The sequence below is a fragment of the Motacilla alba genome, chromosome 13 (genome assembly GCF_015832195.1).
Source record: "Motacilla alba alba isolate MOTALB_02 chromosome 13, Motacilla_alba_V1.0_pri, whole genome shotgun sequence".
NCBI classification, from domain to species: domain Eukaryota; kingdom Metazoa; phylum Chordata; class Aves; order Passeriformes; family Motacillidae; genus Motacilla; species Motacilla alba.
The window spans coordinates 11,918,937-12,057,201 of record NC_052028.1 but is presented as its reverse complement, the minus strand read 5'-3'; the positions used below and the strand labels follow the sequence as shown (position 1 = coordinate 12,057,201).

General features: G+C 53.6%; 6 protein-coding genes across 9 annotated transcripts in view; 3 read left to right on the top strand and 3 right to left on the bottom strand.

Moving 5' to 3' along the window:
- Window positions 1-21,779: 21,779 nt before the first annotated feature.
- On the top strand, window positions 21,780-78,247 carry FAT2 (FAT atypical cadherin 2). 2 transcript variants are annotated; one of them, XM_038150408.1, is made up of 24 exons: window positions 21,780-22,078; window positions 33,788-37,073; window positions 37,480-37,794; window positions 44,216-44,277; window positions 45,103-45,414; window positions 46,070-46,280; window positions 48,648-48,787; window positions 50,455-50,730; window positions 51,161-51,371; window positions 52,339-56,391; window positions 58,604-58,800; window positions 59,429-59,582; window positions 60,241-60,474; window positions 61,267-61,656; window positions 62,446-62,660; window positions 63,213-63,350; window positions 64,124-64,267; window positions 64,516-64,713; window positions 65,833-66,640; window positions 67,389-67,534; window positions 70,647-71,088; window positions 73,529-73,682; window positions 75,274-75,866; window positions 76,653-78,247. In XM_038150408.1, exons 2-24 carry the CDS (start codon window positions 33,809-33,811, stop codon window positions 77,183-77,185), a joined length of 13,191 nt encoding a protein of 4,396 aa, XP_038006336.1. In that variant the 5' UTR covers window positions 21,780-22,078; window positions 33,788-33,808; the 3' UTR covers window positions 77,186-78,247. The 2 variants fall into 2 exon arrangements, with proteins under 2 accessions (XP_038006336.1, XP_038006335.1); XM_038150407.1 differs by having other exon boundaries at window positions 21,780-22,196.
- A 3,857-nt stretch (window positions 78,248-82,104) lies between these two features.
- Window positions 82,105-100,451, bottom strand: LOC119706561 (proton-coupled amino acid transporter 1-like). The gene is made up of 11 exons (XM_038150401.1): window positions 100,369-100,451; window positions 96,947-97,094; window positions 96,182-96,272; window positions 95,496-95,584; window positions 95,170-95,265; window positions 94,367-94,451; window positions 92,089-92,307; window positions 91,758-91,856; window positions 90,176-90,342; window positions 85,108-85,277; window positions 82,105-82,383 (listed from the first exon to the last, which is right to left on the bottom strand). The coding sequence occupies exons 2-11, from the start codon at window positions 97,087-97,089 to the stop codon at window positions 82,115-82,117; spliced, it is 1,428 nt and encodes a 475-aa protein (XP_038006329.1). The 5' UTR covers window positions 97,090-97,094; window positions 100,369-100,451; the 3' UTR covers window positions 82,105-82,114.
- A 902-nt stretch (window positions 100,452-101,353) lies between these two features.
- GM2A (GM2 ganglioside activator) lies at window positions 101,354-106,242 on the bottom strand. The gene is made up of 4 exons (XM_038150342.1): window positions 105,948-106,242; window positions 103,999-104,151; window positions 102,971-103,153; window positions 101,354-102,859 (listed from the first exon to the last, which is right to left on the bottom strand). The coding sequence occupies exons 1-4, from the start codon at window positions 106,062-106,064 to the stop codon at window positions 102,704-102,706; spliced, it is 609 nt and encodes a 202-aa protein (XP_038006270.1). The 5' UTR covers window positions 106,065-106,242; the 3' UTR covers window positions 101,354-102,703.
- Window positions 106,243-110,828: 4,586 nt separating this feature from the next.
- On the top strand, window positions 110,829-120,375 carry CCDC69 (coiled-coil domain containing 69). The gene is made up of 9 exons (XM_038150340.1): window positions 110,829-111,116; window positions 116,154-116,223; window positions 116,632-116,795; window positions 116,981-117,053; window positions 117,240-117,313; window positions 117,548-117,649; window positions 117,831-117,950; window positions 118,184-118,281; window positions 118,436-120,375. Exons 1-9 carry the CDS (start codon window positions 111,069-111,071, stop codon window positions 118,602-118,604), a joined length of 918 nt encoding a protein of 305 aa, XP_038006268.1. The 5' UTR covers window positions 110,829-111,068; the 3' UTR covers window positions 118,605-120,375.
- A 296-nt stretch (window positions 120,376-120,671) lies between these two features.
- Window positions 120,672-126,828, bottom strand: LOC119706531 (cationic amino acid transporter 2-like). The gene is made up of 11 exons (XM_038150343.1): window positions 126,751-126,828; window positions 125,257-125,629; window positions 124,997-125,152; window positions 124,582-124,750; window positions 124,192-124,328; window positions 123,608-123,830; window positions 123,029-123,165; window positions 122,558-122,660; window positions 122,303-122,445; window positions 121,804-121,970; window positions 120,672-121,234 (listed from the first exon to the last, which is right to left on the bottom strand). The coding sequence occupies exons 1-11, from the start codon at window positions 126,802-126,804 to the stop codon at window positions 120,704-120,706; spliced, it is 2,193 nt and encodes a 730-aa protein (XP_038006271.1). The 5' UTR covers window positions 126,805-126,828; the 3' UTR covers window positions 120,672-120,703.
- Window positions 126,829-129,083: 2,255 nt separating this feature from the next.
- The window catches only part of ANXA6 (annexin A6), a 16,239-nt gene continuing 7,057 nt past the window's right edge, over window positions 129,084-138,265 (top strand). For 2 of the 3 annotated variants that reach the window (XM_038150413.1, XM_038150411.1), the window contains exons 1-15: window positions 129,084-129,228; window positions 131,553-131,612; window positions 134,188-134,272; window positions 134,504-134,598; window positions 134,756-134,869; window positions 134,958-135,048; window positions 135,155-135,234; window positions 135,311-135,367; window positions 135,522-135,615; window positions 135,698-135,793; window positions 136,050-136,108; window positions 136,385-136,507; window positions 136,709-136,767; window positions 137,195-137,270; window positions 138,159-138,240. In XM_038150413.1, the coding sequence (XP_038006341.1) occupies window positions 131,595-131,612; window positions 134,188-134,272; window positions 134,504-134,598; window positions 134,756-134,869; window positions 134,958-135,048; window positions 135,155-135,234; window positions 135,311-135,367; window positions 135,522-135,615; window positions 135,698-135,793; window positions 136,050-136,108; window positions 136,385-136,507; window positions 136,709-136,767; window positions 137,195-137,270; window positions 138,159-138,240 (1,129 nt within the window). In that variant the 5' untranslated portion in view covers window positions 129,084-129,228; window positions 131,553-131,594. Of the gene's footprint in view, window positions 129,229-129,366; window positions 129,666-131,552; window positions 131,613-134,187; window positions 134,273-134,503; window positions 134,599-134,755; window positions 134,870-134,957; window positions 135,049-135,154; window positions 135,235-135,310; window positions 135,368-135,521; window positions 135,616-135,697; window positions 135,794-136,049; window positions 136,109-136,384; window positions 136,508-136,708; window positions 136,768-137,194; window positions 137,271-138,158; window positions 138,241-138,265 lie in introns of those variants that run through there. The other variant, XM_038150412.1, reaches the window with a different exon arrangement.

Sequence of the window (138,265 nt, the reverse complement as noted above, 5' to 3'; positions counted from 1 at the left end):
GTTGAACTGTTTGAGGGAGGGAGTGCTGATTTTTTGGTGGGAATCCAGTGAATGATCTCATCCTAGAAAGGAAGCCAGAAATCACCATCTCCACGGGGCAAGGCATGGTGCTCACTGTCAGCTGCACAGACCACCCCATGCTCTCTGCAGATGGCCTGTCATGCCTCCCCACCCCTCAGCCCCACCATCACCTCCACCTCCACATTCTTCAGCTTTGATTTCTTGGCAGGAATAGTCAGGACTGCTGTCATGGCTGTGACTGCTATCCCACCAAATGCCAACTGGACATCAGGCAAGCTGGACAAAAGGAGAAGAAAACAAGTTCAGTGTCAGAGTAGCAAAACAAACCCCAAAGAAGGGTGGCACAAGCAAACAGTCTGTCTGATGAGGCTGGGATGGCACATGTGGTGTGGTGGGTGCTGCTGGGCCAGGGGCAGATCATGTATCCCTGCCACAGCCCCATCCCTGCACTGTCCCTTCCCCATTTCCCTGCTCTCCTGGAGGCAGGGCAGCCTGGCCACCCTCCACAGAGCTGGGGGCTGTTCTGCACCCCAGCTGTTGTCCCAGTCACCCCTTCTTGCCCTGCTCTGGCACTTCCTCAGCAGGCCCAGGCAGCAGCACATCAAGGGCACCATGCTGGGGCACCATGGCCCTGGTGAAGCCCTCAAGATGTCCCCTCTCAGCCCCATGGGAGGAGGCCAGCAATGCAACCACTGATCAGCTCTATTCGCTGCTTGCACTTCTCACCTGAGCCCCTCCTGCCTCTGAGCCCTTTCCTGTCTGCCTCCTGGCTGCCTTTTCCAAAAAGGGGCTACAGGTTGTGTTTTTGAAACCTAGGAGCCATGCAGCTCCTCTGAGGTCGCTCAGCCTCCATCCATCACTCTGCAGCCACAGCTGCACCTCACACCGAGCCCCCAAGCTTTGCCTTGCAGACACAGCCTGCTCAGCTCCTGGGAGCAAGGACAGGAGCACCCTGCCAAGGTCACACAGAGGGTAGGGAGGAGATGTGGCTTGTGCATGTCCACGGACACCACTGCAATGCTCCCACTGCCAGCGGGTCAGAGGCTCACAGATCTCTCCTCCAGGTCTCTCCCTGATCTGCAGCAGGGCTGCTCTGTGGTGGAGTGGAGCCCTCCTGGCCCACCTGCATCTCACACATGTCCATCCTCTTAGACACATCTCATCCTTGTTTTCTATCCCACTGTGACATCTTTTTTTCACTCCTCTGTGTGTCCATACACTTCTCCAGACCTCTGGCTCTTCCTTCCAGACTCTACCATATTCACCTTCTTAATTCTGCATTCCAGTGCCCCTTGCCACAGCCCCCCATCTCACACATCTCCTCTATGTATTTTTGCTCTATTTCTATCACTCACCAGCACACCCCTCACTGGCTCCATTTCCCTCCCCAGCTCCCCAAAAACCACCTCCACCCCCCTTCTGTCCACCCTCCAGTGCTCTCCCTGCCTGCCTCCACCCACAGCTTCCAACAGCACTGCCTAGCTCACACGTGGCTTTCCCTGCCCACTTTCAGCCCTCCCCTCCTCAAACTCTCTAGGAGGGCATGGAGCCATCAGGAAAGGTTCTGCCCTTTTGGAGAGAAACCAGACCCAGATCCCCTTCCAGGAGTGCAAGAGCCAGCCAGAGGGAGAGGTACTTTGGAGGGGTGCCTCCCTTTGGTGGGAGGAATTGGGGTCCACAGGCAACAGGTTTTGGTTTCCTGGGCTGGAAACTCCTGCGGGACCTCCTACCCTCCATGCCTATCAGCCACTCTTTCCAGATAGCCCAGGGTACCCTCTGCTGAATGTGGTGCAGCTCCTTCTCTTTGTTTCTTTTCCAAACTCTGCAGTACCTTTGTTCCCTGCAGATTTCAAATTGCTGAAAGATTTATAAGACCGCAGTAAATCACAAGATGCAACACCCAAACAGGGGCTTTAATTATCATCACAAAGGTATTAAACATACATCCAAAAAGAGAGGGGGGCTGCTCATCTCTCTGTGGGTATAATTCCCTGTTGATGTGTTTGGGTGCATCTCTTCCCCCCACCCTGCATATTTGTATACCAGGGCATGAATTCATCTTTGAAGGCTTTACAAGAATGTATAATCTCTGCCTTTCATGTGCTTCCATATCTTTTCTCATCTCGATTACCAGGCCTCCCCTTCAGTCATGTTCACGTTATGCCATGAAAGGCACTGTGCACATACATGGAGAGGAGCATCAACTGCTGTTTACTACCTCCAGACATATTTCCACATAAATACATTCTGCATCAACAGCTGCTTTTGCACCTTACAGAGATGTTTTGACACATGTGCGTGTGTTAAGTGTTTATCCCATGTCCCTAAAACCACTCATTTCTGCACATGCACAACTTTGGCATGGTTTTCTCCACTGCTGGTGTCACACCCTTGGATCAGCACCATTCCCCACCAACCTGCCCCAGCCTCTGCATCCTGGCTGCCCAGCAGAAGAGAAAGCAGAGATGTGAAGAGCTGGTGTACTTTACAGGTCACTTGTTTTATTTACAACACCTACCTTAGGTTAGCCTAAGATGCCCAACCAGCTTTGAAGGCAATCCCTTGATCCTAAAAACACCCAAAGGTCTGTGTTCTTTCCCCTTGGAATTACCTCTGCCTTCAGAGCTGCCACTCATCAAAGGCCCTGGCAGAGAACAGCTTCCCCCACCTTCAGTTTACTGCCTCCTGAGCCCCACACAGGTCCACATGTCTCTAAGAATAAAAGCACACTCAGGAAGGTTGGTGGAGTACCACAACCTGTGGTCACTTTGCTTTTCCCCTCTGTTTGCAGCCCATACATGCACAAATCCACCACAGAAGAAGACATTGGCCAGGTGGATCCATGTGAGGAGTTCCCAGGGATTTGTCCATTTGTCCATCTGGCACTCACATGCTCTCACTGCCTTGCTGGTCCATTCCTGTATAAACAAGAGCAAGCTGTGGCCATGCTGTTGTTGTTTCCACGTTCCCCACAGCCGTTCTGCCCTCGGGTAATTTTGGACAGAAGCACTTGGGAAATTATAAACCACAGGTAATATAGAGGGCCCTTTCAGTGCTGCTGGCAGTCAGGCTTTCTTTTGCCCATCCTCAGTGATTTCAGGTATGAAGAGAAAGGAGATAAATCAGAGATACCAGAACTTGTGAGAGTCCACATACTCTCCTGTTCTGCCAGAAAACAGAGCAGAAGAATGTCAAATCCTGCAGGCAGGAAGCAAACGCCCCTGCTGTGCACTGTGGGGCTCCTGTCCATGCACACACTCTCTGCTGGACATACTGGGCCACATTTGGAGCCAGCCTGGCCAGCAGGCACACCAGCTGCCACAGGAAGCCTCCTGACCTGCCCCACTCTCCAGGAGTGCTGCAAGCTTTGGCTCAAGGCTCATGTTTTGTGAACCAGAACCTGCCCTCACTTTACACCAGCCTTGGCACCCATGCTGATGGATGTCCTGCTTCCCAGGACTCACAGCCAGAGTCAGTGCATGCCCAGCACAGTCACCCAGGACCTGCTTCACCCAAAACTGCATCTCCCCAGAGGAGAGTACAGCTCAGCAGGGAGGTTCTGTTCACCTTAAACCCCTTGGATTCAGTGGTTTGAAGCCATCCTGAATAAGGGTTCTCAGGGGCTCAGTCAGAACAAGTGTCAGCTGATGGCTCTCCCCCTCACCTGAGGATTCTGTCACAACCACTGATACCTCACGGGCCCTTGGTGCAGGAGCTGCAAAGGCTGATCTGATCTACCCTGAGAGAACTGTGTACACCCAGGGGCTTTGGCTCTCCCCTCGCCAGCTCTGCATGCCCCAGGGTTCCCTGTACCCAGCCCAGGGAGCTCCCACAGGTGCCCACAGAGTCCAGCTCCACTGCACTTTCCTGTACTGCTCTGCCCTCTCCCATCTGCTGCAGAGGTATGTTCCCTCCTAATCCCTTTATAATTTCTCCCATTAACACAACACGCTGCTTTTGCAGAAGGAAATCCTTTCCAAGCACCTAACAAAGCCATGCCCCATAATTTCCTATTCATTTGGGAATCCTGCATGCTGCTGAAATCCACCGAGCTGTGCTAAGGACTGGCAGGGAGCTCACGGTAGTGTCTCAAGCAGAATTTCCTCTATAACCAGCTTAGGGAGCATTAAGAGCATATTAACAGCAATCTGGGCCTGGCCAAGGATCAGCCAGTGCAGCTCCACATGGGAACACCTCACGCTGCCACACTCCCCAGCAGCAGCAGCAGCAGCAGCAGAGGCATTGACATGCAGGGTGTGTTCCCAGCTGCAGCCAGCAGCACCCTGGGGCTGCAAGCAAGAAGTTTTCCAGACTTAAAACTGGATGAAACACCAGGCCTCAAGCTTATCCGAGAGCAGAGCTGTGTCTGGAGTGGCTCTGTGCAAGAGGCACAGCTCCTGTGCCTTTGTCCAGCTTTGAACAGTGTTCGATGAAGGGACAGGCGGTGGCAGATGGACACAGAGAGAAGCACCTCAACCAGCTGGGTGTACTTTGTGACAACAGAGCAAAACAGGGGGAGCAGGATCTGTCCTCTGAGCCCAGAAGACATTGAGCTGCACATTGGCCCCTCATCATGCTCCTGCAGTGCTGTTCAAGCTGATCTCAGCCAAGCAGAGCCCCAGCTGAGGCACTGGGACACCTGAAGAACTACCCCTCCCTGGTTGTGCAACACTGGTGTGATTTGCATAACAGCAAACTATTGCCCAACAATCATATTTAGGCTGCTCACAATCATCCTTTGTACACACACACCAAGCCATGTCAGCATTGGCCAATATTTATTAGATCTCACCCATCCATCTGCCTGCCTGCATCTCTGCAACACTTGTGCTGCAGCACACCAGGAGGCTGGGTTTCCCATGATCAGTCAAGGAACTGGTTATTCCTCAATCCTTCCTCTCCTGGTGCTTCAAATTCCTTATTTCAGGGACTTTAGCCCTCTGATTTGACAGCAAGGATGTTCAAGCTGTTCACCTGCAGATTACTCATTTGGCATTAAACATAACCCTAACAGCAAGAAAATGCAACTGAAGTGAGACACTCTCCAGACACCAGGGAGAGCCCCTCTGAAGGCAGAATGACCCCAGTGGTCAGCTCAGCCACCTGAAGCAGACATCCCCCCAGAGCCTGGTGTGTGAACCCTTAGGTTAATTCCCTATGAACTCCCTAAGAGAAGCCATCTAATACCTGATTCTTCTAAAACTCAGTGTCAAATCACCACTCTCAGCCCCAAGGGGCAGTAATGGCACACAACATTCAGTTTTTAGTGAGGGCTCCATGGAGCTACACCTCCCTACAGAACCATGGAGAGAAGGTGTGCACCAGAGTCTGAAGAGGTGGGGATGCTGAATGGGAAGATGATTTATTACAACATACCAGCCTAGGCTCTAAACCTCAGCCTGGCAGATGGTTCCTTTGCTGCCCAGTGCCCTCCACAGAGCCCATTTGCTGTTATTTATCCGAGTACAAGTCAGCCAGGCACAACCCTCATTGTGAGATGAGGAACACGGGTTTTACAGCAGAGCTTTCTTCAGGCAGCTCAATAGATGGCCGGGAAATAAAACCCAGGAGAGCTTCGCTCTGGGTGGCACCCACCGGAGATAATTGCTGCTGGATACTTGCCTGGGGCTAGGGAGAAGTTCTACATCAGCACGGAGGAGCTGCTCCCCAGGTACCCCTGCTCCTTCACTTTCACATCTCCCCCTTCCAACCCGCACCGGGGGAAGTTCAGCCCCCAGGTGAGGTGGCTGTGAGAGCGTCCAGCAGCACGGGCAGGTGAGAGGGGTCAAACCTCAGTGCCAGCAACAGGAGCCCACCTCCCCCTCCCCTCCCTGTGGCTCCTGCCTTTCCCCGCTCCCCCCAGACGAGTTCTGGTTTGTCCTGAGGTTTGCTTCTTGCTTGCCTTGTTTATGTGAACGATAATTTTGGATGTGGTAATGGCAGAACTGTAGCAACATGCCTCCCTCCCACCCCCCTTTCTCCATCGGCGGTGTGGGGCACCAAGCTGCACAGTGCTGTAGCCCAGACATTTTGGGGCCTGGCAAGGACCAAGCTCCTCACCACTCACCTCCCAGCATCCTGCTTACTTCCTCTTCTAAGCCCAGGTCCTGTTAACAGAGCTCAGACCATCCTGGCCAGGGTTGTGGTGTGTCCTTGGAAAGCCTCCCCGCAGGCTGCCCCGCTCCCACCACCCTCACTGCAGTAGCAGGGGTGGAACCAGCTCTGGGTTTCACCTGATTTATTCCATATGCCTTCTCTGGGCCTGTCCCACACAGGTCTAATAAATCACAAACCAGATCCTCTCAGAATAATATTAATAGCCATGTTTATAGTCAGCAGATTGCAGGAAATTCCCTCCCCACACCTATCACTGTCAGGCTTATCACTGAACTTTCAGGGGCTGCGATTTTATTCTTGATTCCCGTGCCAGGAATAGATGAGCTGCAGGTCCCTCGCCCTGCCCCAGAGATGTGTATCTGAGAACCATCCCCTGCAGTTATTGATGGTGTGAATTACCACAGCACCTCGCAGCCCTTGTCCCAGGCTGCCTCAGCACCAGGCACGTGCATGTGTGTGTCTGCCAGCAGACACAAGGGCTGAGAAGGTGCCTGAAGGATGGTGACACCACCAGGGTGAGGTCCCCTTCTGCCCAAGACCAGCAGGGAACAACCTCATTGCTTGGTATCAAATAAGGGATGCAAGGATGGGTGGGATAAGCCATCACACATCCTGAGAATGAAGGCAACAAGCAGTCTGATGGGATGCAGGATGAGGAGATACAGCCGAGTGCAGCCGTGCTGTCCTTTAGGGACCTGTTTCCACATCAGACACAGCTTTGCTGCTGCTCAGACCATTCCTTGGATAGACTGAATGGAGCCAGCAGGAAGGCCCAACAGTCCTGGCCAATATTCCCACCAGAAAACTCAGGTCAGAGTTGCAGCTCCACACAGGGAACCCCAGGTGGGATGTCTGTGGCCCCCACAACCTGCTCCTGCCCTTTCTGAGTCCAGCAGGCTTTTCAGTGACTGGCCAGAGGGTTGCTCCAACCTGTTAGGGACATATTTTTGTAAATCCCATCTACAGAGATGCTCACCAGGCTTACCCACCACACCAGCTTTTTGGTGAGCCCAAAGCAGCCTTACCCTCAGCTCCTAACTCCGTTCTCCCAGGACCTGGTAGTGCAAAGAGGATTTTGCTGCAAGTGACTAATGCTCATCATGCTACAGAGTGCACCAAAAGCAGACTGGTCAAAGAGGAAGGCTCACCAACTGGCTTTCTTTTAAAACTGGTGTCATTGCCACAAGTTGTTTTTATTGTAGTAGTTCTTAAATTAGATGCTCTTAACTGCTCTGAGCCAATGGACAGCAAATGCAGACCACAGCAAATGAAATAGCACAACAGAAAGAACACAAGAGAGTCTACCCAGCCACACAAAATGCCACCCACTGCCTGTGGGAGGTGACAGCTGGGCAGGCAGGATGGCCCTGCACCAGCTTCCCCACCTGGAGAATCCCCAGCCTCCAGCTCCAGCTGAGGCTGTGGGAACGGGCAGAGAGATCAGCTCAGCAGCAGCCCAGTGCACGACACGGCCACAGTGTCCCCTCCGCAGTGGCCGTGCCCCAGGTCGCCTGAAGCACCAGCAGAGGACGAGCCAGGGGCTTGGGACAAGCTGCAGCCCATGCAGCCAGCTCAGGCAGGGCTCCTGACTGCTCAGGCTGGGGCTGACAGCCACCAGCGTGCCCTGCGAGGCTGCGCAGGAGCAGCTAAATGCCCCATCCCGACTTGATTCGTCTTCCTCTGCAAAGCCCGTGTGCTGCGCTGCAAAGCGGCCCCGCTCCCTGTGCAGGAGGAAGGCTGCCCACACTCCTCCTCTCCTCCCGTTGCCCTTCCTGCTCGCAGCAGGCAGGGCTGGGTAAGCCACTCCTGGGTGATTCAGTGCCCAGCAGGCAGAAATGCTTTCCTGGATACACACAGCTGGGCGCAGGGAGAAGGCGCAAGGGCTGCGATGCCGGTGAATCACTGCGGCCCGCTGAGCTCCTGCGTGCAGGGACAGGGCTCCCGCTGGGGTCGCGGCCAGGTGAGCATTGCAACAGCGCAGCGTGACTCACCGGCAGCGAAGATGCCATTTGGGGTAGGAGCGGGGAACGGGGGAGGAGAGGAGCCCGCCGGGGCACAACCCGGGGGCGGAAGGCTCGGAAACACCCAGGTCTGTCTCAGGGCGAGGAGGAGAACAAGCTCCTGCAGAGCGGCGAGAGGGCTCAGGGAATGGAGCGGGGCGAGCGAGCCCGAACCCAGAGCCACGGGCTCCGCAGCCTCGGCTTCTGCACCCCGGCCCTGCCAGAGCTCAGCGGGAAAGCTCCTCACTCAGCCACGGCTGGGAGCTTTCCTCTTTCTGTTCCAGGACAGGATGTAGCCACGCAAGCCCCCATGAACAGGGAGGTTTGGGCTGGATGGTGCCAGGGGAACCTGGCTGGATTCTGCTGTGGAGTCACACTCTCATCCCAGACAGTGGCCCTGCCAGGCTCTGGGAAAACCAACCCATGGGACATTGTTCCTCTCCTCCCCTGCCCAGTCCCTGGGACAGCAAGACCTGCACGTGTGCCCCAGCAGTGAGCCAGTGTCCCCAGCACCCAGAGGCTTCCACGGACACTGCTTTGGGTAATTCCAGTGGCATGCCCTGCACCTGCCCTGCAGGGTAACAGGCTTTTTCCCACACCTATGTTTTCTTGCCTGTCCCTGAAGGCAAGGCAGCCTTGATCAGCATTTCCATGTTGTGTTGAAACAAGACACAAACTCCCTGTCCTAACAGCCTTGCCAGGGGCAGCAGGAAAACGGGCAGAGATTCCCGGTCAGGTAACAAGACTTTCCTAATTCCTGTCAGGAAATGCATGTCCCTAATCCAGGGCACAGCCTCATCCCTGCTTCCAAAGGAAGGGTGTTGGCTGAGAGCAGCAATGCTGAGCTGACAACTCATGATGGAAAGCTGCATCCTCCTGCATCCCCTCAAACCAGCAAGGTTTCCTCCTGGGGACTGCAGAGGAAGGGAAACGGGGCACCATGAACCACCCACAGCCAGACCAGCAGAGGGGCTCCCCCATCTAATGACTGCAATGACTGCAATCCCTGGGGGATTTCAGGTTAATTAGGCTGGATCATTAGCTCAAGCTGCAGCCCCATTGGTTCATGGAGCCCTTGACCCGTTGTCCCAGAGGGCAGAGCCCACAGCATCCCCAGAGCAGTGTCCCCAGAGTGGTGGCACTGTTTATGTACATGACAACAGCATGTCAGAGCAGGGGTACAGAGCCAGAGCCCTGCTGTGCAACATGCTGTTCAAATGGAGAACTGCAAAAAAAGGTAATACCTATCTATATAAATAAACCAGGCACATCTCCATTGGGAATTTCTGAAAAAAAAAAATCATTACCCTTTGGGATGCAAAGCAGCTAGGCCTGGAGAGCAGCTAAGAATTGTTATTAAATAAATTAATTAGCTCAGCAGAGCCCGCCAGGTACTGAACACTTTCCACTTCCAAGCAGGTAAATGAGTCCGTGGGAACAGAGGCTGCTCCACGCCTGCCAGGCAGCACAAGCTGCATTTTAATGTGCATGCAATTTCTGCAGCTCTGCCCCTGGAAGTGGCACACCGGGAGCTGTGTGACCCCCAGGAGGGACCAAAGAGCCCCCCAAATGTCAGGGACTGCAACCACCTTCCCGTGTGCCCCAATGCAGAAGGGGTTCGTGCACAGGGATGCCTGTGCCCAGCAGAGCCCGGAGCCTTCCCTGCAGGGAAGCAGCAGGTCTGGAGCCAGGGCTGGCACTGGGGTGGCACTGAGCAGGGCCAGGGGACGAGGAGTGCTGAGCATCACCTCGAGAGCACAGCCCCACGCTTTGCATCGCCAACAGCTGCTGCAGGCAGCATGCTTTGATCCCCTCCCCAGCCCTATCTCGCTGCCTTTAAACACCAACTTTCATCACCCTGGGGTCTGGCAGGAGCAGGCTGAGTAAACTCCTCTGCCATGCTAATTGCAGCCCACACCGGCAGGCACGGGCCGGGCTGGCAGCAGGTGACAGGGCAGCACTGCCCTCCCTGCCAGGGCCAGAGGCTCAGCTGGGCTTGGACCCGCTCAGCAGGACGTGACCCAGGGCCAGGTGGGGTCAGAGCACGCTGGGAGGAGGCAAAGAAGAGGAAAACAGGAGCTGGGAAGGAAAGGTGGAGGTGGTAAGCAGGAACTCTCCTTCCTCCCATCCTTCCTCCAGGGCAGGTCCAGCTGCAATGACCCTTCCTGCATCTCCCGCTCCAAATTTTCTGCATCAAAAGGGGAACAAATCCCTGTCCTGCAGCAGCTTGGCTACAACTGAGGATTTCAAGGGGACTGTAGAAAACACCAGCAGTGCTCAAGCCTCCCTTCCAGGGAAGTGGGGAGTTAGATCTCTGTTATGAGAGGAAGTTCACAATTACAGCACAAGTCGTTACTGGAAAACAAAATTCCCTGGCATGCTGCAAATAAAATCTGAATTCCCCAGTCTGGGGTTCAAGACAGCCCACAGCCTTCATTCCAGGGCCCATTTGAAAGATAAAATGAGAAGATATTTATGATGGCGGAGACAGATAAAAGTTGGTAGGGGAACAGCTCTGGGAGGGCATTTCAAACAATGACTATTACATCCAAACCAGCACGAGATTCACTTGCAGAAAGAAGCCCACAGTGCTGAAAACTCCTGAAATTAAATCTCTGTGCACACCCTCCCCAGTAATCTGAGCAGCACTATTGCAAACAGCTCCAGAGAGCAGGATCGTGCTGCCTCTTCCTCTTCTTGTGGAAAGAGGGTAATTCAGTCACTGAGAATCTTTGAACAGCCCTTATTTTTCACTGTGGGTGACAGCAGCTGTCTCCAGGACATTCCAACACACCAGGACTGGGGTCTCTGCTTTGAGTCCAGCCCTGAGGCACCAAGAGTGACCCACAAAGCAGCAGTCAGTGCTCTCCCCACCCAGCAATGGATGCCCATTCGGGATGATTCCTTAATAGACCCTGATCCCCACCCTGGATCAACCCTCAGCATCCCCCGTGGGGGCTGTCCTAAGAACAGAGCACACACCCAACCTTCTGAGCACTCCTGCCTGCCCATACAGATGTGTCTCCCCACATAAACATATCACCTGCCCTTTCCTCCCAGCCTCCTCCAGAGCCACAACAAGCCCCAGAAGCTCCCCAAGGGGCTGCAGAAGCCTCTCATGTCACCCCACAGTTGAGCAATCCACAGATTTGCCACGATTTGGGCAGGATTAGGCAGACCTGCTGCCAGGCTGAGCTGCCCAGGGAGGACAGAATATTCCTGCCAGGAGCCAAGATTCTGAAAAGGGACATTGTTCCATGGATGATTTGCTGTTTCCCCCTCACACAGACACACAAATCTGTAACTCCAATCTGGCTTTTTTGCGAGGCACCTGCTACCACCTGTGGTCAGCGACGAGACCGGAGAGGGATGAGCAAAGGAAAGAGGGAGTGAAGGAGGGAGTCAGACAAACCCAGGGCGCCCTGCTGAAGGGCTGAGCTCTGTCTGGGTGCTCACCTTGCCCAAGGCCAGCTGCTCCAGGTGCTGCACAGCGATCTGAGGGCAGCCCAGAGCAGAAGATGCTCTGCTCCCCTCTCAGGCCAGCCCCTGGCTGCCCTCCCAACAGCCCTGCTGTGCCCAGCAGCCACGTGCTCAGTCCCTGCTGCAGGGAACAGGCTGCAATCCCTCACTCCCCTCCCCTGCCCATCCTGGCTGGGGTGTGCTGGCAGCTGGGAAGGGGCAGTGCTGCTGCTGACCTCAGTCCCTGCAGGAGCTGGGCTGGGAGGGCCATGCACGCTGCCCTGGCCTCCTCCTGCCACCAAAGCTGTGCTGAGCCACCAGGAGCCACAGCTGCTCCACCTCAGCTGCTCAGGGATGTGGGATCTGATTTCAGGGGCTGTACCCACAAACCCACACCCCAAACACAGTCCCTCTGTCAAGGCAGCAGCCTTCCCCAGGAGAAGGCAGAAGCCCAGAGCTGGTCTCACACGCTCTGGCTGCAGAGCTCCGTTCCTGTTTCTCTCTGCCCCATGGGATCCCCTGCAGCCCCTGCCCGTGGCAGCACTTCCCTCCTCAGCACTCTTCAGCACAGCTTGTCCCCCTGAGGGGGGCTTACCCCTGTCCTTCTGCTCCAAAGGCAGCACTCCAGCCTGGCTTTGGTCACACCAACCTGAGAAGGGATGGGCAATCTCTTCTCCTGACCTTGACCTTAATCTTAGTCTTAACCTCCAGCCAGCTGCTCCCCTGCCCTTTATCAGGCAGCAAACTGCCCACCTGCACATTCTCCCTGTATCCTTTTTCTGCCAGCACAGTCCCTGCCCAGATGTGATGCAGGCAGTCCCACACCAACCCGACCTCTAAACTTCAGGAACTCAAATGAAAATGGACCTGAGAGATAAACCAGCCCCCCAGCTTTACTTTTAAGCTCAATGCAAGCAAATACAGAGGACATTTTGCAAAAGTCAACATTGCCTCCTGCCGCAGCACTTCAAAACAAAACAAAAAAAGAAACCTCCAGATTATGGGATGGCTCAATATGAGGTTTGGTCCATGGGTCAGAAGCATCTGTCAAACATGCAGCCAAAGAGGATGGAGAGTGCCTTGAGGTCTTTGCAAAGCTCCTGCAAAGGACTCAGTGGGAGGATTTGCATCTGCCAAGCAAAGAACAGGGCCTGGGGCTGTGCCCCCAAGACCCACTGCTCCCAGTGGTCGGGGTTGCTCAAGCTCCAGGGCTCACCACCGTGCTGGGAACGGGGCAGGAGCGCTGGCCAGAGGAGTCACGTTCACACCCTGGCTCCTTCCAAAACACTCACGGATCGTTTGGAGCAGGATGCCAGAACCGCCCATCATCATACTTCACTTTTTTACTTTAGTCTTTGCCTTAATCCTTTAATGAATTAAGTGGAGCAATTAAGCAGGATTTTTATTTCTTTTTAAAGTGAACACGCATGAAAATGGAGATGGGTATTTTTGCAGTTTGAATGTTTAATATGATAATTAATGCAAAGCCCCTCAGCTTTGGGGATTCTCCACACCTCTCACCCAGGCCTTTTTCTTTTTATCTCCCTGGCAGACTGCCTCTCATTCTAACCAAGGCTGCCCCTTCCTCTTGCTCAGCTATGCCTGAACTGCACAGACCAGGGGAGGAGGGAAGGGTGGATACTCAGAGCTGCTTCACAGCAAAAGCCCCAACCAAGCATCATCAGTGCTGGAGAGTGCTGCCATAGCAGAAAATGGAGAAACCTCCTTTCTGGGGAAGCTCAGAGGGGACAACCTTGCTCTCCAGCAATGTATCCAGCCTTCACTTCAAACAGCTCAGCTGAGCCCTCATGCCCAGCTCACCGGGGAAGGGTTTGCTGGGCAGGGTGATGAGGGACGTGCCTTCCCCAGCCCTGACAAAACAGAAGGTTTGGCTCTGCAAAGGACAGGCTCACCTTCCTGGGCAGCATTTCCACACCTGGTATCTTCTTGCCCCACCAAACCTTCCAGTCCTCAGGTCCCTGCTCCCTTCCTTTCCTCTGCTTCCCCTCATCCTGTTTGGCTCCCTGTTTTGCAAGTATAGCTGAACATCTCCGTGCCTCAGTTTCCCCACCAGATGCCCCTGCTTCCCTGGAAGGATGCAGGCACTGGGAGATGACAGACATCTGGGGGATGCTATGAGCCCAGCCCAACAGTGCTGAGGCTCTGGCACCCCTCTTCTCAGCACACATTTTTTACCAAGAAGATTGTCAGCACTACAGACATCATTATCCCCTGTCCCAGGAGTGAAGGGAAGCAGCCTGGGACTGGTGTGCATCAGCAGCACAACTCCAAAGGAAAATTTCTCAGATATTTCTCCAAATGGTTGGACAAAGTGCTTCAAGACAGGCAAAGTCCTACTGTAGCCCCATGAGGTGTTAGCAAACATGGCTCACTTGAAAGCAGGCAGTGGGCCACCAGTGAATCCCACAAAGGCCATCCTGACTGGGCTGGATGGTATCCCTCAGCACCAGGATTTGCTGTTTGGGAAATGCCTCTGCAACCTGCATTTCTTTCATTTTTCACTCCTTTTTTTTTTTTTTTTTTTTTTTTCTCACAGTTTATTCTAAACTTCTTCCGTTTTTCCACCAAAACACATTTCCTGACACAAAAAGCTCCTGGTAAATGTTCTCTGACTCACTGAACTGCCCAAACAGATCTGCCTCCACAGGAACTGGACCATCCTGTTTGTGGGTACAACAGCCACCCCCAGCCATGTGCTGAGGGCTGGGGAAAGCTGTTCCCATTGTGAAACACTCCCTGCCAGATGTGGGCAAGCCCTCCCTCACATCTGGAGAGCAATCAGACATTTTGATTTTCTCTCTCAGTTGTTTGTTTCCTTGTCCTGAGCAGGACAAGCCTTGGAGATGAGGCTCTTTGCCCCTTTCTGCAGAGCAGTCCACCAGCTTTTTTTCCTGTAGGACTGTGGTTTTGCAAACCCAGAAGACAGACAATAATACACCCTGAACAGTAGCTTCAGCACTGGGAGAGAAGTTTGTCTCCTCTCTCTTGCTAGCCTGTGAGAAATCAGTGGGTTTTTATAGAAAGTGGATTTTTTCAGTAGTACAAATTCATGGAGGTTTGGGTTGCTGGTACTGTGTCCCTTGGTGGCCACTGCCCTTTACAGCACACCTGAGACCCAACCTTCTTCCATCCCAAGGCACAGAGAGCTACAGAGGCTACAAAGCCTGTGGTGATCATGGCCAAACGCAGCAGTCAACAAAGCTGATGACCTTTGCTTGGTTGTCCAGTCAGCCAAAGGCAACACTTTTCCCCTCAGGCTCCTGTACTAGATGCTTCAAAAATTAGGGAGCTTGCTCCCATAACGTCCCTGGGAAATCTCAGGGACACACCATCCATCAATATTTTGCAGTCTGAGACAGTAGCAACATCTCCTGCTACACTGGTACAAGCCCAGACACTGTGCTTGGCTTCCTGTAAACAAAAGCTGTTTAGCTCTAAATTCCTCTTTTGGCTGAGGCTGCCCTGGTTCAGCGAGGATGGTATGGAGATAATCATCGCACGGATTGTGTTCCTGGTACACGGCTCCCTTGCTCAATGGCGCCTCTTAAAATGCCCTTGGAGCAAGGAACTTCCAGGCTGGTTTCTCTGCCAGGCAAGACTGGGTGTCAGGTCTAAGCACCGAGGCAAAGGAGAAGGAGAGAGCAAGGATCTGAGAGGAGAGCATGGAAGTGTGGGACTTAGCAGATTAATAAACATTTACAGACTGCAATGCAAAGGAGAGAGTACAAAGGATTTGGGCTGGACAAGAACAGAACTTTTTTCCCAAAGCATGACAAAGCAGGAGAGGAGTGGTCTTTCCTAGGGAAAAGAGTTAGTGGTCCAGGATTTTTCAGGCCAGATCAGAACAAGCACAAATTATTTCCCTATTTCAAAATTAACGTCCACTTTGAAAGAGTTTCTGCTCAAGCCAGGCAAACCAGAGACATTTGAGTGAAGCAAGAGTGTGGGCAGACCCTGCTCTGCCTGTGCCTGATCTCCCAGTGCTCATGCAATTCCCAGCACACGATCCAGTGCACTGGACCAAAAGTTAAACATCCAGTCCAAGCTGGTTGTGTGGCATCAGTGAGGGGAGAGACTCATCTTCTGGGAATGGCTCATTCTCCCTGGACAGACACCTGAACTATGGAGCTGTAATTTAATTCCTCATCCTTGCTCTACCCTTCAGATGGTCTCACTGTCCTCTATCCACACCTCCTAGTAAGACCCAAGCAATTCCCACATTGTCCCTTCCTCTATTATCCACTGCCACCCCCACCAATCTCTCCCACAAACACCAAGCTGAAGTTTGGTTTCTCATTCAGGATGATGGAAAAGCATATCTGTGTTCATCCACCCATCAGCCCCAGCTCCTTCCTGCAAAGCTGGGCCAGCAGAAGGCACTCACTGGGTCCCTGCCTTGGCCAGAAGCCACCACGCCTTGCAGTGCACGGTGGGGAGAAGGGGGTCCAGTGCAGCAACTTCAGAAAGTCTTATGGCAGCCTGGGACATTTCTGGTGCACAACAGCATGACCAAGCAAAGTCCAGTGAAGGGGACCAGCTCCTGAGCGAGTCACACCTGGAGGGTTTAGGAGTCTGTGATACACGAGGCATCTGGGAATGGCCAGCAACACTGAGAGAGAAACCTCCTGCCAGACCTGGAAGTGAGAGGCTGTTCCCTGGGCGTGCCAGCGAGGAATTCACTGCGTCCCCCACCACCCGCTCAAGCCTGGTGGGCAGTTTTGCTTGAGATCATTTCCCCAAGCCTCACTGGGACGTGGTGGCTCCTCTTCCCACGGTGTCCTGTCGAGGACTGAGGTGACACACCGCTCCGGAGTCAGCGCTGGTGGCACAGCCAGCGATGAGATCAGCCATCCGTGAGACGAGGTGAGCCATCCGTGAGATCAGCCATCCATGAGATCAGCCATCCGGCACGGGGGCAGGACCAGTGGCTTGGGATGAGCTCATGCCTGCTTCGCACGGAGGACGGAGGGGTGGAGGAGACACGCTGACTCACCAGCTCATGCCATGAGCAGGGCCTGGTACAGCCCCCTGTCCTCCCAGGAAAACCTGCAGCTCCAGCCCCCCGTGGGCTCTGCTCGCAGGGATGATGGCAGTGGGACCATGGCACACTTTGACACTCTGCCAGTGGCTCTTCACTGCCTTCCCCTGACACCAAACCTTCTCCCGGGGTCCTGAGCAGCATCTCACCCCGTCCCATCAGGGTCCCATCTGTCTGTAGAGCGATGACATCCCCTCTGTGGGCTGGCATCCCAGCCTTCTGTTGCACTGAGCTTCTGACTCTGTCCTGGTGCCAGATGGCTTCGGAGGGAGATGACTTCATCTCTTTTAAAGGGGCAATGGATCTGTCAGCAGTGCCCTGTAGGAATCAATGTGCATCATGCTTGGTGGGAAGCCAACACGGGGAGCATGCCACAGCATCCTTATGATCCCACACAGGGCCCAAAGAGGCTTGGATTCCATCCCAACACTGCCAACAACCTCGTGCCCTTCAGTCTTAGCCATGTGTCATGCTTCATCTGTCCCAACAATAAACTTGTGGAGTGGGGGACCCGACTCCAAGAGGAGCTCCACGTGATGCCCTCCTGAGTGTCTAAGGGCAGGGACTACCCAGCGTTCAGCCTCACAAGCCAAAGATGTCTTAATAGATCCCACACTGAATGGAGAGGAGTGGTCTGCAGTGCACCAGCCTCTTATTCTCAAAATTATGTATGATGGGCGGCCTGAGTCAAACTCATTCATCACTGGACTCCTCTTGGACTTCAGGCCAGGATAACCTGGAGCTCAAAGGAAATCCCAGCTCAAATTTGTACTGGGTACAAAGGGTGCGTCTCAGAGTGAGAATGAGGTGTGCTCACAGAGATATGAGTCAAGGGCTGTGATTACCACTCTGCTGCAAGGGGAGAGATGGATCCAACCTGTGCCCCTTGGGAGATTCCAAACAACCCAAACGTCCCTCTCCAGACAGCACCCCCTCATTGCCCCACAGATTCTGCCTGTCTGGGAGCTGCAGGGTGTTTTACAGGTCTATAGGAACGATCCTGAGTCATTGGAGCAGCTTCACCAGCACCGGTCAAGGAGGCTGCAGCCAGGCCCAGCTCAGGGAGCCGATCCCTGCCCAGGACTGGATCCTCCCTGCCCCCAGCACACGCTCCCGCTCGCTGGGGAAGTGCTGCCGCCGCTGCAGGCAGATAATCGCCCCTTCCCTGGCAAGTCCCTGCACGCCGCCGCGCAAACAGACCCACGGAGCACGGCAGATGCAGGGCTGAAGCGCCAGACACACAGACGGGCTCCATTCCCTGCAAAGGGGAAACAGAAGTTGTTTGTTCCCAAGGGAGGTAACGCAGAGATCCCTGCACGCCCCTGAGCGGACCTTTGCTGTAGGTTTGGAGTGGACTGATACATCGAGTAAGGCACTGGGGGAGAGCAGCGGGAGCTGGGATCGCTGAGGAAATGCCCACCAGGAGTCTGGCTGCCCATCCTCACCAACACAGCTGGAGCACTCCAGCCCCCAGCTCACCCACACCCTCGGGAGGGATGATCAAGGGGGTCACACCACCGTGGCTGTTTCTGAGGGCAGAAGGGTTTGGACAAAACAAATCCAGTGCCACATTTCAACAGCGCTGCCCTGACCTCTGGGTCTGTGGAGGCAACGCTCCAGTGGGGCCAGCTGCAAGTGTTGGAAGGGCACGTGTTTGGGAGGATGAGCTGGAAGATGGGCCTGCAGGCAGGTCTTCAGGGGACAGGCAGGGCAGTGAGTCCAGCCAGGGAGGCTCTGTAAATGTTTCTTGCTGGTCCAGAGAGGCCTGTGGTGATTTCCCTACCCCAGTCTGAACATGCTGCTTTGCTGGAAAACTCTGCATGCAGGTACCCCACAGCAGAATGTCTTGGCTTTGTTACATGGAGATGTTGGGTGGAAGCAGGAAATGAAATCTCTCCCCATGATTAGGGAGAAAGAAGCACCCTTGCCAGCCAAGTGATGGAGCTCTGACATCCCCCACACCCTGGAAAGGTCCCATTGCTTCTGACAGGGTGAGATCCCAACAGGGGGACATGGTGGCATGAAATATTGACAGCAGCTTACGGAGCGTTGCTGGCTTGTTTGACTGACTGACTGAGCGGTGTGAAGAAGGACAAAGCCAGGCACCATGCACAGCTCCATCTTCTTTCTTTCCTCCTGGCACAGCTCCCCCAGCCAGGCCAATCCTCTCTGCTTGCAGCCACAAGTAATTCTGCAACCCACCCCTTTCTGCAGGAGCAGGAGTTGCTCCTTGGGATAAACACAACACTTATTCCCAACCCAGCCTGACTTCAGGTTGAGCAGGAGAGCTGAGGAGGCAGAGCCAGAAAGTTTTCACCAGTTCCAGGCTCTCACTCACCGCTGATACGGAACGAACAGATGGACCTCAGGAAAAGTTCTCCTCTGCTTCTTGTACTTCCTGGATCACTGGGATAGCAACCACTCCAAATGTGCTCTAAGAGACCATGTTTCTCTTTGTGAGGAAGGCAGAAGTCCATCTTAGTATCCTAGCTAACTATAATATGAGGATTTTGGGGGTTCCATAGGGAGATTGCTGCTCACCCCAAAGCCATGATTTAATTAGGAAAGGTAATTTTGTTATTAAACCATCTGGTACATTTGGAAAAGCAGGTGGGCTTTTGGATAATCAAGCCCTCCTTCAGTCATGTCCCTCATGTTCTGCTGCTCCATAGCCAAAGTTTTTTCTGAGAGCGAAGTCCCCTGCAGCCAACAAGAACAGCACCAAGCTCTGCCACCTCTGTGGGAAGGAACACCCAGTGCCACCAACCTGCTGCAACAAGGTGGAGTTGTCAGTGGCTTTTGCATTCACTGGATATTGCACATTTTCTGAAAGGGGATCAGGTAATAACCAGCTTACCCCCAATTTTTCTGCAGGGCCTGACTGACACACAGCTCTTCTGTGAGCACCAGCCTCCCCAAAGAGCATTTCATCAGCAGAGCAAAGAAAAGGGATGAAAGAGGGCCCCTGTCACCACCTGGGAGAGCAAGAAGACAGCGCAGACAGGGAGAGCTGGCTCGTGGGTGGCATTGCTGAGATCAGCACTGCTGGCCTTGCTAGCTGAGGGTTCACACCTTGCTCCACAAGATGAGACCAAGTCCCCACTGCTCCAGACACAAGCAGAAGGAACAAGGCACTTGTGCAGTGGTGAAAGGCTCCAAACACAGGGAAATGCTGGTTCTTGCAGCAATCAGCTGATGCCCTGAAGCCAGAGGTTTGCTCACTTGCACCTTGGTGTGTCTAAATATAATACAAGTATTGTTCTGAGCCCTGCGTCAGCCCCGCTGAAATCCAGCCACCAATACCTGATTTTCTCGCCTTGCTCAGCTGTGAGACACGAGGCATGCAGCTTGTGTGAAGGAACTTTTCCTTTCCTTCCTCCCAAATGCACCTCACAGTGCCATCACTGGCTGATCTGGCCTCCTCTCGTGAGATGTCATTGAAAAGGAGCTAATTTGCAATTTCAAGGCACTATTACTTCTACTGTCACTTTCATAATCCTCAAAACTTCACTACAAGTTCCCCTATAAATCATCTGAACAAACCAGCTGGGAAAAATGGACAAGCTGCACATGTAAATCCAACTAAACTTTTGCCTTCTTCCCATTCAGTTTAAACTGTTTCTGAAAGGCCATGATGAGCTTGAAACCAATGTCACTTTCCAAGTGGAGTTAAGATGCTGTGAGCAGAGCACCCAACAAGAACATTTGAAGCACCAAAGCTACAGAGATTTCCCAAAACCCAGCAGTGGCCCATGGGAAATTGTTCAGTCTCACCATGCCATGCACGTTTCCCCTCTCATTCTTGGTACAAACTCCCTAGATTTAAGCTAAATTCCTGATCAATTCTGATTCCATCAAAACCGCATTTTCTGGTGAATTTACCATATAGCTCTCACTCATCTCCACCAACAACTCCAAACAGTCCCAATATATCATGAGTCAACTTCTTCACATCTTTTTGGACTTGCACCATGAAATCACATGGATTTTCCAAGGGATTGGTGTCGTGTGATTTAAATTGACAGCATCTAGTTTGAGCCAAGTTCCAGTTGAGGCTGTACACGTGGCCAGAGGATCAATAACCTCCTGTCTTGGCAGGCTTGCTGGTGACCAGTAAGGTGCAAGTTTGCACCAACCACTCCTCCTCAAATGGGATGTTAACAGACCCTGTCTCTCTCCTCCACTCATTCCTGTGTCATTGTTGTATGCAGCCTCGTGAGGAGCAGCCAGGCACCTCTGTGGGCAGTTTGAAATTAAAACTGTCCAATTTCCATACTCCTTTTTTTTTTTTTTCCCCTAAAACCATACAGAAGGCTTTCTGGTAATTTCATCTGCAAAAACGCACCAGAGGGGGAGGAAACTTCACCTAAAGCTGAACGTTCATTTCCCATGTTGAGAACTACCCTGTTCAAACCTCACTTCAATCTAAACTGGGAACATTAATATTTACTGGGGTTTGGGGCGGAAAGGAAGAGGGGAGGCAGAAGGGGACAAAGAGGACTGAAGGACCCTCACAGAAACACCCACAGAAGGCTCGGTGTCCTTACACCTTGGTCCAGCCCTGAACAACTCCCCCAGAGTCAGGATGCTCTACTTGTACAAAGAGAAATCCCCCAAAGCACGTTGTCTGGTCTCTCCACGCTGCCTCCCTCTCTTCCCTCTGCCTCCTGCCTTTTCAGGACAGGACCCTCTTTTCATCCCCTCTCTGTCTGTGCAGCACGGAGCACCCCAGGGCTTACTTGGCGGCAGCCGAGGTTTCTGGGGGCTCCCCCAGCACAAACAACAACAACAACCTTCAAAGTGCCTCTCGCACGCAGCTGCTCCGAGGGCAGATTCAGGTTTCCCCCACCCCCTTCTACCCATCCCTCCTCACAACACCCACCTGGCAGATAGCTAAAAACAATCTTTGAGTTTTTCAGGTGTGTTGGAGGGATTAACCTGACATATTCCACCAGCCCACCAACCCCCCCCCTGCAGCTGAAGCCCTGGATTTCATGGCACTGCTGGTTAATCTAACAGTAAAAAGCGCTGCAATTATTTGGCTCTAAGGCTTGGGTCCTTGCCCAGCTCTGACACAGGCACACACACACACACACACATACACAATTTCACTTCGGCAGCGAGGGAGCGGGCGATGCCTCTCCTCCTCCTCCTCCTCCCGCAGCCCGTCACGGGAGGGCTGGCGCTCCTGCCAGCGAGTTCCACCCCTCGCAACTTTCTCCCTCGCTGCTCCCGACCGGCTCCGCCGGAGTTTCAGCCGGCAGAACCCCTTCCTGCAGGGATTTCTCGGAGCCCTCTCCTCTGATTCGCAAGCACCATGGACCCCCGGCGGGCAGCGAGGAGCTGCTGCGGGAGAGGATTTCCAGCGCAGGGAGCAGAGAGACAGTGAACTTCAGGAGAGGTCCCTCTCCTGTTGCAACAGGTAAGGCACGCTGCTCGCCGCTGTGGGGAGTTGAAATGACTCAGGGAGCAGTGTGTACAGCATGGATGGAGGAAGGCATGGAGGATGCAGAGATTTAACCGTGAAACTGCTTTTGCATGTGAGTAACTTTTGCTGGAAGCAGCCTTCACCTACAGAGAGAGCTTTGGGATGCAGAGCTCTTCATCTCTTCCTCCCTTCTGGCAGCCCTAGCAGGGGGCTCGTGGAAGGAGGCAGGAAAAGCTTCAAGCTTCATTCGTGTTTGCATCTGGCTTAGCTGGGAAGCTTCAGCAGGCTGCAGCCAGCGCAAGCAGGTGGGCTCCAGGTATCAAAGGCAAAAGCGACGCTGCAGAGCGAGGCAGGTGTGGAGGGAGTGAGCAGAGAACAATCCAGGTGTCTGAACAGGGCAGGATTTCTGCAGGGAGCAAGCTTGTGCTGGAGTAAATGGATGAGCTGTGGCTGGAGCAGTGATGGCGTGTGGCTGTAGGCTCAGCTGTTGGCCATGTACAACCCTACTAACTGGGGTGAGGTGGTACCACTCCAAACTCTGTCCCCACATGCCCCCACTAAGCCACTTCCACTGTCACCTCAAACTGGGCTGTGCTTTGGGGATCCCCAAGTGCAGTCACAGTGCTGGTTTTCCCCTGCCCAGCTTCCCTGTAGACCCAGTTAAGAGTTCCTCACGCGCCTTTGTTCCCCTCCACGATGGGCAAGAGCTCCTCACCTGCCTTTGTGCTTCTCCACGATGGCCAGCAGAGCCAGGGAGCTGAAGCCAGAGGCACCCTATATGTGTGTCTGCACCTTCGTTCATTGCCAGTGCCTTGTGACGGGATGAAATCCCAGAGCAAGTCCCGTCCCACTTCAGGGCGTGCAGGAATTATTTCCTATGTACATGTGCAGCCCTGATAAAAGAGGTGGAAATACAGGCAGAGAGGCCTGGGCACTTGGAGCCAACCCTTCCAAACTGCAGTTATCAGCTAATCAGCCTCCCGGGAAATTGAAGTTGGATTCGATGGAGCACAGCACTCCAGAGGGGCAAAGATCAGCGGTCACGCGACTGGGGTTGCTTCAGAGGAAACCCTTAAAGAAAGCTCCTGCTCCTTTGCGTTTGTGGCTGCGGAGGGCTGAGAGTTTCCAGGTGGTGTGGAGATTCAGGCTCGTATGGTGGTACGAGCTGGGCAGGCTCTGCTGGGCAGGCAGGGCTGTGGCCAGCGGGCTCCTGCTCGCCCAGGGTGCCCCGGGTCCCGGCAGGGGCACATGGAATGCTCTGTTCCCCCTATTCCGGCACTCAGAGGGGCAAAGAGCAGGCAGGGGATGTGTAGGGAGCTGCCGTGGCTCTCCAGGCTGTCAGCTAGAGATGCCTGGGAGGTTATCAGAGCTTTGGGATGGAAAGCAAACAGTCTGTGTTGGGCTCCTGAGCAGGGCTGGGCTGTCTCGGGATTCGGGACAGCAAAGTCTCCGGGCTTGGCATTGTGCACTTTTATCATCTGCTAGTGTGCAGCACACCTCGCCTTGTCGGGACGGTTCAGGGACACCCAGCTGTGTGCTGTAGGATTGGGGTTCCTGAGGTCTGGGCAGGGGAGAGGTCTCTAACCCAGCCGGGGGTTCGGTCTCTGCTTCTCCCAGCCTGCCTGTTGTGCTCAGCGTGCTCTGGCACATTCCCAGAATGAGCCCCGCTGCCCTGCCTGTGCAGGACAGAGCGCAGCACATCCGCTCGTCTCCCGAGCCTTTCCCTCGCACCGTGACTGCATTTCAAATCCTAATGTTCCCAAACCAGTGCATCATCTCCCAACCCTGCAAACAAACAAGCATCGTTCATGTACGGAGGGAGAGTTCAAAGGAGGCACGACACCTGGAATCAAACATCTGTTAGGAACTAATGCATTTTGCATCCTGCTCTCCTGCCAACTGCTCCAAGGCAAGTGCTGCAGGATCGTTCCAGCTGCTTGCATGCTGCAGCAATGGCATTCCCTGCTCCGTGCACCTCGCTTTGTTTTGTGCCACGTGTGGAGCATGCAGCTCCAGCTGCACCTCGAGCAGTTAGCAGTGGGCTTGCTCCTGTATCGTGGACAAACATAAGAGGATTAAATACCCCTGAGCTCTTTTAAATTTTTTAACTGAGTTGGCAACATGGATGCTGCATTGTCTATTAACAAGCTGATCTGCTGAGCAAGCATTTTTTCCTCTAACCACACTTTTTCCTTGGCAATGAGGCAGGTACTGCTTTATTAGCAAAGAAACTTTCTTCTATAATTCTTGGAAGTAGGAGCTCCAGGGAGGGGCAGGCTGCAAGGGCTGCTAGAAAGGTTTGTAGCTTAGAAATGGACAAGGAGCAGGGTTGAAACAACCAAAGGAAACACTTTCCTTTTCTGTATGGAGCTCATAATTAACGTGGAACAAATTGCCACAGGATATTGTGAACACCAAAAGTTGTGTTTGGCTTCAGCAAGGTTTTGATCCATTTGGGACAGATGGCTCCAGTGAAGGTTTTTAAATGCAATAGGCAGGTACTTGCACTGATGCTGAAGAGTGGGGGAAGGAGCAGGTCACCTGTGCCTTCTTTTTATGCTCCTCCACTAAGCAATCAAAACTGGCCATTTTGGGAGAGAGAACAGAGAGGTAGCCCGGCAGGGCTATTTGGATGCTCTTACACTGTGTGACTATTTTTGAGTGGCTGGGTTGCACGTTGGATAGAAGCTGTGACTCAGGCAGCCCGGGAGACGCGGGTTATGCCATGAATAGCCACTCCATATGGCCCCGGTTGACAGGGACACTCTGTGCCCAGCCTGGTTGTCACAGGTGCTCCGAGCAGTGTCCATGCCCCTGTCGCTGGCTCCACAGAGGTGCTGCAATGGCAGGAGAGCTCAGAAACACGCTTCCAGCAGAGAGGCTGGAGCAGGAGGGAGTGACCTGTGCTGGGAGCACAAGGAGAGCTGACAAGGACACACTGTGGCACTGAGGCCAGCCTGGGCGAACGCGTCTGTCCTGGGGTTAATCTTTTCTCCGGTGAAATGCCGAGCTCCCCAGGGCACGGGCTGGCCTTGCAGCTTGTGCAGCACTTTGGACACGGCGCAGGAGGTGGGCGGCTGCGGGCAGCTCTGGGAGCTGAAGGTTTTCTATCAGCTCGCAGGTAACCATTCCATTCAATAAATACCTGCTGCGGGGAGTTTTTGTGGCACGGCTGCTGGCATGCTGGCCAGCCATCCTTTCACGGGGGAGGATCATCCCCTGATTGTCTCATTCATTTTTTGTCCTCTGTGTCCTTATGCTGCCTCCAAAGGCAGGAGAGGGACGGGAAGGAGCAGCTCGAGGCAGACAGATGGCAACGGGGAGAGAGGGGCTGCAGGCAGAGCAGAGAGCTGCACCGGCAGCGTTCTGGGCAGGGGAAGGAGAACATGGTCGGATCAGAGCGGGGACAGGTCCGCAGGGTGAATGAGAATTGAGGGTAGGAGGAGAAAGTGAGGGAGGAGCGCGGTGGGCAGGGCTGTGCTGCAGGGCAGGCGGAGGCTGAGCAGTCCCTGTCCTGCCCAGCGCTGGGGCTCCTCACCTGCATCCAGCAGGCAACAATATCCCTGCTGGGGCTCCTCACCTGCATCCAGCAGGGCACAAGATCCATGCTGGGGCTCCTCACCTGCATCCAGCAGGGCACAAGATCCATGCTGGGGCTCCTCACCTGCATCCAGCAGGGCACAAGGTCCTGCTGGGGCTCCTCACCTGCATCCAGCGGGGCACCAGGTCCCTCTTGCAGCTTTCACGCCAGGATGCTCCTGGGCTCCTTCCCAAAGAATTTTAGCGATGTTTTAGGATAATGTGTATGTTCCCCATGGGGAATCACAGAAAGGGCACTGGAGGTGATGAGGGCAGTGGCCCCATTATCAACAGCCAGGTTGAGTTTAGGTGGCAGTGAGGACTCGCAGGGTCAGAGCCCCTTCACACAGGGCAGAGCTGCTGCTCTCCCCAGCATGGGGTGAGCTGAGCCCTGTTGGTGTCCACGGCTCTGGTGGCTCAGGTGGGAGCTGTGTGTGGGGACCTCGGCTCTCCCAGCTCCGCAGCACCTCAGTAAACAGCTGGTTTGTGAGCAGCAGAATTCATGAAGCTTGGTTGCCTGCGGCGCTCCCTCTTGTGTGGATTCTCTGATGTCTAATAATCGGGTTGGGCTCACATTAGAGCTTTTTCTTCCAGCTGGGAGTCCTAATTTGGATTTCTCTCCTCGGTCCTGCTGCTTTTCACAAGCTTGTGCAAAGTTAACTCCTTTCAAGTCTTTGCCTATCTGGTTAAATTTGGCTGGAGCTGGCCAATGGATCTGAAGGGTAGCAGGATTGACAGTGTGGTCCCACACACCCAAATCCCTCAGCAGTCTGCAGACAGGGGAATGATTATCAGTGTAAGATAACTTGAATCCCAAGCATGAGGAAAGTGTGAAAGGCTCAGTAGAGTTTTGGCAGGAGAAAGCAATCAGAGAAGAGCCCAGGATCCCTTGTGGGCTCTCACAGATGGTTTGCAGTGACTGAGGTATGAGGTCCTCAGTGCTAAAAGGCTCCATGGCAGCTGAATCACAGGGGGAGTGGTGCACAGTCCCAGCTGCAGCAGAGCTGGGGCACACTCATGTGAGATCCTGGCATGTTCCTCCTGGCCCTTGTGCCAGCGTGCTTGGGCTGCTCCACTGTGGTGCCCAACCCTGGGGCCCCTCACACCCTGCCTGGTGAGCAGCTCCCACCCAAACTCTTCCTACCAACGCTGGCTGCCCTTCTCCAGCCCCCAGGGCTGCTTCTTGTCCCAGCCAGCAGGTGCCCCATTCCCATGGCAGCCACAGTGGGATGTGCTGTCTCCTGCCTGTCTCCTGGCTGTCACAGCTGCTGTCCTTGCCCACCCCTCAACACCTCCACTAGTTATCTGTGCAGTGGCAGCTTTGGATCATAAGCAGGATTGCTCCCCTTGCTCCCATAACTGGGGAGAGCAGAGGAAAGGGATTAGGAATGATGCATAAGGATGCTTCCCTCTTGACACAAGGAAGTTCGCTTCCCTCCTGTCACGCTTGCCCTGGGACAGGAGCCAGCAGCAAGGCAGTTGGCACTGCAAGGTTCCCTCAACCCCCAGACCCCACTGAGGGCTCCACAGCTCTGGAGCTGCTCAATTAACTCTTGCTCTAGAATGATGCTGGCAATGCCAAGACAGATCATTGACCCTCACAACTCTTTAGAGGGTTCAAGCATGTTCAAGTTGTCCTGTGCCCAACAGATGAGCTTACAACAGTGACACCTCAGCTAGGTGGCATATCTGGGCCAGGCCTAGGTGTTGGCAGCAGTACAAAATCCAGCTCTCCCTGGGTTCCTCACCGAGCAGACAGAAATGCACGTTGCAGGTGGAAAGGTGGCCTTTGGCTTCACGTACCTGGTGCTGCTGTGGGACAGAGGATGGCTTGGAGGCAAAGACACACAGCACCTGCTTGCTCCAGTGGAGGGTCACACCAGGGCAGCAGGAGCATTATCAGGGCACAGCCAAAGCCCCAAGGATGGGGGAATGGGTGGGATGTCCCAGGGGGATGGGGGTGGGTGGCTGGCTGGAGGAAGCCACAGTAAGATGTCATGGAGCGAGGTGCCTTTAGAGTCAGTCTGGCTCTGAGCATCCAACCTGTGGTCCTGGCACGGTGACAAAGGGGGCTAAAGCATCCTGCTGTGAGGGGGAAGGAGGAGTTGGACATCAGAGTAACTAAATGCTTCCCAGCTACCCTTGCCATGTGGAAGGCCATCCTGCCATCTCCTCTCTGGCTCTACTCATCCGTGTCTTGCACCACTCAAGGGACAGCATCCCACCCTGCTCCCACTGTCATTCCTGAATGGTGGTCCTGGCAGGACCCCCACAGGTCCCCTGGCCATGGCAGACCAGGCCTGGGGAAGGCAGGGCTGCCTCAGAATGAAGCATTTTCACCAAGCCCTGCAGCAGTACAGAGAAAAAGATTATCCCCGCCAGATCTTCCTCCCAGCCTGGGGCCCAGACTACCCCACACAACTCATTGTCTCACAGGCATCTCCCAAACTCCTTCAAGGGAGTCTATGCTCCACCACCACCCCATAGAGGCTGCCAGCCAAAGCTCCAAGGGTGCCCAAACCCCCTGGGTTAAAGCATCTGCCTGGTTCAGCTGGCAGATGATGGGAGGAACATTGGTAGTGCTTTAGGGCTGTACCTGTTCTGCTCAGGGACATGTGTGTGAGCTCCTGCCATGCTGGGCAGGCCAAGGAGAGTGTCCCTGCTCTGCATGCCAGCAGGAGACTCATCAACAGCTGAGGAGCCCTCAGCAGAGCCCAGTCCATCAGTGCACAGCCCCTTTCCCCCAGGAACAGAGCTCAGCCATGCAGTGGTTGTGGCACAGGTCTGGCACTGCCACTCAGTGCCCTGACAGCGTTTCATGGGACGCTCCGAGCAAGGACAGTCCTTGGAGGTAAAGGGCACATGCTCCAGGTTCTACACGGTCAGCCACCTTGCTCCAGGCTGCCCAGCAACCTGGAAACAATTTCCAAAACTCTGTCCAAGCCATTCGGAGATTGGAAAGTCGAGATGGGGAAGGAACAGCCCAACTGTGCCTGGATGGAATCTGCAAGTCCAGCAAAAAGCTGCACCCACACCAGCACAGCCCCCAAGCAGGCTGGTGCAAGCAGTTCTGCAAGCATCAGCCCTAAGAAACCATCCACAGGCGCTGGAAAACCCCGAGATACATTGAAGAAGGAAACACTGTAACTTCAGGGGCTCTTTTCATTAGTTTTCTGGCTTTGTGTAGTACCTCCAGGACGTGTTTCTCCCGTGCACTGCAAAACCAGAGACTGCACAACCAAAGGCAAGATCTCCAAGGATGGGATGGTTTTGTTTGGTTTTTTTTTCCCCAAGTCCAAGAAAACGGTGTGAAAGATACCCATCTCCACAGAGAATTCAAACTCCACGGGGTTTGAGCAGCCATTAGGGAGCTCCCCAAATGGGAAAGGATCCAATTCCCACCAAAATCACTGTGGCAGAGGAGAGGGCAAACATTAACCAAGCAGCACAGCCTCCTTGCAGGGTGATCGCAGCTGTTTCATCATTGGGAAGCAAAACATTTCACAGACATGGCCAACACAGTGTCCGTTTAACTCTGTGACTTTGCCACACTGACAGCCCAGGGGCTGCTCTCTGGTGCTGTTTGGGAGGCAGCTGTAAGGAGATTGCCCCATCTGTAGCTGGACCCCTTCTGCTCCACCTAGCCAGGAGAAGAGTGTCCCATCTCCTATTGCCTTTCCCAAAACCTTGTACTCACCATTTACAGGATTGCTCCCTTTGCTCTCTGTCTCTGTTTCACAATGGCCATTGAAATGCATCGTTAAACTAATTACTGAACAGCCAGTCTCATCTCGGGTCTTTCCCTGTCCTTGCAGACTCTGACAAATACGTTGATATGTTTGGGGATGATTTTGCTTGGTCCTTATCTGGGGAAGAGGCTGTTCCTTGTATAGAAGGAAAAAGGGAGAGAAAATGGAGGGAAGTGAGGGAAGAAAATGAGAGGAAAAAAAGTTGGGATACACGCTGGCAAAAGAGTAGTAAGGGAAGAGTTGTCCTTCTTTTCCAACTAAAATGATGATTTTTCTTTAAGCTTCTGATCTCAAAACCTTGTGCCAAGTCCCCACCACAGCTCATGAGGGGAATGCTGCTCTGGGTGCACTCAGCACTCGCTTTGTTTTGTGTTTTGGGTTTTTATTGCTTTTAAATGCTCCTCTTGAAGGGAATCAAAAGGTGGGGCTGAGGCCACACCTGCTTCCTGGCAGGCTGCAGCCCTTTTCTGCGATATGGCCAACAAACACAGCAGCCCACACCTTGCAGGAGACCCCTGGGAGGGCCCCCAGAGAACACACCCTGGCCATGCCCCAGCCACTCACCCCAGCTGGCCGGAATAGCCTTCTCCTGCACCAGTCCCCCCAAATCACCCATCTCCACGATCTCCCCACGCACACACTTTGAATCTCAGCGCTGTGTTTGTTCCCTCGTTTCAAGCCCGACAGATTTGGGCACGTCTTTGCCAGAGTTCACAATTTGGATGTTAAATTTAGACGCGCGCTCCGGCTCTGATTAGAGATGCAGCGACTGTTTACTGCCTTTGCGGGGAGTTTGCATCCACAGGGCTGAGGGCGAAGCCCCCCGAGGCTCTCTGATCCTTGCCTGGTGATTAGGAAAGGAGGCTGAATCACCACATAATGATGCCCTGGTATTTCCCTCAGTCGGGAGCTGTGCCCTGCCTTCCACACTCCATCCCACCGTGGGCTTCCTCCAGCACTGCTGGCTCCCCGTGTACAGCCAGCTCCAGCAGGCCGCCAGAGAGAAGTGGAGCACTCTCAGGAGGAGAAATGAATGGTCCCATGGGGTGAAGAGAGCAGAAGCAAGTGAGGGTGTTCAAGTGTTAGATGCTTGCAGCTGATCTGGCAGCCCTGGAGTGTGAATGGTCCTTGCCACAGGTCCCATGGGTCGTGCACTAATTACTGACAGCACAAGGACATGAGGAATGGTTCTCTTAATCTGCGTGAAAAATCTGTTTGATTTCACCCAGTTTCCATCCTTGAAATCTGTGGCAAGGACCCCCGAGCTTGGCATGCTGCTCCTCCTTGGTAGCCACCTGCATTTGGGAATAAGGGCCAGTAAATTGATTATTTTTGCTGGTTTCATGCTATGCAGAGCTTTCAGCCCACGAAACAAAAGTCATAGAAACCCCTCTTTTCTGCTGGCTCATTGCTCTCATCTTCCAGGGTCAGTCCCATCAGGATTTTCCCTGGAGCTGAGCCAGTTCACCAGGTTTCCTCTCTCTTCAGAGCACTGGCCCCATTTTTCTGTTAAGCTTCACCATGGCCCTTGGAAATGTCCCAGACCCACTTCTGGGTAGTTTTGTATTGTGACTGTGGCATAAATGATTCCAGAAGCAGAGGACAGATGAGGGACAGCACAGTCATATCCTGGGAGATCTATCACACTTCAAATTGTACTCAAACCATGCTGGAGAAAGAGAAACAAGACCTTCAGAGCATGATTGCTTCCCAGTGCAGCCTACTAAAGGAGAAACTGCAGCTGCAGGTCATAGGGGATGATTTCCAGGCCCAGGGTGGGAAGTTGCTGTCAGGGGACACAGACTCTCTGTGATACTGCTCAACTATGGTCCTGACACAGAGAGAAGCTCTTGAAAAGTTGATGGTGATGCCTCCTAGGCAATTCTCCCCGGGTTTTGACTGTGTCTTTCAAAGTTTCAGATCACTTCTAGAGGAAATGAGGCTTCTGCCTCATGCCCCAGATGCGTAGTCACTCTCCATCCCTCATAATAACTGCTGAAGCCATTGATTGCTTTCAGTCCAGCTTGTAATTGAGAGCAAAGCTCTAAGAAATATTGAGGTCACAACAGGTTTTGAAAAATAATTATCTGGACAGAGGAGTAAAACCCTGCTAATACAGAGGCAAAAAGCAGCAATGTTAAGTGAAGCCCTTCTTAGATGTCAGGAAATGTACAGGGAAGAGGGAGGTTAAGTACATTCCAGGAGAGATTCAGACGAAAGCTTGCATCTTGTTAAATGCCAGAAAACCCACTCCTTGCTCAAGGTTATCCTCCCATATTGAATTGCTGGTGCCCAGGAAGGCATGTGCTCTGGATCCAGCTTTTCTTGTGGTTGTGCAGTTCATAACGTCTCTGCTTTGCGGCTTCTCTGATGTCTTATGAGAGATGAGTTCACATTGCCGTTTGAGTACAATTCAATTAAAAAGTCAATTAGCCCAGATACAAAGCCATCGGATTCATTAAGTCTGCTGTTGGTGGAGCAGCTCGGGTTTGGTTGCTGGTTCATTCTGCTGCCCCGCTGCAGTCTGGGCTGTGTGGATGGCCCCGCTCGCAGCCACGCGTGCGCAGCCTGCCAACGTCTCCTCTCCAGGTTCAGCAGTTGAAAGTGCTGGAAGGGAGTAGCTCTAGGCAAGTCCCTACATGCTGCACAGCTCTGAAGAGCTGTTAGGTAACAAGCAACTAGCAGAGCTTTTAAGAACATGGTTTTCGACTTCTCAGGAGGAGCCACATGCCTTTCTGGGTCACCCATCTCTGCCCTCCAAGTTTTTCTTTAATTTGAAGTACATTTTGGGACTGTGTCGTGTTTCCTAGAAGTGAAATGATGGCATGAAAAATGAGTCTGAATTTTGTCAAAACTGAATTGTGTTGATTTCTCTCCAACTTCTGGTAGTTTGACTTCAGCTTCAGACAATTTGTTTCAAACAGGAATGACCATAGAGAGATTTTTTGTATGGTTGGCTTCTGTTTACCAAGGAGAAAAGGATTTGATGCAAATATGAAATTTACAGCTTTGTGTTTATCAGTAATTAGATACTTCAGTGAGAGAATATGACACATACTGTTAGTTGGGATCTAACAATTTGTTCCTAACATTCAACTTGAGTTACAAATTGAACTAGTTCTGGTTCTTAAAGAGATGAGTCTTGAAAAAGTGTCTGGAAAAACAAGTCTTCCCTGTTTAAATTAGGAATGTGCCAAATGACTGGCAGGTACTTGATATATAATTTAAATTTAAAACAGGAAGAAACAGTTCTAGATAAAGATCTCCTAGGATATCTAGGGGAAATATATGCACCTATATTTAGCTTATCCCTGGTTTCAACCCCTAACTGCACACACAGCAGCATGCACTTAGCTTTTGAAAAGAACAGGTCTTGATCCTTTAACAAGCTCTGCAAAGCTCCCTAATAAAGTTACATCCCTGTTAATCACATGTGTGCTCCCCAGTTCCTCCTTTGATACCCCTTGTTCACTGGAATAAACCGTGGAGCCGCAGCTGCTCGGGAGCTCTTGGGGAAGGAAGATGATGGAAGGTGGTCATGGACAGCAGATCCTTCACAGGAATCCTGACCCTGGGGCTTTGCCATGAGAAGGCAGCAGCCAGAGAGATTACTCAAGGGCTGAGGGTGACATGGGCAAAGTGTCTGTCTAGCTGGAAACCTGCTCCTTCAGTCAGCACAGAGCAGGCAGAAGGGTCAGGCCTGTGAATTAGAAGAACTTTGAGGTAATTGACACAGAGCTTGACTAGAAAGTGAGAGAAAGTTGTTTGAAAGGCCACATCGTGGAGCTGCACATTCAGAAGGAATTTTTACAACATGGATGTGTTCCTTGCTGGGAAAGGACATCCTTGCTGGGGAAGGACAACGCATTCTGTAGCACAGGGAGAGAAAAGGGAAGACAACCACAGAGAGGCACATAAACCACTTTATATTTTGACTCTCAAAGATACTTTTCAGTGGAGAGAGAAGTTAAGATGGATAAGGGAGGCTGGAGAAACAAAACAAGAAGGAGTTTGGATTGGGGGTGGAGAGTGTAGATATGCTGTTTGACTTAGGAGAAAGCAGAATGAAGGGAGGGCAAGATTGTTCACAGAATAGCAAGTCAGCCTGATCAGAGCATTTTGCATGACTTAGCACATTTTGCCCTCTACAAAGGCAGAAACTGAAGCAGAGAAAGTGAAGAAATCTGAGCCAGCATAGGGATGTGGGAGGACAGGTCTCTCACTGGGACAGAGGGAAGAGAGCTGAGCTAACAATTGTACCAATAAAGGTCAGGGTAGACAGAGCAGGGAGATGAGGCTGAGCCCTTGCAGACTTTTATCTGTAACACGCTGACCTTAATGAAAATGACCAGTGTTCTTCCTTTGACACCTGCAGGGCTCAAGGAGACACTGCACCATGGAAGTCTCCATCAGGAGTCACTTCCTGAGTGTTGCTGTTTTCCTGTTGCATTGTGTGGTCCACAAGGCCAGCTGTGAGAAGAGCAACACTTCCCCTCTGCACTTCACCCACTTCTTCTACAATGCCACCATCTATGAGAATTCAGCCCCCAAGACCTACGTGGAGAGCTACGTCAAAATGGGTATTTACAAGAGAGACCCTGAGTGGGACATCAGGTACAGAATAGCTTCTGGGGACAGCTCTGGTCTGTTTAAAACAGAGGAGCACGTAATCGGGGATTTCTGCTTCTTGAGAATAAGAACCAGGAGCAGCAACACAGCACTTTTAAACCGTGAGGTCAAAGACAGTTACATGTTAATAATCAAGGCCACAGAGAGCACCTTTGCCTACGAAGCCTGGGCCAAAGTCTTGATCCATATTCTGGACAGAAATGACTTGAAACCTCTGTTTTCACCCCCCTCCTACAAAGTGTCCATCAGAGAAGACACTCCTCTGAAAACAGTGGTCAGCACGCTCAGTGCCACTGATGCTGACGCTGGCCAGAACGCTGAGTTCTACTATGCCCTCAACACCAAGTCCAACCTATTCACTGTGCACCCCACCACGGGGGCAGTCATGGTCACAGGCAGGCTGAACAGCACCCATCGAGGCAGGCACAACCTGCAGGTTTTGGCTGTGGACAGGATGAGAAAGATCACGGAGGGGAATGGCTTTGGGAACTTGGCTAGTCTCAGCATCCAGGTGGAGCCATCTGCCAGGAAACCCCCCTCTATCTCCTCAGTGAAGGTGACATCACCTGACTCAGAGGAAGGCTTTATCTATGCAACTCTCTCTGTAGAAAGTGGTGACTCAGAAGCAGGGGTTGATTCGGTTGAGTTTGTGGATGGAGATCCGGGAAGACATTTCAAAGCCATCAAATCCTACTTTGGGAGCACTGAGTTCATGATTGTGTCAAACAAAGAGATAAACTGGTTACTTCACCCATTTGGTTTCAACCTCAGTGTGCAAGCCAAGGACAAGAGCAAGCCACCACTGTTCTCTCCTGTCAGAGTTGTCCACATACCTCCCTCCAAGTATGTTTCTGCCAGGTTTGAGAAAGAAGTGTACCGGGTCCAGCTCAGTGAATTTTCCCCAGCTGGAAGCCAAGTTGTTATGGTGAAGATCACACCACTTGTCCCAAATCTTAAATACATTTTAAGACCCACTCCTGACAGCACAAGCTTTAAGATCAATCCTCACACTGGACTGATAACTACAGTCAGAGCAATGGATTTTCATGAGCAGTCTAGTTTTGAGCTGGAAGTTACAAGCAGTAACAGTCACACATCCACGACTGTTATTGTTGACATCACTGACTGCAACAATCACGCTCCAAGTTTCACTCAGCCTTCGTACCATGGGGCCTTCGATGAAAATGTTCCTCCTGGCACCAGTGTCTTAACAGTAAGGGCTACAGATGAAGATAAAGGAGACAATGGCTTTGTCACCTACAGCATAGCCAACCAGAAATCAGTTCCCTTTGTCATTGACCCCTATTCTGGTGTCATTTCCACCTCCAAGTCGATGGACTACGAGCTGATGCAGAGATGGTACCACCTGCGAGTGTGGGCGTCAGACTGGGGCTCACCCTTCCGCCACGAGACCGAGGTGTACGTGTCCCTCACACTCAGCAATGTCAATGACAACGCTCCTGTGTTTGAGAAGGCAAGCTGCAGTGGCACCATCCCACGGGACTTTCCAGTTGGGAGCCCTGTGGCCACGGTCTCTGCAATCGACAGTGATGAGCTGCAGCATATCAAATACGAAATCAAGTCTGGCAATGACTTACAGCATTTTGAACTGAATCCCATCTCTGGAGTAATATCCCTTAGAATATCTCTGCGAGATCTTCCTTCTGAACAGCCACTTTTCTACTCTTTGAAAATAACTGCAACAGACGGAGAGAACTATGCTTTGCCAACATCTGTAAACATCACTGTGGTCAGCCAAGGCCTCCCCGTCAAAATGCAGTGTGAGGAAACAGGAGTCTTGAAGCAACTGACAGAAACCATCATACACTCCATCGAGTCTCAGTCTCAAGGCCATGGGCAGGATGATGAAACATCTCTGAACTTGCACCTTATAAACCATAATGCTCCTAAGTTTGATGACAGCTTTCCACGATCCATTGATATCATAGAGACTGTTCCCATCAACTCAACTATTGCTGACCTTTCAGCCATTGATCCTGACACTGGTTTTAATGGAAAATTGGTTTATGTGATCTCAGATGGAAACGATGACAGCTGCTTTACAATTGACCTGGAACTGGGTCTCCTTCAAGTCCTTTCTCCTTTAGATCATGAGCAAACCAGCTTCTACATTCTCAACATTACTGTGTATGACCTTGGCACACCACAAAAATCATCTTGGAAACTATTGGCTGTGAATGTGTTGGATACCAATGATAATACTCCTAAATTCACTCAAGGTGCCTATTGGGTGGCAATACCAGAACATGTAGCAGTAGGGACAACAATAGCTCAACTGAAAGCAGAAGATGCTGATACAGATGACAATGGGAGAGTAAAATACTCCCTCCTAACCCCCACGGACAAGTTTGCCATTAACAGCGTCACTGGAGAAGTGACAGTTACAGGTGCTCTAGATAGAGAATTGTGGCCTTGCTATGTGCTGAAAATAGAAGCTAGGGACCAGCCCAAAACAGGCTTCCAGCTGTTCTCTGTTGCAGACCTCGTTGTGACTCTGGAAGATGTAAATGACAACACCCCTCAGTGCCTCCCAGCCCTCAACAGTGTGAAGGTCCCTGAAGACCTGCCCGTGGGGACCATTCTCCTGTTTCTGGAAGCTTTTGACCCTGACGCTGGCTCTGGGGGGGAGGTGAGGTACAGCCTCATTAACAATGAGGAGATGATGTTTCATGTGGATAAGCTGACCGGGGCACTCCGTTTGGACAAGGAGCTGGACTATGAGAAGAGGGACTCTTACAATCTAACTGTGCAGGTCAGTGACGGTGGGAAGCCCTTCTCTCGCTCTTCCCTCTGCCACCTGGAAGTGAACGTCATCGATGTCAACGAGAACTTGAACCCACCACGCTTTGCCTCCTTTGTCTTCAAAGGCTGGGTGCAGGAGAACAGCCCTAAGGGCACGTCGGTGATGATGGTCACGGCCAAGGACATCGACAGGGGCAAAGATGGAGAGGTTCAGTATTTCCTCCGAGAAGGCACTGGCCTGTCTGTCTTCCACATCGAGAAGGACACAGGTAAGGACTTCATTTAATAGTGTCCCTTGAAGGCTTAAACTACCTGCTGTGTTTGGCCTGGCTGTTTACAATGTTCCATGCATTCAAGCCTTTCTTGACTGTGCAGGGATTTACTAATTTACCCCTGGATCTGGGTAGGAACAAGCAGGGGTTTTTCTCTTTAAAGTGACGGCAAATCAATGTCTGTCCTCCCTCAAAATACCAAGGTCTTCTCTATTACCTATGTACCAAAAATTAACCTCAGCAGAAGCATACCCCTCACACAGTCTCACAGCCGCACAAGGTGGGTGTGAGAGTTAGTGTGTGCAGCAAAGAGCAGGAAGCAGACTTGAGACTGCTCTGTCATCACAGACTAAGCGGTCTGAGTTCCTTAAATCCCTCACAAAACTCCCTGTCCTTCTCCTAGGCACCATACGGACCATAGGATCACTCGACCGAGAGGGAACATCTCACTACTGGCTGACTGTGCTGGCCCTTGACCTGGGAACAATTCCTCTGTCTTCTGTGACTGAAATTTATATTGAAGTCACCGATACCAATGACAACCCACCTCAGATGTCCAGACCTGTCTTCTATGCCTCTGTGATGGAGAATTCCCCACCAAACACATCAGTCCTTCAGCTTGATGCCTTCGATCCAGACTCCAGCTCAGAGGGAAAACTGACTTTTCACATCCTAACTGGAAATCCTCAAGGACTCTTCACCATTAACCTCATTACAGGTAAGACTGACCCAGCTCAGCATCTGTTTTTGAGGCTTCCAAGTGCCCAGAGGATGTTACATATTCAATATAAACAGCCCACACAGCTGCCTTTGTCACACTTTTCTGCTGCAGCAAAAGTCCCAGTCTCCAAATACACTCTGTGGGGAGTCTGAGGATTGAAACCCTCAACCTGAGGGGTGTGATTTGCATCCAGATGGCTCTTAGAATGACACAAACGTGCTGCTTTCAAAGCCCCAAAGAGTTGCTTTTAATCTTCCCCCTTCTAAACGACTGTTGCACAGCCTGATCCAGGGAACACCCTTCTGGAGGTGACTGCTCCTGACACAGACCCAGGCAGGATTAACAGAAATGAATTCCCCTGCACTTAAAGGCTCCACCCATTCTCCAGCACCATTAATGTAGTAAGTGTAGTAAGCCTCTTCTGCCATCTTCCTAGACTGTATCTTTCATCTGAGGATTATTTACCAGATCTTCCAGAGCCATCAAAAACCCGCTGATGTTTTGTGTAAACAGCTTCCTCAAGCTCTCCCATCAGAGCTGACATTGGGCCAGTCTGGCAGGGAAAGCTGTGCCGAGCCCTTCATGCCATCAGCTCCTGGGAGAGGAGGGAAGGGAGGGCACAGAGCCTGAGTATGGGAGAGGATTAATTGCATGACTTTGATCTCCTGGAGATGATAAAAGCAGTTCAGCTCCTGCAGCGGGATGGAAGCTTGCTCTCAGATGAGGAGCTGGATGGATTGGAAGAGGCTAGAGCTGCTCTCAGCTACCTGTTTCCAGTGCTGTGATGGCTCTCTGGTAGTGCTTACAGCTGGCTAGGAGGGGAATGGAAGAAAGAAATTACTATTATTATGATGAAATACTAAAACCTTTTTGTCACAAGAACCTCACAGGGTGTATTTACATGGTGCTGTAAATGCACCTGGAGATGTCAGCTAACTGTGACCACTGCTGCCCACAGCTGTAGCTGTCAGTGCTGCCAGAAGCTTTTTAGCCTGGTCAGGACATTGCTCTGCATCCAACTTTCCCACATAATCCAAACAGCCATGCACAACCGAGCCCCGGGACAGCTTACACAATGCAGGGCTCTGCAGAAATGTTCCTTCAGAAGCCCTGTTGCATAAAACCACTGCCTTTTTGATGGGATGTGGAGCAGGATGGCTGTCAGGACACCAAGCTGGCTCCCCTCTTCAGCTGAGCAGCCATGCACCCCGCAGGAAATTCAGCCTTTATGCTGCAGGCAAAGCTTTCAACCCCATTTGAGTGCAAAGTCATGATCCAAGGCTGTTCCATAGGAAAATGAGTGACTCTGGCAAAATCCAAATGTTTGCTAATGAGACACATCACCTCTGAGCCATCCCATTAATCCCATCTTAGACAAAAAAAGCTCTCTCATGTATTAGTCATCTCCTCTCCATCTCTCCCCATACTGGGGTGATTTGCATGAGAAGAGTGATAAGTTTGTCAGTTCTGAAAGAAACTCATGGGTTGATCTTATCTGTTGGACAGTTACTGGAAGTCTCTTCATTAAACCCTGAGCTTGGAGGTTGTTTAAGGTCCTGCTTCCAAGCCTGATGAGGATTTAGTTATCCATTATTTTACTTGCATGTCACCCAAAAGAACCTATAATTACCGGTGAGCATTGGCATAAACGGAGCAGTTATACCCTCATGTTTATGTGTCGTGTGCTGCCAGAAGGAATATCACAGCTTGTCTAACGTTCAGGGCCCCAGGCAGCCTTTTGGAAACCCAGGAGTATTTTCATTCTGCAGGCTAGTTGCTCCATTAAGTAGAATAAAACAATAATCTTTGGTCTCAGCTTGGTAGTGCAGTGCTGGAAGATGAACTGCCCTCATCCCCATTAGTGCAGGATTGTATTAAAAAAAAAGGGTTGTCCCACTGCAGGGCAGAAGACTGATCAAGACACCTCCTTTTCTCCTATCCCACATGGTCATTGTCATCAAAGGACAGACAAATAAATCATACTGGCACTGAAATAAGCCAGGACACAAGAGGGCCAGAGGTCACTCTGGGTCTCTCCTAGGTAGGACATTTCTGGTAGTGGCCTCTAGGCAAAGGAAGAAGAGGAGGAGGAAGCTGTTCTCATCCTGTGTCTTAAGATGAATTAATGTCCTGATGTACTGCTCCTACAGGTGTACCTACACCCAGAATAACCCTGCAGAATAGCCCTGGATAATCATTTAGGGCTGAGTGACACACTATTGCAAGTAACCTAATTCAGTTGCTGGTTGTGTGTTTGATTCAGTACCTTGACTCGGGGTGGAGTGGCCACTGGAGACATAACCAGCAAGGACCCTTGGCTTCTCCTGAGGCCTTGCAGGGTACCAGGAACAGCCATGATAACTGTCCTGGGCTTCTCCAGCATTCCCAAACTACCCCAGAAAGGCTCTAAGGTCTTCCAGCTCTCAGTTCTCTAAAGAGGGTGGAGCAAAAGGAGGAAAATACATGAAAGGCTAATGAGAAGAGGGAACAAAACTGTGCACCAAGATGAAAGCTCTGTGCCATCGGCGATGGAATCTGTCCAGCTCAGCCTGGCAGCTGGTGTGGAGCAGTGTTTGTGGGAGACAGGGATAGATAGCTACATGGAGAGATGGGCAGATAGCAGGGCTTGGGGTATTCTGCTGCTGGAAAAGTTTTCAGCTTGTTTTGTTCAGGATTTGATGTGAAGGGGGTTTGAGTCCAGACAGGACCAGGAGGAACTGGGAAGCTGTGGCAGGAGGAGTCAGGACAAAGCCATTCATCCTGCTGAAAGGCTGTTTGGAGAATCCTCTTACTTTGGGTTATTTGCCTCCAGCTCTTATCTAGTGCTTGTTCTTCTGGTGTTTCTTCTGCTGTGACAGTGTCCATTGGCTTCCCCAGGATGCCTGTGGTTCCCTGCAAAGAAAGATTTCTCTACAGGGAAGGACATCCTGCTCTTTAGGCCCAAGGGATGGTTGCATGGCTGCTCCCCAAAATCAACATAACACACAGCTGAGCGTGGAGTAGTGCACAGCGGGGTCAGAACAAGAAGTGGGGTGGTAGGAGAAGAAGGAATAACAGGTTAAATGGAAACGGGAGTAAGACAAGAGAAAGAGGGTTTTAGGTGGACAAGCTCTTCCCTTCTCAAGCTCTTGTGAAAGCCTCAGTGCCTGCAAACCTGATTCTGGCTATTTTAACTATCTTAGATTTTCCCCCCTGCAGCAAGGGCAGGGGGCCAGCAACCTCCACCCCAGCCCTGTTCTTGCCAGCAGAAGTTATTATTATTTCTTGTTCCCTGACAACAGTGCCCTGGTAATTTTGGTGCTCTTGTTCCAACATGACCAGCCTTCCTCTCTGCCCTTTGCAGGCAGCAAGCAGGAGAGAGGCAGACAATCCTTTCTCACTGCTGTGTGTGGACAGGCTGCTGGAGCACAGTCTATGCCTGCCTGCATGCAGGCAACAGAAGGCATTGCTCCTGGACCTTCAGCCTGGATGCAGAGCTTGGCTAATTAGCCAGGTGCAATTAGGACCTTTGACAGTGTTGTTCAGTCTCTGTAGGATTCAACAGAAACCATCAGGGCCTCATGCAAGAGCACAAATAAAGGACACCCACTCAACTCCATCATACATCCCATGGGACAGGCTGGATGGGGTTTTCCAGCAGGGCAGGGTCCTGATAACTCACACACATGCACATGCACATACAAAACACTCATTAAAACTAAGCATGCACTTCCCAGGCCTTGTAGGGGACAGCAGAAAGAGCCAAGGAACTGTGTCCCCAGGCCACAAAAGCTGATGGCAGTTCCCCTTTAATAACAGCTTCCAATTGCATTTTAGCCCTCTGGCCTCACAGGGTTTATAACCAAGCAGCAACAAATGAAAATGTGCGTTAATTCCAGCTGGTTTCTCTCAGGAGCCGTGTGCAGTGTCCAGCTCCCCAGCTCCGGGTGCTCCGTGCCCGTGTGAACACTGCTGTCAGTTTGTGCATCTCAGCACCGCCCAGCACCACGGCTCCAAACGGGAATTAGGGTGATTAACCCTAATTAATTAACCACAAGGCCTTTCAGATCCCAGGGCAGAGTGGTAACTGGCTCCAGAGGGGGGAACCAGGAGCCGCGGTTGGGCATGGAGTAAGGGACAGAGTTGGCCTGGGGTCAGGAGGAGAAGCCAACCCTTTGCCTTGTGGCTCAGCAGATGTGAAGTTCAACCAAAGAAATTGCATCTGGTGAGACTCCCAGCTGGGATCCAGCACAGGTTGTGTGATAGAGAGCAGAGTCAGCCCTTTCTCCCCAGGAAACAGGAGCGTCTTCAGTGATACAGACATTCAAGTGTCATTAAACTCCAGGTCATCTGCCTTCACTACAGTCCTCCTTCTCCAGCACTAGAAAGCTGAGCTATGATTCTGCTTTCTTTCATTTTTTGCATTGAGTCATGGAAGAATTTCAGGGTGTGGCCAAGCAAATCCAGATAGTTACTTTAGAGTGGTTAAGTTCCCTTCCATCAGCTGGCATGCAGTAATCCAGTACAAACAAGGTGTTAGTCTGCTGCAACTGGATTTTGGAATCTGATAAACCAGAAACATCCCCAGTGTGCACATAGGTGTCTGTTTTCAGTATCTGTGTGCCCTGTGGGCTTTTTAGGCCAAAATTTTGAACCATTCCCTGAAGTAGCTGGAGTTCTGGTCTCAATAGCCAACCTATTGGTAGTGAGGATGGCAACATCAGAGATCACAGTGAGCTGCTGCTGCAATTCCTTCTCCGGGCCCCCTTAAGGAGAGCATTTCCATGAGTTTTGCTGCTGATGGAGCCATACAGGCTCTCACTAACCTGGGAAAGTTTTAAAAGCTCCTCAGCCAGCGGGCTCTCTGCTGAGTCCTCTCCACCTGCTGAGATGTTAAAAGGATGATTAGGGAGAGAAAAAAAGCCACTATGACAGACAAGCAAACGGAATATTTCAAGCCATCCTGTCATAACACATTAAGGAGTGTTGATTTATGACTGTAAAGGCATCAAATAAATGTTTAGCGCCATGGCTGGTGCCAAATGTGAATAATCCCAGAGAACAAGTGGAAACGGTGAACAAGAGTCATGTTCCAAGCAGCTGCTCCTTGCTCCCTCCTTCAGCTGCCTCGTGTTTCCTGCAGTCATTTGAAATTTTCTCCTGCCTGTCATGCTCAGACAGACATACACAAAAACTACGGTACACCTGAAGACAATACTGTTAATTAAAGGTGTCTGGTTTTGCACCAGAAATGAGAGCTGGGATGGGTTCGTGCAGCTGGGATGTACAAGTCTTTCAGGGTGCTCAAGTGCACGTGCTCACACCACTGCACATGGACATGGCATCCCGTGGAAAGCATTTCCCAGGGTAGCATGAACCTGTGTCACTGCTTGCTGTGCTCAGGGAAATTCACCCTGCCTTTCGTTGCTGTGAAGGAGCAGAACTTCCCTTCACAGGGAAGGAGAGACCTTGGTAACTGGGAGTAGACAAAAACACTCACCCGTGTCAGCCTTGATGACTTCCAGGAGGTGAAATGTTACATATACAATTCCCATTGTTGGTAAAGCAGTTGTAAAATGATCTAGAGCTGCTTTTCCCCAAAACTGAAGGGTCCAGGCACTCAGCAAGGAGTGTTATAAAGCCAGACATGGAAACAGAAGCCTCAACTCCATCCTTTCCATGCTTGCATCTACTCAGCTTAGTCATTGACAGGCCAAAAAGGGGCAATTATGATGCTTCTGTTTCAACTCTAGTTTATTATAGCCACAGTTCTTCCCTCCTGCATGCAGCCTATTCCCTGTGGTTAAACTACTGTGTATTTTTCAGAAATTCCTCAAATACTGCAATTGTTGGAGGACCCACCCTGTGTCTCAGCAAGGCTTAAATAATACACCAACATTTTTTTGACTGTGTACCTTATTTTTAGCCCGAATGCGTTTGTTCTAGCAGTTGAGTAGAGGGTATTTCCCAAGACAGAAGACAAACTTTTGTCAAAACACTGTAAATTACAAATAGCAAGGTTCAGCAGAGGAAAAACAGGAGTAGAGACTTGTTAAGAGACTTGTTAAGAGGCCAGACTTGTGCCAGCACATGCAGAATGTTTCTTACTTAGAGGCATAAGAAAAGTTTTGTTTTCATGGTCCTGCAGCTTTTCTCACCTAATGCCTTGCCAACCCTCAACTGATGCAGGCATCTGGTAGGTGTTCCCCCTCCTCCGTGGTCTCTGTGATCAGAGAGCAGCAGCAACACCTCCACAGAGGGATTCTCGCTGGGAGGGGATGGGTTACCCTCTGGGGATATCTGTCTTTCTCCTCTGATCACAAAGGGAACCTGAAACAGGACAGGTGGGCAGGCTGATCTTGGGCATTCAGGGATCTGATCAGCCCTGGATTTTCTTGCATGCTGAGTCTTGGAGCTCAAAGGGTTTCTTTCTTGGCAGGTCTGATTTCCACGACTTCACGGCAGCTGGATCGAGAATACAAGGCTGAACATATCCTAGAGGTGGGTAATGATGATTGTAATTAGCTTTATTTACCTACAAGTGTATTAAGTCCTCAAAGGGCTTTCCTTGCAAGTTGGAGCACAGAGAAAGAATCTCATCCCATCAGCTCCCAACTGCTGGGAAACTTAATTAAATGGTGTGTGTTAACCCAAGAGACAGCTGCAGCAGTACTGCAGGGTTTATTATTTTCTTGCTGAGGACTGGAGCAAGAGTTCTGTTCTGGAAGCTGTGGGAATGCATGAAGGGAACTGGAACTGTCCTCTAGCAGGATAGTTTATACATTATGGGGGAAAGAATAAGCCAGAGAAATCCACCATTGTTTATCTCATTGTATCAGATGTTGCTGTGTAGCTTTGCTCAGCAGCCCCCATCCTCAGCTGCTCACAGCTATGAGTATTCCCATCAGAGGGATCTGGAGGTTTTTGAGTCTGTCAGGGTCTGTAATTTCTCTCTGCAATGCAACATGCTGGGAGCGTGCACAGGCAGGGCAGGGTGAGGATGGCTGGTACCTGGCCAAGCCATTGCAGTACAGATGTTTTCAGATGTGTGATCTCTAAAGACCAGCCTGACCCACTGCCCAGAGCAGCTGGAGGCAGGAGCCCTGCAAACTCATCCCCTGTGTGTGGACAGGCCTGCACACCACCAGCTGCAGCCACCAGGTTTTACCCTGCAGAGAGGAGCAGTGCCTTTGAAAATGTTGAGGTACAAATGCAGACCCACACAAAACCCCCTAGCTGAGTCCTTGCCCACCAGGATGGAGGCTGGCTGGTCACACTTTGGGTCACCTAAGAGCGCTGTCACCTACTCCCTTTGCTTGCTGACAGGTGGCTGTCTCTGACAACGGAGAGCCAGCCCTGAAGTCCACCAGCAGAGTCGTGATCCAAGTCCTGGATGCCAATGACAGCCCTCCCAGTTTCCCCCACAAGCTGTTCATGGTGCAGCTCCCCGAGAGAGAGGCCTCGGAGACCCCACTGCCGGTGTACAGGCTGATCGCTTCCGACCGGGACCAGGGCCAGAACAGCCAGATCACCTACACCATCGAGGAGGAGGAGGAGGGCATCTTCACCATCAACCCCACAACTGGCACGGTCCTCTCCAGGAAAGCTTTTCCTGCCTCCGAATACAACATACTCACGGTGAGAGGAGAGGGAAACACAAAGAGATGATGGGGAGAGACAGGCGGGGAGGGAAAGAGAGAAAAGAGTTCAGAAACAGAAAGGATAAAAGGAAAGAGATGGAGAAAATGCAGCATGGAGAGGAGGAGAGCTTGAATAAGGCAAGTGTGTTAAGAGGGAGAGAAAGTGGGAAGGAATGGTAGGAAATGCAGAAGCTAGGAAGTTATTAAAAATGGACCATAAATTTAAAGTTAACTGTCCAACCTACCTTCAGGAAGGAATACAGTGATCCATGATCCCATATGGGTGTGGACCCAAACCTGAACAGTTTTTGGGTTCCATCATGCCTCTATATGATGTTCTGATCAGGCCATGGAGCTTGGATGTCGGTTCAAAGCCTTCCCACAATCTGTGGGTCCTTGCAAACAAGGCTTGTGATCCAGGTCTCTGCTATGGATAGAGCTTGGCAGATTTACTTGATAGTAAAGAGGAATTTGGGTTGCATGGCTCTGCCTTAGAAGCAGCCAGAGCATGGACCACTGCCTCAGGATCTGCTTCATGGGATTTTGGACACACTGGGAGCTGAAACTCCTGGTGGGTGGGAGAAGGAGCTTTCCATGGAGCTCCCATGAGCTAACTCAGCTTTCTCCCTGGGTGCACATGCCTTCCTCCACAGGTCAAGGCCACCGACGGCGGCAGCCCCCCGCTCTCCTCCCACGTGAGACTTCACATCAGCTGGGTCGCCCGGCCCGGCCCTTCCTCAGAACCTCTGGCTTTTGACGAACCCCACTTCAACTTCGCCGTGATGGAAACAGATCCTGTGAACCACATGGTGGGCGTGATCAGCATCGAGATGGGCCCCAGCCAAGTGTGGTTTAATATCACAGGTGAGGCACAGAAGTCAGAGCAGGGCAGTGGTGTCCGTGAGCGCTTGCTCCGGCTCCCTTGGTGTTCAGCGCTCGCATGCCTGAGCTAATGGAATTGTTTGCTTTAGGTGTAGGTGAGCTACAGGGAAAGCTTTCTCACAGGCACCAGGAGGTTTAAACAGCCATTAGACAAAGCTGCCCATCCGAGGCCTCTGGTGCCAAGTGCAATTACCCAACACGCTTTTTTAATGACAGTCTGGAACTTGCCTGTGTTTGAGGTGTTCTCCGATGTCGCACGAAAGGCAGGGCATGCCAGTGCCAGCTCCTCCTGGGAATCAAGTGACACTGCTTTGTTAGGACTGCCTGCAAGGATCCAGGTGTGTGGCTGGATTTTACAGAATACCCCCCATGTCTCCCTCCATGTTGAATCTTGAGCAGGGAACTGAGAAGGAAGCATTCCTCAAAGATCTGGTCTGCCCTAACTTGTGGGGCTCTCCCTTCCTCCTCACCACATCCCAGGGGTGATTTAGACATGGAATGTGGAACTCTAGGGCCTCCTTTAAGACACAGGATTCAGAGGGGACGTGGGCTGTCACCCCAGGGGACTCTTCAGGCAGCGTGTGCAGAACTAGTCCTACCAACAAGGGCCAATTGTGCTCGTGTAATTTGTTGTTTTGAAGTGGTGCCCCAATCTACCTTGCACAGCCTTTCCCTGGTACTGCCTGCAGGGCCTGCCCTTGTCAGACAAAGCCTTAATTGGGCAAGTGAATAGGTTTTCCCCTTACTGTGTTAGGGCAAGGATAATGGTGTATAAATACAATTAACCAACAAGAGATACAACACTACAAGGGGCAAGACAATATCAGTGCAAGATTCATCTGGCATTTGTAGTGTCTGCTGGGTCTGCAGAATTATCGGTGTATTCCTCTGAATGTTGTCCCATCATTTCCCTGCTGAGTGCTGGAGCATAGCTTGACCTCATCTTTCCCAGTTCCTAGAGCTCCAAGAGATGCTGAAGGCTCTCTTGGTTTCTGTCCTGGTGGAAAAGGAGAGGATTTTATTTTCCCTGCAAGGGAAGGAAAGCATCATGATAGCTGGCAACCAAGGGGGTGATGCAGAGATCCGGCAGCCTTCAGCACCTCATTCAAAGTTTCACCTTCCCCAGACCACAAACACTGTCACTGGGATTGATGGAGTCTGCAAAAGCTCTGGCAAAGCAGCATTGCTCTTCATTTCTTTCCTTTTCTGGGCTTCTTCTTTCCATTTGGCATTGTGCATAGGGAGCTCTTCTCTCTTTTCTCTGGGAAGGCCATCCATGGGTCTCTCTCCCTCTGTCTCTGCTTCTTTGTGTCTCCTCCCCAGCAGGAGAGCAGTGGTCCAGATGTCTGGTGGGCGCTGCGTTCCTCCAGCAAGGGAAGATACGTAGTTTTACAAACAGCAAAGATTTTACAACTGGTAATAGAATAAAGCAGAATCCAGACCGTCCTGTAGTCAGGAAGGAAGAAGCTGAGACCTGGGATAAATTACAGGAAACTGTTTCAGCTTTTCCATGTCTCTCTCCCAAAGAGCAGCTTTGCAGGGTTTAATGTGCAAGAGGGGCCAATGGGCCCCAGCAAGCGAGGCATGAGAAAGGAGTTGCCATGCCAGGGCTCAGCAGCAGTAGGGTGAGGGACAGCCTTCTGCTGCTGAGCTGCTCAGGCCTGCTGTTCCTGGCAATTCTCAGCCATCTGGGCTGGAGGCAACAGGCTCTGCTCACCCTGGAAGCACCGTCTGCCTCCCCAACTGTTGAGTGTTGGGAATTCAGGGAGCTCACAGGCCCCCAGCCATGGTGACAAGGACCATTGCTGATATGTCCACAGTGTGACCTTGAATCAGAAGCAGCAAGAGTGCTGTTCCACCCAGCAGGTCCCTGGTCCATGGTATGCCACTGATGGTGCATGGCTGGAAACCTTGTGCAAATAAATCAATGCTCAAATGGGCCCGTTGCAAATCTAGCCAGGACATCACATGCATAACTGCATCCTTTCCCCTTCTCTCCTCCTCGTTTTCCCTCATTCCCCTCATCTTCATTTTCACACTCCTTTGTCACCATCTGTGACTATCCCTTTGTCCAGCTTTGCCTTGTCCTCCCCATCTCCTGTCTGCATCTATCTGTCTGTCTGTCTATCTATCTATCTATTTATCTGTCTGTCTATCTGTCCATCTTTTTATCTATCTATCTATCTATCTATCTATCTATCTATCTATCTATCTATCTATCTATCCATCCATCTATCTATCTCATGTTGTTTTGAGTTTCCAGATTTGGGAGAAACCTTACCTGTGGCACTATCCCCAGTCTAGCTGACTGTAACTGCCCTTCTGTTTCCCTGTCCCCCTGTGTCCCAGGTGGTGATGATGACATGGATTTTGACATTGAAAAGAGCACAGGCAGCATGGTCATTGCAAGACCCCTGGATGCAAGGAAGAAGTCAAGCTATAACCTCACAGTAGAAGTCACTGATGGGTCCAGTACAATCAAAACCCAGGTAATGTTTTTTTCTTTAGTGGAGGCTCTGTTGAGAGGGAGCATATGCCAAAGGGAACCTTTCCTCTGGGTCTGCTGAACTCTGGATCGGGTGCCAGGCACAGGAATGTCCTTAACACTATGATCCTCCATTACACAGTGACAGTGTAGATTGCTAAGATTGTTTTTATGTTGTTGGAAGCCCAGCTGCTCTAGGAAAGCTTGGGTCTTTCCTGTGGATGCCAGGCAGCACCCAGGGAAACATCCATACCAGCAGCCAAGCTGGGGTGGCAGTTCACACACTCAGACCTCAGCTTGGTCCCAGCTGCTCAGGCTGAGTTACAGCAATCTGGGACAGCATCTTCAGGGAAGTGTGTACACGGTTAGGTCAGGTTTGGGTCCATGTTCCCATGTCAGGGGGTGTTCCTGGGATGTGCTAGCCCAGGTAGAGCCAGCACACATTCATCTACAAGAGGTGAGGTCAGGCCCAGGGAGTGAGTGGGGCGGCTGCAGAGCTGCTGTGTGCTCTGAGTTGCCACATATAAAGGGGGTGCTGGTAAAAAGAGGCACTTCACTCTCAGGCATGTCCCTGAGCCCTGGCTAAAATTATGAGGTATTGCCCATCTTTACTACCCTGAGGAGGGGTGTTCAATGCATGATCTTTCACTAGTCATTCTCTCCATGCATAAGAAGCAGCCAAAAATCCAGCCCTCAGTGCACAGGAAGACCTAGGATGTGAGTCACCTGTCAGTAATGCTTATCATGGGAAATTCACTGTGGGGGATGATGAGTGAGGAACTCCACCATTCCTGTGAAACGTGATGCTAACGGATGGCCACATGTCTCGACTATCTTCAAGTATTGTTCCAAATAAACAAACAAAGCCCCACCTTGCCTGGTGTGCATTCCATGCCACCTTGCATCTCATCCCTACATTTATTTTGGCACTCAAGGCTGCTAGCAGATGTCAAGAAACCTGCTCATGTAAAACCCCCATGACATGCTCAGGTTTGCTAAAGGAAGCAAATTATTACACTTGGTTGAGGCTTCCTAAGATGCAGGAGGCACATCAGTAGGAGGGTCAGGACAGCCAGGGTAGGAGGCCACACAGGAGAAAGCAGTGACTTCCCCAGCAGGATTCAGGATTCCCAGTGTGTGCTGTTAAATTCAGAGAGGAAAACTTGGCTAAAAAGGGTAGAACAGAAATTTTGCTTCTCCACACACTTGCTGCTCTTGAGATAGGCCAAACCCTCCCTTCTTTAACCAAACATCCCCTTCTGTCAGCTTTCTGTTGAGTAAATAATGGGGGTTGCTGTGTGGGCACCAGCCAGCAGCAAAGCTGGCACCACGGCTGAGCCGCTGCTGCTTTCCGTGGCAGGCTGTGACTGTTTCCCCACGTGCCAAGTGCAGGCACGTTCCCCCTGAATGCCTTGCCAGACTGGAGAGATTTTGAAAAAAGAGAGGAAGCAAACTGAAAAACACAAAAGGAGATGGCACAGCAGGTTCCTTGGGATGAAGGACAAAAGGGCTCCCGGTCATCACAGATGATAAATCTCCCAAAGTTGTAAAACTGTAATGGTTATGGCACCCAAGAAGCACCCAATATCAGCACCCAAGAAGGATTGGTAGCTGAGATTTTACGTGGCTGCATGTCCAGTTGCTGCCCTCACTGTGCTGTCTCCCCCTCAGGCATTTATCCACGTGATTGACATCAACCAGCACCGTCCCCAGTTTCTTCAGAGCCATTACGAGGTGAGGATTCCTGAAGATACTCCCTCAGGGAGAGAAATCCTTCGAGTCAGTGCAACAGACAAGGACAAAGGAAAGGGGCTCATCTACACTATCCATGGCAGCGTGGACCCCAAAAGCACAAGACTTTTCCAGTTGGATCCAGGCAATGGAGCCCTCACAACAGCAGAAGGCTTCAGTTCCCAGCCCATGCCTCAGCACACCCTCACAGTGATGGTGAGTCCTAACCAAGCCCTGCTGAGTCCACCGGTTTGGCCAGGTTATATGGGTCACTGGAGAAATTAAAAGTGGTTCTAGTCTTTGAGGGAGGATTTGTCTGGAACAATAGGGAAGAGGAAAGCAGGGTGTTAACCTTTACTGTATGGCTAAATGTAGTTAACACCCTGCATTCCTCTAACCACCTTCTTTGGAGGGCCACTGGATTCTTACAAAAGAAAACACAGTGTGTAATAGTTAATGTTTGGTTTCAAATTCAAGTCTGAGCTTTGGTGCTGAAACTTCCAGGCTCATTCCCAGACAAGGGGTTGGCACCATTGCAAAACACCCATCTCTGTAAGAGTGCTGATGAGTTACTTGGAAGATGGTGCAGGCAAGACTGGCTTGTCCCTGGGTGTGACTGTTCCTGCTCTCTCTCTCTGCCATTCAGGTACGAGACCAGGAGGTCCCCATCAAGCGGAACTTTGTCCGAGTCATCGTCCACGTGGACAGCTGCAACCTTCACCCTCCCCAGTTCAGCAGCATCCATTACGAGGCAGAAGTGCTGGACTCTGCAGTGGTGGGCACAGAGGTCGTACAAGTCAGAGCCCTTGATCAGGACCAGGGAGCTAATGCTGAAATCCACTACTCCCTTCAGGCAGGTGAGAGCCATGCAACAAGACAGTTTAGGTTATGATCATACCTCCATTACCATGCTCTAGCTGGTGGCCACTTGACCAGCTTTCTCTGGCTGTTGCAAAGAACATCAAATGGCTGCACAGTTCTAAAATGTGATTCTCCACTTACACAGAAAAAATCCTGAGTGAGTAGGTAATGTCCATATTATGGAATATTAGCATCTTTTCTTAAGACGACAGCTTAATTTTGAGTCACTGGTCTAAGAAAAATAGTGACTGGACGAGTTAGAACAGCCTAAAATCTGCTCCTCTTTGTCCATGGGAACTATTCAGTTGTTAGGTAAAAGAACTCCCAATTCCCACAGGAGTCATCATCATTCCACCATTTCTACCAAGAAACACATCCTCAAGGAATGGTGAGAACCCTCTCAGCATTGACTGGTGGTGGTTTTGAGTCATTCGTGCTCAATGGGCAAAAATTTTATCATTCACTATAAAGGTTAAAACTTAAGTATTTATGTCTGTGCCACACAGCCTATTTAGCCTGTAAACTCTTTGCAGGAGACAAGCCATCCTTTGCTCCATCTTTCTTACTGCAATTTAGATCAAGGACTGAGGAATTTAATTGCTCCTGAAGTATTGGTAATTACAAGCATGACAGGGCTTGAAGGAACTGGTACTGTCTGTGCTACCATGTTCTGCACACGAGGCAAAAGCTTCAAGCACATGCTCTGCCACCACTAAATATGCTTAAATTAGAAGGGTGTTTATCTCCAATTTACATTTTGATTGATTCAAATGTTAGCTTGCAGATCTCAATGGGTTTGTTGTTCTTACAATTAAAATTATTTAGAAATGAATTAATTTCTCTCAGTAGAAGAAACAGATGTTAATCAGGTCTGCAGTCAGGAGAATCTATGCAAAAGAATTTCAGAAAATGAAGACCAGCACAGTGTCTGCATTCTTCACTCTGTGATTTCTCTTCCTGCAGGTAATGGGGAAGGCTTCTTTAGCATCGACCCGTATTCTGGAATTGTTACAGTTGCCCAGAAACTGGACCCGTCCAGGCAGGAGCGATTTACTCTCATTGTAAAGGCAGAAGATCAGGGGTTTCCTCAGCTTAAAGATTCTGCTACTGTACATGTCCACATTAGACCCTCGGATCGAACCCCTCCAAAATTTCCGGAGGCTGAATACATCACAGAGATCAGTGAATCCGCTGCTATTGGCTCTCCTCTGATCCAGGTTACAGCCACAAGCTTGTCACCAGTCAGCTATGAAATAAAAGATGGAAATGGAGATGGAGTGTTCTCCATGAACTATCAGTCAGGCCTTATTTCCACTCAGAAGAACTTAGATTTTGAGCAGGTGTCTTTTTACCAGTTGAAAGTCCGTGGTACCAACATGGCTGGAGCATTTATGGACGCAGTGGTGCTCATCTATGTCATAGATGAGAATGACAATGTGCCTGTCTTCGTTAAGCCTTCCTTCGTGGGCTGGATCATGGAGAATGCCCCATCACAAAGCATGGTTCTGGATGAAAGCAATGCTCCCCTCGTCACCTGTGCAACAGATGCTGATCAAGACTCCAATGCTTTGCTGACCTATGAGATTTTGGAACCAGAGGCACTGAAATATTTCACCGTGGATCCCAGCACAGGGACACTGACCAGTCGTGCTGATATAGACTATGAGCTCACCCCAGTTTTCCACTTCAGTGTACACGTGCACGACAGTGGAAATCCCAGCTTGTTCGCATCCAAGCCTGCCAAGGTCACAATCCATGTTAAAGATGTCAATGATTCACCTCCAGTCTTTTCTAAAGACACCTATGACATTTCTGTCTTGCTACCCGCCCACCCAGGGATGGAGCTTTTGTCAGTGCAGGCGAAAGATGCAGATTCGGAGGTGACCTACAGCATCGTGGAAGGGAACCTTGACAATGCTTTCCATATCCATCCACTAACAGGTCTCATCTCCATTCTTAACACAACTGGCCTGAGAAGCTTCCAAGAGCTCACAGTCAGAGCTGGTGATGGCTTGTATAAGAGCACTGCTCTGGTTAAGCTAAATTTAACTCGGGCACAAGGTACCAGCTTGAAATTTGATCAAGACGTATATACAGCAACTGTGATGGAGAACTCTACCGATGAGAAGACTCTAACCATTCTTGGGGTCAAAGGGTATCAGCTAAATGAACCCCTTTACTACTCAGTTTTGAATGAAAAGGAAAGGTTCAAAATGATCCAAGCCTCTGGAGTCCTTCAGACCAAGGGTGTGAAATTTGACCGCGAAATGCAAGACATGCACGAGGTAGCTGTGGAAGTGAAGGACAGCAGGAAGCCACCAAGAGTGTCCCAAGCCACTGTCAGAGTTTATGTAGAGGATGTCAATGACAACCCCCCACAGTTTGAGAATGTGCCATACTATGCCTCGGTGCAGGACGGCACAGAGCCGGGGGATGTTCTTTTTCAGGTGTCAGCAACAGACAAAGACATAGGGGATAATGGAGCTGTTACCTACTCATTTGCAGAGGAATACAAATACTTTTGGATTGACCCTTACCTTGGAGACATCTCCCTTAAGAGGCCTCTTGATTATCAAGCTTTAAATAAGTACAGCCTCCGGGTCATTGCTAAGGACAAAGGAGAGCCTCCCCTGCAGGCTGAAGAAGAGGTTGTGATCAGTGTGAGGAACAGATCCAACCCTCTGTTCCAGAGTTTGTACTACCGAGTGAAGGTGCCAGAAAACGTCCCCCCATACACATCTATCCTTCACATCCAGGCCCGCAGCCCCGAAGGCTTGCGCCTCATCTACAACGTTGTGGAAGAAGATTCCCTGAAACTCTTCAACACCGACTTCAAAACTGGTGTCCTCACTGTCACAGGGCAGCTAGACTATGAGCTGGAGACAAAACATACATTCACTGTTAGAGCCACAGACACAGCACTTGGATCCTTCTCAGAAGCCAGAGTAGAGGTGGAGGTAGAGGACATTAATGACAACCCTCCCATATTTTCTCAGATCATTTACACAGCGTCTGTCTCGGAGAGTTTGCCACCACAGACCCCTGTTGTCCAGCTCTTTGCCTCTGATAAGGACTCGGGCAGAAACAAAGCGGTCTCCTATCAGATCATGGATGATGGTTCAGATGCTGCCAAGTTCTTTAATATTGATGCCAGCACAGGGCAAATAACAACAGCTCAAGCACTTGATTATGAAACAAATCAACAGTTCCGCATGAAAGTCAGAGCTGTGGATCACGGGGTGCCTCCACTCAGTAGCGATGCTCTGGTAATCGTAGATGTCACTGACATCAATGACAACCCCCCTGAGTTCAGCCAGCTTCAGTATGAAGCCAAGGTCAGTGAAATGGCTACGTGTGGGCACATCGTGATCAAAGTCCAGGCCCTGGACCCTGACAGTGGAGACACCACCCGGCTGGAGTACGTGATCCTCTCGGGTAATGACAACAGGCATTTTGCCATCAACAGCACTTCTGGGATAATATCCATGTTCAACCGCTGCAAAAAGGACTTGGAGCCATCTTACAATCTCAGAGTTTCTGCTTCAGATGGAGTTTTCAAGAGCACTGTGCCTGTGTATATCAACACCACAAATGCCAACAAATACAGCCCCTCTTTTCAGCAGAATGTGTACGAGGCAGAGCTGGCAGAAAATGCTGAGATAGGAACCAAAGTGATTGAGCTGCTGGCTATTGACCCAGATGGTGGCCCATATGGCACCATAGACTACACCATCATAAATAAGCTCGCCCATGAGAAGTTCTCCATAGATAATAAAGGCTGTATTGCCACACTGCAAAAACTGGACAGGGAAAATTCCACAGAGAGGGTCATTGCCATTAAAGTCATGGCTAAGGATGGGGGTGGGAAGGTGGCCTTTTGCACTGTCAAAATAATCCTTACAGATGAGAATGACAACCCACCTCTGTTCAAAGCCTCTGAATACACGCTGTCCATCCAGTCCAATGTCAGCAAAGGCTCCCCTGTCATCCAGGTACTGGCTTACGATGCTGATGAAGGTGCAAATGCAGATGTCATTTACTCTGTTGACTCTGTGGAAGATGTGGCAGAAGACCTTGTGGAGATCAATGCTGCCACTGGGGTTGTTAAGGTCAAGGAGAGTCTTATTGGTTTAGAAAACAGAGCCTTTAACTTCAAGGTGAAGGCTGAAGATGGCAGACCCCCTCACTGGAACTCCCTTGTTCCAGTGAATCTCCAGATTGTCCCCAGGGAGGTGACATTGCCAAGATTTTCTGAGCCCCTTTATACGTTCTCTGCATCTGAGGATCTTCCAGAGGGGTCAGAAATAGGGTCAGTCAAAGCTTTTGCAGAGGATCCCATTATATACAGCCTGGTGAAGGGAACCACTACGGAAAGTAACAAGGACGAGGTGTTCACACTGGATGAACAGACAGGGGCTTTGAGAATCAAAAAACCTATGGATCATGAGACCACCAAGTGGTACCAGGTTGATGTCATGGCTCACTGCTCACATCTGGAGACTCAGCTGGTCTCTCTGGTCTCTGTCAATATCCAAGTACAGGACGTGAATGACAACAGACCTGTTTTTGAGGCAGATCCCTACAGAGCATTTGTCATGGAGAACATGCCTTCAGGAACCACAGTCATTCAAGTGACAGCTAATGACCAGGACATGGGAAGCGATGGGCAGGTGACCTACAGTCTGGAAGCAGAATCTGGCAACCTCCGCGGGCTGTTCACCATCGACGGTGAGAGCGGGTGGATCACCACCCTGAAAGAACTGGACTGTGAGGAGCAGGAGGTCTATCGCTTTTATGTGGTGGCCACTGACCACGGCAGGAAGGTGCAGCTCTCTTCCCAAACCCTGGTGGAGGTCACTGTCTCTGATGAAAACGACAACGCCCCGCAGTTCACCTCGGATTTCTACAAGGGGTCGGTCATTGAGAACGCGGAGCCGGGGCAGGTCGTTGTCACCCTGAGCACCATCGACGCCGACATCTCCGAGCAGAACCGCCGGGTCACGTGCTACATCACCGGTGAGTTGTTCCTGACTTGGAACCTCCAGTGGGCAAGGAGAGAGTATCATCTCAAAGTGAGGGTTTGATACCTTGTCTTACAGGTTATTAGTACAGAAATAGTGTTACACTGACAGTCCTGTCAGAAGTAGGAGATGGAGGCTGAGCTCTGTCATGAGCTGTGGGGAATAAAAAACCCTTCAGTAACTGCAGTGGGTGGAATGATCATTAAAATAACTATCTCACCACTGAATCATCCTATTTCTCTGGGAATAAATAAATAAATAAGATACATATAAGTAATTACACTGTACTGTAGAAATATTTATTTACACTTTCTTAACAGAGGAATTTTTGAGATAGTGTAATTGTAATACCTATTGGAAGGACAGGAGAGGCAGTACAGCAGAAGGAAGATTTTTCTCACATAGATAGTGTGATCTGTATTTAAGTTCTTTGACCCAGCTTTTTCTCCTGCCAGCACTGCAGTCAGTTTATACATCACATTATATGTGATATATGTGATGTACCTGTAGCCTATTTGTGTTTTTTAATAACTGTGTATAACTTTTTGGCATTGTATGTTTCCTACAAAACCACTTGGGGGCTGGCGTAATAACAAGGCTGCAGATAGTCACTTTGCACTGGGGAATATTTAAGACTTATCACGTCAATCTTAGTAAAGGTTTTGGCTAACAAGAAATACTAAAAATTACTCTTGCATCCCTGAAACATCACACGTGCCAACTAAAATTAACCACTGCTGTAAAATACAAAAAAGTTACACTGGAATGTTTGTTCTGCATTTGCACAAGTAGAAGCTTGCTTTCATGGTATTTTTTTGACCCTAAAGGGTCTTTCTAAAACCTGGGGCAGATCCTTCAAATTAAAATCTTTGTTCAGGCTCAAACGAGGACCCTTCAGGGTCAAAACATTAGGCCAGATCATGCTGCAGCCTGTTATCTGTTATTGTAACCATCTGCAACAGGGGAGGAATGCTGGTACTTTCATTTGGTTTAGGACATGCCTAGGTATTTGCAAGCCTTTGGGAGGAAGGATTTAATTCATTATGTATTCACATTTCTGACATCTTAAAGGTAGTAGTAACTTCCAAGTACTTTAAACCTGAGAGGATACACACTTATGTTAGGGGTGAACACCTTGTGCTCTCTGCTCTGCATGTACAAACACAGATCAAACTTTACAAATAAACATGGAAATGCAGAAAAAGAGAGGATTAGGTGAACACAGAGCCCAGCTTCCCCCTGTCCACATTGATTTCAAACACACAGAAACTAAATCTGGGCATGGGCTGGTGTTTCCCAGCATCAGAAGACGAGCTGGTACAGGTGCCATTGTGCCTCCACAACCTCATCCCTGCAGCCCAAAGGAAAGCAGAAAGGGAGTGAATTTAATTTATCCCACTGTGTGAGTCCCTTCAGAGTCCAACTCGAGCAGACTCCACAGCCAGCTCTCTTCCCTGACTCCCACTGCCTGTCGTGCTTCCTCCTGGGTCAGCAGAGAGCACCAGCTCCTTCCCAGGAGAGAGGGATTCTCCCGTGGCAGCATCCAGCCCATTTAAAATCAAACATGTGTAACAACAGTAGGAGCAGCATGAATCTGGTGGACCAGAGAGCCTGCCTAGTCTGGATTTACCTGTCTCTCATCATTTGGCTCTTACAGAAACAAAAAGTAGTCCTAGAAAACAAAGCTATATGTTAAATACCTCTACAGGTTAGAGGAAGTACACGGTACCATAACAGTAAGATCCAAACCATGTCTGCAGGGTGTTTACAACTCTCGGATCCCTTTAGGAACATGCACAAAAAAGACTGACAGGCTTTGGGAAGGTGAGACAATGTGGTTTTGAGGCAATGAATATGCACATCTGCTGAACATTACTGACTTTTCTGCAATCAGTTGTTTCCTTCTCTCACTGTAATGTGCAGACAGGGAGTAACTAAAATGTGCAGGGTATTTCCCAGCTGTGCAGTGAGGTTGACCAAAAGCTCCTCACCTGCTGGATGTGCCCCCAGTGCCCTTTCTGCATCACCAGTGTGAGTCAGAGTCAAGGAATCATTTGGGTTGGAAAAGACCTTTAGGAGCATCCAGGTCCTCCAGGTCTCCTAAGGAAGGAACCATCAGTGGACACACTTGTATTCCGTTTCCTTATTCCTTCTGATTTTCAGCCCTTAGTAAATGCCTTTTTTACTTGCTTCCTGCTCCCTTCTAGAAGGAGACGTACTGGGACAGTTCACAGTTGATCAAATTGAGGGTGAATGGACAATTTCTTCCAAGAAGCCTCTGGACAGAGAAGATACAGAGAAATATCTCCTCAAGGTTATGGCTTCTGATGGGAAATTTCAGGCCACCACCGAAGTGGAAATTTTTGTACTGGATATCAATGACAACAGCCCTGAATGTGGCCAGGTAAGACATCTGTTCTGGGACATTAGGGGCATAAAGGGAGATCCTGGGAGGGAAAGAACACAATAGAGAAGAAGAAAGAACAGGCAGAGCATGTTAAAGGATTTGGCTTGTCATAATTCTTCTCACACGATCCTGTTGCTTTGATTATGCTTAACAATTTTAATTAAGCAGCATGTCAAGCAAGAATATTAAATCTAGCCTCCAAGCATGTTTGCCAGCAGCAAGTGAGAGCCTAAGCATTATGAAGAGTAATTTTTGGAGATAAACAATGCCAGGAAGCCTCCTGGGAAGGGGCATGTAAATTACTGAGTTTTATATCCTGCTAAGCTGGGAGATTCCCACCAGGAGGTTTGTTGCTGTCGAGAGCTGATCGCTGGTGTGGACGTCACCCGTGGTGAGAACGAACAGAGGTGGTTACTTCCCAAAGGAGATTCAAAGGCTTGTGTGAAATGAGCTCACTTGTCCCAGTCCACACCCCAGCAGCCAGGAATGGGAGGCACATTGTGTTCCCCTATAAAACACAGGATTTATCCTCTGTGAAGCTTCTGTGGGCCTGCTCTCCCTCCATATGGGGTGGAGGTATTTTGGAGACGGCTCAGATGCCAATGATTTCTTCTGTGCTGGCCAGATACTCTACACTGGGAGAGTCTCTGAAGATGCTGGGCCGGGTCTTTTAATTTTGAAGATATCAGCGAGCGACCCCGACGTGGGCAGCAATGCCCAGATAACCTACAGCCTGCACGGCCCCGGCGCGGAGGAGTTCCGGTTGGGCCCGCACACAGGTGAGAGCAGGGCTGCTTCTCTCCTCTTCCTCACCCAGCCCTGAGAAATGCAAGCTCCACACTTACCTCCTCTTAACCAACACAAGGAGCTGTTTATTCCACCTGTCCCAAGCTGGGAAGGAATGGCCGCAGCATAGAGGAGAGGGAGTTCTACATCATCTTGTTTGCTCTGTTCTGTTAAAATGAAGAGCAGACACCATTGCTAGCAGCCAGGTTTCAAGGAGGAAATAGCAGCAAGTATTCGGCTTGAGCCAAAGACACAAGTTCTAAATCCCAAAACACCTCTTCTTGTGTCTTGGTCAGTGTATTTACCCATACTGGATGATCGTTCTAGAGATCACTTGGGTTCAGAAAGCAGAAATCTCAGTGCAGTGTAGTTTAGAAGTACAATTTATTTATGAACAGTTTTATCCCATGATGGCATCCCTTGGATGAAGTTCAGCTGAACTTGCAGGACTGCCCATGCAAAGCCTTGCCAGGGCCCTGGCTGGCAGTGATCCGAGGATAGCCCTGAGCAATGTGGCGTGGACACATCACCGCTATTAGCTCAATTATTGTCTCCCACGGTTCATCCAGGAAAACAGCTGAACCCTCTGAGGTCTTGTAGGCTGCGGCTGTGATTGCTGGAGACACGACCACCTGCTGTTCTTTCCCACAGGGGAGCTGACCACATCTGCACCCCTGGACCGTGAGCAGAAGCCCACGTACCACCTCGTAGCCAAAGCCACTGATGGCGGGGGCCGTTCGTGCCAGGCTGATGTGACACTCATCATTGAGGACACCAATGACAATGCACCAAGGTTCTTCCCCAGCCACTGCGCCGTGGCCGTCTTTGATAACACCACAACTAAGACGCCCATCGCTGTGGTTGCTGCCAGGGACCTTGATGAAGGTGAGTCAGAATGGGATTTATGTGTTGGTAGAGTTCATCTTTCATTCTGAGTAGAAGCCTTTGAAACCTAGGGAAGTGCTACAGCAATGGGCTTGGATGATTGAATCTTGGCGAAGATGTGGCTGGATCTCATCGCTGACATGTTCTTGACTCCTGGGCTGGCATCAGCACTTCTGTGACCCTGTTGGGAGCACAGTGTCTGTAGAAACATGCAGACCTTCTGTGAGAATGTGCTCAGTAACTGTGGCCGTGATACACAGCACAAACTGTGACACAGGGATCCAAACTGGACAGAAACTTGTTCAAAGGTGGGGCCTGAGAATGAGTGTAATAAAGGAAAAAAGGAGTTTTGGATATGGGTGAGGTAGGTAATATGGATGGAGAGGTCCTCCTGGAGACACAGAGATTCTCAGAAGTATAGGTAAGGCTCCTAAGAAGGGAACTTTCACTAAACTTCTCCAGCAGAGGCTGAATTTAGAGAAGAAAGATCATATTTATCTTCTTTGGAAGCAGACATGAATAGAAATTACCTTTGAAAACAAGGTAATTAAAAATGGGGGACACTAGTAAATGCAGACAGCTGACACTGGTGGATAATGGTGAGGGCTGGCTAGATGATTAACCTGCAGATGGGCTGGGGCACACTCAATGTTCATATGATGGTCATACAGCCTCCATGTTCCCTGGGAATTGAAGATCATTCTGTTCATATAGTCCTAATGCATTGTAAATAAATAAACCCAGCAGCATCCCTACCCATTAATTACTGCAGCCTTTCTGTTTCCCTTGCAGGTCTGAACGCTGAGGTGGTCTATTCTCTGTCTGACTCTGCCAATGGACACTTTTCAATTGAGGAAACCACCGGGGTGATCCGGCTGGAAAAGCCTCTGAAGGATTCCCAGCACTCAGCCTTTGAGCTGACAGTCTGTGCCACCGACCGGGGCACCCCGCAGCCCCTCTCTTCCCTCGGCACTGTCACGGTCTCTGTTGTGGATCTCAATGAGTACCTGCCTGTTTTCCTGGCCCCTGAGTACGTGGCCATGGTGAAGGAAGATGTGGCTGTTGGTACTGAGGTCCTCAACTTGTCAGTCCTGACGAGGGACAACACAGAAAACACAGAGATCAAGTATGAAATTGTGAACGGCAATGACCACGGGAAATTTCAGCTCAACTCAAACACAGGTAAAATGATCTTGTGCCCGAGCAGGTCCAGGATGATCCAACATCAAAGGATGTCTTTGTGTGCATCCTCTCTGGTTGTTCCCCGTTTGGCTCGCACTTCTGCTTAGATCTGTCTTTACACATCACAAGGGTAGGGAATACAGTCTTCTTTTCTACTTCAAATTTTGCCATCCAGATCACTTAAGGAGTGATCCAAATCTTACTGAAATCAATGGAAAGATTCCTCCTGTGTGTCTGAGACCTGAGACAGGTCCATGTGAATGAGAGATACGTGGAGAACAGGATGAGGAAATTTTCCCACTTCAAAATTCAGGAGAAAGTGTTTTCATGTAAAAAGTCTTTCCATCAAGATGCCATGAGGAACCTGCAGCCCAAGGCAACAGGCGGCTTTATTGAGTAGCACTCAATGAGCATGGATAATAGCACCCTAACCATGGGCAGGTGTTGAGCCATGATTACCAGCCAGATAAAGCCCTATTCTGTTTGCACAGAGATGTGATAAGAGCTGTTATCAGAAGGCCAACGTTAACTCCCTGAAACGAGCCCTTGGCTGCGTCAGCAATGGCCTTCTGCCCTCAGCTGTGACATCCTCATCAATGGCTCCTCAGCCTCTCTGGTCACAAGGCTCTTGCTAATTCTTCCACATCAAGGGGGTCAAAGTTAGGTCAACTACACTGTTTCAGCTGGCAGTTTGGCAGTTGCCTTGACATATCTGCAGTATTCCAAGAAACCTCATGTGCCATTCGTTTGAAGTATTTTCTGTCCTTTCCTCCCCATCTCTCAATGCAGGTGCATTATACATCAATGGGAGCCTGGACTTCGAAGCGAGTCACGAGTATTACCTGTCCATTGAGGGCACGAGGAAGGGCTCAGCCTCTCTCAGCGATGTGACCATGGTGGTGATCAACATAACTGACATTAATGACCACGCACCAGAGTTCATCCAGGATCCCTACTTCACTGACATTCGGGAGGATGCTGCCATTGGAGAGATCATCCTCACGGTATGACTGAACCACGCCAGCTGTCTTCACCTCTTCCTTACTTGTGCTATTTGTGCTTCCTTCCTCTTGTGCGCTTTTCTTTTCCTTGGACACAGTGACCTCAGTGGGCTTGTGACATTCAGCATCTTAGATTAAAGCATGACTATTAAAAAGGATGATTGGCAGAATTCCTGAAACTCCACAGACATGAAGAACACTTTGCCTTATAAGACACCTTTAAGTGAAAATTGAGGGTGGGCTTAGGATCTTTGAGAACATCCCAAGAAAACAAAAATACCTGAGAAAGGACAATGCCCTTGTGACCTGGGGAAGGCAGAGGCTCCTCTGGGCAGGAAAGTCGGGAAAGGAACTAGGAGAAAGCTGAGGAAACTATATTGTCTTGAAAAAATCTTTTGGATGACGCTTATTTGAACCACCTTCCTTTCCCCCTCCTCATCTGAGGCAAGCTCAAACCAGTACCCCTTAAATGGCAAAGTGGTCCCATTTCTCCATGCCATGTCCTTTTTGGCCCAAAGGTCCTAGCAGAGTTTTGGTTTCTTTTTCTCCAAACAGGTGTCAGCTGATGACTTGGATGGGTCCATGAACAATCAGATCACATATTCCATCGTGGAGGGGAACCCACTGGGACACTTTGCCATTCAACCCAAAAGTGGGCAGATCAGCATTGCCAAGCATCTGGACAGGGAGGAGGTGAGTTCAGGAAAATGAGAATGGAAAGGCTGAAACAGATGTGCCCCAAAAGACTGAGGGAGAACAGCTTACTCAGCTACCTCCTGTTTTCTGAATTATTTACTCATAATATTGTAGGTAGAAGACAAAGCATTAATTTGTTTTCTACACATACAGATACTGCAGTAGGAAGGCTGGGCTTTAGGGAAGGCAGTATAGAATCATAAAATGGTTTGGATTGGAAGGGACTTTGAGGATCACCTAGTTCCTACCCCTTCCATAGGCAGGGACACCTTCCACAGGGTTGGGTTCTGCTTCTCTGCATCAGAGCATTAGAGAAAACAGGTGTGGGGAGGAGAAAGGTCACCTGGACAATCTCTCATTCATAAAAGAGCAGCAGCTTATCTCAGCCTGTCAGAGTTCAGAAGCTTTTGGACAACCCTCTGAGGCACATGGTGGAATTCTTGGGATGTCCTGCACAGGGACAGGAGCTCAACCTGGTTGGTTTCTTATAGTTCAGCTTAAATCTAAAACAACAGGTGTTTGCCCAGTTTAATTTCATCCATCTTTGCCAAATTGTTTCTCTTTTCTGCAACTGTTGTGAGGCTGATTTAGTTTAGTAATGAGCTTTGGGTGAGATTTGTGGATGGAGAGCCTTAGCCAAAGGCAAAGCTGTTGTGGCCGTGGTGCATGGCCTCAGGCATTTCAACAAGCTGCAGCAGAATAAAACTGTGATGTGGAAAAGCCACCATTCTGCCATTTCTCCAAGTAATCCTGCACGACAAATCCTCCAGATCCCCAGTTATTCGCTGACAGTTCGAGCCACGGACAACGGCCACCCTGCTCAGTTCAGTGATGTTCCTGTGCACGTCCATGTGTCCGATGTCAATGACAACCCTCCTCGCTTCTTCCAGCTCAACTACAGTGTGGTGGTGCAGGTAAGCCATGAGACAGTTTGCTCTCCCCATCCCTCTCTTTGCACTGAGGAACTCATTCCTAGGCTGCTGTTGGAGTGAAGTGGGGAGACAGTGATGAATGACATTGCTGCTTTGTGCTCTGTGTATTCTAGGGCAGGGGTGGGATTTGTTTTCCTGTTCCTGATCCAGCAGCTCCTGGGGCACTGTAGGTTCTCCTGGGCCATTTCTCTTTGCTTACCTTCCTCCAATAGAGTCTTTCCTCATTTCAGGAGAATGCTCCCGTGGGGACAAGTGTCCTGGAGCTGATTATGAGTGACAGAGACTCTCCAGAAAATGGACCACCCTACTCGTTCCAGATCACCCAGGGCAATGATGGGAAAGCCTTTGAAGTTACCCAAAATGGTCTGCTGGTGACATCGTCTGTCCTGAACAGGAGAGTGAAAGAACAGTACCTATTGCAAGTCCAGGTAGAGTCTGTGTTACTGTCCTGGTGTCTGAATTCCCCAGCCAGCTTATGTAGCAATAAAATGCGATTAGCATGGCCCAGCTGAACGAAAACATCTCTGGCTTTGAAGAAATCCAATCCAGGCACAAATTTTGCAGCTTGGAGCCAGCTGCAGAGCTCATTTCTCCACACAGTCTGCCCACAAGAAGCAGGGGGCCAGCTTCTGTGTTGATAAAATCAGATAATATGATCATGAACAATACTCTGTCAGCAGTTTCCTTAGACAGATGCTTTCCCCATAATCATTCTAGTGAATTCCTATTTAAAGTAAGACCTGGATCTGGTCCTACAAGCTTTCTCTAATTATCCCTGTCATTTAAGAAGTGGTTTCAGTTCCTCTTCAAAAAGGATTTCTATTGTTGCAAAATGAATTCATTATTTTTCAGTGTTATCAGTAGGGATAGTCCATTACAAACAAAAGGATAATAACATGTAAAGTACATACTTCTTCAGTAATGGCAGTTGTTGTAAAAGCTGGGTACTATTATATTACAAACCTCAACCTCTAACTGCTTACCATTAGGGAGAAATTTATCCCATAATCTGATTATTCACATTTTTCTGTTTGAGGTTCCTTGACTCAATGCTAGACAGACATTGTCAGAGGTGGGACAGGGGCTTAAAGAGCCTGGAAGGTGAGCGAATGTGTTGATGTGTGTAACTGCTTTACATCACCATGCACTCAGTTACACGTGGAACCACAAAGACTGGCAACATCAGAAAAAATTATTAACCCTCAGGAACTCAGAGCCACTCAGAGGTGCCTCAGCTCTGCTGAATGCACAGGGGAGTGAGCATGACCCCACCACTAGCAGAATGCCTCCAAGTCTCCAAGGCCTCATCAGTCTCCTCCATCCTTCCCTAAGGAAGGGATGCTGCCCTTTCCCTAGGGCTTTCTCCAGGCAGAACTCCAACACTGCTGCCAAGTTTTCCCATTCCTTCTTCACTCCCAACTTGCTGCCTGAGAGCTTCCACTCACTGCTCCCTGAAAGGCACTCTCCTTTGCAAGACCTCACCAGTCAGGTGAGGTGACAGTAAGTCAGCGTGTGGCTGTAACAGATCCTTCTCTTTTCCCTGCCAGGTCTCCGACAGCGGCATCCCTCCCCTCTCCTCATCTGCATTTATAAATATCCAAGTGACTGAGCAGAGCCAATACGCCCCCTCAGCCCTTCCCCTGGAAATATTCATCACCACCAATGAGGAGGCCTTCCGAGGCGGCGTTCTGGGCAAGATCCACGCCACGGACCGGGACCCCCACGACACGCTGGTGTACACTCTGGTGGCACAGGTGCCCAAGGAAGGTCTCTTCTCTGTTGGGGCTGCAGATGGGAAGATCATTGCTGGGGACAAGCTCCCCCATGGCCACTACCTTCTGAACGTGACAGTGAGTGACGGGACGTTCACAGCCACCACGAGCGTCAGCGTCCACGTGTGGTGCTTCACTCAGGAGGCCTTGGACAAGGCCGTGGTGCTGCACTTCCGACACCTCTCCCCCGAGGAGTTTGTGGGGGACCACTGGCGCAACCTGCAGAGATTTCTGGGCAACATCCTTGTCACCCGGCGCCAGAACATCCACATGGCCAGCCTGCAGCCTGCAGCCTCCTCTGATGGAGTGGATCTGCTCCTGGCTGTCGGAGAGCCACACGGCTCCTTGTACGAGCCGCGGGTGCTGGCCAGCAAGCTCACTGGGTCAGCTGGGGAGATGGACCAGCTCGTCGGGCTCCGGATGAAGAAAGCCATCCATGTGCCCTGTCACGGGTCAGACTGTGCCCACCGTGTCTGCAAGGAGACCATCCAGCTGGACCCAGGCATGATGTCCACGTACAGCACTGCCCGGCTCAGCGTCCTCACCCCACGGCACAGCTTGGAGCAGATCTGCTCATGCAATGGTGAGCAATCCTTCCTGGCAGTGTCTGACCCTATAAACCTGGGCATGTTGTGTTCTCCTTCAGTACATTATAGAGCACCTGGATTTTCCGTGGAATTAGGTTGTCCAGTGATGAACAGTTCTGCCCACGACTTCAAAGACTTTGGAGTCTGAAAGTATCATATAGTCTATTCTTTAAAATTGGTCTTCTGTAGCATTTAATAACAGCAACATCTGTCTCTCTGATTGGGAAAAGCCACTCATACTTAGCAGGAAATGAAGGTCAGTGATCAGAGTTTTTTATCTCATGTGTTGATCCTGGACCTGGCAAAGCAGAGAGTAACTGATAAATTTGAGGAAAGACAAATAAAATATATTTGTTTTACTGGCTCTAGTATACTTCAAGAAATACTTGGAGGGAGCAGTGACACAAGGGCAGGAATGTAAGGGGATACCACAGAATAATATAAAAACTTGCTAAGGATGGAGAAATTCAAGGGTGTTGCAGAGCTTGCTGGGCGCACCTTGAAGGACAGAAATACCAGCCAGGCTGATATTTCAGGGTTGCTTCATACTTGAGTGCCTAGAAGAAATACTGGGAGCTCCCAGTGGGACTGTGGGAGATGCAGTGCAGGGATCTGTGGGTTGCTGTGGATGGGGCTGCTCCTGGACAAGTTGTGGCACCAGGCTAGCAAAAGGGGCAAGGCTTGATACAGTCCATAGCCTCAAAGTGTCACAAAGATGAGACCTTTCTTTCATTCTCCTTTCAGGAACAGCTGTGAGGTTTGGGGGGCACAGCTACATTTGGTACCAGCACTCCCAAGTTGGCTCCTGGCACATGCACTTTCGCCTCAAGACCCACCAGCATCACGCAGTCGTGTTCCACGCCAACGGGACCGACCACGCCACTCTGGAGGTGGGTATGGCAGTGCAGGGGGATTTCTCTCCACAGCTACAAAAACTTCACTCTCTCGGGGAAGGGAATCACAGAAAGAATATGCAAAATTATGTACCCTTAGTAATTTGTGAAATGCAAGACTTGGGAAGACCAAATGAGAGCCAAGCACAGTTTGGCAATTGCTGCAACCACAATGGGAAATCGTCCTCTATACATGTAAGTGCATGTGTTGGTCTCTGGTGTGACTTCTGGTGAAGTCATCAGACACCCATAGCAGGTCTACATCATCTTCATTCTTGTTTCTTCATTCCTCTCTTGCATCTCACCTCTCAGGACAAAGAATTTATCAGGTGGAGTTGTCCACAAACCAGTTTGTTTCTACTTTAGCAAAGGGCAAACTTTCTCCCATACCTCAAATTAAAGGTCCTTTACAATAATGGACAGAAGAGACAGAACAGGAATCCAAAATTGTATTTTTCGCACATACACCCCTCTTTTCAACCACTTTCTTCAGATGGTTTCACTATTTTAGACACCTGCAGAGACAGGAATATTTCATTCTGATTACTCTCTCCCCTTCAACTGAACTCTGAACTTACCAAAGCATTCAAAGATCATCTCACTCTTCCATTTGGCAACAGAAGGAAAGCAGCAGATGACTAAAGAAAAGCTGTTTTGTATATTCCTCATCAACTGAATTCAGACTAACTGGAGACTAAGATCACAGGACATGCTTACCAGCTTACAGAGATTTGTCCTTGAGACTGATCACATTGAGATCTACACTCTATAACCTACCTGGAAGTGTTCATCCTGTTCTTGGATTTCCCCATCCCTTCTCATGGTTTCACAACCCCATCTTCCTGTTGTTCCATCTTTCCACAGTTACGAAAGACCCACTCAGACAGGGAGCTGCACAGCAGCCAACCCCCACGCACATGCCTTTTGCACACATTTCAAGCTCCTGCTGCCACAGCCATCACTCCTGAAGAGCAGGAGCAGGGAAATACCATCCATGTGTTCTGTACCCATCTCTGAGAGTGACTTTAGGCTGAACTGTAAAGGGCCAGTGTGAAAAACTTCTCATGACGGGTCTCATGCTTTCTACCTCCTCTCTGGGAAGGAGAGTTACCAAAGAGCTCATCAGAAGGAAACCAGCACTTTAGGTGGTGCTCAGGAAGTACAAGATGGCAAGAAACTCCACTGATCCAGACCAGCACAGGGAGTCAAGGGAGAAAAGGCTGGAGTTGGAGTTTAAGTGAGCCCATGATGTCCTGTGCCTAAGCTTGTCTCCACAATCTTTTCAATAGGAAACATTCATAAAGCCTCCTCCATAAAATGCCTGTGAATCATTTCTTTCCTGACTCACTTTATTGGCACTGTCTTAGGGATAAAAAGGTTTCTAAACCACCTGGCCTGATAAATATGAAGGAATCCCTCAAGATTTTAAACTCAAGATTTTAAAAGATTTAAAAGTAGAATGAAATACTCCAGAAAAGAGCCAAAGCCTTGAAAGGACCATAAGTGATGGTTTGTAGATTTGATTAAGAGGATGAGCTCTCCCAAGAGCATGTATATCATCACTTTTCCAGTCTCTAAGCTCTCCTGATGTTCAGAAATAGGTTACAGGAAGAGGATGGCAGACCAGGCAAGCTGGGAAAGGCTTGGCAGTGTGTCAGTTCTTGCTCCAGGGAATCGAGTTCTCATCTGTCTCCCAGCCCCAGAAATTGATAAGCCAAATCTACAGACCCATCTGAAGAGAAATCATGTTCCTGCAGATGAAGTAAAGTGACAAAGTTCTCTGGTGTGCTTGCCAATTGTGCAAAGGGATTTACACACGTGTTGCCCTGAGGCCCTTCCACGCCATGTGCCAGCTGCTTCTTGTTCTTTCTTCCTTCAGCAGTTGCTTTCTCCTCCCACTGGTATTTATTTATACTGTGGGCTTCTCTAAGAGTTAGCTGTTGTCCTGCTCTGCTGCAGAGTGGCCCCTTCATATTGTGTGGGGGTTTCTCTAGAGTCAGTGTAGCCCATATCATTCCTGCTCTTCTAACTCCTTCCAAGAATCAAACCCTCCTCACTGTGTCTAATGTCCCCCATGGACATCTCTCCTGCCTGGGTTGAATTGTTTGATGTTACATAGCAGGCTCTGCAGGTTTCTCACCAACACTTTATTCCATCTCTTTTCTCCTGTTCCACAGGCTCTCGGCTTCTGTGAGAGAGAGGTTTTATCAACAAAGCACTGGGGAGATAAAGGTGAAAAAGGGGTTTAACCCTGACTTCACCCTGAAACAACACAGCTAACTTTTCCTTTCTCTGTCCTATATGACTTTAAAAAATGAATATTGAGCCAGAAATAGGAATTCCTGATGTCCCAGTTTAATGCAGAGGACCTTGGTGTGGTTCACTTTCAGCAGCTCAGTACCTTGTCTCTCTCCAGTCTGCTGGAGATCAAGGATTGGATTGCAGCACATATCAGTAACTTTGGCCTGGTTTTCCTGCATGGGTACAACAGTAATTCCTTTCTCTGCCTCCCAAGTCCTGCTTTTTCCTCCAGAGAAAGCTGCCAGTGCTTCTCCTCAATAAGACTCTTTCACCACCCTCACCCCTGCCAAAGTGGCAAGTGCTCCAGCACCTTCCCCACCACCAATGAGACAGTGAGAACAGAACAAAAGCCACGTGGCCCAGAACAAGAGTCCATCTGTGACTGGTGGTGCACTTACGGATAGTCTGAATGCCAGGGCTCTGATCAGGCTCGGGAAGGTGGGAGAAAGGGCAAGCAGCTGCAGCAGTAGCTGTATGACCCCATGGCTCTGTTACATGGAAAGATGGGCTTCCCTCTTTGCCTGCGGGTTACAGGCTGCCAGGAAGGACCACAGGTGAAATTGTGACAGAGAGGTGAAGGTGTTGTGCAAAATGAAGGAGTTGCAGTCACTGAGTTGATCCAGACATAGGTTAAAAAAGGTGGAAGGGGCTGCATTTGGTACTTCTTGAAATCAGAAAATCAGGAGTTAATCTCAACTGTCAGTGTGAAGGCCAGGAGAGAGGGGAACAAGCAGCAGGAGAAATGTTGGAACCCTTCATAAACAGCAGACACCTGTGTGACAGCTACCTGTGATTCTGTGTTTTACAGATGGTTAATGGAGTGCCTCACCTTGGCTACAGCTGCCAGGGGAGCTCCTCAGGGAACCTCTCCTCCTCACGGTTTGTGAGCGACGGCGAGTGGCACTCGGTGTTCCTGGAGGTGAAGAACACTTCCGTCCGCCTGCTCATCGACGGCCTGGGCAACGCCTCTCTCCAGCTGCCAGGGACCTGTGCTGGATCCCAGGGCAGACGAGACCTGCTTTTTGGGGGCCTCCGGCAGTCGCTGCAGTCCCAGAGGGTCACACGGGGGTTCAGGGGCTGCCTGGACGTGGTTGCAGTCAACGGCAGAGAAGTGGTTCTCCTTCCAGGGAAAGGGCAGTCAAAGGAAGTCCTGGAGCAGGTGGGGATAAGGCAGTGCTGCTCCCCCACCGGTGCCTGCAGCAGCAACCCCTGCCTCAACAACGGGATGTGCTCCGAAACTCACGCAGGAGGTATGTGAGCATCCCGCTCAGAGCTGTGGGAGAGCAGTAAGCAGTGAGGGGGGGAAAGATGCAACAACTTTATTATCCCTGTGGAGGGGCTATTCCAGAGGGGAAGCAGAGATCCTCTGTCCCAGGGGACCTCAGGTGACTCAGTGCAGCAGCAGCTGCAGGGTGTGAGATCATCATCCTGGCTCTCACCAGTGGACCACGGGCCCAGAGGGCAGGAAGGTGTTTCTAAGGAGTGTGCATGACATAGGAGAGCAGAGTGTTGCCAAAAAACTCAAATGCATATAGAGATTCCACCCACCCCTCTGCATCCTTTTTGCTTAAGGAGCTGTTAACAAGGCTGGAATCAGGCAAGATGGGATCATGTGGTGATGGTATCTGGGCAGAAACAAGCCAAGATCTTGGTCTCTTCCCACTGCAGTGAGCGACTCCCCAGGGCTATGCAAAGGGATATGGGAAAGCCGTAAGCTCAAATCCAAGAGTCCCAGGCTAACGTGGGGTGCACACACCCAAAAGAGGTTTGATACAGGCTCTGCCCCAGGCAGCGTCCCTGCTGCCCCGTTCCTGCCATCAGAGGGACTCCTTGCAGTGAGCTGTACCCCAGGGACAGGGGCTGTGAGCAGAGGAGCTGCTCCCAGTGATGTCCAGCCGTGTGTCACTGCCCTACAGCTCATTGCAGCTGCCAGCACGGCAGGGTGCACCCCGTAACACCCTGTCTGTGGGATGGGTACTGCCTGTGCCTCGGCCCTCCGAGGGGCAGTGGGGCGCTTCCCACGCTGCTGTGTGGGGCAGAAGCTGCTCCTGCAGCTCTCTGGGGCCCTTGCCAAAGCACACCCTGCCCAGTGAGCAAGTGAGGACAGAGGAGGCACCACCTTCTCCTGCCCTGCCCGCTGCCTCTGGGAACAAGATTCCCAGCCCTGTCGACTCAGCAGCTGCCTGGTTCAGGTGAACTTGTTTGACACCAGGTGTGAATGTACAGAACAGTTAGTCTGGCTGGCACTCACACCCCAGCCTTCAGTACCCTCTGCACAGAAAACTTCCCTGGCTGGGCTGGAAGGGGCTCAAAGCCCATGAGGGGAAAACACATCTCTGCTCTAAGTCAAGGCATCCCCTGCTTTGGTTGCAGAGAGATTACAGTGGGAGGGGGAGGTGAAAAATCACTCCCTCAGTAATAACCTAATGATCATCCAGCACCTTTCCCATAGTTTCCTTCCAGGATTAACAATGTCTCCTGCAAATGGCCCAGGTGGCCACGAAAGAGCCTGTGGGACATGGCCCCAGGCAGGGCACTGCTGCAGGGAAGGGGTTGCCCAAGAGATGTTTATTTGTGAGGTTATCCTGCTTCCCTGAGTGCCATGGGCTCAGTCCTGGGGACCCCGGGCAGGCAGCAGGAGTTCATGCCGAGCTGTGCCCAGGGATCTCAGGCGTGGGATTACAGCGCAGGCAGGGACTCGCCTGGGAGCGAGCCTGGGGAGCCACGTGGCCCTGTGAGAACACAGCTGTGGGGAGAGGACCCAGGCCAGCCCAGCACCACCCCAGGACCACAAACACGAGTGAGCCCCACATCCAGGACATGTGTTTGGGCACACACAGCCCTGTGGGCAATGTCCAGCACCTGCTGCACCAGTGTCAACACGTCCTTCTGGTACAGCCACTGACACACATGTGGGAACAGGCCCAGGTTGTTTGCCCCGTGCTCTAAAGCACTCTAAAGTTGTTCAACTTGTGGATGAGTAGCAAAGACTTTTCAAGTGTGCTGCAAGGTGGAAACTCTGAATTTCCCTCACAGCAGCACCAGCCAGGCGACGAGCAGGAGCTCAGCACAGCCAGGGACATTCCCATGCTTAGGGCTATGCTAAACAGCAGCCAAAAGCACAAACAGCAGGAGCCCCCTCCGAGTGCCTGCCTGTGCTGGGTTTCTCTCTCTCTGTGAGCAGACATCTCCTGCAAGCAGGAGAAACTCGGCATGTTGAGACAGGCAGCTCATACCACGAGAACTCACAGGACCAAAGACTCCTGAGAACAGCAAATTACAGGGGATTGCAGTGAACAGAGTCAGAAACTGTGAACCAGCCAGCCAAGTTCCCCTTCCTTTATCCCAGATCTGTCCCTCAGCTTCTCCGTGCAATAAAGCTATGCCCTGACTGCACCTCTGATCTGTGTCAGGAGAGGACAGGCTTGACTTCTTGCTCAAACAGCTCCCTAGTGCCACTGTGTTGCCCCAGAGTGGTCACTCAGCCTCCAGCAACCACAGCAGATCCTGTAATGAACCCACCAGGCCTCCAGGGATGGCCTGGGTGTCCCACAGCACCTGCTGCAGCAGCAAATTCCTGCCGCTGGGTAGCTGTATGAGCCCCCTGTGGGGGCCATCAGCACCAAGCTCTGCTCCTCCCTATTCTTGCCCATTTCTCCACACGGATATGTTCACTCTCACCCTCTCCAGGTTACACCTGCATCTGCCCCGGGCTGTTCTCTGGTGAGCACTGTGAGCTTGGGGACAGTCCCTGCGAGTCCAAGCCCTGCCTGCATGGGGGAACGTGCACCCTCTCAGCCACTGGCTACTCCTGCCACTGCCCTGACTGGTACCTGGGAGAAAGGTAAGGCCTGGGGAGGCTTTGGGACAGGTGACGTCCCATGATGGGCCGAGAACATGAGCATCGCTCCTTTCTGGAGCTCACCAGATCCACACACTCGGGGATTCATTGCAAACTGCAGGCACCTGAGCGCTGCAGCCGGGAGGTGCTGGAGGGCAGAGCTGAGCACAGATAACTCTGCCATCGTGTGGCCATTGCGCCTCTGAGCGGGAGGGAAAACAGAAACATCTCTTTGGCTTTGGTGCCTGCAGGTGCTGTGGGGCAGTGCAGAGCCTCTCCGTGATGGGACACAGTGCTGCTGACACACACTGCTGCTCCCTGTGACAGGAGCTGAGTTCAGCAGTAAGGGGAACACCTTGGCTGTGATGGGGGGGCTGGCAGCAGGGTACAGGCAGACACTGCCCTGGGTGGCAGGAGGGTGTCCTGAGGCTGGGGGAACCTGCCTGGCAGAGCTGTGAGGTGCCCCCTGCTTCAGCAGCCTGAACACCCACCCTGCAGGGTGCTAAAGGGATTGCTTCTGTCTGGGACCAGCTCTACGGGGTTCGTGCAAAAGAAATCTCTGTCCCAGCTCTCAGCTGTGATTCATCCAATTCAAATCCCAGCTCAAGACAGTGGGCATTACCACCCCAGCCCAGCAGCCCCTCCAAGACCTCCACCTTGCCTCCAGCCCAGCCTGGTCAGAGATTCCCAGGGTTTGAGCACAGGCTCAAACAGCATCACACCCAGTTCATCCTTCTGCCTTGCCCATGTAGCCAGGGTGGACACTGGTCCTGTGGGTCAAGGCAAAGGCAGAAATTAACTGCTCAGCTCTTGGAATAAAAGCCTGTAGCTGAGCATTAGGTGGCAGTGTGATACCTGACATCAGCCAGAGCCTGTGGGTGCATGTGGCACACACCAGTTCACACATCCTAAATCACTGACTAAAAGAGCAGTGCAAACCTCACAGAGTTTGTTCAGTGATGAGAACAAAAAAAGGGAAGGAAAGCCACTAAAGCACTGTATATTCCCCCAAGCATGGGGATGTCATTGCTGTTGGAAGGAAAGGTCTCCTGTACTGTTGGCAAACATTTAGGTTGTGTGTGGGGTGGAGCAGGACAGAGAATCAGAAATTCCATCTCAGTTCTGCAGATGCTCCATAAAATGTCAAAAAGCCTCTCCAACAAGAGTGTCCATCACCACCTCACGTGGTAGTCTTTTCCCAAATGTTTGCTGCAACCTGAAGATGTCCACAGGCCATCCAGAGGCTCCACAGAGCTTGGAGGACATGGGGGACTTCATTAGAGGTTAACACACCTCACACTGACCCTGGGCTTCCTAATTTAACAGGATGGGAGCATCTCTCTGTGCAGTGTTAGCCCTAGAATTCTAAGCACTCCTCTGAGGCAGAAGGCCCCCCATTTTAATTTGGGCATACATCATTTTATACTCAAGGATCCTCTGCCAGGATAAGCAGGTAGCAAGAATCCAGCAAGGGAAGGAGAGCAGACCAGGACAGAGCATCCTTGGGCGGTGTAAGCCAGAGCCTGACCAGGAAGAGGCAGTTCTGGTGCATCCCAGACTGACAGGGGGCGTCTCCATCCCTTTCTCCCCTCAGGTGTGAGAAGCTGGCAGAGGAGTGCCAAGACAACCCGTGCCGCAACGCCGGGCGCTGCGTGAGCAGCCAGGGCTCCGTGTACTGCATCTGCCCGTCGGATTACCAGGGGGACTACTGCACCCAGCCCATCATCACCCCCGCCATCGTGCCCACGCAGTGGGCGCTGGGCCCCGAGGAGATCGCGGAGATCGCGGCCGGCGTGCTGGGGGCGGCCATCCTGGCCGCGGCCTTCGTGCTGGTGCGCAAGCGCTGCCGCCACCGCGCCAAGGCGCACAAGCCGGTGGCCCGCGAGGACCCCGACCTGCTCTCCAAGAGCGAGTTCTCCAAGAGCGTGGGCGTGGGCACCCAGCCCGTGCCCCCCATCGAGCTCAACATCCTCAGCGACGCGGCGCACAACAACCTGGACCGGGCCACGCCCGAGCAGCGCAAAGCCACCGGCACCCCTGAGTTTGTCACCTTCAACTCGGCCAACGCCCCGAAGCACCGGGGCACCATCGTGTGCAGCGTGGCCCCCAACCTGCCCCCCGCTGCACCCCCGTCCAACTCCGACAACGAGTCCTTCATCAAGTGCACCTGGGCCAGAGAAGAGATGGGTCAGTAGCCACAGCTTTTGCTTGCTTACACATGCCTCTTTCCCTTGGGAAGTGGATCTGAGGTTTGCAAACGTGGGGGGAAAATGGTGTTGGCTAAAGCAAAGGAAAGTAGGGGCAAATGCTGCCCCAGCCCTGCTATAGGGTCTTCATTGGCTCTTTCCTCCTGGTTCACCACTACATCCCAGTTTTCTGCTTTAACCTGCTTGGTTTTGTACGCAGTCAGCAGGGAAACTATTAATGCACAGCGGGCTGTGATCCTGGGTCAAAAAAGCCTGTAAAAGAGAAAAACTGGGAAAAAAAATTAAGATCCTAAAAGTCAGTAGGAGTTATGGTGAAGACATTCGCATCAGTGCTCCTGGGCAGAGGGATCACATTCTCAGCTAAACACCTTGAATGGCTCTGGACAGCATGGTTACTCCATGCAGGAAGGAGTTCCTCACAAGAGTAACTGTAGGGAAAAGGAGTGATCCAGGGCATCACTGCCCCAAGCCCTTCAAACCATGAGTTTGTTGCATCCAAACATAATGATGAAGTGTGTCTTTTGGGTGCTGGAGTAGTGGATATCTGTAGCCTGGTGGGGACACAGCCTCAGCACAGCCAGGGGTGATCTCAGGTCCCCACAATCCCCAAATTAGCAGCTACATCTTCCCTATCCCCACATCTCCTCTCCTCCCTAGTCTGCCACATCTCCTACAGGCTCAGAGCCTACAGAGGGAATTGGCAGGAGGGCAAGAGAGAGGCACTAGCCGCTAGAGCTGCAGCTAACACGACTTTCTTCTGTTCCAGTCTACCCAGCAGAAACGACCTACTGGCCGCCCCGGTACCTGTCATCAGATGTCCAGGAATATTCCCACTACGAGATCATCCAGGGCCCCCCTGCCTCCTCCTCTCACCCTCCTCTCCCGCCGCCGCCCCCTCCCCCGGCAGACACGGAGCCGGTCGCCCTCTACGGGGGCTTCCCCTTCCCGCTGGACCAGAGCAACAAGCGAGCCCCCATCCCACCCCGCTACAGCAACCAGAACCTGGAGGACTTCCTGCCCCTGGGCCCCGTGGACGTGGGAGCATCGCAGTGCCAGAACGAGTACACGGCCATCAGCTACTACCCAGCGCAGCTGGTGCAGGGCGAGGGGGTCCCGTTCCAGCCCGAGCCGGGCTACAAGAGGGTCAGCATGCGCCTGAGCGTGGCCCAGCCCTCCTACGCCGACTGCGAGCTGGGCCACCAGCCCAGCATCCGAGCCCAGCCGCTGCCGCCGCCCAACTACGAGGGTTCCGACATGGTGGAGAGTGACTACGGGAGCTGCGAGGAGGTGATGTTCTAGCGGGGCTTGCTCGTGGGATGAGGAGAGAAGCCCGTTTCCATGCAGAACAGAGCGCAGGGGGCTGGCACACGCTGCTGAAGGGCAGCTTGTGTGTGACCCTCTCAGCTTGCAGCGTCCCCCCCTGCGTGGCTGGGTTGTAATTTTGGCTGGATCTTTCCCCTCACTGCCCTCCACGGTGCTCCTGCTGCAGATGGAGGGGAAATGCTCCAGCCACTGCTGGGACACGGAGGATGCTCCTGGGATGCCAAAGACTAACCTGCCTCCTCACCAAGGGAACTGCCTCCAACACCATGTAGGACCACAGCATGCTACCTCCTCCCACCCCAGGCTTCCTGGCCACAGGGAGGATGAGGAGGAGGGCAAGCACTGCAGGTATGGCAGCGGTCATGGTGGAGAAAGCTGTGGAAGGATTAGCAATACACAGCCTGGCAGTGCCCCTTGTGGGGTACAGAGGCTCCCTGCTCCCAGCTCTGGCTCCAAGGGCTTGCATCAAGCCAACAGTTTGTTCGTGGAATGGATCAGCTGGTGCAAACCCTCTTCACGTCTGCTCCCTGACACGGGGAGAGAGAAGAGGGAATGCAGCTGGTCCCACCAGCACATCCCTGACTGGCTAAAAGAAGTCCAAGGGAATTAAAAAAAAAAGAAGAAAAAAAAAAAAAGTCAATTTCTGTAGAAAAACCAAGCAACAAGGTTTGTTACAGCAGGAACCGCCCACAGACTCAAACCAGGCTGCCCAGCTGGGCTGTGTGCGCACGAGTAAGGGATTCCCTGCCCTGATTGTGTGCATAGCCTTGTCCCCATGGCTGTCACCGTCCCACACTGATGCAGCTGCACACCCCGTGCTGTATCCCAGAAAGACTGGCCAACACTGCCTGGAATCTCTGACCAGAGAGGGGCACAGAGGCTGCTGAGCATGGGTTTGTCTGTTTGTCCTTGTGCTTGGACATGTATTGTTTCTTCGTGAGAGGTTTTCATTGGTTGGTTGGTTGATGTAACTTTTTTTTGTTGTTGAATTTTGGAAAGTATTAAAAGAGTTTGGATTTTTTTACTATTATGATTTTATTCAGTATCTCAGGGATTCTCTTGTAAATAAATAGGACATCCTTGCCTAGCTTCAGGCAAGGGAATAACAGCTTAGTTTGGGCACCAGAAGCTTTCAGAGAAGTACCAACACAGCAAGTTGAACACTTTTTTGAGGATCCTGTATGTGCCAGAGGGATGAGGCAGACAGACCCACAGTACCGTGTCTTGCTTTGGGAAACCATGAGCCTCCTGTGTCTCTTAGGTCAGGAGTAAAGGGGTAGAAAGGACCCAAATTGAAGCCTTTGATTTGCATCCCAAACACCACCTGTTTTACCTCTCAAAGCTCTCATGCACTTCTCCATAAAACTTTTTCACCAGCTCTGCTCAGCAGAAAGCAGTCCCTGCCTAGATTAGACCTCTTTTATCTAGTTGGTTTTACTCTGCTTGGTAAATCCCTCTGAACATCATCCTAGAATAGAGTATTTCTGTACTTTGAGGACATTTAATTTTGAGCTGTCTCAGCAACAGGCACTACACAAATGGTTCTTTCCAGCAGCAGAAGCAGCAGAAATAGCAGTGATGTTTTCCTTCAGACTTTAACTCCCCAGGCTTGCTTTGGCCAGTGGTCACAACACAGGGAAGGGCAAAGGCAACTTGAGATGAAGCCCCTCTACATGGCACCTGGGAAGGAGCAGCCTCAGTAAAGCCATTTCATGGGATGGGGACAGCCCTGCAATGCTCATCCCTAAGAAAGGATGGCTGTGGATCCCACCATGGTGACTCGCCAGAGTCAGAAATACCCTGAAGCACCAGGAGTGCCTGTGCTCAGCCATCCCTCCTGTCCTGTCATTCAGGTGACCTCAGATCCACAGTCCCCATCAGCCTGCAAAAGCCTCCTAGTTTAAGGAAAAAAATCTGCCAGAGTTTTTGAAGATGAACTTTTTATAGCACTGATTTCCCAACAGCCCTGTAATGACACACTGCAATGGCATGAATTATTCAGCAGTGAGGATAAGCTGAGCTGCAGCAGTGCTGGCAGTCTCCCAGTGTGGGCTGACTTTTGCTCCTTTGATCTCTAGGGTGGATCTGCAGCAGCTCAGCATCCCCCATCTTTTTTCACATGCCAGGCTCTTTTTTTCAGCTGCAGCTCCACTTTTGGCATAAATGGGAAGATGAGAAACCAAGGCCCAGCTTTGGTGAGGCAGAGAAAAGCTCAGCCCTACAAGCCCAGGAGCTCTGCCCACAACCTACTTGCACAAATGAGGTCAAAAGAAAAGTTAAATTTTCCAAGCAGCAAAGCTGGAATACTTTTATTTGAAACACTCACTAGGAGGGGAAATCATGTGTGCTGTGTGGGGGTGGGAGCAGCACAGGATGGGATCCTGGGTGGCTGCTGGGCTCCATATCTCCTGCTCACTTCTTTTGGAAGAAAAACGCACACTTCACACCCCCAAAGCCTTTACACATAAAAAATAGATCATATTTATTGATTAAAGTAAGATACATGATTCAGGTGCAGCGCCAGCTCTCCCGCTGGGCAGGCACCTGTGCTGTACACTGACAATATCCATAGGCACGAGACATGGACGTGACCATTGCTATATTTACACAGACAAGTTTCTTGGTTACTGAGCAGCCTACGATACACAAGTGTCAAGTTTTCGTGTCCATCGTTGACCCCTGGCTCAGCAGAGCCCTTCACACCACGTGCCACCAGCACAAGCTGCCCCATCTTCAAACACCCCTGCTCACCCCAGTAAAAGGGAAGAGCTGCAAAACCCATTTAATGCTTCTGTGATATCCCAGCCCCCTTGGAAATGAGGTCTTCACTGCTGCTTGCAAAGTGAATTTGGGTGCCCAGAGCCAGGCCAGGGACATGCCTTGGCACACAGCTGTCCCTCAAATATGGCCAGCCTTCTTCGAGTGCACTACTAGCAGAGCAAGGGGAAGCATCACACATCCCCTGCTCCTCACAGCACTCCCTCCTCTGCTTGGCAGTTCTGACTCAAACCCAACCCCAAGGGCCACACTGGGGTCAGCACACAGAGATGGACATGAATATTGCACTTGTCCCGCCTGGGTCGTGCCCTGGAGCCCCTTTCCAGCCCTGGGTGCTTCCTCTCTATCCCCATGGTGCCCTCCAGAGGGAGGATTGGAGTTAAAGCTTTGCTCTGCTCCTGACCAAGCCCAAACCTTCCCCAGCACAGCCTTGGACGAGACAGGGTGAGCCCCAAGAGATGCAGGGAGCAGCAGAGGGGCTGGAAAGGGGCAGAGACGTGGCACAGACCCACCCCACACCTGGCCATGGGTCCATGTACCGGCACGTGGCACCCAGAACTGCCAGCAAAGGGGCACAGTGCAGACACCCAGGGAGAGGCAGGCTGCAGGGACACTGCTCCACTCAGCCTTCCCCTCACAGAACCCGGTCAAACACCGAAAATAACTGCAAACCTCACCCTCCACCAAAGATGGGAACACAGCCCACTGGTGCTGTACTCAGCCTCCTTTCCCACCACCAGCAGCCTTTGCCCACCCCCAGGGAGACATGGCTGCAGTGGGATGAGGGATGAAGGCTCTCCGGAGAGAGCTGGCATTTGGGAGATGCTGTGTTAGCAGGCAGGAGTTCGACCTGTCCTGCGGAGGATGCATTTGCTCCCTTGTCTTAAAAAAGTAGAAATCCAGTAGAAAGGTGAGGAAACTCTCTAGGGAGGAAGCTGGGCGCTCAGAGAAAGGAAAGCAGCAGCACCACAGGACCATCCCCACCAGGCATGCACCAGCCACGACAAAAGAAGCAACAGGAGCACAGGGAGAAGTGCCAGGGAGCTGCATCCTACAGGAGGAGAGGAGCTGGGCAGAAGCAGAGGATGCAGAGGGAGTGCAACCAGGAGAGGAAGGGTTAAAAACAGAAATATTATGGAGTTTTTGTGTGTGATTTGACATTCAGTATCAGCCTGCAGACGCAGGCGGAGCGTGCCAGGGCCAGCTCAGGCACTGTAAACAAGGTGATGTATTCTTGTGGCGTGTGGGCAACATGTGGTGACCCCAGGGGAAACCCCATCCCACCCAAAGGGGACCAGCTCAGCCCCTCATTATGGCAGAGCCTGTTTGCTCCCCACACACCTCAGTTCCTTAAAGCTTCTGAAAGCCAAGCATTGGGTTGTGCGCTGGATGGGGATAAAGAAGTGTCACTACTGAAAGCGTGGACCAAGGGTCAGCAAACCCTCCCAGGCCAGGGAGGTGCCGTGCCCAGCGCCCAGCTCCAGGGCTTGCTCAGACTTCCTGCTCAAGGCAGCTGGAAGCAGAGCTGAAGCACTGCAGGAGCCAGTGCCCACGGATGGGGATCCCACTGAGAGAGCACGCCCCAGCACGCTCCGCACCTCAGGCTCTGCCCACCCTCCCCACAAGGCTGAGGTGAGGAGGGAGCTCCACGCTCTCTAACCTCAGCTGAGGTTTGTCTGTTGCTGTAAAAATAAAGTGCTCAGGGAAAAAAAAATCTAAAAAATCAAACTGGCACAAAAAAAGGTAGTCCCTGTTCCCCGCCCTGACTGAAGGGACAGGGGAAATATGGAAAGGTTGGGATTTTAAAAAACAATAAAATAAAATCTACATCCTTGGGATTCCTCACCTCTCAAAGTGCCTATTTACAGAGGAACTGTTTTGCTCTAGCACTTGCCCTAAGAGCCCCCAGGGAAGGCACTGCCCCAGCCTGGATCCCACCTTCCAGACAGAGCCCAGGGCAGGATCCTGCTGCAGCCGGGCCGTGGTGCTGGGCAGCCCCGTCCCCTCACAGACCAAACCCACCACGCTTCCCAAGAGGAGAGGGGAGGCCGTTCCCAGGAGAGCAGTGCCTGGTGTCCATGCACCCCCAGCTCAGCACCCGGAGGGGCCAGCGGGGTGAGGGGACGGTCACTGCAGCAGGACAGTGGTGGCGTTCACCACGGTGGCCGCGGGTGCCACCAGCTCCACCAGCGCCTCGTACGTGCCCACCACGAAGCCCACGAAGCCAAAGAGGCTGATGGCGATGTCCTTAGCAATGACAAGGGGGTGCATGCCCTCGGAGTAGTAGGTGGCAATCTCCAGCAGCGGGGGGAAGATGAGAGCCAGGGCGCTGCTGCTGATGGAGCCCACCAGGGAGATGACGAGGTCCAGGCGCGGGATGAGGATGGCCAGCACACCTGGAGAAAGAGCGGACACATCAGCGCTGCTCCTCCCGCGTCAAAGCCAGCAAAACCCCACCCAGGGATGCCACTGGCTGAGTCCCACCTCTGCCCTCCTCCCTGACAGAAGACAAGGCTGCATATTTTCCCGGCAACTCCTCCCCGAGAAGCAATTAAGCTGTTAAATTAACAAGCGTTTTTGTCGCCCTGGGCGCCACCAGAGCGAGCTGCAGGGCTGAGCAGGATGGGTGCCGCTGGCTGCCAGCATTCCTGACCCCCCTGTGTGAGCCAGCACTCCTGCTCCCCACACCTGGGCAGCCATAAAGCCTCAGAAACCCCATAAAAGCAGGAGAAGGGAAGAAAAAGGCATCTCCCCCCCACCCCAAATCAATCCGTGTGGTTTGCGTGTGTTTAGAGCTGCTCCAGCAGCAGCACGCCCACGGCACAGCCCGGGGGAGAACATTTGTTAGGACTCATTTGTTAGGTGAAAACTGCAGCCAAGGAAAATCCCCCTAGGAGACTCCTGACAGCCTGAGCTTAGCAGTGCGAGCTCCAGGATATTTCTGCTCCTCCTCCTCCTGCATGGCACCAGGAGGGGACAGAGGGATGTCACCAGAGCTCTGCACAACGCAAGAGAACTCCCTGCAAGCAAAGCAGACTTCAGTGCTTAACCAGTGACCAAGAGAAATAAATTGGCTTATTGCTTTGAAAGCTTTTCTGCTTAGAAACAGGAGACACCTAGAACCATGGCAGGTGCAACCCCTGTGGAGAAGGGACATCTCAGGGCTCCTTATTGGAGGTCCCTGGCCATCAGCTACAGGCAAGAGGCTGTTGGAGCCTCCCTAAGCCAAAGATCACCCATGGAACTGCAGAAGAAGGAAAGCTTGAGAGACTGACTGCCATCACTGCAACACTGCTGTTATCTGGGTAAGCCTAGAGATAAACCATCCCTTCACCAAGGGAAACAGCAACAAAGGTCCTGAGCCAGTTTATCCTGGTGCTCAGCCCTGAACAGAGCCAAAGGAGTGCTCTGCCAGATGACTGCTGCAAGCAGCATCCCTGCTCCAGCAGCCTCTGAGGAGAGCAGAGTAGCTCCCCTCCAACAGCATCCTCACCCCACCCCACACTGCTCTTTGGACTCAAAAGTAAACAAAATTATTAACTCCCCTCTAAAACAAGCAGATTTGAAGCACCAGCTGCAGTCCTCAGCCTCCGGGGAAACAGTCTGACTTCTGCAGGTATTAATTCAAAGAGGTTTTAAACATGCTGGTTTTGAAGTTTAAGCTTGAAAGACACCCATACACCAGACTGCATCCTCTCTTGGGGAGCCAAAGCCCTGGTGGGGGCATGTTGTGCGGCCGCACAATCATCCAATGAATATTCATGCAACCCCCCCCAATCACTTTTATCCTCAGCAGGAGCCACAGGGATCCCTTACATGGAAGGGTGAGGGGAGGAGGTACAAAGGAACCTGTATCCTTCCACCAACACCTCTGCTGCCACCCTACCCCCAAATAGGAGGGTACTGCTGATGCCTAAAGCCATCCCAACTCTCCAAGCCTTCACTTCCATGTGAAGGCACATGGTTTGGCATAGCCTAACACCCTCCAGGAGAGGCTCCAACCCTGCAATCAAGTTCCAAGCTCACCCACAGCACAAGGGTGACCAGAGCATATCGCCCAGCATGGCAGGATTTCATCCCTGCAGCCTCTGAGGACATCAAGGCTTCAGGAACTCAGCACAGAGGAGATGGGCCTTGCCCACCTCTGTTAATGCAGCACTTCTGGCATTGCACTAGTGAGAGCCAGAGACAGCAGCATCCTGCAGTCAGCCAGCTCCACCACCCCTGAGTTAGCACCACACTCCTCTCAACCCAAACCAAAGCCAGCTGGGACGCAGGGCCAGGTTCCTGATGCTCAGCTCTGGTGCATCAGCAGCATCAAGCCATGGAGCAAAGCTCCATTTCAGCAGGGGACGCCGGGGAGCTCAGTCAAGCATCTCAGCTGTGCTGACAACAGCAAGCATTTGGTCTTCAGGAATCAAAGCCAGCCAAAATCAGATACCACCTGATTCGCTCCACACCTTTCCCAAAGGTCCACCAGGCTCGAGCCAGGAGCCTGATCCACCAAAACCTCACTACAGGCACCTAACACCAAGAAGGGAAGGGACCCTGTGGGGCTGCTCCAGCACACCTGCCCAGCAGCACACCTGAGCTCTGTTATGGGTCACCTAGCCTGTCAGCTGTCTGCTGCTCTGCTCCACACTGCAATGAGTGTGGGCACACAAACAGCCCATCCCTCACAGCGAGTGACTCCTTTGCAGTGGTGTCCCCATCACACAGGCACGAGGAGTCTGGCTGCACACTGCCTACAGAAAACAGCCTCCAGGCTAGGCTGCCCTGGCACTGAACCCTGTGCTGGGTGTTCCATGCAAACCCTGGTGGGACTCAACCTCCTGCAAAACTGCCATCCCCAGGCCTGAGGTTCCTTGGGGATCTGCCACTTCTAAACAATGCAGTTTCCTACTCCTCCACTGACAAGACTGGTCCCATACAGAGGGGGCAAAAGACCACTGCTGCTGCTGCTCCTTGGAGGCGACTTGTTTGTATCAGCCAGGCCCAGGACTGCCAGCTGTGAGGGCTTGACCAGCAGGGCTAAAGGTGCTGGGGCGAGGGGTGAGGCTCAGTAGGAAGGAGATGCCACAGCATCATAGGGAAAGTCAGACAAGGTGGTTTGTACTCACAGGTGACACAGACCAGGGCCACCCTGAGGAGCAGGTTGACCAGCCAGCCCCAGCGCTCCGACACCCGGGCCACGAGGGGAGGGATGATGATCTCGGCAGGCACGTAGAACTGCACGGCGTAGGTGAAGAAAATCCCAAAGGAGAAGAGCAGCTTGACAGCTTGGTACAGCCTGCAAAGGACAAGGACACAGTGAGACAGGCTCTTGCTCCAGCCCCTGCAACATCAACAGCAGAAAGCAGACAGGGAATGTTCTGCAAGGACTTTTGTGAGCCAGGGGTCTCAACTCCTGAACACTCTTAGAAAATTAGGGGTTCTGCATTTAATTCACAAAGACCTTCACTGAGCAAGAGACAGCAAAGACGTGTATCAGCTGCAGCCATGATTACACATTCCAGCTGCTGCTTGGCTTCTGAGGAGGGGGAAGAGAGCAGCACTGCTGGGATAAGTCTGGGCTTCCATGCAGAGTGAACATCACAATGTTCCAAAAGCAAAGTGATGTGAACAGGCAACTCCAACAAAAAAGAGCAGCTATTTTTGGAATGCTGCATGATATATGTCTGGGGGGACGTGAGTTAAAAGAGCAGTTTGGGCTGAGCAGAAGGAAGGCAGAGTGCAGACAGGCTGCAAGCAGCACCTTGGGCTCACCCCAAGTCAAATCCTGCAGTGATACAGTGTGGCTGCAGGAGAGCACCCCGAAAGGCACCTCCCAGCCCCATCCCTGCCTTCAGCTTCCCAGCAGCAGAAAAAGCCTCTCCAAAAGAGAATAACATCTGGTTACCTCACATATGGTCCTAATCCTTCCCCAAATCAAGACTCACTAACCAAGCAGGAAACATGGGTCCTGGCCACTTGGGTAAATATGGGGTGGATCCAAGCTGAGGAATGTATCAGGCTCCTGCCTTCCCTCTACCTTCTCTGGACCTGTGCCCTTCTGTATGCTGGGTCTCAGCATCCACCTTCTCCAACAGCCTTAAACCAGAGAAATCCAAGTATTCCCATGCAAGACAGCTTTGAACACTAGTGGCAGAGTCTGGCAGAGTCAAACATCTCCCACAGATGGAGCTAGGGATCACCTAAGTGATCCTTGAATGTTACACAAGTCTATGGGACGGTCCTGATGTATTCAAGGTTGCAGCCAACAAGAGCCTGAAGCCACCTCATCATCTTCAAAGGAGTAGGGTGCTGAGGGAGAGGTCCTGCTGCCTTGGGAGAAGAATAATATCCACCTTCAAGAAGGATGAGGGAAGGTACAGGCTAATCAGCCTCACCTCAATCCCAAGAAGAATACAGGTTAAGTCCTCCTGGTATCTATTTCCAGGCACATGCTGGACAGTAAACAGCCAGCAGGGATTTGCCAAGGGATAATAATGGAAATATCCTCATCAGTGACCTGGATGAGCTTTCAGTGACCCAGAGCACATTCTCATCAAATTCCAAGCAAGATCAAATTGGAGGAAATGGCTGACAGCTCGGAGCAACAATATGATGTCACAAGCAAAGCTCAAGTGCAAACACAAATTCCCACACGTGTGAGGGCTGGGGCCAGGGGAACAGGACCTGGGGGTCTTGGTGGGCAGCAGACTGAACATGAGCCAGTAGCAGGATCCTGCAGTGATGAAGGTCAATCACAAAGCAGGCTGTGTTAGCAAAAGCACAGCCAGGAGGTCAAGGACAGGGATCGAGGGATTATTTTCTTGTCTGGGGCCTGTGCATGTTGAGTATTGTCCTGTCCCCGATACTCCAGAACAGGACACTGACCCACTCTGCAGAGCAAGTTGAGTGCAAGCTACTAAGATGGTTGGGGCTGGAGCATGATGTCCAAAAAGAAGCTGCAAGCCCTGGGCTCCTTCAGCATGATGAGAAGGTTAAAAGGGGATGCTATTAATCTCTTCAGCTGCCTCATAGAAGGGCATGGAGGAGAGAGTAACAGGCTCTCCTTGGAGCTGACAGCAGAAGAACCAGGTGCAATGGGACAGAGCTGCATCTCCAAAGGATGGTTAAGGGCCAAAAGAAGGGCCTGGATTGGTAGGGAATCACTGTCCTTACTGACACTCAACACTTGAAAGCTGGTGAGAGGACCCAGGGATCCCATGGTGTCCTCTCCAACTGGAATCACCCCGACGTTCCAGAGGCAAACTGAACACAAAGTTATCTCCAGAGTCCAGAGTGCACCTGTGCAGCCACACATGTGCACAGGAGCCCTGAGCCACCGACCTGTGGCTGGCATATCTTATCACTGTATTCCCAAGAAAGGGCTTCTATAAAAGCCATAAAGTGCTCCAGGGCAATCCAAGATTAACAGTTGTTATTAAAAAAAGTACAGAAGAAGGCTGTGTACCTGTCCTGCACAGGTCATGAACCATGAAAACAAGATCAAAGGGCATTTTAAATACCAAGAAGAGGAAGAATTCAAGCATTACCCTTGATCCACAGAAAACAAAGGCCTGTGCAGGGCCTTAGAGAGGCACTCTGCCAACCACAGCAACACCTGCTTCAGCCAGACTGCCATGCCAGGCCATCCTAAAAGGCTGTAAGAAGTGAAATACTCTCCTGGGACCGTAAGTTCTGTCTTTACCTTCAACTGGCCACAAGCAACCCAACAGCTTCCCCCTCATTACAGCATTTCTTCACCCTTCACATAGTGCAGTGAGGCAACCCTTCCTAGGAGGCAAGGAAGGATTTCTGCATAGCAGCACCATTATTTTGGACACTGTGGTTAGACCTGGGCACTGAGAACTGACACACTCCTCATTTGAGGAAGCTGTGGTTTCAGAGAAACGAGACTGGAAAAGTCCTTAGTCACCCTGTAACTCAACGATTCCTGCAACACTCCCCAAATCTGCTCCAGAGACCTCCAGGCAATGGCTACAGCTGAGGAAGGCTGCAGCACCTCCACCACAATCCTTGCCTTGTCTCCCAGGCTGCAGGCAAGCCCTATGACTTCTCACCCACAGCCCTTATGACCAGCTCCTACAGTCCAGCCTTTTACTGCCAGGAAGAGAAGCCACGGGCGAGGCAGGATGGGCAAGACTTTCATTTCAAGAGCAAGTCTTCACCCAACACCTGTGGTTTAATCTACAGGAGTGGTAGTGAAGACTTTATCTCAACTATGACAGCCCTTACTTGAGATAATCCACTTCCAAGTCCAACATCCACTGCCAAGAGGCAACATGCACAAGCATCAAGGTGTCCTGCGTGCCAAGTGACAAGGACCACAACACACCTTCCCTGCAGCTGGCCTGCCATGCCCAGGCTTCCCCAGACTGCTTCCAAAGGGCCATTCTCTTCTCGCTATCCAAAAACCCCATGGCTACTTTTAGAAAAGTAACTTTAGAATACTTCACTCGCAGAAAAGTAGTTTACTTTAAAAAAAGACAGAAGGTGTGGATACTCTGGAAAGATGGATTTGCACTCTTCTCTCTGTAGCCTAGCAGGTCAAAGTAATCCCATTCTAGGGACCTGTTCTAAGGAAATGTCATTCCTCAGGGCACACAGAGCTAAGATTCCCTGCAGAAGCCCCTTTGCAGCATTTCAGGTCAGCAGAAGTCATTGAAGGCTGTGGCATGCAGAGCCCAAACCTAGAAATGACCTGTTTTCCACCTTCAGGAGGAACGGCAGCATCTCATCCCCTCCACACTGTACTTCAGTCTACTGAGCAGAAGGGATTCACAGCACCTCCTGTGCTTGGCATGGGGGATTCAGACCTCCCTACAACACAGGCACATCCTTCCACCAGCCCCATCCCTCCTCAGTGAGGGCAGGGACCTGGCAGAGCTCCCAACGCCTGCAGGGGACAAGACAAGGCTCTTGGCAGGAGCAGGATCTTCTACCACACCAACACCAACATCCAGCAGGGCAGTCACTACACAGACCCAGCATGAATGAACATCCATGCACTCAAACTGAAAAGAAACCCACACAGCAATAATTAAAGCAAAACCAGGCTCTATTTTTGTCAAATCTTTGCTGTCTCCAGAGCCCCAGCTCAGCTCTATCAGGACAGCATGTGGGAGAATCAGTGACTCAAAACTTGAGTCCCACCCAAGTTTACTCCAACAGTGAGACAGAGAGTCCCACTGCAAGGTGCTGGGTGCTACTAGGAGCAGAGAGGATGGGCTGAAGAGGAGGACAGGCACCCCCAGCTCCAGGTCTCACTCTGGTCTCTTGCAGGATTTCAAGCTAGCAGACACCCTCAAAGAGGACTGCTTGCATTTCTCCTGTGGAAGAACATGGAGCCATGACACTGAACAGCCACCCATCCTCAGGGACAGAGCAGCACACAGCTTGGGCAGCTGCTGCAGCAGCCACCAGCCCTGGCAAGAGGAGAAACAACCCCTCCAGGCAGGCAGGCAGGCATGGGGTCAGGCCACAGGGCTCCAGACAGAAACCGGAGCATCTCAAGAAGCTTCACCAGATCCCAGAGGACAGACAGGTTTGGCAGGCTGCAGCAGAGCTCAGCCCCCACAGAAGGAAGGGGTATCCTCATGGCACCAGTGCTCATAGGCAAAGCATTGGCTCAAGATGAGCCACATCCAGGAACAATGTGGAGCCCAGAAGTGGGAGTTTCAGCTCCAGGGCTGCAAATAAGGAACACAACCCACACACAAAGATGTCACATTTCACTCCCTCTGGGAGCTCTCAGCTTTGGGTTGTTTTTTCACATGCTACATTTGAGGAAGAGAAGTTTTGCACAATTCAGTGATGTTCTGGTACAGCTGCATGGGGGTTGTGTTCAACATCTGCTAGCCAGTGCACTGCTGAGCCCCAAAGAGATGCCACAAGGCTCCAAGAAAAAAGCAAGAGCTGCACCTACCAAGTCAGGGACCACCAGGCATCCTGATGAAGCAGCCTGAGCTCCAAGACACTAGAGCAACAAGCCTCTTCCAGCACATGCATCTGACAATCCTTGTCAAACTCCTTGAAGTTTACCTATTGCATAGTTCCTTAAGCTTCCTCAAGCTCCTCCAGATTAGCTCCCATAAGGAGTGAGGTCCTCCTCTCCCACCTGCCTATCTGGGCCCCTCATTCTACAATCCCCTAGTCCCTCCACTGCCCACAGGGACTCACCAGCAGTTGGGCAGGTTGAGCGTTATGCTGGCCTGAATGTCTGTCCCAAAGCGCAGGTAGCCCAGGACACCCAGGCTGATGTACAGGATGGTGACAATGGTCATCCCTACGTAGAGGATGACTGGGAACTGACGGGGCTTCTTCATCTTGTTTTCCAGAGGCAGCACCTGGGGGAAGAGGAGGAGGAAGATGACAGAGCAGCAGGTTGCCCGTTCCTCTATACCCCTCAGCCCCAAAAAGAAGGAGGGGCAGCCCCATGGTCAAGCACAGCCCATCATGCCAGGATGAGATAGTCCCACATGGAGCCTGGAGAATCCAGCTGAAAAAAAAAAAAAACTATGCTGGAGATCTGATTTCTGTGCTCACATCGGAGCAGAGCAAGTCTCCAACAGATCACCCACACCCTTGTCTTAAGGATGGGACCTGCTTCCTGCCCTTGGCAGGAGCTGTGCCCAGTACTGGGTCTTGGGGCAATGCCAACCACCCCATATCTTGGGTGTGTTACACTCTGCACCCCAAAACAGCACAGCCATGCCCACTATTTTACACTGTCCTATTTTCCCCAGCAAATTCTGGAAAGACCAAGACATACTCTCCTCTGCTGGCAAGTTTGTCTGGACAAATTTCAACCAGAGCAGGACAATAAAAAGAGGAAGGAGAGGTAATTCTCTCACCTCTAAACTACTGACACTAAATATAGGCCTTCAGCAAACAATTTTATAGCTGTTCTTGAGTGGTGTTGATTTCAAGAAGAGAGACAATGGCAGATCTGGTGAGGAGGCAGGACAAGAGAAACTTTTATTTGCTTCTTCACCTCCAAGTCATGCAAGGAAGAGAGCATTTGTGCCTCAGTGCTGGCAAGAACCCTCTGCCCAGGGCATAGCATTCAGTAAGCACTCCTCCTGTAACGGATTTGGCCCTCTCCAGCCCTGTGTTTACACAGCCAGCTTATATTAAGAGATGAAAACATTTTCTCCTCCTTTGAAGGGAGCTCCCGGAAACAACTCACAACATCTTAGGGAGTAATTAAGCTCTTCACCCACCCACCCAGCTTTTTTCACAGACACAGTTGGTCTATTTACAGCACCCTGCATGAGAAGCCCATTTGCATGGGCAGGCTGGGGCCCCACGGCTGCCAAAGGGAGATCTCTGCCCCCGCAGCAGGGTGGGAAGGGAAGGATCACATCTTTTCATGCCACACTTTTTGGCCTCCCATTTAAGCAACTTCAGGATCCAGCCTGGTTACAAGACTCAGGACAATTCCTCATCTGCAGGTCAGCCAGCAGAGCCCAAGGCAAAGGCTGGTGTGATTCCCAATCTACTGCCAGATAAAGCAACCTCTAAAGCAGCAACCAACCTCCTGAGGTTTGGAGCACGTGCTCCTCCAGCCTCAGATGGAAGCACCAGCGTTTGACCCAGGAGATAGCCTGGAGCTAAAGCTAACAGCATCATCCAGAATTTGGGCTACTGTCAGAAAAGTTCAGCTGCAACTGCAGCTGCAAAGCACAGCAGGTGCTGCAGCAAGTCCGAGCAGGGCTGAGCCTCCTGTGCAGCAGCCCCACTGCCACATGCCCAGACTTACCACGCCAATGCCTTCAAAAGCAAAGACTGCAGTGCCAAAGAACAGAGGGTAGGTCTTCCAGGCTGCTGCTAGAGGCAGGTTTCTGGGATCAGGAATATCCTGGAAAAAAGCCCATGCAGAGTTCAGACACAGGGAGGACAGGGAAGACCTGGCCTGTTCCCATCACTCCCTGTCACAGCCCCATGCTGCAGGGAAAGCCCTGCAGAGCAGAGGGAACCATCATGCCCACAGGAACAAGTAGTACCCCACAGCATCCAAATACCCCACTGCCAAGCTCCTGCCAAAACGTGGGACAGCACAGAAATGAGAGAGGGGAGCCATACACACGTACCCTGACGATGTACTGGTAGATCACAACAAGGCTGACAAGCATGGCCACGTTGGCCAGCATGGAGAAGATGGACAGGACCTTGAGGTTCTGGATAAACGTGAGCAGCACCACAAAAGGCAGGATGGAAAGCATGTACAGGCGGGAGTCCATGGTGGGGGTCATCACCACCGTCCTGTTCGGGCTGCAGTCATTGGTGGTTCCGTTTGCAGCAGACACAACCTGGGGAAGCACAGAAAGCCCTGGTGAACTCCATCACTCAGGTCTAAAAGCCAGAGATTTAGCAGCCCATCCCAGGTGGGTCAGAGTACCTCAAGAGCTCACTTTAAGCACAGCTAGCTGATTAAAATCAAACCAACACGTGTTTCAAAACAGCTCTGAAGCAAATCCCTGTTATCTTGCAGGGGGCAGAGGTGGGACTGGCTATGGCACCTGAGCCAGGACAGCAAATCCTGCCCAAGCCCAGATACGCAGAGCAGGAGGACTCAGTAGCCAGGCACACAGGGCAGAAAGCACAGGCTGCATGTTTACACTGCCCATAAGGTCAGTTGAGGAGAGAGGAAAGAGGCACTAAGTGCTGTTTCCAAAGGTATCCTTTCCCTCTTGCTGCACCAAGTTGTTACCTAAGTCACACAGTCCTTCAGTTACCCAGTGCCCTGTTCACATGCAAGGACATCTGGAAACCACTGCTGGCCCCCAAGTTCACTTTCTCATGACAAACCATTCTTTCCTTCGGGGTCTTTCATTCCAAAGGCACTCCAGGCCATGTGCTCACTTCTAGAGGCAGTCAGGCCCATGAACCAGGTGGCTGAGCCATTCCTCCCAAGAGCATGGGCTCCCTGAATCACCAAAACAACCATGACCAAGCTGGTTCAGGCACCAGGTCCTGTCCAGTCACTGCAGCAAAGAGCAGTCTGCAAACTGATTTAACCTGCTCCAGATCAAGTCCTGCCCCAGAGGAGAGGCTGAAGAACTCTGTGTAAACCAGCACGCTCTGTGGGAAAGGGCAGTGCAGGGCCATGCACCCATGGGACAGTGCTGCTCAAGCCCCAGCCTGCTCTGTCTCTTCATGGCTTGCTCCAAAGCCGTTTTCCAAACCAAAGCCCTGCCCAACACAGTGGCACCTCGCCCAAGGTACCACCTGCACCACGACTCTCCACCTAACACACTATTCCTCACCACAAAAAGAAACCAGCAACACTCCCCTCTCCCCACCCAAAAAAATTCCAAAACCAAAGCCAAGGGGTTTCCCACCTGTGGCCTAAAAAACTAGTGTGGATTTGCAGGTTTTTGCAAATTTCCCCTGAGGCTTGAGACAGCCTTCAGTCTTCGCTGTGAGGGGCTGAGAAGAAAGAAGCCCACCTTTAAGTGGGGCAGGGGCTTGTTCCCAGGGGTGGGGGGCAGCAGCAGCCTGGTCCCTCCTGCTTCCAGGGCTGGTGGATCACCAGTGTTGACCTGTTTACTCCTCCTGCCACCCAACAATGGGAATCTCCTCACTGCTGCTACAGGAGCAGAGGAAGAGTCTCACACTGGAGAGACCCCCCCTTGCTCCCCAGGAGCCTCCTCAGAAGCTGATGACCATCACTGAAAAGCTGACAAAGGGCACAGCCATGGTGGCAGTGACCAGACCACTGCTGCAAGAGCACAGCAGGAGCACCCGGGGAAAAAAGCTGAGCAGTGCCTGCAAGGAATGGGGAGGCTGGGAATGGGGACTCACTATGCCCAGTTTCTTACAGAACAGCAGCCAGCCAAGTGGTTCAGGGTTTCTGTTTATTTCCTCCTGAGGCCTGGCAGGAAGAAACTCTTTCTCTAAAGATGTAATTAAGCTTCAGAGCCACAGGATGAGGAAAGAAACTGGAATGCAAACAGATCCAAGGAAGGGAGAAGAGAGGTTCACAGCAGGTCCTGGGACCCACACGTTACCATCGACACCAATAAACCAATTAACTGAGGGAGATAGGATAGAAAATGCACAGTCCCTCTGCTTTCATCCCTTTCCTGTTGCTCCCTCTCTAAGGATGGCCTCACTTTTCCTGGGCAACACAGACACCTCCAGCACCTCTGCAAAATCACAGAGTTTCTCAGGAAAACCTGCTCTGTTTGAACAGGAAAACCAATCCTCCAAAATATCTGGGCAGAGGAGTGGACTTTTCAGAGCAGCATATCCTATAGAAACCAGACCTTTGGGGGAAAACAGAGCACACACAGGAGCTAAGAACAACCCAAGCACCTTCACACCCTCTCACCTCCCCCCAGCTCTTGAAGGAGGTGTAAGTCCAACCTGTTTCAGATTGTCCGCCAGAAAGACAAAGTACACGCAGCAGAAACCCAGCTGAGTGATGATCAGGAAAAGTCCCACTATACGCCTGGAAAGCAAAAGAAGAGCATTTGTCAGCCAGATCACAGAGAAATAAGAGCCCACTTGGGTTGCCTTGGGTTGCACTTGCAGAGCGCAGCGATGCTGCTCTCCCCAAGGTTGGGGTGTACAGGTCAGAGCACACCCAGCTCACTTCTCTGTGATCAGCAGATGGGACCTTCTCTCCATCCAACCTCACAGATCTCAGGCTCTCCAGTCTCCCCCTCCCATCCCTTTCACAGGGTCAGGAGCCGCCTCAGGGGAAAAGTCTCCTTTTTGGGTTCAGCATATCCAGTCTGCTGCTGAATTGTCAGAGCTGGAGACAACACTCCCTGGACACAGGAATAGGTGAATCCTCTGATGGGCAACGATCTGTGTGATGCAATGTGGGACACCCACAGGGCAGGGAGCAGCCACTGGACACGTTCCATGTCTAGCAAGATGGGCCAGCACTGCAAGACCCTATTCACCCCTTTGCTATGCTGTGGAAACTTAGTTATCCCATGCATTTAGTGTAAGTCACATCTGGCTGGGGACAGTACTGGATCAAAGACCTCAGCACTACCCTCTTGGGGACACTGAGCACTCAAGGCAGGTGAGCCAAACAGCATTTTATGTCACTTGTGCTTATCTGCAGGCACAGCTCAGTGACCACAGGCTCTTCTGTCCCAGCTGCACCACATGCTAGGCTCAAAGATGAGTCCCTGCCTGGGGCAGGGGAGCAGTACCTTCCCCAGATGGCATGTGTCCTCAGGCAGGCACTGGGAGTTGCCTCCAGCCCATACATCACAGCACCTCCATAGTCCACAAACTGCTTCTGGAACCTGTCCAGAGAAGGGAGAAGGATCATTACATCAGCCCTGTCTGCTAGTTCTTAAGGCAAATAGTGACATTAAAAGGAAAACAGCTCCTGTGAAACAGAAGAGAAGTTCCCAACTGAGGTTTTGGCATGGGCAGCTTGCTGCTGAGGGGCTTCAGAAAAACCCCAGGGCTTTTTGGGCAAGAGGGAAGAACTGTAGGAGTTGCAGGGCTGAGAAGGGGAGTTGCTCCTTACCTGTTGCAGAAGTGATGGGCACATTTGACCAGGATGCCCATGCAGTGCACAGCCACGACTCCCATCACCAGCAGGCTCAGAGGACCCAGCTGCAGGGAAGAGAGGGGGAAGGCTGCACTCTGATGGCCAAAGGCAGAGCTGCACTGTGCCTTCTACTTCAAGACAAAATTCCACGGGCTGGGTGAGTGCAAACACCGCTGGAGGCTGAACCAGAGCTCTGGTGCAGCTCCCAGGAACCAGCCCCCCAGGACCAGGTAACCTGACAGAGCCACGAGCTTGCCAGGAATGATGCAAAATAAGCAAGTTGGGGCAGTTTGGGTGTAGCAAAGCACTTCTAGGATTGTTTTCCAAACTATTTTGCATATCTCTGCTATGCAGTGAATGAAGAAGTCATGACCTGGACACAGCGTCCTGCCTGACCCCAGCAGAGGAAACCACAGGCCCAGCTCACACACTGAACTCCCCCACACCAGGCAGCAACAATGCAGGAGCAGCAGGAACACTCTCAGCAGTGAAACAAAGCCACAGAGCTTGAGGTGCAAACATGGGCAGGTCACCAAACACTGAGAGGTATCTGGGCATGGACCCAAGCCCCAAAACCCCCAACACTGGCTATGTGAGCTGCCCAGTGCCCCAGGGTCACTCTGCCCCACAAGCTCCAGCACAGCAGGGCTGGGCTGCCTTACCAGGATACCAGCATTCTTCACAGCCAGAGGCAACCCCAGCAGCCCCGTCCCAATATTCCCCTTCAGCAGATGGATCAGCGTCTGGTACCACCTGAGGGAGAGCAGATGCAGAGGTCACTGCCAGCAGGTGCCCACACCCAGACCATACACAGCTTATCCTGTTAAGGGTCCACAGCAGCTCTGAACTGCTCCAGGGAATGCACATGGAGGTCATGATCCTGTCCCCTGAACCCACCTCGACCAGCTGGGACCCAGCTAGGTGTGAAAGCAAAGACCGAACAAACAGATTTTGGATGGGCATTTCCAAAACCAACCTCACTGCAAAGCCCAGCATAAGCACAGCCCAGCACCAAGGACCTGCATAAGGAAGTCTCTGAGTTGAAGGGATCAGTCCCTGTCAGGCAAAGACAGCATCCTCTGCACACCTGGGCACAAGGAAGCCCCCAGAACATGGCTGGCTCTGAATCTGGGCATGCTGTTTGCGTGCCAGAATGAAGGTGGAATGGGAAAATATTGAGAAAAGCATCAATCACTGCCAGCAAGCCCAGCTTCTCCAGAGAGCAAAGAGCTACACTGGGGCAGCTGCTCGCCTGGTGCCAGCACCCCACAGTGCAGGACTACAGCTCTGCCCTCATCACCCTCATAAGAACTCCCCATAAAACCATAGTTCCACCATCCTCTAGCAAAGTCAGCAGGCAGCCACCATGACCTCCTCCACCCTTGCCAGTGCCAGGCCAGCCCAGGGAAGAGGGAAGCATCACTCACGTTGTCCCGTTGGTCTCCCCGAAGCGCTGGTAGGACTCAGGGTGGGCGAAGCCATTCATGCCGTCGGGAGGGCTCCCCTCTGGAGTGACATCTGTGGAACTGTAGTCATTGTAGTCCTCGCTGCGGAGGCGCCGGGTGGACATGGTCCCTGTGGGGGCAGCGGCATTAGGGGTGCCCAGCTCAACAGCCCCATCCTCAGGCTCCTTGAGGTCAGCCATTGTGCAGAGACCGGCTCGCACTGCCAGAGCAAGGTCTCCTCCAGGGCTTTTATACAGCCACACGCTCCCGCCCCAGCAATCACAGAGTTGGCATGTCCTAAGGTCAAAGGTGCATGGCACATTCCCACTGGCTCTTCCTTCAGGCTCGTGCCCATGTTTTGGGCACACCCAGACAGAACGGGGTCAGGATCCCGCAGGCAGAGCCTGGATGTGGCCCAATTCATGTCACGCACGGGAGCTGCGTACCCCTGCCCTAAGGGTGGTGAGTGTGACACCACAGGCAGTGGGGTAGGAGGGGACATGCTGGCACTGTGTCCCCTGCTCTGGCACTCGGGACTAGGGCTGTCAAGTGGACGGGCCAGGAAAGTGTAACTGCTTTTAACTCGCACACAGTGTGCTGCAAGGGAACAGCTTGCCCTTGCCAGGGAAGGGAAAGTTTCCTAACTTCTCTTTTTTTTTTTCTTTTCCCTTTTTTTTTTTTTCCTTATTGAAGACTTTTTATTAAGGAGAATTTTTACAAAAATTTATTATACTCCCATTGAGAGGAGCACAGACCATGTGCTGACAGCAAAACACCTGCCCCAAAGGTTTCACAGCCAAGGAGCTGCCTATGGGGAAAAGGGGCTTCCCAGGATGAGGCACCTGCACAGCCTGGAGCTCTTGCTCTAACAGAAACTCCAACAGTGTCCAGCAAGCCAGGAGCACCAGCACAAGCCTCACCAAGGACACACACCTCATGCCTTTGTCTGGAAAACAATCAGCTGGTTCAATTCCCACACATGCCACACCCAGTATCCCGAACACCCACTGGGAAGGAGCACCAGAGGCAGGGAAATTATGTGTAAGGCTCTTGCACCACAGACTAGTGACCCAGTCCCTGCCCCACAGCTCCTCTGGGCTGGCATGCCCCAGGCTTCACACCTGCCCCAGCAGTCCTGCTGTTCCCCCATCCCGCTCCCCAACACTGGTAAAGAACTGGGAGCAAGAGGAAGCAGCAGAGAAATGTTACTACTGCAAAAAAACTGTCTCGTTTCCTGCCAGAGCTCCTCATGAACCCACCAAGTCATGCAAGTGCCTCCCAGATGCAACCTCAGCACAAACCAACACATCTGGCTGTGCCAGGAATGCTCAGCCTGGGCCACCCAGGTGCTTCTTCAGAGCACCAGGCATCCCCCAGAGCACCACTCTGCAAACCTGGCTGCTCCATGGAAAACAAGCCAAGAGCTGCAACCACTGGGAGGGTCCAGCCTGGTGATCAGAAGGGTAGCAGGGAGCAAGGGTTTTTCCTCAGGCCTGGATGCTCCAGATCCCAGCTGCTCTGGAGCAGTTATCCAGGCCACAACAGCGGTGCTGCATTTCCTGCAGCACCAGCAGCAGGAAGCAGCAGCGTGTCCCATGGAGTACCAGGCTCTGGAGGAGCAGCAGCAGTGAGGCTGGGCTGGCTGGCAGGCACTCCAGAGCCAAAGGCAGCACATGCATCACTCCTGCCCAGCCTCCTCCCTCACAGCTGGGACACGTAATCGTGTCCTGAACCGGCTCTGCCGCCGGCAGGGCGATCCGGCGAGGCAGGGACCGGGAAGAGCGGCAGCAGGAGTTTACACAAGGAAAGCGTTAGAAGCTATTTGTCATCGGTGACAGGCCCAAGGGGCAGCAGAGAAACCTGGGAGGTTCTGCCAAACACCACGGGCTGGCAGAAGGCAAGGAGAGTGGGCAGAGGGGGTGCAGGACCGGGTCGGGCATGGGTACCCTTCCCAAAGACGGCCCGCACAGCAGGCAGAGTACCCAAGAGCGGCGACTCGGAGATAAACACACCGTGCTGACATCACTCTGCCTGATCGCTCCCTGTGGATTTTTTTTTCCCCTTTCAAGCAGGCCCGTCTGCTCTCTGCTTTGAAGAGCCAGGGAAATGCATTCATCGTGACTTGCCTGCCTTGTGTCTGGATTAAAGGTTGCGTAGCAGCAGGGAGCGAGCACTCTGCTCTCCCGCAACCAGTGAGGAAAAGCTGCAAAACTTGTCTCATCCACAAGAAAAGCATATAAAACCAAAGCAAAACCCCATGACACCATTTCCTTGTCACTGGAAACAGCAAAGGCAGGAACATCTACATTCGGTTTCCACTTCAAACCCAACTCCTCAGCCACTTTCATGTGCTTTTTTTGCCACCCACACACAGAAGCAATTCCATCCTATTAGGAAATTTGGGGGGATAGTGACAGCAATTTGCCCCTTACAGTGACAGCCCCATACCAGAAGTCAAAAGCAAGATGTGACTCGCTGCTGACCACGACAGCTCTCCCAGCTGAGCTGGGGCTGTGTGTAGATGAGAAAATCTTCCAGAAAAGTGAGCTTCACAGCAAAACTCGCTGCTGCTTCCCACCATGCATGTTAAATCCTTCATTTCCAAAGCAGTACTTATAATAACCCACCTCAGCGTGACACAAGGGAGAGCCAACAACAAGCCCCTTCCCCAGGCCACCATGTCCATGCCAGCCTGACACCTCCCAGTCACAGCATCAGTCCTCTAGTCCCTGTGCTACCCAGTGCGCCCACAGCTCCAGAGAACCCCTAGATTCACCTTTCCAGCATTTCACAGCATGGCCCGGTGCCCACAGCCCAGCTTCTCCCCACGGGGAGGCTGCTGGGCACAAACCCCAGCTGTCCCCACAGCTCCCACCCAGCCAGGCTGTGCTGCCCAGCTCCCCTTGCCCCTCCACAGAGCAGCACAGCTGAAGCCTGCAGAGTGTGGGGCTCCCTGCACCCTCCCAGTGCCACCGAGCATCCCGCACCCTTGCCAGCATCTCACAGCGGGGGCTGTACCCCCACACTGCCCGGCACGCCCGGACACTCCCCGAGGAGCCCGTGGGGTGCCCGCCTTCCTGCAGGGCGCCGCAAGCGCACCCACGTCAGCCTCCAGCAACCCCAGGGACCCCCAGCAGCCGTGTCAGCTGCCTGGACCCCCAGGCCCTGGGCACCCGGCCCTGCACGAGGGCTGCCGACGAGGCCCCGCAGCGCCGAGCCCCGGCAGCGCGCCCAGGCTGCCCCGAGCACCCACGCGGGACGGCGGCACTGCCGGGACCCCGCGCATCCACCGCGCCCCCGGCTCTCCGGGCACGCGGGGGGGCTGACAGGCGGCTGACAGCCCCCGGTGCCCGTCTCCCCCGGTGCCCGTGCCCCCGGTGCCCGTCCCGGTGCCGCAGCCGCACCTCTCCGCCGCCCCGCGCCGCCCGGCCCCGCCGGGCCCGCTCGCTCGGCCGCGCCGTCACGTGACCGCGGCTCAGCTGAGCGCCGCGCGTGCGCGCGGGGCGCGCTGAGGGCGAGGGGCGGGGCCGGGCGGGGCCGGGCGCGGGCGCGGCGGCGCCCCCTGGCGGCGGGCGGGTGCCGAGGCCGCTGAGGGGAAAGGCGGGAGCCGCGAACCCCGAGGGGCGGCCGGGGACGGGAACGGGCTGGGCAGCGGTCAGGAGCACAGTGCTGCCAGGGAACTGAGCTTGTTCGGCCTGGAGGAGGCTCGGGGGTGGCTTTATCACGCTCTACGACTCCCTGAAGGAAGGGTGAAGCCATGTGGTGTGGGGCTCTGCTCCCAGGCAACCAGCGACATGACAAGAGGACAAGGTGCTAAGCTGCACCAGGGAATGTTTATGTTGGACTTTAGGAAGGCTTTCTTCACAGAGACAGTGATTAGACTGCCCAGGGAGATGATGGAGTCACCATCCCTGGAGGTGTTTAAGGAAAGCCTGGACATGGCACTCAGCACCATGGTGAAGGGGACATGGTGGTGCTCAGCCACTGGTTGGACTCACAGTGAGGTCATGACCACAGAGATCTTCTTCAAGCTCATTGATTCTGTGATCCGCCTTGCCTTGGGGCAAGGTCTGCAGAGCCATGCAGGTGTCAGGGTTCTAGAAGGTCACCCAGATGAGCAACAGCCTCAAAGCCCCCCAGCATGAGCTGTGGCCCCCCGGGCCATGGCTGTGTCCCTGTGTCCCCACATCACAAAGCAGCGCTGCAGATCCCTGCTCCTCACACAGGAACTGGTCTCAGGGCTGCTGAGCTCCACTGATCACAGCATCCTCCACTGCTGCCCCCACCACACCAGCCCAACTTCCCCCCAGCTCACAGCCACATCCATACTATTCCTAAATGAATGTCACCTCCAGGTCACCCCCAGCAACAAGAGGCACCAGTTCCACGTCCTGGTAAAAAGATTTATTAAGAACCTGCAGAACCTGCCCAAAAGGAGGTTGCTGCCCTGGCACTGAAGGGGAGCAGGGGCAGAGGGTTAGTGCTTCTCCAGGCGAAGCCACAGGGTGAAACAAAGCGAGTGGAGGGCACAGAAAGGCAGTGGGAGCACATCTGCGTGGTGGAGGAACACCCGCAGCAGTTAAGGCGTATAAAGTGCTTGTAGAAGACCAGCCCTATCGAGGGGCTACAAAACACAAGCAGGCAGGGACAGCAAGGGATGTGGGTGGCTGGTGGCACCTGGCACAGGAGAGTGATGACAGGCTCACGCCCTGCCCGAAGCTGCAGCAAGAAGGACACTGCCTGCCCACGTGACAGTCCCCAGCCACAGCCAGGACACCCTTAAATAGGTTCTAGGCTGCTGGTCTTCATGGTCATCTCCCAGTTACCCCACGTTCAGGATGCTGCTGTGTTTGGGTGCCTCTGCCAGCACAGGGGAAGGATAGTCCCAGTGCATCATCCTGCCTGGGCTCACTCCCAGAGGAAAAATGAGATGAGTGGGATTGGTCCTCAGTCAGGCTGTGTCCCAGCAGCTCATCACAGCCTTGTGTGCCCCTCTGGAGCAAGTACAGCCATCAACCAGCAACCTCTTCTGCTGCTGGGAGCGTCACCAGCCTCTTGGTCCTCCCTAAGTGGGAATGCCCATGTGGGGCTTGGGTGGTTTCCATCCTCTTGTGTTCCTGTTTGCCACAGGAGGGACATGGGGAGGTGCCTTCACAGGTGCCTCGTGCCACCAAGCTGGTTCCTCATGCAGGACAGGGATGCAGCAACAGCAGATCCAAAGCTGCTGTGTGGGGACAGGTCTCCCGGAGCCCCTTTGGGGACACTTCTGCAAAACAGCCCTGTGCTCTGGCCAGAGATGGTGGGAAGCAGGGACACCCTCTGCAACTAGTGCTGCATCCCTCTAGCCTGCCCCAGCACTCCCAAACACTCCCTCATCCCCACGGGCTGCTCCAAGAAATACTGCTTTTCTCTGGAATGTTTTTGTCTAAAATTGCCCTGATAGGATTAAGAAGAAAAAAAAAATTTAAAAAAAGGATAAAAAATAACAACCCCAGGTCATGCTGGAGTTAGGATCCAAGGCCACCCTGTCCAGGCAGGAGACACCCTGGTGATGGGCTTGGGGACAGCAGAACAGCCAAAGGGGCCTCTCTGGGTGTAGCAGCAGAGGAGGCACTGGGGGGACAGGGGCTGCCTCCTCCTGACAGCAGGAGGGATGGACCTCACAGGGATGGGCTGGGACAGGATGGGATGGGACAGGGGACCAAGCTGGAGGGGATATGAGGGACGGTGTTCCACCCCTCAATGGGAGTGCAGGGAGAAGGCCAGTTTGACACAGCTGAGCTCCTCCCCGCCATTGCTGACCACCACCCGGACGCGGTAGTTGCCGTTGGTCATCCAGGAAGGGAGTTCCACATCGGGCACGTCAAAATCACTGGCTGGCAGGGAGTAGGAGCCCTATAGAGAGGGGACAGACAGGCAAGAGGTCAACCAAAAGGGCGGCCCAGCACCAAAGGGCACAGTGGTAGCCAGTGGCAGTGCCAGCGTCACCGCGGGGCGCGGCCGTACCGCTTTGAAGGGGCAGTGGCAGGGGATGCCGTAGGTCAGCAGGGGCTCCGGGCAGGGCGTGCCGGGTGGGATGAGTTCATCCAGAATGCTGCAGACGTCGTTGTAGGTGCAGCTGCCCAGCTGGTCGATGCAGGGCAGCTGGATCCAGAGGTCACCCAGTGCCTTCTCCACCACCAGCACTGCCTGGAGGGAAGGTGTTCAGCACCAGCACAACCAGCAGGGGCACCCACAGCTCCTCACCAGCCAACTCCCTCAGCTCCTGATCATGCAATCTTTGGGATGTCCATGAGGTCACCAAACTCCCACCTGCCTCCCACTCCTGCTTTCAGTTCCTCTCAACCTCCAGCTTCTGTTCCTCCAACCTCAGTTTGACCTCTTAAGCTAACACTACCCAACACCTCACATCCCCACCTGCTTCCCCTCTCCTCTGCCTGTCCTAAAACTCCCAGGGGTGCTCCCATCCTATAGCTCTGTCTCCTCACTCCCCCAGCACTCACCCACAGTCCCAGGCCCAAACAAACACCATAGCATTGCTCAAGACAGCCCATGCTCACTGGACAAGACACATGTTCTGTCTCATTCCAAAAAACTTCCCAAAAAGTGTTGCAGGGCAGCTGCCATGGCCCAAGGCTCCCAGAGCAGTGCCGTGGCATGTCCTTGGAGGGAGCAGCTGGGTCGGCTGCTGAAAAACAAGTGCTGCAGTGACCTCCAGAGGCACTCACAGTGTTTGGGTTTCACTTCCCTCCTGGAGCCAATACATCCCCAGGACATGAAACAACTCAGGTGGTTTCTGTCCTAGGGACAAAGTTGGGAGGCTCCTACTGAACTGTCTGCTCCCACCACACGTCTCCCCATTGCTCACTGCCCTGTTCTGGCTTACAGACCCAGTGTGCTCAGCCCTGCACCTCTCTGCACCTCATTCCCCAAGGGCTGCTCATTCCTGTACCCATGACAGGCATTTCCCAGCTGCCAGTGGTTTGGGGAAGCTCTGCCCTCTCTCACCACACAGAGGCACATCTGGCACTTACCTTCAGAGGGGAGCCCATGGTCTTGCCACTCTTGACAGCCGCACTGACACGCAGGCTCCCCGGGATGCTGATGGGGTCGGGTGCCACAGAGAGGCTCTGCAGCACCACAGGGTCACTCTTGTCACCACAGTTCTCCCAGGCAAAGCCACCAACCTGGAGCACCAAGGAACAGGAGGAGTTAGAGGCAGGGCAAGCCCTGCCTTGTGTTTGCAGGAGGTTTATCCACAGCTGCACCTCTGACCCCTGCCAAACATCTGCTCACAAAGAGCCAGAAAATGACCTTCATCCCCTTCAAATGGCAGTTCTTGAACTCCCAGCTCTCTAAGACTGAGGACATTGCAGAACCTTCTGTCTGTGTGCCTCTGCATGTACTTTACACCCAAAAAGGATTACCAGGCTGCAATTTCCAAACTTGCCTCAGCTCTGCCTCCAAACACTTCGCATGTGACCAAGGCAAGCTGCATCTTTCATGCCAACAGCACCAAGCAAGGTGTGTGGGGACAGGTCAGAGCAAGCTGGGACCAGGTGAGGCTGCACTGTCCAGCGGGATGCTGGGCAGGGGTGTGGAGGGATCCCCTTGGAGGGGCTGTGGGGTTGGCACAACCTCCCACCTCATCCAGGGCCAGCCCTGCTTTGTGAGCCCTCATCCACCAGCTGCAGCCACCTGGTGCCACACAGGAGCAGGAATCACCTGGGGGACCAGATGAGTGTCTGGACTCATCCTCTGCCTGATACACACCAAGGGCCTGGTCCTGAGCTACAAATGAGTACAAATCCTGATCCACAGTACAAATGTGCCAGGGAAGCAGCATTGCGCTATGGGATAATGAAAATCCACATGGAAGGAGATGTCACCTGAACGAGGGACATCACTTATGTGTCCTGTCTGAGTTAAGAGTCATGCTGGGTCATCTCCCCTGTTTCCTACAAGTCACACCAACCTCTCCAGCCACCACTAGTAAAGACACTCTGATTCAAAGGTGGAGGGCTAGCAGCACTTGTCTGCAACAGCCACCTCTGAGCCTGCCACAGGCAAATGGCAGAGACCAGCCCCAGTTCCCTCCCCGAGCAGGTTTGGCCGGAGCATCCCGTGTCCCCATGGCATGACGTGGGGCTCTCCCTGCCTGCTCGCAGCCGCAGAACCGGTGGAGGCTGTATTGCCTGGTGCCACACGGCAGCCCCAGCGGGCACAGCGCAGCCCACGCAGCTGAGCAGCCCATCCCACATCCCGCTCGCCCGCCGGGAGCAGCCCAGGGCAGGACACAGGGCTCAGGACAAGCCGGGACAAGGGTAGGCTGCACTCCGACACTGAGCAAGAACTGGGAGCCCCCAGCCCGAGAGTCTGCAGGCAAAGAGGCTCCAGCGAGGTGAGCATCAGCGTGTGGCTGCAGCATTCTGCCGAGCCGAGCCCCCTCCAGCCTTCCCAACCGGTTCCCCCTTCCCTCGGGCAAGCGCAAGAATCCTGGAAAATAAATTGCGATATTTCCCTTCACACCGCGTGAGAGTTACACGTGGTAGTCGGCTGTGACTTAATCAGCGCGTGTTAATGAGCCCGACCCAGAACTCCGTGGGAATAGGGAAGAAGAACCTGGGCTGGAAAAGATTCATGGAGCAGCAAAATGACAGCCGGAATACGATCAGCCGAAGGACGAGGCCGCTGGGTTTCTGCGTTGAGAAGAGTTTGTAAACACTGGATCCCTCCTGCTCCGAGCTGCCCCCCGACCTCCAGCACTGCTCCCCAGCGCGGGGGGCTGCGGGGCCCCAGGGGGTCCATGGACCCCACTCCCTGCCCGACCACAAACACGCCCACCAGCGATCTCCCACCCTGACGGGATAGGAAAAGCTCCTGGTCTCCTGCAATCCCAGCGGGATGACGGAGTCTTCCCCCTCTCCGCCCCGCCGAGTCCCCCCGGCAGCCCGAGAGGTGCGGGGTGGGGGTCCCTGCTCACCTTGCTGAGCCGCCGGGCCCCGCTGCGCTCCACCAGCAGCGGCGGCTGCGGCCCGGCCAGCGCGGCCGGGACGAGCTGCAGCGCGCACAGCGCCAGCGCCAGCCCCGCGCACAGCATCCTCCGGGAATGCGCCGGGAACGCGCCGGGAACGGTCCGGGGTGCGTCCGGGGAGCTGCTCCGAGCAGGGGGGAGGCGAGCGGAGGGCAGGGACCTCGGCGGGAGCGGGCTGGCAGCGGCCGGTCTATGAAGCCCCGAGCAGAGGGGACGAGCCCTCTCTCGGAGCCCGGCCCACCGATTCCCCTCCCTCCCGAGGACGCTCACATTTTCCCTTCCCCTTTTGCTTTCTTTTTTTTTTTTTTTTTTTTCCCTCCCTTCCCCGGTTTCGCTGCCAAGCGCAGGACTGGACTCGCAGGGATGCTGGGACGGGAAGCGCCGCTTTCCCAAGCTCCCAGAGCCGGCACTTGGAGCGGGGGCCGAAAGCTGCACCCACCACCCCAGGGCACACGCATCACCCAGCTGTGATGGGGGAAGCACGACCATCTCCCCACCACCCACCCCTCCACCCAGGGCTGCGGCTCTCTTCACATCCCACTCGGGGGGTGCCCCGGCTGTGCGAGGGTCGGTACCCTCTGGTCAGTACCCGGGACCCCCACGCTCCCCCCGCGCTCGGCACAGGGCAGGTGGCAGCTGAAGAGCAGAGATATTTGAGATATTTCAGATATTTGAGACCCTCAAATCCGATGTGTATGAGCAGGGGGGAGGGGACACTGGCATCGGGCAGCCCCGACTGGGCAGTTTGCCACAGTTTACCCCTACCACCCATCCATGTAAAATGCTGGATTAATCATCCCCTCTTCCATTCCTAGCCCCTGTTTGCGGATCATTTTCCAGACAGAGCTGCCCCAGGCACCCCCATCCTGCTGGAATGGTCACACACATGGGTACCCCTCCATCAGGAGTGGCACAGTAGCATGGATTTTCCCATATATTTTGGTGGACAGATGCTTTTATCCTGCAGAGGGGACTGAGCCAGCTGAGCACACAGGACACAAGTGTGGCAGGTCTCAGACCTCCCCCTCTGCCACAGTACAGTCAGGAGCCACTTGGGAGACCCTTCCCCACAGTCAGCTCTGCTCTCCCTTGCACATGGACACTGCTTGGCCTCCCCACATTGCTCCCAGCCCTGGGAAGGGTTGCCTGGCTTGTCCAAACCCCCGTCTCAGCTCTATTTTTAGCCTTTCGTCCTTATTTAGCAGCGAGGCCGGGCGGCAGCGTGCAGGCAGGGCGTGGGAGCAGCCAGGGGACGCGGTGGATGCTGCTGCCCACCCCGAGCCGGCAGCGACAACTGCGCCGCTGATCCACTGCCGAGGCTTAAGGGTGAGGAATAAATAGCCCGTTCCTCCCAGCCGGGAACGGAGCGGAAAGTTATCCCCCGGGATTAGCTTTCACTTTGAGGCCCTGGAGCAGCCGGAGGACAGGGATAAGGATAGGGATGCATGGGGAGAGGCACGGGCACAGAAGGAGCATTGTGTTTGGGGCTGGGAGGGGAGCAGAGCCCCTCACCTCGAGCCCCTGGCATCGCATGCTTTTCTGCTTCTCACAGCCATTGTGAGTGAAGGTTTCACTTCCCTATTCCCATCCTTTTCCACTTCATTTTGCCATGGGGGAAAAAAGAGAATAAAAGACTGCGAGAACAGGTTAACCCACATCTTTCTGCTTGGAAAAGCACAGGCAGGGACAGGAATGACTTGAAATCGTTGCACTACCTCAAGGCAGAATCATGTGTGACCTAAATCCCCACTAAAAGAGCCTGTGACTTTTTTTGGGCTCCACCACATGTGAGAACTTCTCCAATTCAAACAGTTTTTTCAGCTATCTCACCCATGCAAAAATTGAGTGCAAGTCACGAGGTCTCAGCAGACCTGGCTAAACACCTCGGATTTGCATTGAAGAAAAGCAGCCAGCACTTCATTACCTCTCATTTACAAAAGCAAACAGATTGCAAATGATGAGCAGGGTGTAACCAGGACCACTCTCTGTCCACTGCTTGGGCTGCAGCTCTACCAGGACCCATCAGGCATCACCACATGCCAGCTCATCACCCAAAAACCTTCCAGAAAAATACCTCCACCTCTCTTTTTTTTTTTTTTTTCTTTTTTCCAGACTAGGTTTCTGAAAATAAGATATACAAACAAGAAAAAAAAAAAAGAAAAAAGAATGACCTCATCTGAACTCACAGAACCACTCTGCAAACAGACCATGCCAGGCTGGCATTGACACTGCCTTGTACCCATCCTGTTGTGCCCAGTCCTTACCAGCAGGAACCGGAGAGAGAGCCACAAGAGACACTTAAACAGTTTGCACAAATGCTTTTCTTATCCATGAGCTTTGGCAAACACTTTAAATGACCATTGGTACAAATTAACTCGACTTTCCAGCTGTTATCCCATTTACGGCAATTCAGCCGAGCATGTGATAAAGCCTCCTCGTCTCACTTTTCTAGACAAAGCCCTGGAGATGTCTCCAGCTGCTGTCATTCCTGGGGAGAGATCAAGATAACACAAAAAAAAGACATTAGAGCAAACTTCAAAACAAGCTGAAGCTGCCTCAGGTGGGGGCACCACACCACCTCTGCTTTCCTGTCTTTGCCTGGGCAGAAATCCCCTCACTCCCCACAGTCCCCTTTTTCTCCAGGCTGCCTCATGCAGCCTCCAGGCCCTTGAGCTCCCCAGATCCCCGGGGTGCTCTGGTTACCTCTACAATGCATGGAGAGGCTCTGCTTTGCTCAAAAGCACCTGGACAGAGCAGTTTCTGGCTGTTGAAGTGCTGCCCTGAAAAGGGAGCAAGTTTTCAGTGTATTGGGGCAGAGGAGGATAAAGCAGGGCTGAGATGAAAGACCTGTCTGGCAGGCACATCCCATGCAGTTTCCATAGGAAAGATTGGAGAAACTGAGGAATTGCTAAAATCAAGCCTGAATAAGAGAGGTTTGGGGTAGCACAGGCAGGGCTTTTGGCAGGCAGCCTCACAAGTGCACCCACAGGCTGAAGGAAGGGTGTAACATGGTCTGGGCGGCCGTGTCTCCAAAAGGCAGCAATCTCTAGAAGCACAGGGCTGTCACAGCAGAGCCTGCAGCAGAGGCTGGGCATGGGGGTGCTGGAGCTGGCCTTGCTGCACAGACCCATCCCCAAGAGCCAGCTCTGCCCTGCTGGCTCGATGCCTTAGCCTGATGTGACCAAACTATTTTTTCTCCACCATTGTCAAGAAAAATCCTACCTGAAGCCCCACTTTGTGGCACGGGGTCGTCCCCAAGCACCCCCTCGGCACCCCACAGTTAAAAGCTGAAATTTCCACAAGCACATGTGCAAACTACTGGACCTTTGTGCACCAGCAAGACGTGGTGGCAGCTGGACAGACTCCTCATCAGCTGCCCACACAGTTGCTTCTCTTTGCAGCCACGGCCCCAGCGATGCAAATTCAGCCTGGAAATCTGCATGTACTTTGTGCTTGCCCCTGTAGGCCTTCAGTCTCTGAAGTCTGGACCGGGTTTTTTAATTAACCCTGGAGAGGTGGAGACCAGCACCTTGCGCTTTTATCCCACAAACGATCTACTCAGCCCAAATAAGTACTCTCCTGCAGGGAAGGAGACTTGCCCCACTCTGAAGTGCTGGGAGAGATAAGAACTGAGACGCTCTCAGTGGTTTCTGAGCAGTGGGAGCAGATGCCAGAAGCTTCTGTGACTCACAAAATTTCACTCAGGTTAAGCAGCACCCACCCAAGAGGACGCAGGCAACTGGTCCCACCAGTCCCCGGGAGACTTGGGGCAGCGTGGGCCTGCCCCTCGCCTTCCCCACCCTCCCATCCAAGTGGTGTTTCACAATTTCCCCCGTGCCAGGGTTACCAGGGCAAGAAAAACACCTCCAAGTCGAACGTGACAGGACGACCAGGCACCTCCACTCCCTCGCCGCCCGGGCAAAATGCCAAGGTGTTGGCATCCCCAGAGCCGCAGGCTGCTTGGACTTCTCCCAGGGGATATTTGGAAAATGTCAGAATAGAAACTTGTTGACAAAAAACTTGCAATGTTTCCATACAGACATGGCCTCATGACCAGGTTCAAACACTCCAATTTCAGCAGTTCTGAGTAGCTCCAATGGGTTTTCAGGTCAAAATGTGTGGTCATTTGGGAATGTATAAAAAGATAATTTTTAAAAAGCATTTTTAAAAAATCACCAAAAGCAAAACACTTGGAAGAACCTAGCTATCCTCACATTATTTTTTAGATGGGACACTTTCAAATCCAGGTGTTTCCCTACGTCTTCAGGACCCACTTCCAAAGTGTAGGATTTCCTCCTGGAAAAGGGCACCCTGGCTCCAGGCCCAGAATTTGGGGTGTTTGGGATGCTCGAGGGAAGGGTTGACAGGATGCAGTCCCTCAGGCAATATGGAACACACCAACAGCCCTCTCCAGCCAGCACAACGACCCCCAGAGCAGAGCTCCTGTCAGGAGCAACACCCCAAACCCACCACTTTTCCACGAGTACCCCCACACAAGCTGAAACTTGATGGGATGATGGCAAAAGCCTGATGGATTCTGCTTTCTCACTCTCATCCCTACTCCAAAGGGGGCTGGGGTGGGTTCAGCAGAAGAAGCCCCCTGAGCAGCTGGTCCTGCTCCCACCCCAGCCCTGGTGCAGGACTCCTGTTCCCCTTTCTCCTCGCCCAGGAGAGGACAACTCCAATGCAGGGGGCCGAGTCTCCCTACCCCACACCCACAACGGAGCATCCTCAGCGCAGGGGGCCCGTGGGACAGAGCATTCCCGAAGCACCCCGGCCCAGGGCGGGGACACCCCGGGGTGGAGGGGGCCCAGGGCCAGCCCCGGGGGCGGGCAGGCTGCGGCCGGGGGCCCTGCCCGCGGCTCGGGGGTGCAGAGCACCCTCTCCCGGCGCTGCCTGTCAGCAGCTGCCGGACATTTTTATTACTTTTTTTTTTTAATTATTTTTTTCTGCCTGCCAGCTGGGGCGGCTCATCCCGTCCCGTCCCGTCCCGTCCCTGAGCGGTGCCGCTCGCCGGGGGATGCCGCGCCCCGCGCCCCGCGGCTGAGCGGGTCCCGCCGGGGCTCCTCCATGGGCTGCACCGGCAGCGCCCTGCGCTGCTGCCCCGTCGGTGCCGAGGTAGCGGCTGCGGGGGCTTTTGGGCTGGGCTGGGCTGGGCTTGGGCTGGGCTTCTCTCGGAGTCGGGGTTCGCGTGGGGTCGGGGCTCCGTGGGGTCGGGCTCTCGTGGGACCGAGTGCACGCGTTGTCGGGGTTCGATGGGGCTGGGGTTCGCGTGGGGCTGATGTTTGCGGGGAGTTCCGCTTGCGCTGCTGGGGACGAGGAGTGCTGGGGGCACCCGGCGTGGGTTCCTCCCTGTCCCAGGGAGCGGTGGTGCCGGACGGTGTGCCTGTCCCCGGCTGCGTGGGACCCCAGCGGCATTGTGGTGGGGGAGGTGGCAGCGGGGACAATGAAACTGGCAGCCACCCGCCCTCCTGCATCCTCCTGCACTCGCCTGCACCCCTCCAGGCTCACCCCAACATCACGGGAATTTTATAGTTAAGGGGGTGCAGGATCTGGGATGATGATGCCTGTTGGAAACGCTGGTCCCATAGATGACAGGGATGGGTTCCCTCAGCTAGCTGGTTTCCCTGCCAGCTTCCCACAGCATCCTCCCTCGTCCCAAAGGCTGTGTCCCCTTGTGCTAAAGACATCGCTCCTATAGGGGAACACTCCAAGTCCCCTCAGATCTCAGCATGTTGCTCTGCACTGAAGAGCTCTTCAGCAAGGTCTGAAATTATCTGCTGATTGTTATTATCATTATTATTGTTATTATTTGATGTGCTCATGCTGCCCCAGTGCCTCACCACTGACCTCGGGAGATGTTTTTGCTGTCGGATGTGCTGTGCTTACTGCTGTTGGGTGTTGTGATCACTGGAGGGTGGCAGGGGAAGGAGGGAAGGCAGAAACACCTCGTGGTGCTGCCATGCCCCTGGCACGGGTGGCCCTTTGCAGATCCAGCTGTGAGAGTCCCCACTTGGGACCACAGAACCCACTACAGGATGTGCAGGGGGAGCAGGCAAAGGGCTCACACAGCCCTGCAGCCAACAAAGTGCCTTTACAGCACTTGCAGGCTTGGTCTCTTCTCCACATCATGGAAAAAATCCTACTCTTTGCTTGTCATAAGATCAGATATTTCTGGGCTGGTTTGTGACTCTGAGAGCTCTCAAGAACAGGCATAGGACAGAGAGAAACAGCAGCCCCAAGGCCCCAGGTGCTGAGAGCCCCACATTTACCGAAACACGGAAATTTGTCATTTGCCTACAGACGTCTCCCTTCCTGCACTTGCCCGCTCTCGAGCTCCTCTGCTCAGCCCTCTGTCACCAACAGTCATTACCCATAAACAGCCCTGCTGCTGTGGCTGAAAGTCATTCTGAAAGAAGCACCTAAAATCCCCGTGATGGCTAAAAGGCATAAGGGCAGGCATGGGGCCACTTCTGCCCATGGTCTCATGTCCAGAGTGCCAAGAGGCAGGATGGGAGACCTTCACCTCCCACTGCTGATGGGTGGATTTGCAGAATTGGTCCCTTGAAGTTGCTTAGGGTTAGGGGAGACTTCAAACCCCAGGGAAAAGCCCAGCCAGAAGCCATGTGCAGGTCATGGGGCTGGGGACTCTGATGGTGCTGGGGGCTGCAGAGGCTTTTGAGGCCAGTCCCAGGTTTGAGGTGACCTTGAGGAACTGGTGCTGGGCTGGGTCTGGTGGGTGGCTGACATACCAGGAGCCACTGTGTGCCCTGGGGGAGGTGCCTTGGCAGCCTCATCCTCCCCTGGCACCAGTCTGCGGGCAGCAGGGCGATAAGGGAGGCACAGAGAGAACCCAGCCCTGAGCTGTGGGTGCTGCCCCTGGGGTTTCCTTCTCCTTCAGCTCCATCCACCCGTGCTTGGTCACTCACGGTCACCGCTCGCGCTTTGGTCACGCTCCTGGCGTGAGAGAGGCCAAGATTCCTTCCCAAAAGTCAGAGCTGAGGCTTGGCCGCCTTCCAGGCCGCCTTCCAGGGCTGGGGTGAATTTATTTTGAAGTGCTAGGAACTGTACGTAGCATCAGGAGTCAGGGAAGGGTCAGAATGCAAAACTCGGGGCTGTCAACAGTGTGAAGTGTTTGCCTGTGGTCTGCGGCACAGATCTGACTGTAGGAGAGGTGATAATCACCTCCTAACACAACCATCACCATCACTGGAGGAAACACAGCAGCAGGGTTAGAGACAGGTCCCACGGACCTGTGCCAGCATTGCTCTGGCAGCACCGAGCATCTGCTGCAGGTCCTGGGAGGTGTCACAGTCATGGACCAAAATCCTGGCCCCCTTCTCCACAGCCACAAAGCAAAGCCTCCTCCCCAGGAGCAGAGTCGGGATTTAAATACTCATTTCCTGCCTCTTTGTGATTTCCTTTGCTAGGTTGCATGGTTGAATTGCTTAATGTACTTGTAAAACAGGAAAAGAGGAAGAAAAATACAGTCCAAAACCCCACCTCACACTAAGAGCTGAAGCAGAGGCTGCAGCCACCTCGGCTGCCCACACTGTGCCAGCTGCTCTGCACTGGTGCTCCCCACCCCAGAACCCTTGGAGATGACTCAGGTCCTGTTGGAAATCCCTATTAATCCATCTATAAACAGTTCTGCTCCAGACTATTAGAAATATTTAGTTCTAAGAATGTGGATACTTTTGGTTTTTTCATAGCTGGGAGGTATTTTTGGCAGAGGTTTCCAGGAACTTACAGGATAAGCTAGGCTGTGGATGGCCCCCACCTGCAGGATGTATCAGGCTGCTTCTTCCCCTGGCCAAAGCTGTTCCAGCTGGAGCAATTCCCAACCTGCTCCTTGCACACACTGTGGATTCCAGGATGATTTTCCAGCTCTCCAAAATGAGCCAGGCAATACCAGAGGTTCGGGTGCCACAAAGCTTCTCTGGAAGTGACAGTGGAAAGTCCCTCCATATTTCAGAGCTTTCAGCCAAATTTTGCTGTTCACCCCAGAGGTGGAGCTTTTATTCCAAAGGACAATTGAGTGCTTATGACTAAAATTAGCTCCAGACACTATTTTAATTGCTCCTAGAGGTAGGAAGGTGCTTCACTCATAGCCTCCAGGCAAGTATTTAGATTTGTCTGTTGATGCTGGTGAACCTGTTGCTCGCTTCACCTAATCCTGAGTTCAGTGCTGGTGTCTCAAATCATCTTCCTTTGGAGGATGAGGGGCTCTGAGGTCCCATCCTGCTGGATTTGGGGTGTGGGGGAGAGGTGACAATTCCCTGGGTCTGTGCAGGGGACATTGCCTGTGCTACAGAGGTGAATGTGGAAAGCCCTGGGCTCTCTGTCCTTAGGCATCACTTATGCCAGTGAGCAGGGCAATTGCAGCAGAGGTGGTTTGGTTGGGGGGTTTGGGGTCCCTCCTGGAAGTGGTAACAGCATCCTGCTGTCAGCTCTGCTGAGATCATCCACAACCCTTGAGGTGTGTGTCACCTCCCTGTGTCAGAAGGGTCCTTTTACACAGCCTTTGCTTTGTTGCAGTGAAAAAGAGAGGGGGATATGGGGTGTAGTGCTAGGGGAGGAGGCCTTTTGGGATTCCTATGATGCCCTCAGGACTGCAGACCCTCGACTGTCTCATTCATCTTCCCCCTTGCCCCCATCCCCTGACTTCAAAACCCATCAGAGGACACGGGTACGTTAAATGCCAGGGAGATGCACACTGGCATGAGGTGTGTCAGGGGACAGGCAGGGATTCCTGGGGACGCTTTGCAGTCAGGTGTGCCAGGATTCAGCAGCATCCCAGGGCACACCAGGCTTTTGGGGTGAGCTGCATGGACAAGGAGAACAAGCCCTGTGAACTCGGAGCGCCGGGTGCCTCCTCGTCCCCTCGCCTGGGCCACGTTCAACGCTGCGGCTGCTCATGCCATAGAAGGGAAGATAAAGCCGTGGCTTCCCGGAGGCTTGGAGCTCTCCCGCTCTCTGGAACTGCGCCTTCCTCCAGCTCCAGAAGGGGGGCTGCAGGGGAGGCGGAGACAGGGACGTGTGTTTGCTTTCCCTTGCTTTTTCCCAAGCCAGGCTCCCTAATCCGGGCTGTATTTGGCCGCGCCGCTGTGCGCGGGGCCGAGCCGGGGAGCAGCCGGCACTGCGGGCAGCTGGGCTGCTCTCCTCAGGGACCGGGATCTTTAGGGACAGCTGTGCCGGGGGCTGGACAGCAGCACCGGGTCTTCAGGTGCATTTTCTCACCCCTCGTGCACCTATGCAATATCCAGAAGCACATCTCAGTGATGGGCATCAGGGACCAGATTTGCCCTCTGCCAGTGAGGCTGAGACATGAGAGCCTGCGAGCTTTGCTTCTATCTTTCAGCAACTGATAAAAATATATCCACTCCTTTTTATTTTTTTTTTCCTCGTCTCCCCTCCAAGTGACTAAATTAAACCCATGCAGGGCTGGAAGGCATCCCACGGAGCTGTGTTGCTGGAGGCAGCTCCCGGCTCTGGGTTATCTCAGCCCCGCGGCAGCAGCGGGAGCGTGCGGGACTGCGGGGCTGTGCAGCACATTCCTGCGCTCCTGAGGTCATTGCCTGGCCGCCTGCTGCCGTCTGCTGCCAGCCCTGCACGGGGGCTGTATCGTCTCTGATTTATGGTTATTTTTCATTTCTCACTCCTGCTCCAGCTGTGTCAAAGCCCATCTGTCTAAGGCCCTGGCAGAGGCGTGTGTTTGGGGGGCTGCAAGGTGCCAGGGACCAGACTGACCTGAGCATCCCAGGACAGGAGGAGGGTGGCAAGGGAGTGCCAAAGCTGGGGCCCTGCCAAGTGCTGCCTGCTCTCCCCCACCAAAAGCTTTGCTAATGGAGCCCATTTTGCACCACCACCATGTCGGTGGGGGTGGCATCCCCCAGGTTTTCCAGCTGAATGCCACATGGTGAACTGTCTGGGATGCAGGGAACTGGCATGAGCTTGAGGCTGCCTGATGGGCAGTACATGCACACCCATGAGTGCCCAGTGCTGGGAGAGGGCAGGGGGCTGGGGAGGGACCACTGCTCCCTGAGGACCTGTGTTTTAGCAGAGCTGATGCAGGCTCAGTGCAGGGTGTTCTCTGCCTGCAGCCACCTGCCCCACTCTGTTCCCTCCTGCTCCAGCCCCCTCTCTCTCTGCCAGAGACAGCTAAAAACCCAGCAGCAGAGGGGATCAGCTTCCCAGGAGCTCTCGGCCTTGAAGACACAGAATGGTGAGAAAAAAATATGTTTTCCCCCTGCTTTGCTTTCTCAGAGTGATATTAAGGAAGCACTGGACAGGCCCCAGTGTGGCAGCAGGGAGGATGGGGATGATGTCGGTGCATGCTGGTGCAGGAGGGCAAACAGGGCATCCCAGAGACCACGGCATCCCTTCATTCTCAGTCAGACAGGTCATCCCCAGAACAGGAGACCTGACAAGCTCTGTGTCCTCTCTGAGCCTGACAGCACCATCCCAATTTGTGCTAATTTGGACCAGTGAGAGGGAGAGGGGTGTTTCTCCAGTGGGAAGAGGGCAGTGCTGGACCCCGCCCGTGGCACGGGCAGGTTCAGCTGCCCAGGATGTGCAGCAGCCCAGGCAGGGGGAGGCAGCCAGTGCTGCTTCAGCCGTGTTTGTCTTGCAGCCAATGCCTGCCTGCTTCCTGAGCACGGGGAAAAGGCAGCACGGCCAGAGGAGTGGGCGGAGAGTGCGAGATTCCTCCAAGGCCAGGAGGAGGAGGAGGAGCAGCGGTTGCGGGATGCCGGCCAGGCAGGCACTGCCAGCATCTCCCAGGACACTGAGATCCAGGTGAGCTGGAAGGGCTGACGCTGCTGGAGGCAGCAGCTGGGCATGGAGCATGTCACCAGCCTGGTCTTCCCTGGCACATGCTGGGCTCTCCCATTGTTGGGAGAAGGATAGGTCTAAGAAAGGGTGAGGAAGCAGTGAAGTTCTGCATCCCTTACACTGAGATTTCTCATCCAACTGCTTCCCAGGAAAAGAGAAAAGAGCTGGAGCTGAAGGAACAGCTTGATGCCCTGAGGAGAGAGCACACAGAAACCCTGCAAGGTGTGTGCCAGGGCAGTGGGGCTCCCTGCAGCTCCCCTCCCCTCTCCCCTCTACTGCCATGGCCCTTTGGCTGCCTGCGGGGTCATGGGGACGCTGTTCCCTGCTCTCCACCTCTGTGGGGCTCAGGTGGGGCCTGCTGCCCCAATGTCCCCACACTGGTGGCACTCAGCTCATGTTCCTCCACAGAGCTCCAGGGAGCACATGAGCAGGAGAAGCTGCTGCTGACAGAGTCCCACCACAGGTCTGAGGCAGCCTTACAGGTACCAGCAGAGAAATCCCTGGGGAGGGGGGGCTTGTGCAGGGTTTGAGGACCATCTGCTGGTTCTGCCATGGTGCCCCACATTCTTCAGTGGCCACCTCAATCCCTGGTGTGCTTGGGGACTGCACCAGCTCCTCCAGCCCTGGTGTTATTTGTGTACCACAGCCCAGCAGTCCCCTGGCTCAGAAAGAAATCCCAGATACCTCTCATTCTGCTTTTTCCCTGGTCTTCCTAGGAGAAAATTCAGGCACTGAATTCCCAGCTGAACTCCTACCAGGAGAGGATGAAGAGGGTGGAGGAGTCACTCTTGAGAACAGACTACAAGAAGCACATCCAGGTGCAGGGAGGGTGTCAGGGAGGGGACCTCTATGGGGTGCTGACCCAGAGCCAAGGGACTCTGATGGACCCTGGCAGGGTGGGGCTGGAACCAGAGGGGAGCTCAGGACAGCTGAAGGGGGGAGCAAAGCCTGTCCTGGGGAGGTGCTGAGGTCCCTTGGACACAAGTGATGGCCCTGCAGGAGCACGGGAGCCCCAGCCCCTTCTGGGAGCAGGAGCTGGAGAGCCTGCACTTTGTGATCGAGATGAAGAACGAGCACATCCACGGCCTGGACAAGAAGCTGCTGCACTTGGAGACCGTGGTGAGTTGAAAGGGGGGGTCACAGGTGGGCTTTCCTCTTTTCAGCTCCTCTACCCACCTAAATTCTGCCCAGAAACTGTAGCTGAAGCAAAGGTGGATGGAGCCTGTTTCCTCTCTTGGAGGGGAAGGGGATGGAGGAGCAATGCCACCAGGCCATCATTTCACCCGAAATGGGGTAGCAGGGGGCTCAGAAGTGCTTCCCAGCTCTCTCCTCACCCTCATGCCCCCTTCCAGGAAGAGAGGAACCTTCTGCTGGAGGAGAAGGTGAAAACTCTCCAGCAGGAGAACGAAGACCTTCAAGTCCGCACCCAGAACCACTTGGTCATGGCGAGGTAAGTGCTGGTCCCACCCACCGGGTGCACAGGTGACATCTCCGCTGGGGGGGACAGGAGGCAGTGCGGGAGCGCGTCGCAGCCCGCGGTGCCGCCGGGTGCTTGGCGGGCGCTGTGCCCGGCGGCTCCGGCAGCCCGTGCCCTCTGCCCGCAGGCAGCTCTCCGAGGAGCTCCAGGAGGCCCGCGGGGCGCTGGAGAAGGAGGCGCAGCTGCTGGATCAGGCTCGCCGGGAGAAGGAGGAGCTGCTGTACCGAGTGCTCAACGCCGGGGACGGCACCCCCTTCCCCATGGCTACCGGCGAGGTGCCCCTCATCGCCACGTAGCACCGGGGACTGCCGGGGCTGAGCCCAGGGCTGCTCTCACCCGTGCCCCCCGTCGGGGCAGGGCTCCGGGCTGGCCGAGCCCTCGGGGCGCCTCACGGACCGGAGTGATGGAGCATTTCACGGACACGTACGCCTGCATCTCCCCAGCCTGTGTGGGGCTGCAGAGGGACCCTGGCCTCCCACCCACGCAGTCCCTGCGCCCCTTCCTCTGCTGAGGGGGTGTCTGGGGGTGAAAGGGCTCAGCCAGGACATGCAGACTTGCATTGGGCCAGATCTGACCCAGCGCTTGGCTCTGAGTATAAACAGCACCAGTGCTGCTCCAGGGCACGAGGACAATGAGGAGGCCACTAGGACAGGATGGGGACAAGCACCAGGAGGATGAGGAGGGCACTGAGGACATGGTGTTAACCTCACCAGGCAGGGCTCCCACCCATGCCCTCCAATTCCCATCACCTCCTCCACCCTCAGCAAATGTCTCCCAGGTACAGCTCCTGCAGCTCAGGTATGTCCCAGCTCACAAAGACCCCAAGCCCTGCTTGTCCCTGCTGCCCATCAGCAGCCCCACGGGTCCCATCTCCTCCCCCAAAAGCTGGACAGAGGCTGGAGCTGCACGTCAGGGAGCAGAGCATCCTCCCAGGGGGTACCAGGCTTTGGAGGTCACATCCCTCTGCTCGAGCCAAGGCATCCCCCTCAGGGAAGATGCTGCCAGCAAGGCTGTGGGTCAGGGCTGGATGCACAAAAGCACTTTCCCCTGGGTGCACAAGTGCGGTGGGAGTCACTGCTCTGGGGCTGTCACAGGCCTGTCCCCTCCCCAGGGCTGTCTAGCCAGAGCTGTGTGTGGGTGTGTGGGTGTGTGGGTGTGTGGGTGTGTGTGTGGGCACCAGCCAAGGTGCTGCTGGCTGGAACGATTACAGATCTGTAAGAAGCAGCAGCCTCAGCAATCCCATGTCAGTGGTTTGGGGGATGGTGCAGGAGAGTCCCAGAGTGGGGCTGTGTGCTCCACACCCCATACAGTGGGAAGAAGGGGAAGGGTGGGAGCTGGCACCACAAAGACTCAACAAGGAAGCTCCAGATGAGGCCCTTAAGACTGATCCCCATTTTCCTGCTCCTTCCCTCTTTTCCTTCATTTCAATGAGCTCCCAGCTCAGGGCAGACCTGGACCCTCCCAGCATGAGGGCCACTCATCAGCCACTTCCGTCCTTTGTGCTGACCCTAATCAGAAATACAGCAGCTGAACGGGCAGCCGGAAAGGCAACGTGGATGTGGGGTCCAGCTCTGACCCACAAACCTCCAGGGGGCGGCCAGAGGGGGAAGTGGGGGAGCCTCTTGTGTCAGAACCATGTCCCAGCAGGGCACCCTCTGCTCCACACATCATCTGTGCCTCCCCCAGGTGCTGTAGCACCAAAGCAGGGGACAGCCCAGCAAGTCCTGCCTGGTTATGGACAAAGGGATGAGGATTTCTGGACAAAGGGATATGAGGCTGGTGGGCTCTGGGACCCTGCTCTGGACACCTGGTACCATGTCCCAGAGCCCCAAAGGCAGATCCTGCGTGGGACTTGGAAGAATGTGCCCGACTCTGGGAAAGGGGACACTGGGAACTGAGGAGGAGGAATAAATGAGTGCAGAAAAGGACTTGCATGCTATGAAGGGGGGGAAGCCTGGACCAGGCAGTACCTTGGCAGTCATGGGGGGAGGATAGTTCAGCTCAGGCTGGGTGCCCAGGTGAAATGGAGGGTCAGGGCAGCACGAGAAGCCTCTCCACATCATTGTGAGCAGCTGAAGGAGCAGGGTGGGCAAGGGCAAGGGGCCTGTGGGGAGCAGGGAAAGATTTCAAAGGACAAAAACCCCAAAATCACAGCCCAGTAACAGTAGCAAAACCACTTGTGTGCTTTATCCAAACAGAACTCTGTCTGCAGGGGCTCACGGTGAGGATTTGGGTTGGTTCAGGGAGGTTTGGTTGGTTCAGGGAGGCTGCTTCGAGGAAGCAGCTCCTGCAGGGCTGGCAGGGCTGGTCCCCTCTGTGGCGCAGGACCCACAGTCCAAGGGGCTTCCTTGCCCCCTGGGCACAGGATGGAGGGAGCCAGGCACTCAGGAACTGGCTATCCCCTTTTATTGCCCTGGAGCAGATGGGCACAGGGCAGTCCCACGGGGCTCCAGGGCCACCTCCCTGGCTCTGCTTCCTGGCAGCTCCCGGGGACCTGTCCCTTCAGGCCAGTGGCTCTCAGTGCTGTGCCAGATCCCATAGCCAAAGTAAATGAGGAAACCTGGAAAAGGGCAGAATAGGGTGTGTATGGACTGTTTCTCCTCCTTCCCCTCCCAGCCACCAAGTGCTGGCCCCTTCCTTTGGGCCACAAATCAGAGGACACGGTGCTCCCACCACTGCTGGACATCCAAAGGTCAGCGTCTCCTCCCTCCCCACCACTGCTCAGAGCAACATTAGTGCCACGGGCTCTCAAGCCACCAGCACTCCACCCAGAGGGGCTGGAGCCAGCTCTGGGGCCTCGGGAGTGGCCGTGCTTACCCCCAGCCATCCAGAGCAGGTACCGCAGCCAGGGGGCCGCGCTGAGCCGGGCCAGCAGCACAGCGTTGATGGAGATGCTGAGGAGAGGCAGGAAGGGCAGGCACGGAACCTGCAGGGAGCGCTAGCGTGAATTCCACGGCTAAATTCAGCTCTTTGCTGCTTTGGCTAGCTGTCCACGGGCAAGGGCAAGCCCAGCCTGGCTGTGAGGCTCAGAGATCCAAGCTGGGACTGCAGCCTGTGCTGGAGAGGGATGCTTGTGGAGGGTGTTTTGCTTGTCAGGTCCTGCACTGGGGCAGGAGGTACTGAAGGATTTGAGGTGAGAGGCAGCAAAGCACTCATAAAAGTAAGCCAAGGTGTTAAGGCCAGGTATCTGTTTGCTGAAGAGCAGCTCTGGTTCCTCAGCAGGCACTGGGCTCAGCTGGGAGATGCCCCTTCAGCCCTCAGGTCATGGGGGAAGAACTTCTCCTCATGGTCCCTACGGAAAACCCCACGAGCTACATGCTGCCTCCAGCAGTACCTTGCTAATGTGGATGCAGCAATGATGTGCCTGACCTACAGCTGAGGGAACACCCCCAAATGGCACCCTTTCCCCACAGGGCTGCAGCACATGCCTGCCTGCTCTCTGTGCCCCAGGTCCTTCTTCCTGGGTACATCCCGAGGGTTGGGCTGGGTGCTCACCATGAAGGATGCTTTGTCCTGGCTCTGAGGCTGCCTCCAGATGAGAAGAGCTGCTGCCAGGATCCCCAGGAGAGGCAGGGCCAGAGCTATGATGCACCAGGCACCCCCAGCCCGCAGGCAGGGCAGCCCAGCAGTGCTCACCCAGCTCAGGGCACAGGCCAGGGCAGCTGCAGAGGGACCACAGTGTCAGGGCAGCTTCCCTGGGCTGAGCCCATCCCTCTGCCAGGCTGCCATGGTGGGACAAATGACAACTGGGGGACGCGGCTGGGTGGCTTCTCATGGTGGGTTTAGCTTTTCTCTCCAGTCTGGGAGGTTTCCTGAGGTCCTGTTGGGGCAGCCAGCTGTGTGGCAGTGGGCTGAGGGCAGGAAGGAGCCAGGCAGCCCCTGCATCTGCTGCTGGGTGGTTTCCACCAGGCCAGCCCTTGCTACAGCAGGGATGTCCCCCATGGGTCCCCCCAGGCCAGCTCCCTTAGAGCCCATGCATCATTCCCAGACACACCTGCAGCTGTCAGAGCCCAGACCACCAGAGCAGAGGAGCGAGGGGTGGCATGGGCGGGAGGCTGGACCAGCTGGTTCCACCAGAGCTGCACAGCTGGGACCTTCCCCACAGGAGTGTCCCGAGGGCTGGGCTCAGGCTGATACCTGAGGAGCAGACACTGGATGTCAATGCACATAGACCTGCACCTGCCTTGTCCCGGGCAAGGCCCACATCAGAAGCTGGGTGAGCCCTGTCCCCTGTCCCCAGCAGTCTCACCTGAGCAGCAGCACACAGCCAGCCACCATGGAGTAGGCCAGCAGTGTGCCAATGGACATGGTGTCAACCAGGGCTTTCAGGTTGAAGAGAAGAGCCAGGAGAGCTGTGGGGAAGAAAAGCCCTTTCAGCCTCCGAGCAGAGCTGGCAGTGCTGCTGTGCCCACCTCACCTGTGTCATACTCTCCTGACCTCCCCATGTCCCCCAGACACCCACTGCAACAGAACCCTGATGAACTGGTGATGCTCTGGTCACTAGTACAAAGCATCCTGTCACCTCCTGTCACCTCTGGCAGTGCAGAGAGGCAGAGCCCGAGTGTGGGACACCATCGAGGCCAAATGGTCCTCACCCACCGTGAGGAGCTCTGTCTCTGGGTGGAGAGACATGGCTCAAACAGCTGCAGTCAAGCTAGAGGGAAAGAGGACACCCACCGAGGCCGGCTCACAGCTGAGGGTAACCCAAGCACTCACCCACCTGCCACTGCCCCAGACACCAGAGTTGCCACCACCGGGCACTGACGGCGACTGACTTTGGCCAGAGGTTGGAAGAGGAGCCCGTCTCGAGCCATTGCATACAGGATCCTTGGCATGGGGAACATGGAGCCCAGGAGGCTGCAGGAGAGAGGGGAGGAGATGGGGGAGAAGAGGGGAGGAATGCAGGAGGTGCCATCCTGCCTTTTACCCCTCCAAGGGAGCTCCCATTCATCTGTATGGTCCATAACCTTCTCAAGACCCTAACAAGATCATCACCATCAGATGAGGGACAGTGTCAGGGAAGAGATTTCTGTAGCCACCTGTGCATGCCAGAGCCCCCCAGCTTATCCTTGTGGCATAGTGCCACCTGACCACTTCCTTCAGGGGCATGCCAATGGACAGGCTGCTTTCCCTGATCAGAAAAAGCCAGGGTGGGAACATCCTTGTGTGGAAGGGATTTTGGCCAAGCAAGAAAGGCAAGGAGGAATTCAGGAGGAAGGTTTGGGGATATCTCCTGGACATGTTACAGCTCCAGTACCTGCTCTGAACCACAGAAACAGCATCAGAGGACGCCCCTCACCTGGTGGTCAGGGCACACAGGGACCCCGCAGCCACGGCGTACTTTGCACTGCTCCAGCCAATGTACTCAAAAGCCACTGGCAGCGGGCTCATGGTGTCCAGGAGGTAGTAGGGCATCATCAGGGTGAGGGCAGCAGACACCCCGAAGTAGGCCAGGAAGCAGATGAGGAGGGAGAGAATGATGCCCATGGGGATGGATCTCTGCGGGTCCCTCACTTCTTCCCCTGGGGAGGACAAGCTCAGCTGTAGGAACAGAGGCTCATTTAGCGTGGCATGCTAAGAGCCCAGCTCAGGCTGGAGAGCAGATCCTATATCCCCCCAAGAGAGGACACAGAGACCTTCTAGCAAGGACCACTAGATGTTCTGGGCCCAAGGATATTGGGATAGGGAATGTCTCTGCTTCAGGATTAGCCCAGACATTCCACGTGGACTCTTAGAAAGGGCAGGAGAGAGTGGCTGCAGCACAGAGCTGGGAATGTGACCATTTCCCAGCCTTACACAGTTCCCAGGACTGTGGGGACAGTCACTGCCACAGCCCCCCAGGCTGCAGGGGGGTCCCACCAGCAGCACCCTCACCCCACTTACCTGTGGTAGCAATGCAGTCAAATCCAACAAAGGCATAGAAACAGGTAGAGGCTCCAGCCAAGGTGCCAGTGAAACCATAGGGCATGAAGCCTCCCACCCCAAAGACACTGGTCATGTTGCCAGCCATGGACTGGTTCCTGGGAGGAGGAAGAAGAGTCAGGCAGTGCAGGGGGGTCAGTGCAATGGGATCCCAGGATGGGGTCAAGCTGAACAGTCCATCCAACCCACTCAACCTGCAGCATCAACCCAGCGGGGCTTGGGACTTTGTCTCTTTGGCACATTGCCAACAGGGAGAAACAGAGAAAGTGATGTCTCCTGGGATAAAGCACTGGGGGTTTGACTCCCCATCCCACTCTGAAAGCAGCACGGGGAGAGTGAAGCCCCTCATACCCAGCCTCGTGGGCAGCAGTCTGAGGCAGGTCTTCCTCCCTGAGCTTCCAGTTGCTCATGTGGCCTTTGATGAAGCCACTCACTGTGACAAAGAGCAGGACGAGCACGTTGAGAGCTGTGAAAGCTTTGTTGACCATGGTGGACTCCTTCACTCCAAAGGAAAGAAGTGCTGGAGAATAAAAAATCAAAACTGGATGAGGTCCCAGGATAGACATTCCTGGGGAGTGTGGCAAAGGTGGGCAGTGATAAATTCAGGACAATTTGCAAATTTCCCCAATTTCCCTTTCTATTCCCCATTCTTTGCTCAGGGAAACGGCAAAGCCATCAGAGGGGTCACCCCCATCCTGAAGAGCCCACGGTGGGGTCAGGAGCTCCTCCTGCCTGATGGAGGGTGGCACAGAGGGAGACACCCTACCTGCCAGCAGGACCACCAGGCCAGCAGCAAAGGCATCTGGGTGCTCTGCCAGCCCCACAGAGCTCATGGCTGCGTGAGCACCCAAAAACCTCCCCATCTTCTTGCCGAGGAGCTGGTCAAAGGTAGCGCTCCAGGCCCGGGCAACGCTGGCAGTTCCTGGGGAGAGGTGACGGCTGTGTTCTGGTGGGCCTGTGAGGTCTCAAAGGACACCCAGCAAAGCCACCAGCACGGTGTTGGGAGGGATCAGGAGGGCCTTATACCGATGAGGTAGGACAGCAGCAGGTTCCACCCAGCCAGGAAGGCCCAGAGCTCGCCCACTGTCACGTAGCTGTAGAGATAGGCAGAGCCAGCCAGGGGCACGCGGGCCCCGAGCTCGGCGTAGCACAGCCCTGCCAGGGCAGACACCACAGCTGCAATCAGGAAAGAGAGGACGATGCTCGGGCCAGAGCTGCTCTTGGCCACCTCCCCTGCCAGGACGTAGACACCAGCCCCCAGCGTGCTGCCCACTCCCAAGGCCAGCAGATCCACGGTGGAGAGGCAGCGGCGGAGGCTGGAGCCCTGGGAGCCGGCCGGGAGCCGCTTTCTGCGGGAGAGCAGCTTGGGAACAGAGCGAAGCTGGCCCCAGCACGGCACCTGCAGGAGAGGAAAGCAGCAGGCGTGAGCACACTGCTGCCCCACGGGCACTCACCACCCGGGGCATGGGACACAAACCCAGCCTCAGTGTTGGCTCGCAGCTCCCACCATCCACAGTGCCCCTGGACTTGCTGGGTGCTGCCTGCTCTCTGTCTCTGCCAGTAAAACAGCCCATTTTGGAGCAAGAGGGGGCTCAAGCAGCTGTGCTGCTCTCTCATCCCCTAGGACAAGTGGAGCTATGCATGGCTGGGGTTTGTTTGGCTCTGTCTAATTTGTGAGAGGGGACAAGGACACGTGTTTGACTCCCTGCCAGCTCAGAAAGTCCTGTTGCTCCAGCAGCCTCCTCAGCAGGGACACAGTCAGGATTATCCCAGTTTTGACACTGAAACTATTTGAAATACAGAATCCATGCCAGGGAAGGATGGGAGATGCTCTGCTCCTGGAAACTGCCTTGAAGTGCTCCAGGAAGGACCCACCTGCTCAGCTGGAGATGCTCCCACAGCACCTGTGACTGTGGGTCAATGGCACAGCTCAGGGGGAGACTGGATCCCCTGGGCCATCAGCCTGTGCAGCAATGCTTTGGCTTCCTGGGGGCACCAATGGGGACGTCAGCCTGGCAGAAACCCCAAACTGTGTGACATCTGAGCTTGGGGGAAGGTGTGCTTGGTATGGCATGCCTGGGATTTGTGTGCCTTCCCCCATCCTGCACATCCTTTCCCAGGAGCTCCAGGTCTGGACAGCCTGCCTTCACATCCCATGGTGCTGCCAGGACCTCCAGGTCACCCCACAGCAAAGCAAAAGCCGTGCCACACACTCCAAATGCCATAATCTGCTGCTTCCATGGCTGGAAACCCTGCGCAGTGGCACATCCCTGTGGCACAGGGGACATGTGATCCCTGCTGTGGTGTGGAACTGGAGGGGACAGGGACAGCCCTGCCCGGCACACAGACCCTCAGGATGAGGCATTCCTGGTGGAACAGAGAGCTCCAATCCCCAGGAGAAATGCTGTGCCCCGGGGGTGAGGAGCCGCCCTGGGAGCACCCACCCTCTGCACAGCCCCTGTCCCGCCCAGGCCACCTCGCCCCGGCGATTTCCCCTTCTCCTGCAAACAGATTACTCACCCCAGCCATCCTTTGCTCCAGGACAAGCTGCTGAGACCAACGAGCACCAGGCATGCCCCCCTCATGCTCTCCTCTTAAATCCCTTTTGGGAGCACCCTGGCCCTCCCCCCGCTGACCACCGCTCCGGGCTACACAATGGGAAATCTATGCAGAAATATTTTTCCCACAACGCCTTCCAAATCATACACACAGCCTGCAATGCTAATAGGCTCAGAGGCATTATTGAGGGAGTTCAATTTACTTTTCCGAGCTCCCTGGGCAGGTGAAAAGGGGAACTCTTTCCCTGTGTCCCTGCTCCTTGCACCAGGACCCACATCTCAGTCTGTGGAGCTGGTTGTGGAGGAAATTCAGGCAGAGAGGAGCAGTAACAAGGCTGGGCTGGGGTTTAGGGGTGCGTGCACCTACAGCTATGACTGACCCCAGCTGCCCCTGGGGAACACAGAGGGAGGTGAAATGGACTGCAGCAGCAGGGCAGAGGAGCACAGACCCAGCTCCATGGGATGTTTGCAGCAGCATGTCCAGCTGAAACTCCCCGAAGCAAAATCCTGAGGCTGCCTGCCCTTCCCTGGTATCTGGGCATTCCTGGGGTGCAGCTCACAGGGGCTGAGCAGAGGAGTGCAAGTAGGAACAAGGCTGTGTCCAGAGCTGAGCTTCAATGAGGGCACAGGGCTGTGTGGATGGGGGTCCCAGGCGAGGGTCCCTGGGGCCAGTGAGGCGCGTGAGTGTCCTCGGGCACCAGCATGGCTGCTCTGCACTGCTGCTCCTGGTAAGCAGAGGCCATGGGGAGGTGATGGGGTGACCTGGTTTGTCATCAGCATCCTGGGAGAAAAGGACCAAGTCCGGGCTCTGAGGAGGTGTTTTGGTGTGAAGAGCTAACTTTGATTTTATTGTAGATAGCACTCAGGCTGAGTCTGCTTACAGTATTTTGAGACAAAAAAAAACTCTCAGGCTGTGGCTCAGCCCATCCTCTGGCTTTCAGCTCACAAGGAGCAGAGGAAGGGAGCAGGAGCCATGCAGGAGCAAAGCCAGGAAGGATCCAGAGCATCTAAAGCATAGATGTACACTGTAACCACAAGGCTGCCGTGTCCTGGCTCTATGGGACAGCCCCAAATCTAGAGACCCTGTGCTGCTGGCCACTGTGAGCACCGCTGGGGCAGGGGGGCTCAGCACACCAGCCAGGGAGAGCAGGGCTGTTGTCCCACAGTGCAGCACAGCGTGAACAAAGCCATGCTTGTCACCCACGCCGTCTCACATGAGCGAGGTCTCCAGATACCAGCACCAGCCCAAGGGAACATTGCTCTGAGGGAAAAACAGGGCAGGAAGGAGCAGCCAGTGCTGGCAGGCCGTGAGGGTCTCACCCTGCCAGGCTCCTCCAGGAGAGCACAGCCCTGTGGCTGCATGCCAGCCATCCATATATCACATCCTGGGGTCTGTGCTGGCCCGGACAGGCAGGGCTGAGCAGCTCAGCTGCCTTTCAGCCCCAGAGAGACCCTCAAACCAGTGGCTACCACCAGGGCTGGGATGCCTGAAAGGTTACACATCAGCAGCCTTCAGCATCTCCAGGAGTCCCCTGGGGTTTTCTGCTCTGGCTGGTGTCAGACACCACTGTCCGTGGCTCCCGGGAAGCCCCACCAGCTCCTCCAGCCCTGCCGCGGCCTCTGCGCTGGCTGGGTGGTAGCAAAGAAGGAGCCGGGTTAAACGTGGGTGAGGCGAGGAAGGGAACGGCCTCAGGGCACTGCAGGCAACGGTACAGCCTCCCAGGAGCATCCTGGAGAGACTCAGCCTGCATCCCATCTGTGTCTGCAGCACGGCAAGAGAAGGCTGGGGGCAAAACCAGGTCATCATTCCAGCTGGGGTCCTGCCCCGGGGGTGCTCATTGCAGAGCCTCGGTCAGCACCTCCCTCCTGAAGAGGGTCCCGGGGGACCAAGGTCAGGCCGTTCTTCCCTCCTCAGACTCCTGCAGAGCGTCAGGGACGGACATGTCCCAGCCATGAGCAGGGAAGGGACGATCTGGGGTGATTTGCTGCAGGAGGAGGTGGCTGGCTGGCAGCAGGGTACCCTGCGCCTGGTGCTCGCCAGGAAACCACAGCTGGGGGGACAGAAGGGGTGACATTTCCGCCGCTGAAATGCAATCACCGGTATTGCCTGGCAGCGTGCGTGTGGCACCGTGCCACCGCTGCTGGCAGAGTGCCCCTGCACACACCAGCGGGGCTCTTGTGCCAGGAGACCCTCTTCCCCACGACCGGGCAGGGCAGGGTGATTTTGCGGGTGCCAGCGGGCGCCGCCGCACCGCGGGCACCCGGCGGAGGTCTGGCGCGGTACCGGGGGTGGGATGTGTCCCGTGGCAGGCGGGGACTCGGGGGCGGGGACGGGTCGCCGTGAGCAAACAGCTGCTGGCCAAGGACGAGCGCTCGGCCACACGAGAGCCCGAGCGCGGCCGCGGCTCCTGCGAGGCACCCGAGAGGCTCCGCGCTGCCGGTCAGTGCCCTCCGCGGGCCGGGCCATGCGGGGTGCGGGCTCTGGGGCTCTGGGGTGCGGGGCGGGGTGCCCGGCGGGGCCGGGCGCTCTTTTCCGCAATGGCCTGGGGGGAGGAAAGTCGTGGAAAGCTCTGGCTGCGCTGGGCGGTGAGCTGCGCAAGCGGAGGCTCCCTCCAAGGGGTGGCTGCAGGGGGAATCCCTGGGTTTTTTGATTTTTACGAAAAACCTTTCCTTCCTGACGAGCCCCCGGGGGCTCCGCTGTCGGTGCTGCTTTTTTGAGGTGGGCTCCGGTTGCGGGCCCCGCTGGGTGTGTCCCGGCCGGGATGCGCCGCGGTCCGAGCTTTGTTGCTGCGGTGGCCGCGGAAACGCCCATCCCTCCTTCCAGCCGGGAGCCAGGCTGGGGATCCCCTGCTTTGGTACCCACCGAGTTGTGCGCAGGTAAACGCAGCCCCCGGCAGCCCAGAGGCTCGGAGCTCCTGAAGGCCTGGGAGGCTTTTCGGCAGTGGGGTGGGGCAGGGCGTTTTGGGGAAGCCCTGTCAGGAGGATGGTCCGGTGTTTTTTTAACCGGGGGAAGCTCGCTTTGCTTCAGGACGGCGGGTGGCGGGGCGCTGGATGTTGTGGCCTCTGTGCTGGGGGACCCCCCGAGCCAGTCGGGCTCTTGGGGTGCGGCCCTGAGCTCACACCTCTGGAGGGCTTTGGAGAGCCTGGAGGGGTGCGCTGCTGGCAAAACAGAGGCTCCCACAAAAGCTCTGCGCATCGCTTAGGATTTCTCACGGGGTCCCCATAACCCGCATTTCTCCGTCGTTGGGTGGGGGCAGGTGTACCCCCGTGCTGGGCCACCCCGATGGACGGGGTGTGTTTGTGCGCGGGTTTTCCCGGGGCTGCTCTCCCGGGATCCGCGGAGCTGGCAGCAGCAGCGGGGGACAGGGATGGGGCACTACAAGGACAGGTCGGGGCTGGGTGTGGTCGGCGATTCTCCACCAGGGCCGAGATCAGTCGGGCGTTCTCAGCCCCGCTGCCACATGCATGGAGTGAGGGAGAAGGGCTGTGCCGTGCTGGGATTTCCCCACGCCCAGGAGGGTACCCAGCTCCGTGCACAGGCTCCAAAGGGGCATTAACGGGCTGCTTGTGCCGGGGCTGGGATCCCTTGGCACCCGCCCAGCATCCGGCCGCAGTGCGGCCCCACTGCGTGTGGGGCGTGTGGGGCTGGCCCCCGGGCAGCAGCCGCGGCAAGGGGTGAGGCTCACACCCTCCCCAGCTGGAGGGGGAAGGGGAGGTGAAAGCAGCTCTGCGTTTCTGCAGAACTCTCTCCCCTCAACCACGGTGCCTGTGGGTGCTTCTGAAAGCTCCCCGTGCCCAGGCAGGGGGACCCGGCCGCGCAGACGGTCGCAGGGCTGGGTGTCCCCTTGCACGGCAGCTCCTGCCGGGATGTGCTGCCAAGCCAGGCAAGTTCATGCGATTTCTCCTGCCCGCTCCATGGCATGAAACCGATCTCCTCCGGGTCAGAAATCCCCCGGGGTGGCCCTGCTCTGCTCTGAATTTTTCTGCAACGTGTCTCAGAGGGAGGGTGAAGGAGCCAGGCGGGGCCGTGCCTCACGGCTGGCCTCAGCTGACGCTCAGCAGTTCATTCATGGCCGGGCTCCATTTTCCAGCTGTTTTTCTCCCTCTACCAGCTTCTCCAGAGCAAATGGCGCTGTTGGAGGACTTTCTCTGGGAGGGTGGGGAGAGCCCACACCGCAGTGGGTTGCAGATATAAATGGTGCTGGTGTTAGAAAACAACCTGCAAGTTACCCTGGAAACCCAGCTGTGTTTCCTGGTCTCCAAGGATGTGTGGGACTGGTGGTGGCCTTGATCGCTGCACAGAAACTCAGATAACAGCTCTGGGGATATTGTGGGGGCTGCCCAGCACCATGAGACAAGGAAAAGTCCCCAGCAGCTGCCGAGGCTGGGATGGCCCCAGGGCTTGGGGCTGCAGGGGAGCAGAAGGACATTGAGGGGTGCATGAGAAGGTCCAGCCCTGCAGAGGATGCTTGGCCCGTTTCCACGTATTCAGCACATTTTCCCCCTCTGGTTTCTCTTGGTACTGACAGGAAACTGTGCAGGCTCTGCACTGCCCCTGGCCTGTGGCGTCCCCTCAGTGCCAGGTACCAAAGGCTCAGTAACCACAGGGTGGCCAGCAAAGCCCCTCTCCCTGATCCATCCTGCAGCACCTGGCAGTGCTCTCCCATGGGCAACACCCCAAGGAGGGAACAAACCCTCCCTTAACTCACACAGCCTGCAGAGAGGGGCCTTGGCTCACACTGACCGGTCTGTTCCCTTCCACAGCTCCTCCTTGCCCTTGCTCCAGTGATTTCCAGCTCGGGAACCATGGCACCCCAAGGAAAGGTAAGGGTGACCTCCCCATGGCAGGGGTGGGCCCAGGGCAGCCCCCAGAGCTGGGGCAGTGTCTCCAGCAGCAGCAAGGACATGGTGACGTGCATGGACACCGTGCTGCCCAGAGTCTGTTTACATTCCTGTCTCTCCAGCCAGTGCTGTCTGGATGTGATGCAGATGGGGGAAGTGCTGGGCTGGGGAGCAGGGACAGCAAGGAGCAAAAATCCTTTTGGGACCACAGTGGGATGGGGAAGAGAAGCGGGGCCGTGGGAAGGGGAAGAGAGATGTCGCACTGGGGATTTGGGCATTTGATAAAGAAAACCCCCGCCTGAGCACGCTGCAAGGCATGCAGCCCTGTTCGGGCCTTTCCCCTCTCCCCAGCCTGGATTTCTTCCCACTCCAGACTGGGGCTGGTGCAGCGTGGCAGCTGGGTGAGCAGGTGCTCGCCTGCAGCCAGGAAAACATCTCAGTGTGGGTGGAAAACCCTGCCTCAGTGCAGCCTGCCTCCCGGCAGGGGAGGAGCCCCAGCCCAGAGCCTCCCTTCTGTTCTTCTGGGGCCAGGCTCTGCTTTCCATTCCCTGGAGAAATCAAGCAATTATTTCCTCCAACCTCACTACCCAAAGCTTCCTGCCCAGCTAAGGCAGTGGTTGCTCTAGGTGGGGAAACTGAGGCACAGTGCAGGTGAGCATTCTCCTGCAGTAAATGGGGTGGAAGAGAGCAAAGCCACGCTGGGAATTTTGCTTCCACCCTCCTGGCCCCAGTGTGGCTTATTTTTAGCTGGGAGGTCCCGGACAGGCCAGGATGACTCAGAGGCTGGAGGAGGGGAGGCAGGAGGCCCCAGCAGCTGAAACAGGATGGAAAGTGGGATGGGGGTATGAAGAGCATGCAGTGGGCAGGATGCTGTTTCCATCCTAACTGATGTTCCCGCACTTGCCTGGGGCTCATTCCCACAGAGAATGCAGGGAATGTGGGGTGATGCAGAACACTGAGCTCCTGCCTCAGTTTCCCTTGCCCCAGCAAGGCAGGCAGCTCATGCTTCGATGGCTCAGCAGGCAGGAACACAGCCCTGCTCCTCCTCTCCATTTAACCAAAGCCAACATCTTGACTTCCCAATACCCTCCAGCCACCCTTGTCCACTCCTGCTGCCTCCAGGCACCTCCTGTGCCTTGCCATTTATTTCCATCCCTGTAAGGCATGCGTGTGGGAGCAGCTTGTGCCAAGCCAGGAGGGTCTGGGAGCTGCCGGGAAGTGGGGCTAAATCCAGCTCTCCTGACGAATCACCTGCAATACGATCTGTCCCGTGCCCGCCTGGTTCCCTGGAAGGGCAGCATCTCCTCTTGGTCCTGCCACAGGGGACACCCTGCCAGCAGCTCCTCCCAGGGGGGACTGTGGGATGTGCCCAGTTTCTCTCTGGAAAACAGGAGGAGAGAGGCTGGTTTGTTTCTGAAGGTGCTGGAGGGGATGTGCAGCAGAGCTGTGCTGTGACACTGGGATGGGACCCGGGAGAGTGGAGCTGCCTGAGTCCATCTCCTTGGGCTCATTCCTGGAGGCACTTCCTGGGTCAGGGACATTGATGCCCATCTTCTCTGAGGATTTGCTGGCTTTAGATGTCCATGCTGGCAGCAGGCCTGGGCCTTTGTACAGCTCCTGAGATCTTAAGGAAGCCATGCAGCAGATCCTGAGCAGATGAGCCCAGGGAGGTGCACATGCCCAGCTGGCACGTGGTACAAGCAGAGCCAAGGGAGGATGCTCAGTTTCCCAGAGTGCTGACACAGCTGACAGCCCCAGCTCAGCTCCCAGCCCTCCTGTTTCTCAGCACAACTAATAAAGAAATGCTGCTGCTCAGTTCTTCCCATTCCGTGCCTCTGGTGGGGATGGATCCCAGTTCCTTATGTGGGGCCAGGATGGTTTCACCTCTGCTTCCACCCAGGGTGGTGCTGATCTCGTTCAGGGTCCCGCTCCAGGCTCCCATGGAGTGAATTCCCTGAACAAAGCTGACCTGGGAAGGGGGATTTTGGTCCCTCCTTTTTCCTGAGGTCTCTGGAGGTGTCATTCCTGGGCAGTCTGGAAGTGGCTGAAGAGCAGATAGAAGTGGATCATATCAACCCCCAGGACTCCTCAGGCTCTCAGGAAAGTCTTTTCCAATACCCAGGGTCTCTGCTCCAGCCCCTTGGATCAGCCTGGGCCCCAAGGGAGTGCATGCTGGAGCAGGACAGGCTGTTGGCAGCTCTGGTGCTCCTCAGAGTTTTCCACTTAGCAGCCAATTGTGCCTGCAATTCTGTCTCCTTGCTTGGAGGCCATGCAGAGCCTGGGCACCCTCAGCATCCAGAGCGGCTCCTTGCTTGCAACAGGCAGTAGAAAATTAATTCCTCTGCAGGGAGAGGAAACAGGAAAGGAAACAACTGCAGAGGAGAACAACTGTTTATGTCTGAGCTTGAGCTTTGCCTTGGGCAACCTGAGCATAACAGATCTGACCTCAGATCAGCTTCAATTGAGGATCTGATCCCCTGCTCAGCTTCAATTTCTCCTTCCCCCATCCCACTGGGGCTGCTCCTTCCTCTTGTACCTTCTCCCTCCTTTCCCATAGGTCTACAGGGGCTCAGTGAAGGATTTCCAGGGCTTTGACGCCAACCAGGATGCAGAGGCCTTGTACAATGCCATGAAGGGATTTGGTATGGATGCTCCTCCAGACTGTCCCAGGGCTACCCTTGGTGTCCCCTATTCCTCTGCTTGTCCCTTGCATGGCTGGGTGTCCTGCATCACTTCCCCTCTCAGCTGACAGACTCTCCTGGTTTCCTCTCCTCCCTGGAGCCAGCTTGGCTCTGCTCGTCCTCCCAGCCCCAACTCCAGGGCAGCTCTGGGCACAGCAGGGTGGCTGTGGTGACTCCTGGCTCTCCCCACAGGCAGTGACAAGGAGGCCATCCTCGACCTCATCACATCCAGAAGCAACAAGCAGCGGGTGGAGATCTGCCAAGCCTACAAGTCCCTCTATGGGAAGGTAAAGGCAGGAACACTCCCTGGCCCACGGCCCCACTGCAAGCACAAGTGGCCATGGCTGCCACCCCCCAGCCCACACAGGGACCCACCCCTCCCTGGACCTACTCAGAGGTGCTGTGGAGCAGAGGATCCCCCAGCCCCTTTGTCCCCCTCCCCAGGACCTCATTGCAGACCTGAAGTACGAGCTGACGGGGAAGTTTGAGCGGCTGATCGTGAGCCTGATGCGGCCCCCAGCTTACGGAGATGCCAAAGAGATCAAAGATGCCATCTCGGTAAGGAAGGGGTGGGCACACCACCCAGGGCCCCTCAGAGGGCACCCCAGCCAGCCCCAGGGCTCATGGGCTGTGTCTCTGCCCGCAGGGCATCGGCACAGATGAGAAATGCCTCATTGAGATCCTCGCCTCCCGCACCAACCAGGAGATCCATGACCTGGTGGCTGCCTACAAAGATGGTGAGGGCTGAGAAAGGGCAGGGGCTGCCCTGTGACCTCTTGGGCCACAAAAAGGCGAAGGGATCCAGGTCTCCAGGTCTGAGTTCTTCCCTTCCTCTTCCACTAGCCTATGGGAGAGACCTGGAAGCTGACATCGTTGGAGACACATCAGGCCACTTCAAGAAGATGCTCGTTGTTCTGCTTCAGGTATGTCCATCTGTCCAGCGTCTGTAGGTGGTGGGTGCCTGTGCCCTGCGGGGCTGAGCCCATCTCTCTCCCACAGGGTGCCAGGGAAGAGGACGATGTGGTGAGCGAGGACTTGGTGGAGCAGGATGCCAAGGTGAGCCTTGCTGGGTCGCTCGGATAGGTGGCATCTGGTGGCATGGGTGGATGGGGTTGGTGGCACTGGGACATCTGGATTTAGGCTGCAAAAGGTGGGTGGGTGGCAAGGGAGCACCCTGAGTCAGGCTGTGCCACCTTCCCCATCCCACCAGGACCTGCTGGAAGCTGGCGAGCTGAAATGGGGCACAGATGAGGCCCAGTTCATCTACATCCTTGGCCGGAGGAGCAGGCAGCATCTCCGCCTGGGTGAGCATCGCCTGCGAGCTCAGGGTGGGCCTGAAGGTACCTTGGCAGCTTCTCCAGGCATCTCCTTGCTCTGATCCCACAGTCTTTGATGAATATCTGAAGATTGCTGGGAAGCCCATTGAGAGGAGCATCCGGGGGGAGCTCTCTGGTGACTTTGAGAAGCTGATGTTGGCCGTAGGTAAGCCAGCCCCACATGGGGATCCTGCACAAACACACCACTGCCCTTCCTGGGCTGGGAGGGCTCAGCACCGGGGCCAGCAGGGTCAGGGCTGTGGCTGTACCTGGTATCAGGGAGCTCAGGGAGGCTCCTTCAGGATGGGTGGGGATGCTGGATGTGGTTCCCCTGGGGTGTGGGTGCTCAGAGGTTGGGGGCACTGGGGGTACTGGTGAAGCTGGGTGGTGGCATCCCTCACCACACCTCAATTTCCCTGCAGTGAAATGCATCAGAAGCAAAGCAGAATATTTTGCTGAAAGGCTCTACAAGGCCATGAAGGTGAGTGTATTTCCCCTTATCTACAGGGGGCCCCCAGCGTTGCAGGGATGTGGCCAGAGGAGGGGTCCCCTTGCCACGGGGTGTTGCTGGAGAGCAGGGTGACACAGGTCCATGAAGGCAGGACTTAGGTGATGTGGGGTCTCTGCCCTTCCCTCCGAAGGAGTTATTCCTACAGAGCCAGGGCTGGGTAGAAATCAGATAGAGGGTCCAACATGTGATGGGCTGAGCAGAGTTGCTTGGCCATCCCAGGCTTGATGTGGGGCTGGTCCACTGCAGGGTCTGGGCACGAGAGACAACACGCTGATCCGCATCATGGTGTCGCGCAGCGAGATCGACATGCTCGACATCCGGGAGGTGTTCAGGACCAAGTATGAGAAATCTCTCTACAACATGATAAAGGTAAGTGCTGGGGGTCCCTGCTCACCCTCCAAGCAGCTGCTGGTGCTGCCTCGCTCATGATGCCAGCGCTCCTGGGAGGGCTGTGCTGGGTGTCCATCTCTGAGGACAGGGTTCAGGGAGACCCCTCTCCATGAGCCCATCCAATGGCACTGCCTTGTTTTTATCTACTACATGGTCCTCTGTCTCCATCTCCTTTTCCAGGAGGACACGTCTGGGGAGTACAAGAAGGCACTGCTGAAGCTGTGTGGAGGGGACGATGAGTAAGACCACTTGTCACCCCCCTTTGTCCCTCTTTGTTCCCTTGGTGCTGGGTACAACATCTGGCTCAGAGCCTGGTGCAGCAGCTGGACCAGCAGCACCCACAGTGACTGTGGTTCGGTACAGGGGGCCCTGTGGCCCCTCTGCATGGCCAGCCACAATGTCACAGTCCCTTCTTGGCCCATGGGAGCCCTGCAGGGCAGGGCCAAACCCCTGGAGGGAGGATGCTCTGGTGGGGGAGGTTGGGATTCACCACACATTTCCTCCCATTCCCACCCATCCAGCCCCACAGCAAGCACCTGGTTCCTGCCCCTGTGCCCAGTGGATACAAAACACCCCTCATGGAGGAGCAAGACAGGGTGAGGGGGGCTGCTGGCAGGCCCAGGGCCCCCATGGCTCACTGTCCCCTGTCCTTGCCCTCCGTTGCAGTGCTGCAGGTGAGTTCTTCCCCGAGGCGGCGCAGGTGGCCTATCGGATGTGGGAGCTTAGTGCGGTCAAAGTAGAGGTCAGCACCCCCACCCCCCTGCACCCCCTCTGTGCTTCCTGCCAGCTTGGGACCCCTGGCTGCTCCTGTCTGCCATGGGGCACAGCCAGCCCCACACCTCTGCTCTGACTCTCGCTCCCCGGCTTCTCTCGATGCCATTCTCTGGTTTGGGGGTACAAGGTTGGCAGGATGTACCCGTGGCAGGGCTGGCTGCCCCCCGTGGGCTCCACTAACCCCCTCCTCTCTCTGCGGCCTTCCTCCCTTGGGGCAGTGGGTCCTGCATGTCTCTGCAATGCAACACATGCAGCCCTGGCTCCAGTGCCCACCAAAGAACTCCTGCCCCCTGGGGCAGCCCAGAGCTGGCCAGGGCATGGCTGCAGTGTGGGGAACAGCAACATGCATGCAGCTGAAACTCCCACAAGAGGGTGCTTTGGGATGTGCAGAAAATACACCCTGATCCCTACACGAACACTGTGAGGATGGAGATGTGTTTGGAGCATAAGGACACAGGAGGATAGAACTGTAGAGCAGGAGTGGGCACCCTTTTAGTGACTCATCCTCTGTCTCTCAGTGACATGGCAGGCCCAGGCTGAGATGTTCCAGGCTAGGGCAGGCAGGTGTAACACTGGGCAGGACTCCAGGACTCCAGGGATTGTCTGTTGCTGTCCTCTTCCTGCTCTCTGCTGTCTGGCTATGGTTTGCCCCTTAATGGAAGGGGTGACAGAGGTGGGGAGATCCTCACTGATCCCCAGGTGCTTGCACTAACACAGAACCTGCTTTGGCCTCAGCTTGCTGGGTGGCACCTTCCCTCTTCTCCATCTCTCCATCCCTCCCTCTCTCCATCCCTTCATGCCTTCCTCCCTCCCTCTCATCTCGAGGGTGAACATGACCCCCTCTCTGCACCCACAGCTGCGAGGAACCGTGCAGCCTGCAGGAGACTTCAACGACGACGGCGACGCGCAGGTGCTGAGGAAGGCGATGAAGGGCCTGGGTAAGCGGGGACCTGAGTCTAGGCC

What these genes read in the sequence shown, in the direction of transcription:
- LOC119706531 (XM_038150343.1), bottom strand. Translation starts at nt 126,804, where the DNA reads ATGCCTGGTGCTCGTTGGTCTCAGCAGCTTGTCCTGGAGCAAAGGATG. An exon ending in CTGTGTGCCCTGACCACCAG is followed by an intron (nt 123,166 to 123,607) that starts GTGAGGGGCGTC and finishes TCTCTCCTGCAG; the next exon opens with CCTCCTGGGCTCCATGTTCC. An exon ending in CTGGGCTCTGACAGCTGCAG is followed by an intron (nt 121,971 to 122,302) that starts GTGTGTCTGGGA and finishes GTCCCTCTGCAG; the next exon opens with CTGCCCTGGCCTGTGCCCTG.
- GM2A (XM_038150342.1), bottom strand. Translation starts at nt 106,064, where the DNA reads ATGCTGTGCGCGGGGCTGGCGCTGGCGCTGTGCGCGCTGCAGCTCGTC. An exon ending in GGGCCCGGCGGCTCAGCAAG is followed by an intron (nt 104,152 to 105,947) that starts GTGAGCAGGGAC and finishes TTGGTGCTCCAG; the next exon opens with GTTGGTGGCTTTGCCTGGGA. An exon ending in GCCACTGCCCCTTCAAAGCG is followed by an intron (nt 102,860 to 102,970) that starts GTACGGCCGCGC and finishes CCCTCTCTATAG; the next exon opens with GGCTCCTACTCCCTGCCAGC.
- LOC119706561 (XM_038150401.1), bottom strand. Translation starts at nt 97,089, where the DNA reads ATGTCCACCCGGCGCCTCCGCAGCGAGGACTACAATGACTACAGTTCC. An exon ending in GCCCATCACTTCTGCAACAG is followed by an intron (nt 95,266 to 95,495) that starts GTAAGGAGCAAC and finishes TTCTCTGGACAG; the next exon opens with GTTCCAGAAGCAGTTTGTGG. An exon ending in CTTTTGAAGGCATTGGCGTG is followed by an intron (nt 90,343 to 91,757) that starts GTAAGTCTGGGC and finishes CTCTTCCCCCAG; the next exon opens with GTGCTGCCTCTGGAAAACAA.
- CCDC69 (XM_038150340.1), top strand. Translation starts at nt 111,069, where the DNA reads ATGGGCTGCACCGGCAGCGCCCTGCGCTGCTGCCCCGTCGGTGCCGAG. An exon ending in GGCCTTGAAGACACAGAATG is followed by an intron (nt 116,224 to 116,631) that starts GTGAGAAAAAAA and finishes TTTGTCTTGCAG; the next exon opens with CCAATGCCTGCCTGCTTCCT. An exon ending in AACCACTTGGTCATGGCGAG is followed by an intron (nt 118,282 to 118,435) that starts GTAAGTGCTGGT and finishes CTCTGCCCGCAG; the next exon opens with GCAGCTCTCCGAGGAGCTCC.
- FAT2 (XM_038150407.1), top strand. Translation starts at nt 22,140, where the DNA reads ATGGATGGAGGAAGGCATGGAGGATGCAGAGATTTAACCGTGAAACTG. An exon ending in AGTGTGGTTTAATATCACAG is followed by an intron (nt 46,281 to 48,647) that starts GTGAGGCACAGA and finishes CCTGTGTCCCAG; the next exon opens with GTGGTGATGATGACATGGAT. An exon ending in AGTACCTATTGCAAGTCCAG is followed by an intron (nt 64,714 to 65,832) that starts GTAGAGTCTGTG and finishes TTTCCCTGCCAG; the next exon opens with GTCTCCGACAGCGGCATCCC.